Raw genomic sequence first — 114816 nt, forward strand, 5'->3', positions numbered from 1 at the left:
TGCTTAATAGTCTCTCTGTGGTCAAACTCATCCTAAACCATCTCAGTAAGAATAGTCTTGTCTTCATTGTCATTGCAGAACACAAGGTGTACAGTGCAACAAGATTTTGTTATAGCTCTGTAAGATGCCCAGTAAAAAAATAAAACAAATACAGTATAATCTAAATCTGAATTAGAAGGACATGGAATATAAATATGAATACAAATATGAATATAAATATAAATGTCCTTATATTTCTATTTTTCACTATATATTTTTTCAGAGTGCTGTTACTTTTTTTGTATTTACCTTTCAAATTTGTATCGTGTTTTTTGGTAAATTCCCCTGTCGAAGTTGTTATTGTTTTTGTATATATATTTTGCCAGATTCCGTGCTACTGTGACAAGGTAATTTCCCATACGTGAGATTAATAAATATGTCTTATGTCTTATGTCTTAAATTTGACTGTGGAATAGAGAATGTGACTGTTGGGTGTAGGTCAGGTGATTGTGGAGAACAGGTCACCTGACACAGAAGTCTATCACTCTCCTTCGTGGTCAATAGCCTTTACATAGCCTGGAGTTGTGTTTAGGGTCATTGTCCTGTTGAAAAACACATGTTAACCACCAAGTGTGAAAACCAGAATACACTGGTAGCCATGCTGGTTAAGTGTGCCTTGAATTTTACATAGATCTCCTACAGTGTCACCAGCAAAGCATCCGCATACCATCCTCTACTCACCATTTCGGCGTCTCACAAAGACATGGCGGGGGGAAGCAAAAATCTATAATTTGGGTTTATCAGACCAAAATACAGAATTTTCTTATTCTTCTTGTTCTTCTTCACTGGCTTTTTTGAAGCAATTTGACCATGAATGCCAGATTCACACCGCCTCTTCTGAACAGCGGATGTTGAGATGTAGCTGCGTCTTGAACTCTGTGAAACATTGATGTGGGCTCTAATCTGAGGCTGGGTATTCCAATGAACTTATCCTCTGCAGCAAAAGGTAATTCTTGTTTTTCCTTTCCTCATTAGACCAGTTTCATTACACCGTTTCACAGTTCTTGCACTGCTCTTGAGGATATAATCATAGTTCTTGAAAATTTCAGAATGGACAGAACTTCATGTACAGATACAGCTCAAAAAATATGAATATCAAAAAGTTCAATATTTTTTTGTCAATCACTTCAGAAAATGAAACTCATATATTATCTAGATTCATTACACATATTTCAAGCCTTTATTTCTTGTAATATTGATGATTATGGCTTACAGATAATGAAAACCCAAAACTCAGTGTCTCACTATTGTGAAAAAGTTCAATATTGGAAACTCACACCCAGCTGATTAACTTATAACACCTGCAAAGGTTTCCTGAGCCTTTAAATGGTCTCTCAGTTTGGGTCAGTAGGCTACACAATCATGGGAAAGACCCTTGACTTGAAAGATTTCCAGAAGACAATCTTTGACGCAGCCATCTACCAGGAACTTTTTGAGCACTTTTTTGAGCGCTTCCTTCTGCTGACAAGCTTTATGGAGATGCTGATTTCATTTTCCAGCACCTGAACTCATTGCCAAAGGTACCAATCTGGTTCAGTGACCATGGTGTTACTGTGCTTGACTGGCCAGCAAACTCACCTGGCCTGAACCCTATAGCGAATCTATGGGCTATTGTCAAGAGGAAGGTGAGAGACACCAGACCCTACAATGCAGATGACCTGAAGACCGCTATCAAAGCAACCTGGGCTTCCATAACACCTCAGCTGTGTAACAGTCTGATCACCACCATGCCATGCCGCATTGATGCAATAATTCATGCAAAAGGAGGCCCAACGAAGTACTGAGTGCATAGAAATGAACATACTTAAGAGAAAAAAAAAAAAAAAAAAAAAAAAAAAAAAAGAAATGAACATACTTTTCAGAAGCCTGACATTTGTGTCCTTTTTTTTATTGATCTTACGTAATATTCTAAGTTTTTGAGACACTGAGTTTTGGGTTTTCATTATCTGTAAGCCATAATCATCAAAATGACAAGAAATAAAGGCTTGAAATATTTCACTCTATGTGTAATGAATCTAGATAATATGAGTTTCACATTCTGAAGTGATTGACAAAACATACTGAACTTTTTCCACGATATTCTAATTTTTTGAGCTGTATCTGTATTAAAGTAATAAACTGTAATTTCTCTTTACTTAGTTGAGTGGTTCTTGACATAATATGTTTCAGTAGTTTAATAGAGCTATTCATTGTAGAGGACAGTTTACCAACCCTACCTCAGCATAACACCACTGATGGTGTCAAACACATTAAGAGGACAAGGACAAGAAACTCCACAAATTCACTACTGACAAGGTACAACTATTCTATGTGACTACCTTGTGAAGCTGATTGTGAGAATGTCAAGAGTGTGCAAAGCTGTCATCAAAGCAAAAGGTGGCTACTTTGAAGAATGTAAAATATAAATCATATTCTGGTTTGTTTACACATCTTTTGTTTACTACATAATTCCATATGAGTGCCTTCATAATTTGATTTCTTCTGTACTGGGCTCAGTAGGTAGAGCGGGTTGTCCATGAACCAGAGGGTTAGTGGTTTGATCCCCAGAATGTGTCCTTGTGCAAGAACCCCCATACAGAGTGTGTGTGTGCTTGTGTGAGCGAATGGGTAGATGCGTCTGCGACTGTAAAGCACTTTGAGTAGGTAGAAAAGCACTCTATAAAAAAACAAGGTCGAGGCCATATTAATCTACAGTGTACAGAATAAATAATAATAATAATAATAAAAAAACAATGAAAAGGTGTGTCCAAACGTTTGACTGGTACTGTATACATATCTTTTTAGATTCCATTTGGTCATGGCCCTTTTTCCTTCACATGGGACTTATACTATGATGACACATCTCAGAGGAATCAAACCATCAAAGTGTTTTATCTCAGTTCATCGAAGGTTCGTGGAAATCCCCCAAACTTTTCACACACTCAGCTAGGCGTACATTTACAGGAAACACAACCTGATATGATTCTTCCAAAGACAACCCAAGGAGACATCCCCTGCAAGACTTTTATCCAGTAAAAGTTTCAGAAAACATGCATTTTTAAAAACAATGATCAATTTGAAATATTGTTAACAGAAAAGTAATTTTGTGATCACAACTCTTAAAAGGCCAGGGCATGAAACAACTACCTTCTGAACTGGAGTAATCGATAGTCTGCACACAACTGTATATTAACAAAACACATTCATATTTCTTTCTCTGGATGCCTACAGTCTGCCACAACTCCTTCAACAGCTCAGCAGTTATTTTATACAGCCAAGTTATGCAGTAAGATACTGTGAAATACTGCCTTATGTGAACACCACATTAATAGTTTGTATTAAACTATTATTCTCAATGCCTGGAGAACAACTAAACATTGACATTGTCCTTAATTCAGCGAGTCCATTTGCTGTAATGTCCAACATTCCACACAGTGTAATGTCTGTTACTGACTGTAGCTATTCTTCTGTTGTTGGCATTTTATGCAGTCCTTTCAGCTGATCCTCAGTGGTCTTCAGTTCTTGCTGCATAGCTAACACCTAAACACAAAGGAGAGTAAAAAATATATATATATTTAGTATAAATAATAAATATTATCTAATAGATAGATAGATGCATAGATGCATAGATGCATAGATGCAAAGATAGATAGATAGATAGATAGATCTCACCTTTTCATCCATCTGCTGCCTGACATGAGCAGGAACCTTGGTTAGGTAGTCTGGAGATTGGACTCTGCAAAGAATTTCATCCAGCTTTGAAACAAGCTTTTGTCTACGCTGAGAGAGCTGCCGGATCTGTCTGTCAATGTTAATTCCACCCTGAAAGATGAAATCATACAGTACCATATGTTAGACATGACCAGAACTCACCATCACAAAAATGTAAAACACTACACAACACTCAAACTGTGTGTGTTTTGGTGGATAAGGACACTACAGTTTCAAGCTTTAACTCAATGTTGTTATTATGATATTTGTATTTTGATTTTAAAGTTTAGGTAACACATTGCAAAGTCAGTTTCACAATCAGTTCCTAATTGCCATAATTGTGTAGGGCTATATGGGAATAAAATGAGTCATCTTAATTTTGTACTAGACTACCATGATACACTTGGTTTGCCTTATCGTCCTTCCTTCCTTCCTGCTGCTGTGAGACTGTACAACCAAGCCTGCTCCCAGTAGACCACATCTGTATAACTACTATTGTATTGGAGTTTCTATTTTTTTTTTTTTTTGTATTTGTTTTATTGTTTTATCTTCTGTGTGCACTGCCCTTTGGACTGTGTGCTGCTGCAACGCTGCACATTTCCCCTTACAGTGCATCCGGCAAGTATTCACAGCTCTTCACTTTTTCCACATTTTGTTATGTTACAGCCTTATTCCAAAATGGATTCAATTCAATGGATTTTTTCCTCAAAATTCTACACACAACGCCCCATAATGACAACATGATTTTACTTTCTAAATTGGCCGTAGGTGTGCATGTGAGTGTGAATGGTTGTCTGGTCTCTCTGTGTCAGCCCTGTGATAGACTGGAGACCTGTCCAGGGTGTACCTACTGCCTAGTCCGAAGGTTATACTTTGTGTTTTGCTCTTTTTTCGTTTATGGTACAAGAGTATTTGCTTGTCAAGATATAAGCCACAAAAACAACAACAATAAAACGCCTTCCTATTACTGTGCAGATCACCCTGGTTATGCTAAAATAGCTCTGATCAGACAAGGAATGACATCCAAGAGATTAGCAGCAGATCCTTTACTGTAAGTCCTTTACATTGTACGGTGGGGCCTCAATGGATCAGATACACATACTTGACCAGATTAGGATCCTGTGGAATTTGGAATCCTAGTCAGCACCTTGCCCCTTGTAATGTAAATGCTTTTGACAACAGACAGGACATAGGTTATCTGACTTATATGCAGCAACACAGCCCCATTAGCAACATGCTTATGTGTGTTCTGACAATGTTCTGTTAAGACCGGCATTAAGATTTTCAGCAATTTGTGCTACAGTAAGTGTCCTATGGGAATGGACCACATGAGCTAGTCTCAACTCTAAACGTGCACTATGAGCCTTTCGGCACCCATGAACTTATTTGCAGTTTTTCAGTTGCTCTTCATTGGAGATGACCTGATACAGTTATATAGCATCACAATTTGGCCCTTGTCAAATTTGTTCAGATAGATTTCCTACTTCCAACAAGTAAACTTGAAGAGCTCACTGTTCCCTCACCAATATACGAATGTACAGCAATGTTTCTCATCCTTGACCGGCTCCATGGTGCGAGAAGAATCAACTTGACTTCACCTTTTAGTGGTTAGTAGTTCTAATGTTGGGGTTGAGCCCTGTATTTTGTGAATGATGAGAAGCCATGCGATGCAGTGAGTGCTGTTTTACCATCAGAACACAGAAAAGTGGTTCAGGAAGAAAAGGTGTAACAAAAGAGGCAGGTGACTAAGCAAAAACAATGAACACTTCAGGTCAAAAGACAGAATGACTGCAACAGTTTGTAGCCTTTACATTGCAGATTAATGTTTTAGTCAATCAAATGTATGAAAAGAGGAAAAACAGAATGCAACCAGTTTCAGAGTTTGTGTGTACAAATAACTTCAGTCCAAAATTTTGGAGGGTGGGGGGCTTGTATTAAATATCAGGCCTCGGAATTCTACTTGAATTTGCGGGCTGTGAACTTCCTTATAATTGTGCTTCAGAGAATGGCTTAAGAAGTGCAGTAGAAGGGGAGCTGTTACGTACTTGAATGTGAAGATGTAGCTGACATGTATGGTCCACCACACCTATGAGGCTTCCTTTAGGCGGAGGAGTAGAGTGGACAAAGGGCAGGTTGTCTCCACTGTCAGGACAGTAAATGTGGAGCCTGGATATCCGACCTAAAGTCCAAACAGCTGACTCAAATTTGAGGAGGACCTGAGCCTGTCTGGGTGAACACGTTGCCCAAACTGAAACAACATACAAACAACATGGAAATAAATACTTATTGTTTTTATTCCTTTATCACTAACACTTGAGTTTAATATATATAAAAAAACTAACTAGATTGCACAGTGACTTACTGACAGGTTTTTCTTTGGTCATGCCACACTGTGCTCGTAGAGATCGGGCCACTCGGATCACTTCCTGGACCAGCAGGAAATCTCTTTCCTCTTCGGGGTAATGCCAGTGCGCCTGGCAGGATGCAGAAGTTAGAAAAATAACACATCAGCTAAAACACAGGAAAATGGAAAATCCATCCAAAGACAGCAGAATACATTTAGATGAGTAAGACATTTGAAAGAACAAAGGCAGTATAATAATCCCTTGGTCTGCTTTCTGAATCCAGTTTCCTCACTTGTCAGATTTGTGTTTTTTTGTTTGTTTGCTTGTTTTTTGGTATTCTCTGTTATGCTTAGAGCCGTGAGACACACACAATTCTGTCTTTAGTTTCGTTCCTATAAACCAAGAAGAGGATATTTTGTAAAAAACATTTGAAGGAAATCTACAAAAAATGCTTGGTTTGCATAGGTAGCAATCAGTATTGATCACTATTAAGTACCCAGCATTCATGTTCAGATATATGTTTAGATTAGATTGGCAGTGACTTCTCATGGCATTTTCACTAGGGATGTTGTCAGTGGCACCCGGTTCATAATAATGCAGTTGCTCCCAGTGAGTGGCACTGGTGTGTGAATATGTGTGTGCTTGTGTGAGCGAGTACCAATAGGTAGAAAAGCGCTATATAAAAACAAGGCCATTTACCATTACCATACTTCATTGTTATTTTAGCGGTATTTAGACCATTTTTGACATGTGCTACTGTAACTAAGCTTTATATGTGCTATTATTACAGGATGCTTAGATGCTCAAGTATTTTTCTTGATTTTCCTCAAAAGTAATTAACTGCACTTTGTTCATAACACTTTAGGTAAGATTTAAGTAAGTTAAAAAAATAAATAAATAAAAATCACTCTGGTGGGGCACAGTTTCTATTCGTTTAAATTGTGGAACATCCTCCTTGGTAGTGTAGATGGAAATGATCAACTTTGTTAATTTAAGGTGAATTTTCAATTATTATTTTTTAAAACATTTAATCTTGTCTTTAAAGCTCTTTAGGCCTAAAGTTATTATCGTGTTTTTGAGGAGACACAAAATCTGACTTGGAGGAATAATTCCTGGATGTCCTTTCATATGGCGAACTCTCGTGACAGATGTTTGATCTCAATAGCATATGCAAACTATGACTGCATTGTTCACCAAATCATGGACAGCCCTGTCCATTGTGTTTGACTGGTCTCTGTCATGCACATGTGCATTAGTACAAATCAAATTAGAAACCTATGTATAATTACAATGGTGTCAAATAAAATACAAGTATGAAACAACACAATAACAGTATAGATACTTCCATGCAAGTTGCAAGACCCCCTGAATAGTTATTAGGGTTGGCAGGATCTAAAAAAAATCTAAATCTAAAAATCTAAATTTGGTGTTAAAACTAACCCTGGTAATATCCACAGTAACAGGGATAGTGCCTCTGGTAAGTCACAATGCATTTGTAATGGAAAGAAGTAGCGTGTCAATGAAATTCAATCCACCTCCATCTTAATAGGGTGGCAGCAGAAAATCTAAACAAACTAGAATTACTAACTAAACAAATCAGAATCATCTGAAATAGATTCCACAAGAGGTAAGAGGGAAAATATGTTCTATCGTAACCTGTAGGTCTAATTGTGAAATAAGATAATGTTGGGTGGATCCCCAATGTAAACCTAACTGTTATTGTGAGTTTGAAGTAATTCTGATGATTACAGTCCTACCAGCTGAGAGGAGTGTGGGTACGGCTCTAAACACAGGCTGTTATGGGCACCAGCATCAGGTCTGAATGGCTGGAGTCTATGCCACAGCTCCTCAGTGATGAAAGGCATAAAGGGGGAGAGCATGGCCAGAGACATAGACACACAGTGATAGAGGACAGTGCTGGCCACCTGCCTTGCTCTGCCACTGTGGTCTGTATCTGCCTGTGCCGTTGCCCCTGTATCCTGCCGAACCAGCACAGGCTTTGCATACTCCTTTAGGACACACACACACACATAGAAATGACAAATACTGGTTATATTTTCATGCTCGTGTAACTGCTATCTTAACTCAAACAATATGCTTTTATATATTATGTTTTTATTTGGCTTATGACATCCTGTAAATGAGACTCTCTTCTATGATAAATGAGGAGAGCATATGACCCTTCGTTTTCAGACAGACCAACAAACATACTCAAAAATCCAAATTTTTGAGTAATCACATTTCTAACCTCCTTTATGCTTAACCATGCTTACCATGTAGACATCACACAAGTTGTGGACCCAGAAGGAGTAAAGGGCAGATGTGACAGTGTGCAGCTCATAAGCTTCAAAGGCCTTCTCACACTGTACTACCGTGCTGTGGAGTCTGGAACAGATCCATCGGTCCATGCTGCTTTGAGGAGTTGTCTAAAAATTGGAAAAGGAAAAAATTAGAGAAGGAAAAAAACATGTGTACAGTATATTTAAAACATTAATATTTAATTTAAGTTAGACAGGCAGAAAGGGCAGGGAAAACAGAGGTCAGCTTTGTACATAAGTAGAGATGGGTGTCATCCGTGTAGGAGTGAAAATGTACTTTGTGTTTACGGAAAATATTGCCAACTGGAAGAAGGTAAATGATGAACTGTAGTAGACCCAGGACGGAGCCCTGGGGAACTCCTCTGGTGACGGGTGAAGGGTGAGCTCTGAAGTGTTTAAGTTGACCAAATTCAGTGCGGTGTGAGAGATAAGATGTGAACCATTTGTGACAGGTGGCTGATGGTGTCAAAGGCTGCACTTAGGTCGAGGAAAATCCGAATTGTTAGAAATTCATAGTCAGCCGCCATGAGGAAGTCATCAGTAATTGTAATAAGAACTGTTTCTGTGCTGTACGGAGAGTTACTTTGGTATCTTTTATTGCAATGGTCATAAGTTCGCTAAAGTCTATTTACTTCTGTGTGTTCTCTTTGAAGATAAATCTATGGAAAAAGTGGTAATTCAGTTGGCCTTCCTTCACTGTACTCATGTCAATCCACTCAGTTTAATTTGAAAATTGTTACAGCTCAATGGCACAGACCTTGACTGGGACCAGAATGTCTGTTTGATACACTGATTCTTCTTTTATCAGTTCAGTTTGAGCATACCTCCTAAAATCATGTCATTTTATTACTGGTGTGTAACTGCAATAAATTATGAGAGCACATGTTGTGAAATTCAAAAAGGCGTTGCTATAAATCAAAGGTACAGCCTGAGTTGCTTCCACTGAATGGATGCCAGTAGTGCAGTTGACAGGGTGGCATAGCTGTGTTTTCCTAAATGCATGCAATGCGAGAACTCATCTTTAGTTAAAAGTAGCACCCACTTCTTGGCTAATCCCACTAAGTTTACAGATAATCGTAGTTGGTGTTTTGGGGGACAAACTTGATCAAGCACGTGTCAATTGTTCTCAGTGCTTACATACAGTTGGCATGTGCAATGCCCTAGCATTTTTTTCTTTTTATTTCACCAGAAAATACAGCAATAATTCAACCAATGTTCTCATGGTATCTGTTGATGGATACCCATGTTAGCCAAATCACAGAAATCTGAAACAAATTTCACCCAGAATTTCCAGTTCGATTCAGTGTGTGATTGCTTGGATGTAGATTATACCATTGGGCTGATGGCACCCACTACATTCAACCACATTACTTGGTTAGCTGTGAATGCCGCCTCTGTACACTGCCTGTGAACCTCTGAATGTAGTCCAGTTGTGTCAAGCTGTTCTCCATGGTGTGCTGCTGGCCTTTTCACTATTGCTGCAAATAGGTTCATGACCTTCATCAGGGTCATCAGCCTTCAACCTGATGGCCACAAGCCATTGATCTAATAAAGCACTAAAAGTGCTGCTAAAGTCTTGACCTATTCATATTCTTTTTCCTCCTCCATGCACCTCGGTAGTAGCACCATGGATGACGTCTTCTACAGACTGTGCAGGGCTACAGAACGTTCAAGCGTTTGGAGACTTTTTCTTTGCCTTACCTCTTCCAGTGTTCCCACTGGTGTTTTATTATCACCAAGCACTCCCAGTGTGAATCTTAGAGTCTGCCAAATTTTATTACAGAAATGTCTGCAGCTCAGGACCTGAGAGATGGACAGACTAATGTCTTCTCCTGATAAAGAGAAAAAAGAAAGACAAAAAGAGAATACAGTAAGAAGTAAATAGACCTTAGTGACCATCATTGCAATAAAAGATACCGTGATGTTTTCTTATTTTTTCTTAAACTGTGCTTCTTAGATTACACATTTCGAACAACCACAACCTACATAGCCCCCCACTGTTAAAACGCAAGGCTATTTCCACTATGAACTTAGTAAAAAAGGACTTAGGAATATTTAGGATATGAAACTAGTTAAAATTGCATCCATATTCCTTCCTGCAACACATTCACACACTGATGGTTGAGTCCTGTCAGATAAAGCGAGTGGGGATGAGAGTCACTCACCCTGCATTTTGTGAGAACAAAGTGCAAATCGCAAAGCATCAGTCCCACACTGAGGTATTCCCTTGGGGAAGTCTTTCTTCTGTAGGGATGCAAACAGTTAAGGGAGAAAGTGATAGCTGTGCTCTGCCAGTCTGCCAGAAAGAAAGAAACAGGAGAGAAGGGAGCTGACCTGTGCTTCCATGGCAACCAGCTGCTCCTTCGGGTCAATGTTCCCTTCCTTCACTTTCTCTTGAAGTGTCTGGGAAGAAAGAGTAAGAAAAATATAACAATGTCTTCTGAGGGGACAGCAATCTCTTCTCTTACTTCTCGGTGCCCCACTGTCATCATGTAAGAAAAAAAAAACCAAAAGAACATATTTTCTCACATAGAGAATATATAATGCCTTCGCTTACATTTTTGCTTTTATTAAAGTCATTAATGTACTTTTGAAGAAACACTTTGATATTATGCAAAATAAATCTAAATGCAGTTTCACACAAAAGTAGCTTTTGTTGCTGGCTGTTGCTTTGCAACAGTATCACAGAGGCTGGTTAACAATGTGAAAGGAATTAGGTAAGCATGGCAATTATTAACACAATCATAGTGTAGCCATTTATGAGACTTTGACATTTGCTCCTACTTTAGATGTCAATCTTTAGAACATAAAGGCCAGCCAAAGTAACAATAGCTCATCCCTTTTTTTCGTCGTTATCAATACACTTTTACTTGATTGTTTGGTATCTTGTTCAAAATGGAATGTCTAATTGTGAGTCAGATAAGAAATGGACTTTAGTTAGGAAACTAACGTCTGTTGTTCAAGGTTTTGCAGTTGTATGTGCTGTGTAATACTTCTATACAGAAGCAAATAAGAGATTTAATTTAAATCTCAGCAGATGGATACATGAACACATCATTTTTACTTTGGACAAAAAGTGAATTTGTTATACTATACTGATTATTTTTTTGTTGCGGAGGGCAATAAGAAAAATTAAAAACAGAATATCTGCTTTAGAGGACAAAGCAGAACGAAGTTGTATCTCATGTTAGAAAAGTGATATTTTAGTAGTTTCACAGCCTAATGTTCCAGACCACTTAAACTTGTCTACTATATTACTTTAGTTGGCTGGAATATGCTGAGATTGTCGTATTTCTGGCATCACCTTAAAATGCACCCAAGTTCTGCTCCTTTATTCAGTGCGATAGATATCAGCAAGTTATTAACAGTATGCCTCCTGGACCATGTGCTACTTACCTCCAGAGAGACTCCGTGTATAACATCTAATGGGTCGATGACGTTTCCCAGAGATTTACTCATTTTTCTGCCGTATTTATCTCTCACTAGCGAGTGAAATAGAACCTGGGAGGCATGACAGAAACAGAAAAGAGAGAGAAAAACAATAGAGTGGTATGACACCGTGATTCACCAGTACTATTTAGTTTTCTCATTATTATAAAAATACCTGTTTAAAGGGTAGCTGTCCGGTCAATTCCGTTCCTAGCATTACCATCCTTGCCACCCAGAAGAAGATGAGGTCATTACCCGTCTCCAAAATGGAGTTTGGATAGAAGCGCTGAAGGTCAATGGTCTTTTGAGAGAGAAGGTAGGGCAAAAGTTAGGGTTATTGTACATTGAGAGGCTGTTTGTTGACATATTCAGTCAAGGTAAGTGCAACACCTGTTCTGGCCAGCCAAGCATTGCAAAGGGAAACAGCCCAGAGGAGAACCATGTATCGAGGACATCCGGGTCTAACACAGGAAGAAATATGATTAGGCTTCATAGTGTGAAATGAGACATCATTTTTTATTTGATTAAATTATTTATTTCAAATTGGCAACTACGGAGTATTATACTCAGTAAACTACAGTACTACATTTTAACTACTACTACAGTATTTAGACGTCTTCACTTTGTCACAGTTTGTACTGTAAATGTAACTTTACATACATAAAATGGGCATTTTCTCATCAATATACCCTAAAAAACAACTTCAGGATTTTCCGCAGACGTTCTGTGCTATTTAAGTCTGGGATTTGCCTGGGCAACTCAGAGACTTGTTCAGAAGCCACTCTAGTATTGGCTTTATACTTCGGGTCATTGTTATGCTGAAATGGTGACCTGTAGCTCAGTCTCAGGTGTCTGTACTCTGAAGCAGATTTCTTTCAAGGACCTCTCTGTGTTTGAGTGCATTTTGAGTGCACTCTTCCTCTCTTACGCTTCTGACAAGTCTGTCCCTGCTGTTAAGAAGCATCAGATACAGAGCATAATTCTGCCCAAAGACTTCAATTTATGTCACCTGGCTTTTTTTGAATGAATTTTAGGGCTTGCTTTAACTCAGTTCCCATACGCTACATATTTGCAAAGAGGAATCAATGTGCAGCAAACTGCAACCAAAATAGTCCAATGACCTCTAAATGTTTTTGCAAGAGAGTTTGATCTTTGATTTGTAATAAATTAACAAAAAAACATTAAAAACACATTTGTGAACGTGACAGCTATGGCAGGTTAAGTGTTAAGATGGAGGTGATTCACCCCGAGTCAACGTGACAGCTTCTGGCTTTACTCCATATTTGACGGCTGCTTTCTGTCTGGCCTCGTCCTCACTCTCTCCCCAAACCCATTGCTCCTACCACAAGTAACACACAGACACACAAAAACATTTACATCTGTAACAGATTGACACTAGTAAACGATGTGGGAAGCATAATATAATTAATTGATCAACCACTCAGCAGTTTGTAAACCCACTGTTTTGTCAGGTGTTTTGTCTTTTTAGCAAACAGTAAATATGCACAAACCAACCTCTACATTCTGTTTGTCTACAGAATTAGGAAGTTCCACTTGGTAAGCAGGGATCTGATGACCCCACCAAAGCTGCCTGGATATGCACCAATCACTGCAAAGCAAACAGGGCTACATTGTTAACAACCCATATGCTGACACAAGAGCTGATTCATCATTAGAGTGGTGTCATTTCACGCACACGTCACCATGACAGCACACAGCGCCATTGTACTTCCTCACACCACTGTTCAAACATGAATTTTGACTACCTTATGTTTGACAACCAGTTCTTCCATGTCTTGGTGTGATAGTGAGGAATGATTTCCAGTTGCCCATGGTCAACAGCCTGATAAACAAGGAAAAAATCGCAATCGAATGTTTAACAAGTGACGACATGACCTGACTATTTTATCACCATGTTTGCATAATGAAGCCTCACAGGGCTAGTTGAAAGGATGTCATGCAGTTAATACATACAAGCTGACCTAAATGTCGATACCTCATGGCCAACTTACCTCTATAGCTTTTTTAGCCATTTCTTCACAACGGACAAACCATTGCTTCTTTAGAAGAGGTTCAATGATGTCTCCTGAGCGGCTGAGACAGGGAGAAAGGAGGGGGGGAAACACAAAACAAGCAAAAGCACAGACATATGAGAACACTGTCACAATAGTGCACCAAGGAAATACTTAAGGTGACCTTGCTGAATATACCTTCAGGGCTTGTTTTTGTCTTTTTTGGTCGTTGATATAATACTGATGCAGACTCATGTGTCCATTTTTCTGATGTTTTGCTTTAGTTAGTTATTTGACACTATAGTGCCAGATCACAAAGTAATTTAAGGTTACCTTTCTTAAAAAAACGGGTCTATACCTTGCTCTTTTATTAAACAAACTAAATAGACTTATGTTACTTATTTACACAATGGCATGCCATTTCTATCTCAACATGGTCACACATTTACATTCTCCTCTGCTCTCTGTATCGTGCATGGCAGACTTCCGCCAAAAGTGCACACACAAAGACACAAGTGCACATAAACACACACCGATGGACACACAAGTGAACACACTCACACCAGCGGCCAGTGACCATGTGTCTGAAAATATGTCGTGTCAACCCCCTGAAAAGCAGACTAAAAAATGAACTGAGAAGAAATGTTCCAATGTTTAGTTCAGTGTACAGTTCAGCAGTTAAAAGCTGTGAGATTGACTGCTGTCAAAAGAAACACATGAACACCATGATTCCTTTAAGTGTTTGTGTCGGTGTCCATCATCCCGCACACCACATTTTGCAGTGTTTCAATTTCATTTTGTGCACAAAGACAAAGATGCACATAGAAAAGTTCACAAGGGGCATGGTGTAAGATGTGTTCCTTTACCTGCAGATGGGTAAAGTTGTGGCATGATTTGTCTTTCCTCTAAACAATTTCTTCTCAAGCAAAGCATCCACAACAAGCTGTCTGGCATCAAAACGCTTCACGCCCTTGAAAGAGACAAAGTGGAACAACGACAACAGCAGATAGGATAAACAAACAGGACATCATACACAGTGGTATGATACTGTACTTTGTCTTATGTCATATTATGTGGTAACTGAAAGTTTACACATAATGACAGTTGCGTTATTGCACCTCGAGCCACTCTCCACAGGACGACGTCATTGTCCCATTTCCTTCAATCACCGTGAGGCGTGGCAGTGAATGTCTCTGTGACAGCAGGAAGTCTGTGTGGTCATGAGCAGGAGTCACCTTCACTGCACCTACAACAGATAAACACAGAAAACGGATCAACACAGCTCATATAACATGACAGCAATAGTATTCTCCAAACCATGTCAAATGCATGGACATATTATCATGAACAGCATAAGCAGCTGAACAAAAATTCACCGATTACTTATGCATTGACCTAGCTACAAGAGATTTGGTGTACAGTTTTGATGAGTCTTTGTTAGAGAAAGAGTTGCAGTCACCAGTTCCAAGTCCCATGTCTACCATTGTGTCAGTGATGATGGGCAGGAGTCTACAGGTGAAAGGGTGTCTGCACTGCTTTCCATGAATAGCCTGGAACAAAGTGCACAAAGCAGAGAGATATTAGCAAGCTATGTTGCTTATTTGTTTCTTTTTTTCCCAGGGACAGTACACATTAATAAATATTCTTGTAATTTGACCAAGGTTAGCCAAAAAGTCCGTGTTCAACAGCCAGATGTTAAATTAGCTATTTCAACAAATGTGACATTGTGTTCAGGGATCTTTTTTTTTTTTTTGTAATGTTCAGATCTGGTGTGTATTTGTTTGGCAACTTTAAGGGTTGGGTGACATATTTATACCATGATGAAATACTGTTCCTTGTTTGGTACCACTGTATTGTACATAAGCACGGGGTTGCTGAAGCTGTTTCCACTGGGGTTAATCCCCCCACTTTTATTCATCCAGATTAGTGTTTATGTATTTACATCTTTATTCATGTATTTGTTATTATTGTTATTATTGTTCTTCTTCTTTATTTTGTGATACCCTGCTTTGTGTTGTTTAGCTATGATTGTTCACTTATGTAGTTTTTACTGGTCCTTGTCCTTTTATACTATTTTTATTTCTCCTGTCTGTACGTACTGTATGTGGAGAAATAGAAATTATGTGAGATGAAGATGTGACACCATGTTCCTGAATTACATTTGTATAGTAGACTTTTTTTGTGTGTGTGTGTGTGTGTTTTTTTTTTTTTATAAAAAACTGTCCTGACTAGATGTTTTCTCCTAAATAGTTTTTTTTTTCAAGAAAAGTACATATATAGCTACAGCAGAAGTGTTCTTCTATTAATTCTATTATTGTTTTATTTTGTAAAAATGTAAATGCAACTTTAAATCAAGAAAACTGCAATTTTTGTTTCAGAAAAATCTTGCAAATTTGAACTAAACTGCCATGCAGCTATACTACTCTTTCTACATAAATAAACAGTACACTCTAGCAGTAAGATGTACATTTAGTATATACACCAGGAAGCCATAAGTTTATGATCAACAGGTCGTAATTACTGGTCACGTGGATAACATTGATAGTCTCATTATCATGGCACCTGTCAGTCGGTGGGATGTATTAGACAGCAAGTGAACATTTCGTCTTCAGAGTTGATGCATTAGTTAAAAAGTGCAAGTGGAAGGGGATGTGTAAGGACTTGAGCAACTCTGACAAAAACGTAGCACATCCACTGCAGAAATGTTTGTGGTCAGCACCTATAAAAAGCGGTCCAGTGAACAGGCAATATGGTCATGGGTAGTCAAGCAGTTATATGTACAATGATGATGTATATTTTCCAGAAAAAACTGTTGACAAGAAAACATCTGGACAGTACAGTTTGTCTTTGACTAATCCTGTTAACTAAACCAAATCAATGATTTCCACTCCATTCCTGTAGTTAACCCAATTTATGTTTAGTCCTAGACCTTTTTTAATAGTTACTTTGTTAGCTCTATTGTGTAGTTTTTCTGCTTTAAGCTTATGTCTGACTTCCTGTTTTGATAAGATTCATTTTATTTTGATTCTTCCTTTCCTGTACATGGAAGGTAAATGGTAAATGGCCTTGCTTTTATATAGCGCTTTTCTACCTATTGGTACTCAAAGCGCTTTACAGTCACAGACACATCTACCCATTTGCTCACACAAGCACTCACACATTCACACACCAGTGCCACGCACTGGGAGCAACTGGGGGTTCAGTGTCTTGCTCAAGGACACTTCGGCATGTGGCACATTCCGGGGATTGAACCGCTAACCCACAGAAATAAAATGGTAAAATGCATCCGTATAAAAGAGAAATGTATAAGCAACGGTTAATGTGTTAGGAACCCCCGAAGAGACACATTAGTATTTATTGTCATAATGTAATATAATATGATATTAATTTAATATAATATTAATCAGGTTTAGGTCAAGTATAAAACCTTCTCTAACTTATTCTTTAACTGAGTTAAGTTTATCTTAATGAGAGTAGGATTACAATGACATGACGAGAAAGCAACTAACAGGTTGTATGTTGTTTATGTTTATGACCAGCTCCTACGTTGGTTTTGGAGTTTCATTAAATCTAGAATTACAGTTCAAGTGTTTGACCATAATTGTCATGGGATAAACTACACTTACTATCTTGATTTCTTCGTTCTTTTTTTGAAGATTATGTTCTGACCACAGCTTTTAGGTCAGTATATTATTTCACCCTGATTTAAAAATCCCAAATTATAATGGGTTTGTCTGAGAAACAGAGGCCTCACTTGAGAAGTAATGTAGTTAACACATCAAGACACATTTTAAACATGGCAGCAGTTGCATGTGGTGGTTGAAATCATGCTAATAATTCTTCAAGAAAATTGAAAATTGGGTCGAAAAAACTACAGTAAGTACAGTTTGTTGAAGGTTAAGCAGAACGTGGGTCTGTAAAATGTGATAGTCGATAGTATTTTCTCAGTTTGAGTTCATTTTTTCTTGAAAATAAGTAACTAATCTGGAAGTCTATTTCCCAATTATCTATCCATCAACCTACCTACCCCATCTGCCTTTCTTTTTAGGAATGAGCGTCCAGATCTCAATAATTAACACATGCACAAAGTGCACTAGTATTAGTAGTACTAGCTATTATGGCCACAACTAGAAAAATAACACACAAAAAATGTTCCTTTTAAAGCTAAAAGCGGTCTCATACTTCCTGTTCTGATGCTTTCATATTTTATCTAAAAGTCTCCCCCAGTAGTAGTGAGCTAATACAACTTCATTGCATATTACCTGCCCAACATGACAGGAGAGAGTCACTGGTTAAGACAGAGGATACTTTCCAAGCCAGGCTAACCCAGATTAAATAGGTATTAGCTCTTAAACAATAATTCAGTGGGACGTCCATGATGCTCTGGCTGCATGATGTGATGTGTGTATTAGCTGCAAATATAACAGCCATAACCCGTAGTCTGATAATATAGTATAGATAATCTAATTTTGAAATCTCTTCAATTATTCAGCATCGCTCTAGTAACGGTTCCAGGGCAAAATCTAATGACAAATATAGGTTTCAGCATGCTTCTAAGATCTGCTATTCTGTTCCTGAGAAATCCTGATTAAATAAGTACATAAAAGAAGAGCCTTGTTCCAGTGTTTCAAGTCTACTTGTAGTACCTCATTTATCAACACATACATTTACATTCCAACTTATTCCAGAATGCTTCACTGTCTTGTAAACTACTCACCTGATATCGAGGATCGTCTGGGTGAACAGCCACAGCCACGTCTCCCAGCATAGTCTCAGGACGAGTAGTGGACACCGCCACCTCGATATCTGAAATATAAGGAAAGGGAAAATCATAATATTACATAAGAAAAGATAACCTCAAACACAACATGCATCATGTTTCCGGTGCCAGACAGTCACAAATGCTCACCGTGGCCTTCTACAGGGTATGCAAAGGTATACATAGTTCCAAACTCCACCTTATTTTCATACCCAGGAACAGCCAACATAGTCTGCCCAGGAAGCTCCTTTGCATCAACCTGATGAAAAATCCACAACTTCAGCCACAACACACAATAATGTTGTCTAAAAATGCAATAGGTGAAGAAAAATCATAACAGGGGCTGTCAAAGTATGATCATCTTATTAGTTTTATGATGGGGCCTAGGAAAAAAGTTAATATTGTTGGAGCCTGTTTTGATAGATATTAAAATGTAATGTAAGTGTTCTTATAAGTTTTTAAAAAGCTGTAAAAGATGGTGATTTATGAAATCAATGCTACATGTTTTCAATTAGTTATTAATGAAATATGGGTCATCGCAGCAAATTAGCAGCGGTTCAACATACAACAAAATTACTGCTGCACTAATCTGACGCTAACAGAGGAACGGTCCAAATCCTCTCAGTGGTAGTAAATTAAGAACTTAACCTGCAGTAACAGGGAGAATGAGACTGTACATCAACAATTTGCTGGTAAATTTCATTGTCTAAAGCTAATAGACCTTTAGCTGCTATACGCAGAAAAGGCTTCAGAGACATACTGCTTTTTTTAATCCCGACTACAGTATATTATCTTACGCTGTGAAATACTATTAAATGCTATTGTTTATATAGGTTATACGTGTCTCAATCACAGTCCTGATAAGCTCATGAGTTTATGTTCAGTTCTGTTGTGCTCTATTAGTTGACATTGTTGCTGTGGCTGCAGAGCATGTTTTTCTTTTTTTGCTGGGCAAGGGCCGCATATTAAGTGTCAGACTGACGGTGTTTATAGTGTTGTCACAGGTATAGTGTTTATAGTGTTGTGTGAGACGTTACAATATGTATTCAGGTCAAGAACAAAGATTTCATTGTTGCACAACATTACTATATATATATATATATATTGTTTATTGTATATTCATGTGATGATGTCTCACTTCTATGTCAGAGATGGCAGATTCAAGAGCACAGCTCCAGCTGACCAAGCCCTCTGAGCGATATATCAGACCAGAGTCGCAGAGTTTGACAAAGGCTGTAGTTACAGCCCTGCTAAAACCCTGAAATCAAAACAGAATCAAATACTCAGAATCAAAACAGAATCAAGCACCTTTTCACATTACTAGCCTATTTATTCAGGGTTTGGTTGCATCCGTGTTGTTATGGTTATTCACTTTAGATACAAACACATTCATTTAGAATAATTAGCAGTAATTAATTAACACATTCAGAACCAATCAGAATTTTATATTCGCCTAGAAAATGGTATAATATACTGGATATACCTAAACCACTGTTATATTTATACTGATAAAAGCAGAAAGTGGTTTGGCAATTTAAATACTGTATATAAAACATATAATTTGTTAATAAATTACTATAGAAATGTAACTTACTGAAGTCCATGTGTACAATGCTGAGCTAAGTGCAAGGTTATGGCAGATTTGAAGTACTACATACAGTAAATGAAAGCACAGACCAGTTGTAAGAGAAATAGTTTAGGTGGGTTTTCAATGGCCATTGTACAATCTTACATAGTGTAAGCACACATTGTATTTCAAAATATCTGTCCTTGTCTCACATAAATTATTTTCTGCATATTAACACTTTACTTCATTCACATCATTTGCAACAATCACACTAAGGGTCTACATATAATGCTATAAGCACAATGTGACACAAGAGTCTTACTGGATCCATAGTGAAACAGGCTCTGCTCCAGTCTAGGGAAGCTCCAAGCTTCCTCAGCTGGTGGTAGATCTCTTCTCCCTTACTGGGATATGGGCAAAAAGGGACTCAGCTCAGTGAAGCAAACATTGTGCATACCTGATGTTAGACATTAAATAATGATGTGAATGTGAAGACTCACCTGTTCTTCCATTTCCAGACCTCCTGTAGAAACTCTTCCCTGGTAAAGTCCTGTCTGCGCTTTCCTTTTTCCCTCCAAAGTTTCCTCTCCACCACCGTCTAATACGTATACAAATGACTAAATGAGACCAGAGACTACACTCTAGAGCACTGTTCAGCAAATGAGAGCAATGTGTCAAATGTATTTATTTGAAACTGGTCAATAACACAATATTAGTGTAATATTATAAAGAAGGGTCAAATTAATATGATGTGTGGATGCATACATTCACACAAGAGTTGGAGGCGAACAGTTCTCCTTGTAGATATTTTTAATTAGTCATCAGAAAACGGCCTCTCACAATGGCTTTTTACTAGGCATCAAATTCTTTATCACATTAAAAAGACCCACTGATTTCATAGACCGGTTAGTGTCATATATTCCGAGAAGGCATTTGACTGGTTGAGTGGAATTATTTCTTCTCCTCCCTGTGAAGGTTTGGCTTTGGCTCCATTTTGGCATCTCCAGCAGCCTCAGTACTAACAAAAACACTTAGGTATTATTTCTTAAATTTAAAACAATCCATCAAACAGGTCTGTCCACTATCCCCCACTGCTGTTTGCAAAGCGTCTTAAAACTATTCAAAACAACCATTTGCTGACCTAAAATTAGGGAGGCATTCTTACAGAAACCCAAATCAGCAGGAAGGATGGCACTACCAAACTTCCAACCATATTATAGGATTATAGGGAGAGTATTATAAAGATTATGTGCCACCTGCAGCCTTACTACTTAGGAAATTCCTCAACAGTATACCTTTAAGTGAAACCAAGGGAAATTAATTTAAATCGCTGAACTATCAGAAAGAGGAAGAAGAGATGGAGCTGCCCTACCTGTGTTGCTATTCCTGCATGGTCACATCCAGGGACCCACAGCACCTTGTAGCCCTGCATTCTTCTCCTGAATGGATAATGAGTTGATACATTATAACATCATCAACAGAAAGTGTTTCTCAAACATTCTGGCACAACCCAAAATTAGATACTTGACAAGAAAGGCTGCATAGGTGTTAGCATTTACCATCGAACCAGCGCATCTTCTACAGCTACAGTCAGTGCATGGCCCAAGTGCAGTGTACCAGTGACGTTTGGTGGAGGGATACATAGAGAGAAGGTCTTGTCCACAGCATGAGACAGCTGTTCCTGAAAGTCAGTTAGAAGTAGACACAGCTCACATGCCTTTGTGTGTATATGCTTCACAGGACCAGCAGTTACAGAGGATGGATGGATGGATGGATGGATGGATGGATGGATGGATGGATGGATGGATAGATGGATAGATAGATAGATGGATAGATTTACGCTGTCAGTTCTCTATATCGCAGTGCGCCAACAGGACCATCGGAATATTGCTGCTAATACAACAGCAAGTTAATAAACACTCACATGTTGTTCCGGACTGAAGAATCCCTCTTTCTCCCACCACTGATACCAGCTGGACTCCACATACTCTGGACTGTAAGCGGATGGAAATGGCAAGCTGGTGTCTACACAGAAGAAAAAAAGAAAATAAAAGTATGCAGAAAGACACAACGTGTAAACAAGTTGGTTTTATCAGTAACAGTCACCTTTCTTTGTCCCAGGAGGTGTGTGAGCAGTGTAAACTATCTTCTGCTTCTCACTCCAATTAGCTGATGTATCTTCAGTGCTCTGGAAACAAAGACAGGGGAGTTCAAACAGAGTTGGACTCTGTCTAATGACTATATCATTGTTCCATCGTAACTTATTACCATTTTTCCAAGTGAATGAGCATTACAGTTTTGTGTTAGTACTGACTCTGCATAAATGCATTGATCAATTCAATTTACAACACTAAAAAGCAAGATCCGTGTTTACCCTCAGAATTTTCTACATTTCAGCATAAAAATTATTCAACACATGCATGGATTTTCATATATCCCAAAAGTCCTGAAAGTATACAAAGAGAACCCAATCAAACAAATGAAACACAAATATTATACATGTGCATTTATTTTAGTCAAGAAAATTTAACATTGTACATAACTGTGATATGGTGTAATGGTATAATTGAGAATTCTTCGGTTCAGTGATCGCAAGCCATTCTGGCCCATATGCATGAAGGACATTACTACCCCCGTTTCATGGATGGGATGAGGTTCTGAACTGGAATGCAGTGTTGTATCGTATCCAAACATGAGACTCACATTTAAAGCAAACATTCTACTTTGGTCTCATTTGTCCATAGATTATTTTCCCTTTCTTCTGGCTTGCCCACATGAGGTTTAGCAAATTTCAGCTATGCAGAAATGTTCTTTTTGAAGAGCAGTGTCTTTGTTCTTGCCACTCTGCCATCACACCATGGCTGTTCAGTATTCTTCTGACGGTGGATTCATGAACATTAACATTAACCAACGTGAGTGAGACCCTTAATAGAAGTTACCCCGGGTTCTGTTGTGACCTGTGGGACCACTATCGACACTACCTTTGGAGTATTCCTTATTGGTGGACCACTCCTGTGGAGAACAACAGGTGTCTTGAATCCCCTCCATCTGTCTGACTGTGGATTCCAAACTCTTAATAGATGATTTTTAACCTTTTCCAGCCTGATGGTCAATAACAACTCTTTTTTTATTTTGGAGGTCCTCAGAAAGCTCCTTTGCCTTTCCACACACGTGTTGTAAAAATCAGACTGGGACAAATCCCTGAATGTTTTTTTTTTTTTTTTTTTTAAACAAAACTAGGCAAAGAATAGCACCAGAGTCTCATTACATTGACTGGAAACACTTCTGAACAGATGAACTCTAATTAGGCTAGTGACAAATGGTCAAAAAGGGCTTTAGTTTTTGAGATACCCCTACCGGAGGTAGAACCAAACCCAACAATGTTTTTTGTCATCTCTAAGGTCTCCCATATATGAAATGGATTCTTAGCTAAAAATATTTTACTGCTAAGATTGTTAAATTAACATGTATTGTTATGCACCCCAAAACCAAAAAAGGACTAAAATATAGCCTGTCCGTATGGAAGTTATGGCATAAAAAGTAATGCAGATCAATCATACAAGCTCTGAGAGCTTTGAAATTTGCCAGGTTTGTGGTCAGGACGTTACTCTACCTACTAGAAAAGACTGCATGTGAATATATTGATGTATGGAATGAATAGAGACCTATAAACACATACCTAAAATAGGTGGACATGCAAAAAATCGATATTTATACAAAATGTTTTCATTTACATTGTGGTTGCTTTGTCAGGGACTATCATAGAAACACATATGATGGCTTGTTGGAAAGGTGAGGTTGTGCTGAATCCAGCAATACCACATATGGAAACATTACATGACATATCAGGGTGTTCTTTCACTCAATGTATGAGGTGTCCAAAATGAAAGGAAACGGAACACTGACAAAATAGAGTCTTAATTCCAAATCACATTATCAGTGGTTAGAAGAATGTTGACAAATGCATTCTTACTGCAAAATAAGTTACATAAGAAGTGCTGATATATATTCATGTTTATATCTTCATCATATTTATGATGATAATAATGACAATTTTCATAGGGAAACCTGGAGTCAGGATTGCAGCTTGACCTTAATTCATTTTTTAATAAAACTATAACTTAATTTCAGACAATACAAATTAAATTTAAGGTCTTAAATCAAACAAATGCAATCTAACAAAACAAACACTCTGAGGGGGAATGACCCCTCACTGAAACTCCAGCTCTTCTCAGGCTTTTTTTTTCTAGCAGCAATCATTTGAAACATGAACTGCTTTGGTATAGCCATTCTGGTGGTTATCTCCAGTGGCCACTTTGGGGAAGTCAGCCACAACTGCAACATAACACTGTCACTCTTCCACATTGTCATCGGTGACAAAATGAGTCATATTTGGACAGTCTGGGAAAGGGCAAGAGCAAAACTCTGTGCAGGTCAAGCCCACTAAGAGACACTGGCATTTGGTGGCATCGTTGCAGTTTCCATCTTTACAGTAGAGGTGGGTGAGGTCTCTTACTTCTTTAGGTGCTGGTGCCTTCTGGAACATCACAGGTTCAATGCACCCATCTTCTCTGAGCCTCCATCCTTTACCAACTGGGTTCCAGAGAAGAGGTTCTCACACTGCTGTTTGGTACAAGGCTCTCAGTACGTGTTGCTGGAAGGCATCTTCCGTTGGAGGTAGATTTGCTGCTGACAAATCTGTGGTAGATGCTAGTGTGTACCTCAGCTCATCCAGATTGGTGCAAGGATGCCCATCCACCTTTTTCTTTTGCCCATACAGGAGGAGGGCATACTTTCTTGCCACAGGCAAAGCCTCTTCCAGACTACCAGACAGTCCAAATTTGGCCATTTCCTGTAACTCACAAAGATGGGTCTTCAGTTTTGTGAGGGCAGTGGCCTTCCGAATTCTGTACAAACTGCTTGTGGTGTCACATCCCGTGAGGGCGTGGCATGCAGGTAAACACTCACAAAGCACTGCTCCAAGCTTCTGAGCGATCAAACAGACAGGGATGAATCTTTCCTTATGGCCATGTCCAGAGTGCATAAACACATCTGAGGATCCAAACATCCCTTTACTTGAATAGTACAGAAGCAAAACTAGTACATCTGTATCATCACATTTGACTATTAGACGAGAATGTGACTGTGCAAGATGTATTGCATGTAACACCAGCCTCGTGTCAGCCTCCTCCTGGTCACTGTAAAGATCTGTCAAGCAATCAATGCCTGACCTGCTAACACTCTTAACCTCCTGACCATTTTCAAAGCCACCTGCCAAGATGACAGTGTTCCCCGAAGAAAGTCTCATTGGTCCAGTACTTGCGATGTAGGTGCTGACAAAGTCACATAGAGCAGCCTTGTTTCCACTGATCCTGAGGTATTTTCTATAGTTTGGAACACTTGTTTGTCCTGTGATGATATGTGTTCGTCTGCTTGTTTGAATGGTGCCTCTTCTTTGTCTCTCAAGGTCTTTGACTGAGTGCTGGTGGTCATATCTATCAAACAATATAACGACACAGCTGTTACCTTCTTTTCCCATTAAAGTTGTGACCTTTTTCCAAACGCACTCACCCAGGTCATTGAATGTTTGAAAGGCTGAATCATTGAGACTCTGTAGAAGAGCCATGCCATCGATGATGTATGCTGATTGTTCTTCAACATTTGGAAGTTGCTGTGTCTGTTCAACAACAGCCTCGAGTTTCTTGGCCAGGTCAGCTTTTGTTGTCTTCCTCATGCTTCCATCATCATAAAATAAAGAGGGCGGGACAGCTGCGAGTTCGTGAGACATCACAGTCTCCATGGACACCTCTCTTTGCTTGGAGACAGCCAGTAATCTTCGAAAGAGCACATCTGAGTCCATGTGAACCTTTCTAGATATGCTGTCCAACTGATGCTTTCATGTCCTTGAAGGTTGCACACTGCTTTCTTTTCTCTGGCTCCCAGAAGCTCTTTGTTCTCTTTGATTTTGCAAGACGTTGTTCAATGAAAATGGCATTCTGCTTCGCACCATCTTGGAGGAAACTTGAGAGCTCTTTTGCAACTTTCTCAGATGCAACCTGACCACTTGCAATGTTGATCAGTTCCTCTGGAATGCTATCAAGATCAAAAGGATTCTGCCTCTGCTCCTTTCATGGCATCCACATAAGCCGTGGTCACATGTCTGGTCATCAACCATCTTGTGAGAGCTCCTTTTCGTAATGTGAAGCCAACAACTCCACCCTGACTCTTGCCTTCTCGATTAATGGTTTGCTCCAGTGCCTGATCAGTAGCCACACAGTTGAAGCTTCGATGCTCAGACCGGCGAACAACAAACCCACCTTGCTGCATGAAATTATATTCTTCTGGTTGTTCATGTTCAAGTGCTTTCATTTCTGCAACATAGACTGGCATGTACTTGCTATAGTTGGTCCTGCCAGCAGCTCTGAACCAAGGCATGACTTCACACATGCAATTCAGGTGAAGTTGAAAGTCAGCTTCACGCTCCGAACGAAGAATCCTTAGCAATAGATCAGCACCATTAAGGAACATTAACCAGTATTCAAAGGTTGCTGATTGCTTAACTCCCTCATTTGTGAACATCTGGATTCTCTTCTGGATCTCATGAAGTTCAGCCTCCACCTCACTGATGAGCTGTTGTGCAGTGGCCTTGTCGTTACCATGAAATGCATGCTGTACATCTCGTAGGATTTGCTCTTGTGCTTTGGTCATTGCACATTGGCCTTGTTTTTCAAGCCATGATTGCATGGCTTGCCAAAAGAGCCTGAACAGAGCTTCGGAAGCTAGCTTTATGCTTCTTACTCCTCTTGCCAGCTGTTTCCCTTGAAGCAGCCCACTGCTGGTCTGGACAGACAAAAACTAATATTATTATTTTCCATTATTCAGTAATAACTTGACCAAAACAAATCTCAAGTGGATATAAATACTTTAATAACGGTGTTCCATTCCAATGTTAACCTGATGTAATTGGATCTCTTTCATATGAACTGTATTGTATACTGTGCCATTGTCATGGTTCTGTTTCTGTGTTCATGTTTTGAGTTTTGTTCATGTTTCTCGTCTTCCTGTTTCCTGTTTTACTTTGTTGAGTTTTTGATTTCCTGTTTTACTCCTTGTGTTTCTCTGTTGATTAAGTAATTGGTTTCACCCTGTGCCTCTTGATTTCTGTCACCTGTGTCTCGTCACCCCTTGGTTCCTTGTGTGTGCATATATAGCCCTGCCTTCCCCTTGGTTCCTGTCGCGTCATTCCCTATGGTTTGTTACCCTGTGTGTCTCCATGTTTTGTACCCCTCTGCGTATCTTCAGTGTTCCTAGTGTTTTTTTGTTTCTAGTCTCTAGCTGCCTTTTGTCTTTTGAAAGTTTTGATTTTGTTTATTGGAATTCCTGCTTTTGTCAGCAGCGCCTTTTGTTTCCTTTTTATTTTATTAAACCCCAGTCTTGCCTACTCCTGCCTCGCCGACTTTTGTCCTGCACTTGGGTCCTACCTCACCTCCCCCCTTGGACAAAACCGTGACAGCCATATGAAAATTGTCATTATTATCATCATAAATATGATGAAGATATAAACATGAATATATATCAGCACTTCTTATGTAACTTATTTTGCAGTAAGAATGCATTTGTCAACATTCTTCTAACCACTGATAATGTGATTTGGAATTAAGACTCTATTTTGTCAGTGTTCCGTTTCCTTTCATTTTGGACACCTCATACATTGAGTGAAAGAACACCCTGATATGTCATGTAATGTTTCCATATGTGGTATTGCTGGATTCAGCACAACCTCACCTTTCCAACAAGCCATCATATGTGTTTCTATGATAGTCCCTGACAAAGCAACCACAATGTAAATGAAAACATTTTGTATAAATATCGATTTTTTGCATGTCCACCTATTTTAGGTATGTGTTTATAGGTCTCTATTCATTCCATACATCAATATATTCACATGCAGTCTTTTCTAGTAGGTAGAGTAACGTCCTGACCACAAACCTGGCAAATTTCAAAGCTCTCAGAGCTTGTATGATTGATCTGCATTACTTTTTATGCCATAACTTCCATACGGACAGGCTATATTTTAGTCCTTTTTTGGTTTTGGGGTGCATAACAATACATGTTAATTTAACAATCTTAGCAGTAAAATATTTTTAGCTAAGAATCCATTTCATATATGGGAGACCTTAGAGATGACAAAAAACATTGTTGGGTTTGGTTCTACCTCCGGTAGGGGTATCTCACAAATTTGGGGCCATTGTCACTAGCCTAAATTTGGTTATACACAGGTATAACATTTCTGTTTCATTTGTTCGTTTGGGGCTTATTCGTCTACTTTCAGGACTTGTGTGAAACTCGTTTTGAGTATTTTTTTTATGCAGAAATGTAGAAAGTGAGTGCAAAAACGTTTGATACATATCTACATCAATATAGAGATTTAAAAACTCAGGTAGGCTAAGCTGACTTATAGAAGAACATTCACGTTGCCCTATCCAAAGCAATAGACTTTGGTTAGGGCAATTGTAAAAGCAACAGACTGATGAGCTTACACAAAAGTATAAAAAAAAAAAAAAAAATTTTTTTTTGTTTTGTTTTGTTTTTTAATATGTAACTTTCAGAAAACACCTGCACACTTAAATGGAGTGGCACAGTAAGAACATTTACAAATAATAAACTGTAAAATGACTTGACAAGCTTTCAAAACAGCTTGATATACTATAAAAATATGACCGGAGATTATCAGAGGAAACAAATATATTCAGCAATTTCAGTATGTCTTTCAAAACCACAAACTGCATTATGCTTTTCCCGTAAACCCACTGGATACAGATGTGGTGCAGATTTTTTGGCTCTATATCCTGCTTCTTTCCAACTTACATTGCGTTGACCTGACAATATCGCCTCGTCACGCTCTCGTCTACGCCTCAGCTTCTCAGTCTGGGGTCGTGGAGAGGATTTTAAATCAGATGAGATGGAGGACTGCGGCTTTGGTGTCTTACTCGAACAGAGTCTGGCTGCCCCGCCGCCGGCCAACCACAAACTCGGACCACGACCTGCCCTCCACATCCTCATGAACTCACCTTGCTGGAAACAAATGCATAGATCTAATAATGTCATGCAATGGTCATCTCTTGGTTATATGAAGCTAGCAAATAAATGGATATAGCTGCATTGACAATCAACTAAACAAATGTACTTACTCTCAATACACGGATTGGTCATACCGGCAGCCACGACCTTAACTTCATAACTTTGTCAAACCCTAGAAAGGGCATTTGTATAATACAGCTAATTATATATATGTTATATATGACCGACACATTAGCTCTTGTAAATACAAACAAACAAAAAAAACGTGCGATTTCACATTAATATTCTAATATTTTCCCTTTAGTTCGACTCGTGGAGTCCTGTTTGCCGACGGATGGTTAAGTTTAACGGACAACAGGAAACACCACAGTCCGTCTGGAAATATCTTCCCCACAACTCCACAGCTGTAAAGTTAAACTTGAAAAAAGAAAGAAAGCATCCTGCGTACATTCAAAAATAAAATAACTAATGGAATTTTTTTTTTTACAAATATGGCAGCCTGAATGCGGTTTAACTGCGTACAGAATCGAATCTTATAACACAGTGATTTAACGTGATTTGATTTTTTTGTTTTTGTTTGTGCGCGACCAGCTGATAGTTTTGACGTGAAACATTTCACTTCCGGTTTGAGCCTGGCTAATTCGAGCCGATCTTTAGTTGTGGTAGCCACACATCACCACCGATCCCCGCCTCGTGATTTTAAGGCAAACATTCCTCTATTTAAGACAGTTTATGCGTTAAAGAACGGAGGTTAGTCGTTGTAGCTGCCGTAACGTGATATTACACAACTCGACTCCGCTTCATTGCTATTTGTAATATAGCTAACGGTAGCGTTAGCAAAGCAGCTCAAGGGATGGCGGAGGTTCCCGGGACGTCAAGTGAGACCATAACGGAGACAGTTCAGACAAGCACACCGCCACCGCCCCAGCAGGTAAATGTTGAAGTGCAAGCCGTGTAGACATATTGGTTATTTCCAACGTCCGCTAATGTAGAGTACGAACCCGTTTTCGACGTAAATGTGACTAGCGTTTTTGTCAGATTGAAATTACACTACTGCCGTCCCTGTTCGGTTGGGCTTTATGAGACTTAATGCGTTAGCTAAGTAGTATTGCCATTGTAACAACTGTGTATAGGGTGTGTACGTGATGCATTAACTGATCAGGGCGCTCGTTCAGTTCTCTGGGCAGGGTCAGCTTGGATTCTGAACACAGATACACACTCATGTGCTTCTGTTGCGCTGCTATACAAACGGCCCCATCAGGTAAACTATCAACACATCACAGATTGGATGATGTATCTATGTAAGTAGTAAGTAGACGGCATCGCTGTATATCTGGCGTTCTTCCAACATTAATGCATAAACACAGATATAAAAAAGAATTGAGGCTACACAAGTTCAATAACATTTGTGAAACTCTGTCCATTTCAGAATTCATGCAGCCGCTTCTGTCATCAGCAGTAAAAACTAGTGTTTGAGTGCCACTGGAACCAATGCACGTCCATGCCTCACACTGCCTTCACCGTGTTTTACACATGATGTTGTATGCTTTGGATCATGAAACGCTTCAAGTCTTCTCCACAGTTTTTTCTTTGTGTCATTCTAGTACAGGCTGATGTGAGTTTCCACTGTCCGTAGAATGCTGGTCCAGAACTGCTTTAGTTTTTAAAATGTTTTAGGTAAAATCTAATCTGAGTATTCTTAGCTTGAGGTTCATGCATGGTTACAGTTGTCTGTTATACCCCCTGTATTTGTTCTTGTGAAGTCTTTTCTTTATGTTAAACTCGGATAATAATATGTCTTGCTCCTGAAGAGTTTTCGTCACGTCGGTCATCCACCACTGTTGCCGATCTTCCATGAACATCCAGGCCCTATTATGTTGCTGAGCTCCCCAGTGTGTCTCAGAATGTACCAAACTGTTGATATGGTCACTCATATAGTGTTCCTTTTTGAATACATGCTGTGGGTTCACAGCGACAGCCACCACACCTTTTAGTTTTTTAACTGATAAGGAAATAATGTCATCTGTACATGAAACAGCTTTTAAGTCATAGGGGACTACATATTAAACAGCTGTAATCCCTAAACTCTTTCTCTAGTGTGGAGTCTCTACTTTATAATAATTTTAGAATAAATAAATAATAATTAAACAGTGTAAACTTGAAACTAATGTGTTTGTCAAATGGCTGAACTCACAAAAATGGTGGCAGTATCCAAAAAGACCTTATCTGAGACCTAACTGTATACTACCAAACCAGTCCCCCACTTATTTTAGTTCTCAGACCCAGCCGCAATGGAAACTACACTGATTCACCAGTTAAATGGAAAATAGTCAATAGAATCGAAATCAGTGAGAAAAAAATAAAACAGTGTACTTTACAAAATAAATACAGTTCAAAATACCCTTTGCTTAAAGGGAACTGTTGTTTTTTTGCTTATGGTCTATCACATATGTTGGGATAATCAAGCATCAACTGCTACAGTTTTAAATAATAATAATTAAGCAATGCCAAAGTTTATAATTTAAGTTCTACCACTGAGTTGTCCTTTGCATCTGCCCAGGAGACATAATCACGAACTATAAGCTAGATCCTTGATGGAAGCATTTGTAGTACCTGACATTTCTTTTCAGAGAGCAGATGATGGGAACAATGACATACCCACATGGATGTAGACAGAACAAATATGTGTAGAAGCCTGTACAAAGAAAGTCCCAGAGACAGCTTTTACGGAGACTGAAGATCTTCTTTCTCTGTGATGATACAGTTAACCACTTGACTTAGTTTTATAATTCATGCCCAATATCTCACAGCAGAGTTATTACTTATTACAGGAGGGACGAAGCCTGACAATCAAGTTGAGGAAGAGGAAGACCGAGAAGAAGGTGGAGTGGTCTAGTGACACTGTCGACAATGAGCACCTGGGAAGAAGGTCTTCAAAGTGTGAGTTCACCTTCAGCACACACACAGAAATGTATTCAGTTAACAATGTTGGCTTGTACCAGTGGTCACAAAAACACCTATCAGCAGCTTTAGTATTTTGGAGACAGCCTACAACCAAATCCAGAAGTAGGATGTATATGTGTTGGTTTTTTATTATTTTATTTACAGTTTTGACAGCATTCAGAATGTTCCATCAGCAGGGTCCATCTATAACACTTGGTTCAATAATATGCACATATGTATTGTATGTTGGACATGGACATATAACTCATCTGATTTCAAATGGTGTAAAATCATAACAATTGTCCTGAAATATGTAGATAACAAAGTCATGCCACGTGATGTCATTTGTGAATAACTAAATACTACGCTAAAACAAAGGCAATGGGACTAGACTGGGGTCTCTTCAAGACATTTCTGACTTGCTCAGAACTAAAGAAACATACAGTTCGCCAGGACTGAGCTAACTGAATAACTGAATATTTCTTCAGAACTGAATGATTCTGGGCTGAACAGTTCTGAAGCTGAAGAGGCCACTTGATGTTTGGTAAAGGCCAAACAGTCCGGTCACATTTGTTTTAGCTTTGGTTTTTAGATGTACCGTGAATGATTGAGAATCTTCACAGATGATTTCTGAGCAACCCAACCAATCATGAAAATAACAATATATGACATTCATAAATGAGCTTAAACATGTTACAGAAGTGAAAACTGAGCAAAAATGGCTATGGTTTTAATATTGATCATGTTGATTACACTTACAATGAGCCAGTAAAGCCATCATCATAGGTGGATGTTAATCTCACGTGTTGTGTTACAGGCTGCTGTATTTATGAGAAGCCCCGACAGTTTGGAGAGTCCTCCTCTGAAAGCGAGGGAGACGACAACGATGAAGGGTGTGGAAGTGCTCACTGCATCCTTGGCCATGGCAGGAGAGGCAATGAACAGAGGGGGGATGGGGGAGCCACAGTGCCCCCAAACTCTGGAGGGCCACATACCCGCTAACAAGCACTGCAAGCTGATTTTTGGGTCTGAGGCGTTTTCTCATCACGACAATGACACCTTACTTTTAGTTTAGTTTCATCACTGAGGAACAGGCAGGCCTGATGTTGTGTTACTGTCAGAGTTTCCAGCTGCTGGAGCAGGATTATAACCTCAATGCTGCTTCTGTGCTCTGATATGCAGAGCGACATCCTGGATTATATAAATTTGGCTCATTTAAAACCCTGCTGTCCTTTCAGCTGCTAAAAATGCTCAGTATTGTGCCAAACAACATACGTAATGTGGAAGGATGATTCATTTTAAAACGCAAGGGAGAGTCATAGAATTTAAAAGGGACATTTCATTGTTTTTCCACATTTGGCCATTGGTACAACAAATCACAATATGAAGTAAATCACTGCTGAGCATTTTTCAAAGCATGATTTTAAATGATAGAATTTGAAATGCTTTTCAGTTTTCTTGGTAGCCTTTGGTTTCTATTCTCCCACTGTATGCTCATTGAGGTTTGTCAGATTTGTTCTGGTGGTTAGTTAATCTGCTAAATATTTTCAAAATGAATGGAGTAATTTGTTTCTATTTGACTTCAGAAAGCAGAGGGAAATTCGAGTGAATGTTTGGCATTGTGTTAAACTGATTGCAAGTAATCATTTCTCAAACTAGATAAATATTAATTTATAAAATTCCACAATTCAATTTGATAATTTGTATGAAAATCAATTAAGTGACAATGACTAATCACACCAACTCTGTTGCTGGCCTGTTTTCTTCAATTAAATTCTTAATTGTTTGTCAGATATAACATGTTTTCAGACCCTTAAAGTAATATTTGAAAAGGTGTGGATAGAAGAGTGGTAGATATTCACCTATCTGATTACACTACTCTTCTGTTGATCAGTGGGTTTATAACGCAGAATTCATTATTACACAGCACTCAGTGGTAACTGTTTCTTTTTTTGCATGTTTCCCCTTCGACAAATCACATTTCTGTTCATTTTATGACTCTAGACCAGGATGAACTACAGGACAATAAGTATAAACCAATGGCTGCCTATTAAAAACTTAAAACTGTCCCAAAATTGCTTTGGAAAATGGCAATTGTCAATAATGTAAAGTGTTGGTGATTTGGTATAAATTAGCTAAAACATATAAAGCACTACTTATAATGTCCAACAGGAAATGCTGCACTTTGCCCAGTAGCATACTGGACTCTGAAACACAGGCTACAGTATGTTGGGAGTTTTGGAGAGTAGAGTAGATTGAGAAGCATAACATTCTGTCTGGTTGTGGAGTGTGGAGTTGGTTGTATATAATATGAGACATGATTTTTTATTAGTATTATTATTTTATTTAGTTTTTTGCTGGTTTGGATAATTCTGAACTTGCTGATATTTAACATACAGTCAGCCACAGTCTATGGTGACGATTACAAGCCAGTATGTGTATCTCAGAATAGAGTGGAGACATTAAACAGCCCTCAGCCCTGCATTTGGTGTTTGTGATTTTCGGAGCAGTTGTAAAGCTAATGGGAACGTTTGTGATGATTTTTGGAAGAATTTTCAAACAAGACGCTGGTTTCCAATATTATTGCACATGATTTTTGTACCATTAATGTCCATTCATTATCTATAAGCTTATCCTTTCAGGGCCGACTGTCATTAGTCAAGAGATAGGGTACCAACTGGACAGGTCTCCAGTCTATCGCAGGGCTAACACAGAGACACAAACAACCATTCACACTCACAATCACACCTACGGCCAATTTAGAATCACCAGTTAACCTAACTCCATGTGACATGTTAAACCCACAGACTGTATAAAATATACAGTCTATGGGTTTAGTGATCAGCAGTAGAGAATCCAGCCCTTGGCCTTGTTCTTTATATGTTGTTAACTTCATTAACTTAATTTGATTATTGATGATTTAATACAAGCTTTTTCAGAAAACATATCTAATCATATCTTCTTACTCACAGTTAGTTGAATTACAACTAAAGACATTAGAAATAAACCCTCAAAACATTGCAGTTCCTCTCAGACAAAGCTGACTAATTCTCGGGTCTCAAACATTTACTGTAGATGTGAAATATAAAACATAAATATGTGTAATTCACTATTTAAACAATAAAAGACAACTTAGCTAAATGGATGAACAAAAATGAAATTTTTGGTCACAAATAAATTCAGCTCACATAACAAATCGGACCTCTAAAAAAGTTAACTGTGTTAACCTGGGATAACCAGAACACAACCCGTCTCTACAGGTATACATATGAATTTAAAAGTCACAAGTCAGGCATGTTGATATATTTGCCAATATATTCAATGATACATAATTAGCTAATAATATACACCAATCAGGCATAACATTATGACCACCTTCAACCAACAGTTGTGACTCATCAGAGAATGGACATGGGCCTTCTGAGTGTGTCCTGTGGTGTCTGGCAACAGAATGTTGTTAGTGGGGGCCTAGGAGTTGGAAGTCCAGTCCAAGTTTGGAGGGAATTTGGAGGTCCAATTCCCTAGATCCGTTTCAGTTTGGGATCTAGGGAATTTGAAGGTCAGGTCAACACCTTGTGCTGTGTTTCATGTTTTTTTGCATTGTTCCTAAATCGTGAGTGGTTTTAATGTTGTGGTTGATAGGTGTATATTTTTTAAGTTCACAATTATGATCAACAATGACCTTAAAAATCTAGTCAGAGACTGAAATTGCATACTGACAAGCTATTTGATATATGACTTTTTTTTTAGTATGTCCAAAATCTTATAGTATAAAACCAATAGTATAAAACCAATAGTGCGCTAAGAACATACTTTATCTGGGGAAATATTGTAGTATACAAGCATTGTGCGTTTACACTACACAGTCCAACACGGTTGGTATGGAGTTGGCTCTAACTAGAAAAGGAGACTCAGAAGAAGTGCTGTGATGTAGTGCATCTATAAAGTAAATTCTACCAATTATTCACCCCAAAATACTGTGTGGTGAGCGATAGTACGCATATGGAGTGTTTGATGCACAGTGTGCTATTTGAAATGCAACCTCAGTATCTTTCTGACTATTATACATTTAACATGATGCACTGCCATTCTGTAACCATGCATGGGGTAACTAAGCTGCAGTTATTAGTTGCTGTTTGGAGTTAACTTTATCCGAGATTGAAAAATCTCTACAGTATGTTGGACACGCTGAATAAGCCGGACGAGCTTTAGCTAGACAATCTTATCTGGTTAACATCATACAGGCCTGGATTAGTGCAACTACATATGGAAAAGAATGGGGACCTGTGTAGTGATTAGACAATAATGTGACTAGAAATAATGTCACTAATGTGGTTTACTTCTTTGACTAACTTAGTCAAAGAAGTAAACCACTGCCAACATAGATTTCACTCCCTCATCTGGATTCCTATTTGCTGCAATAACTAACCACAGATCACTCTGTTGTTATTGTAAGTTCTCACAGCATTCAATATGATGGAAACTCATAAACAGTATGAGCACTGGTATTTTCAATTAATTGACTAGGCGATTGAAACCACTGGATAATCCTATAATTTAAGACCTTTTTTGCAGAATTATTGTTTTTAGACTTCTTTGCATGGGATATTAATGAGTGAAGTGACAGTAGAGGATTGATGAGTTGTCAACATCAGTGTGGACGAGTAAGAAACGTCCATTCTATCAATGCACTCGCAACACATAACGGTGTCAATGTTAAGTTAATACTCACAGGTCCCCAGTAAATTCAGCTGCATGTTGGTGAGAAAACCAAATCTACTATTTGACTATGAAGCCTATTTAAAGATTATGGGTATTTGTGCTTTTCCTGCTGTCCTCTGCAGAGTGTCTGACATGTTTTATTGCTGTGAAGTGAATCAATAAAGATGCAGAGTTCCATGCTTGGAGGTCTATTCCTAACCAGGGCGAACATATGTAACTGGATTGTAACTAATGTGACATATAGAGGAGTTCCAGGATTTGAACTCATGTTTCAGCTATGACTAAAACCCTCTGATACAGACTCCATCCTCATTGTCATCAGCCTCCTCCTCTACAGTTTTAGACCAAGTATGATATGTGAAGGCACTGTGGATCATCTTCAGTTTATTCACACACACATTGACATTGTTACATATGTACATTATTCTTGTACTGGTTATGCGCCTTTCTGTACATATTAACATAATGACAGCAGATTTAATGTGAATTAAAGTTTTGAACTGTGACTAAAATCGCTTACCAATATGTGTAATATATTACATAGGACACTAGTCAGTGATGCTATACAGGGTCCACACTGTGGCTGTAAGAGTGTAATAGACTTGGGGATACTCCAGCAATTTAACATTTTGAGAGAAATGTTAGCACTATGACTTTCACGTGGTAACACTGCACCCATCCATGACACAAGAAAGCTACCTGGAGGCCTGGAGTTTACAGTTAGTCATATTATAATATGACTACTCCTTGATTCAGCTCGGCATATTGGGCTATGTATTTGTTCCAACATGTTTGCTTTTATCAGAGTAATATCACTAACATCTGAGACGAATTTATCAGTGTGTATATGTACAACACAATAATGTAAGTCTGGCTGTTCAATAATTAATATGATCACATATTAATAGAAACATGAGGCAGGAATGTTGACAACACAATCAACAATGTTAATTATCTGGCTCCTAAAAATAGAAACACCAATATAACACCACAATCTTTGGACAGATACATTTTTGTGCTCTGCTTTTGTTGTTTTGTTTTATTGAAATGACCACCCCAGCTTACTCAATGTGCCATTTGTTCCATTCCAAACTCCATAAAAAATCAATAGCAAGACGAGCAAACAATCTAACCAGAGAGCATCTGCTTTAATAAGCCAGTGAACGTAATAAACCCAAATATTGTATGTAGTAGTCAAAGTGTTGACATGCTGAGTGTTTTCCTCAGTGATCCAATACATAAAGTGTATTTCCTTCCCAGAGACTATCAAGATAATTGTCACTGCGATAAAAATAAAAACTCAAGAAAGCAACAAATAAAACGCAGAAACATGCTAACAAATTACACTTGAAGGTGAAACTTTTTCAGGAATGTGTCATATATATATTATCTGTTATATTCATCTTCTGTAACCGCTTGTCCTGTTAAGGGTCGTGGGGGGTGGGGGCTGTCATCAGGCGAGAGGTGCGGTACACCCTGGGCAGGTCTCCAGTCTATCACGGGGCTAACGCAGACAGACAGGCAACCATTCACACTCACATGCACACCTACGGCCAATTTAGAATTGAAAATAATTGAAAATAACACAGAAAAATGTGCTAACAATTAGAAAGCTATTTAACTGTAACATGAAACTGGCAACAAAATTCACAACTGATGACTTACACAATAGTCCAAATATCAAAACTGTTACAATTAATGTTCTCTCAGCTTATCACATTATAGTCTTTTTCATGTCATTATCTTCATGATATGCTAAGGAGTGTGCTGGTAATCCTCAAGTTTGGATTCATTACACATCTTTATGGAAATGAATCCTTACATTTATTTCCCTCACAATTTCATCATCAATTATGAGTACAAAGAAGGCAATGACATTTCAGTAATTTTAATTCCATTGTCAGGCACAGGTTCCCACATCTTACAAGCTGTGATACAGGTAAGCATATCATCTTAAAAATGGATCAGAGGCACATGCTTAATGCAAGTCAAATCATACAACAAGAGTGTGGAGTGGGAAAACATGCAAAGATGTTTGCTTACATTTCCGTGCCTTTATATCTGTATCATCACACGGAAGTAAAAATCCATCTGTGGAGAAGAGGGAAGCGTGTCCTACATTTCTAGTCAAATTTCAAACAAGCATCATGGCACAGAAAATGACATGGCAGAATACAAAGTAGAATATACAAGAGTATACAAAGAATATATAAATGCATACTGCTGGTTTGTGTCAATGTTTCAAATCTATGAACATATACCTCCAGCAGAAATGATAGTACCACGTTCTGAAGGAGGTTACAGTTTCAATATAGCATGACCCATGTACATGTGGTAAGGAAACTTACAAATCTGACTTGTCAAACATCTTAAACATCTCATTGAGACTTCCTCTATGACTAAACAACAAACAAAACCAACAAGCAAACAAAATCACTGAACAACTGATTCCCATTCGCTTAGACCTTCTGTGTGACAGCATCCAAACTGGAGATCAATGCTGACTTAAAGAGATATTGTGTTTTTGTGTTTAATACAGTATGTATTGTAGTGTGTCGACCCTAAAGGTCAGCAGTAGTGATTATCAGTTTCCTGTTGCTTGATCAAATTCAAATTTCTGCATCAGTCATAATCACTGATCAAGTGACGTACACTGATTTTCTGTGGCTGGGATATATATTCGGCAGCAAAAGTCCCAACTAGATAGAATCTAATAATATACTAATGTGTTTAACTGAATTGCATTTCTTCACACAGGGAACCCAGATAGTCTGGACAGAGAAAAGACCAGGAAACAGTCTGAAACCTGACTGTGTGGGAGCAGTTTCCTTGTTTGCTGTGCACTGAGACCTTTATTCACTCAGAGTGTTTCTTCCCCCTTTGACTTGGCTTTCAAGAGAATTGGAATATTTTTGTAGCACTAAGCTTTGTCTGAATGTTTGCTTTGCTGAATGCTCAGATAAAGCTTGTATGTACTCCCTTTTAACAATTTAAATTTTTTCCGATATCAAATTCTGCACTGGCTGATAGTAGTCTGCACTGTTGATTTAGGTTGTGTATTTGGTGGTTTTATGGATGACATTTGACCAATACGTCTTAACAAACAAATACAGAAGACAATCACCAAGTGACGTGACATGGTGAATCAAGAGAAACATAGGAAAAGAAATTAAATCTAAATAGGGTAAAATGCAGCACTCCCTTAACAACTTTTCTGACTCAATAACCTTTTCCTGAACATTCAGTGAACTTCGTACTCATTCACAGTGAACTTTGTACATATTACAACACAAAGTGGTGATACACAGTCTCCAAAATACAGATCTTTAGTGTTGAACATAAAGTGACGTAGAGTATATGAATTTGAATGAATGTGCAATACAAATCTGAAGTCAAAAATCCTGTCTGTAAATTCCCACTGCTGTGATGTCAAACTGCAGCAGGAGGCCTGATACAGCTGGACTGATGTTGTAGACTCCTTAACTCATTGGAAACGTTTCACCATCTGTGGAAAAGAAACTCAAAATAAACAGCTGATCTTGAGAACACAGTGTATGTGTGCAGATGGTGGCCTGCTGATCAATGAGTGCCACAGAATTTCACCTGCACTATAATCTAAATATTTCTCATTATGTCAGTGGTTCTCTGTTACTTTCTGTCACGCCCAACCTAGGGGACGGAAAGTTTTTGAGAAGCAAATCACATTAGGCACAATCATTTGTCACGTTCAATCAATCACACAATAGAACATTTGTATCACAGTGATGGTGGACCTGATGCAGTTACATCTGAAAGAGGGTAATTGTGTTGCAGCTGAAATGACATATCACAAATTACAAAAACTGAATTCATATCTTATCTCATATCTTAAGGTGTTTTGACAGGAATTCATGTTGAAACATTTTCACACATTGGTGAGATTTTTGAAATGTAAAACTGATCAATAAATAATCCCAGTCAGTGTGAAGGAAGACACCTTCTGAAATGCAAATGACCAATATCATTGTCACTGGGTTGAACAATAACTTTACTATCGAAGTTCTATTAGCGAACTATGTCTGATCTATTTGATACATGTTTTCATCTTCACTTGCTGTCTTTTGCATTTTGTACCTGTCAGATTACAGCTGAACAGATATACTGTATATCAAATGAAATGTACAGTCCCAGTAGGACTGCCATGAAGTATAGGAGCTCCATTAATGATGGCTATTTTTCCACTACCCACCCAAAACTCTATCTCCTGTCTCAAGCTTCATTCATTCATTAATTCAGAGTTCAGGGTTTCTGGGGCAGTTTGTTTAACATGATCGCTGGAACAGGACTCTTTACACAGGGCATTGCTTCTACGAGTAATTATTCCAAAGTTAACGTCTTGCTGCTTGTTTTTAGTTTTAAAATCTGCAGTTATGTGTTTGAATCCGTTCTCTACTGTGTATTTGTTTCCCTGAAATTATTGAAAGCAGGTGCATCTGAAAAAATAAACCTTAAACATGAAAACAGCGAAACTCTAAAAGTTCAAAGGGTGATAAGCAGCAGGACAGAAATGATGGACATAACTGTGACATTTATGATCCCATCATAATTAAATTATTACATTTTAAAAGTAAAGAAAATAACCAGAGCTATTGGCTATCAACCGTTATAAGTTGTGTTTATGAAAACTAAAGCAGTGGGCAATCAGAGGCATTGAGCACATATAGTGAATTATGTCATCCTCCTAGATAAATTCTTTGTTCATTGGTTCCAGTTGTTTTCACGCCACTCAGAGAATGTCACACTTAATTTTCTATGGTAACAAGATAAAAACTGATTCAACATGGCCTTGCTATGTGTGATTTTGAAGATTTTAAATTTTGTTTTACTTAAATTCAGTTCATGCATGTAACATAACAAAAGAATGAAGGGGCTCACCTCAAGTTTGTCCTCCCCTTGTCTTTAACAGACAAGCTTTTCTTGATGTTCTCTACTTTCTCTCATTTCATCAGTCCCCTTCCCCTCTTTGCTGTTTTCTTCTTTTTCTTCCTCCACACCTAGGATTATGCTCTGTCGAACACTGACAGAGATGACTATGGCCTGTATTATGCCATAAATCAAAGCAAACTGAGGAAGGTACTCCTGGACCAACCAAAGCAACCCTGCCATTCCAACTGTGGAGACAAAAAACATTGCCATACCATGAAACCACAGCCTTAATGCTCCCTGGACCCCCAACACTTCCAGGATCAGCTTGGCAGGAGGGGACACAGTCCAGAGGAATCCAACAACGAACAGGTCGAACAGGTGGCGAAGAAAGTTGAAACAGATCTCGTAGTGCTCTGGTAGGATTTCCACCTTCCAGCTTTGTGCAAACAGTCGAAAAGGAGACGTAAGCCGTGAGGAAGAAGGTGTAGGAGATGGAGGAGGTGTTCCATAGTCAGAAAAGTCAGCATCAATGTCACAGTCCCGTACATCTCCACTCTGACTGGCATGTTTCCTTTGTCTTAATCCACTTAGCTCTGTTTTTCTTGGCCAAAGGTAAGAAGTTGGGAGGTATTTATTCCACCAGCTAGACACGTGTAATTTTGCCTCTGTCTCCTTTTCACCAGATCTAATATCTTCAATTGCCACAGGTTGAAGCTTCTCCTGGGCTTCCCAGTATTCCTCTGCTGGACTACTTTGGTCACTGTGAGATCTCCATCCTCCCCAGATCCAAGAGGTCCAGCCCCTGAGAACCGAGCCACTGCTACTGTGGTAGTTCTTAGCCTCAGCTTTCAAAGTTGTATTCTCAGACGTGGCATTGCTGCCCCAGGAGCGCACCCACCCCCAAGCCCTGCTTACCACGGCTGTCATGCTCTCCCTCGGAACTTGACTGAGGTGAATCAAAATTTGGAGACAGTCAGGGCTCAGCTCCTCTTGCTTAAATTTCAAAGCAGCGTTTTGCGCTTAAGAGAAATGCATGCAATTACTGCCAGTTCAGTTGAGAAGCCGAAATACTTGTTCACAAAGACTCAGGCCTGGAAAGAATGACATCCCCAGGCCGCAGACACACCTGTGGGTGTGTTGGAGCAGTTCAACACTCGCCGCGACTTAAATTACTTGCAGTGTCCTTGATGAAATTATAGCATTTACTGGTCAGGCTTCTCATCTACATACTTTTGGTCGAACCTGGCAACTTTCATTGCCGTCTTGGTTGCCTCCAAAGCCTCAACTTTTCACTGTAATAAACTCGAGACGCACATTAGCATCGGCTGTACGGGGAAGTGGTTGAGCTGACCAAGGCTTCAGCACAGTAAAGGCTATTTTAGGGTGGTCACTGTTGGACGTAAGTCCACTCCTCATACCTGTAAATAAAAGAAGAGACACTAATACAAGTTTTAAGCATTACATTCCTCTTCCAATCCCACCTTAACGTCAGTACGCGTTAGCTACTGTAACATAGGTCTGAATAGTTGTCAGCTAACGTGTATGTTTCTCTAGTGTTTTAACAATTAACGCTAGCCGATTTGTGGTATACTGACAAACATCAGTTGATCGTTTTCGATTGGAAAGTTTCACGCCTCTGTGATAATCTAAAATCTAAAATATGGTAGCTAATCTGATAACAAAACAAAGTGCTCACCTTCGGCGACGTTAGCTCGTTTGTCTCCAAGACCACAGCTAGCTGTTGTTAGCATCAAATAACTTGTCACACAAAGTTACTCAACTTCTAAATGCTGTATGTTAAACAGCCTTCTTGCTCTTTTACAGTAAAAAAGCGTCCTCCAGCTAAAGCTAATTGTCGACATGAACTATTGACGGTGCTACTAGTCTGCCAAAAATAGGGTCCGAAACTGAATAGCTCACCAATTACGAGAACAAAGGACTACCGGGTTTCAACCTTCACAATAAAAACACGGTTACCAGCGAATCTCAAAACTTTCTTAATCATAGTTTAGAAACGTGGCTGGGATATTAGCCATTTCAATTCCCCATGGCGGCAACTTGTACCAACTTAAATACAGAATAAATGTATGACGTGGGTGTGGTCTTAAACTGTCCAGATATGGGTTGGCTTTTGTTAACGCCGCTGAGCACGTATCATCAAACCGGTCTGTTCATGCCACTGTACTGGCTCCATCCCTCATAACGGTAGGATGTGCAGGGGTGCGGTTATAAGGTTAATCACATCAAGATAAATGTGACTTCTTTCATCACGCCATGTACAGAAAATACATTTGATACTACAGTTGTAAGATGTGTGCAGCCATCAATACTGCATGTCAGAAATCGCATGTCCCAATAGGGGATTTATCTTTGCATTTATATTTAAAGTATCATTAGAAAAAACAAAACGAAAGGGTTTGGTTCACAAACTTTTATTAGCTTTTTTATAAATACATCCACAGTGCTAAAACATTTGATTGAACACCTTGTACAGAATAGGGAACCATCTTTGAAGCTGCACGTAGCCTGCACCTGTGAAAGACATTCAATTTTAGGGTTAACAGCTCAGTGATATTTCAGAATCTTACAGTAGGTTAGAATTTGGGACTTCGTTCAGGTTGTCAGCAAATACAGGCTTTGATGTTGTCAGGAGTCATCTGGCAGAGCTTTGCAGCCTCGACTGCCATTTAGAGGACACTTAGTTTCTGCTTAGGGAAGTTTTCTTTAGCCATCATCATCATCACTACTCCATCACTTCCCCATTAAGTGGGAAGTGATGGAGTAGTGATGATGAGGGTCAAATGCATTCATTGCTCATTAAAACCAAATATTGATTTGTTAAATTTTGACAGCCCTGGTCTAAATGATGGCACTTACACAGTATGGAACCAGATTCAAGTCTAACATCACAAAATGCATTCATGCCTAGTATCAACAATAATGGGCTGCCACCATCATACCCAACAATAAGTGATTATATTGCCAGTGTTGTGTAAAATCAAAAGTCAAGAGAAGCTGCAACAGTCCAACTGTCTCAGTGCGCTGCGAGTAAACATCAGTTAATATCAGTCGAACCGATAAATGCATCATCATTGACCAGATTTGGAAAATGCTGCAGCTTGCCATGAGAAGGACCCTGCATTTACAGCCACTTTGCATATTGCTGGCACTCTGTTTTTAAACTTTGTGGCACTTTTCATGTGTGCCATCAGGATCTTCCTCGACAGACATTTAAAATTATTGCCAATCTGATTGCTGGCTTTTACTGCCTGGAATAACCAATTCATCACGTGGTTTAGAGAGATCGTAAGGCTGGATAATGCAATTTTGCACTAGAACCAGGTGGAGATTTTCCTTTTTACAGATGGGTACTTACAGATATGGAATAGACACACCAAAGTCTGCCAGTCTGTGAATGAGACAGTTTTTCCATTACTACAACATGCAAAATATCTATATAAAAAGAAAGAAATTCAGGAACCACACCAATGCATTTTGACAATTAGTTGACAGCCTTTACACTTCAAGCTTAAACAGGTGGCAACAACAAATTTCTGAAAAACAACTCAGTTTTTCAATACTTCAATCACCTGTATCTTCACCTCCATTTACTGAGGTGGCAGCAGCAACAACTTTAACATGAAATCTTACCGTCTACACGGCTCAAATTTTATTTGCGTTATCCAAATCTGAGTCAGGCAAACAAATGATTAAGCCTGTCGTCACTGTCAAAATTATGTGACAGAGCAAATTTTAAGTCTGCCTGGAAACAGGAAAAACTATGAAACTAATCATGAAAATTGCCCAGCAGTGATCAGGTCAATAGCATTAAATGGATTGAGCACACACTGGTGTGGTTTTGTGGTCAGTGCACTGTGAAAACAACTTCATGCTTTTATCAGAGACTCTAGTCTATGAAATCATCATTCCACAAACATTTTTTTTTTTTTTTTTTTTTTTTTTTTTTAAAAGTACAGAACAAACTTCATAACATCCAAGCTTACCCATCCAAGCAGGCTCTTCTTAGTCACCCACATTTTAAACACCTGAGGACACAGAACACAGCATTAGGACAAGCTCTGATTGTTGCAGTTTGGATTGATTAGCAATAATATACAAGTTCAGTGCACTGTGAAAGAGCTTCATTGTATAGTCAGAGACTCTAGTCTTGTGTATCATCATTGCATCTTGTTTTTTTTTTGTTTTTTTAAAACAGCATCACTTAGTGGGACTCCATCTCTCCACTCACCATCAGGTTATGGCTGCAGACCACTCCACTTGTTCATTCTGCATCCCTCCATGTTTGATCCTCAAACAGCAGCTGTAGATATCGATTTAGAAAAATACAGCATCAGGTTAAGGCCCCAGAATGTGGTATAACAGCATACTCCGCATGTTTATCTGCATATTATGCTTGTACTCAAGATAAATATTACAGACAATATTTAGTGCTATTCCATACTGACGCTGTGTATTGCTCATTGAGTAATTACATTCAAACCTGCACCTAGTGAAAGACTAACATATGGCTCACACTACAAAGCCATTTACCAATGTAGATCTTCATAAGTTTGTTGCAAGTCTTACCTTGAGCTCAGTATGCTCTGTGGAGACTCAACGGTCTACTGAGAGAAGTCCTGTTCTTGTGCCTCCATTATCGCTCTCATTGCCATGCCACGTGCAGAGCAGGGAGTAGAGCTGACGCCCTAGTTCCCCGCTTTTCGCCATGGCACAACAGCATCGCGCTAATTTATACGCAAGCATGAGACTCTAGCTATACTGCTTTTACCATCCATTTTTTTCAGATTGTTCAATTCAAGAACTATGCCGCGAACATGATGTCGACCAGCCATCGCATCGAGTACCGCCACCGAGAGAAGGAGTAGGAGTCGGTCCACGGTTTATATACGGGGCGCCAGTTGTGGTGCCCAGAATGTTGCCTTTTAGAAAATAAAATAAAAAATATTCCTGTTAAACTTTAGGACAAACATGGCGTCAATGTTGCTGCCCTCCACAGACCGCGGTGCGCCAGAGTCCAATACAATGCAGACAATTACTGTGTTTGTTGCTTTGCAAAAAGAGAGAGACATAGAAATATATAAATCAAACCCTATCCTGCAGAGGGCAGTAATACGCCCAGTAGCTAGCATCAAAGTTGACAAAATTGAAGAAGAAGAAGAAGAAGAAGAAGAAGAAGAAGAAGAAGAAGAAGAAGAAGAAGAAACAGTTACAAAATAAAATGTATAAAAACTACTTAACTATTTCATTACAAATCCATAAATCAATTGTGATTTTTTAGATAGATAGATAGATAGATAGATAGATAGATAGATAGATAGATAGATAGATAGACAACCATTTATTTATTTACCTACTGACAAAATTATAATCAAAAAATTCAGGTCGATGTTTGTAGAATGTAATTGCTATCTCTGATAGCAACTGTTTTGGAGGTACAAGGGAGACCTACACAATAGATAGGTGGTCATTGTGCATTGCATGCGAGCTCAGGACACAGTCCCCAGATGATTTCAAAACATGGCCGTTGTGCTAGTTGGTTCTGTGTTCAAAAAGTACAGAACGTTTTGACAACAACATAATACAGAACCACAATGTAAACTGTCTGTCTCTCTGTGTTAGCCCTGTGATACGCAGGGAGTACCCCTGCAAAAATGTTTTTCCATTGTAAGGCACACACATGCCCCCCTGGAGATTGCATTTGCAGTGACAAAAACAGTTTCTGCTGGAATCCAGTTCCAGCACAGGTACCACTAGTATTCAGCCAACTTCAGCTGTATACTCCGACTTTATCAAATGTTCTAGCCGACTATCAAAGTCAGCTAATACAAGTGTATTTTTTATCCATAACATCCTGCATTTATTATAAAAGATACTGTAAAAACTTTGTTTCTGACTGCCAGACCAAGCTACAGTTTAAGTGTTCCAGTTCATGACAGCTCCTCAAAAGAAATGTTGTGCTTGTATGGCAAGGGACTCAGTAAAAGGTCTTTAACAGATTGAGGGACTCACATCAACCAGTACAGAAATATAGTACTATGACCAGGTAGAGCCTGTAGAGATTTTTTGTGATGCAAGTAGCAGTGGACTTGGTGATAAGCTCCTTCAGGTCAGTCATCCTTTAGCATTTTGAGCAACAGATTGCTGAAATACACTATGTGCAAACAGAAGAAGAAATGCACTCAATTGTACATGCATACACAAAGGTGCATTATTACAGCTCCCAACTGGGCCTTTCTGTGTGGAGTTTGCATTTTCTCCCTGTGTCTGCGTGGGTTCTCTCCAGGTACTCTGGCTTCCTCCCACCATCTAAAGACATGCTCATTAGGTTAAATGGTGATTCTAAATTGGCCGTAGGCGTGAATGTGAGTGTGAATGGTTGTCTGTCTCTCTGTGTTAGCCCTGTGATAGACTGGTGACCTGTCCAGGGTGTACCCCGCCTCTCGCCCGATGACAGCTGGGATAGGCTCCAGCAGACCCCGCGACCCTTCACAGAAACAAGCGGTTACAGTAGATGAATGAATTAATGGTATTGAGATGACCCTTCACAGGTTACAGAAGATGAAGATGGTATTGAGATGAGTTAGATTTAAATATATTACAACATTTCTTTTTGTCTCTATTGATATCATTTTGAGTTTTATGTTGAATTCACTTTTCTGAATATTGACCTTTAAACAAACAAACATTCTGGCAATGAATCCTTACACTGCATCTTTAATTGTTTTGTGGACAAGATGAACATTCTAGATCTGCTGGAATTCCTAATAAAATCATGTTTAATCATTGCAACCATTAAACGCTGTCTTCACTGTTGTATCATAAGAAATCATAATTGATAATCAGAATTATCAGTATTATCAAGCATATTTTGTAGATTACTTTGCAGATTATTTTATTACATTGCAAGTGTGCCCTTTGTGCGTTATACATATTCAGTCCTATGCTGTTTTACTATTTCACTGTTTCCAGACTCCCCCATGCCCCCTCAGACCAGAGGGTGTCTGTCTCTGCAGGAACCTGGGCCAATATCATGGTCCCCTTTGAACGCTGTCGTCACTTTCCCATAAAAAATACACACAGACATGACCTGTACAGTTTCACAGTTTCAAGAGTCCTACAAAACAAAATTTTGCAGCACCTGTCCAAAAGTAAAACACTTTAAAATATTTTAATTTTTCCATATTTATGGTCACTTTAGAAAAAGTGATCAAATTTCAGGCTAAAAGAAGGAGAATTAGGGCATTTTTATACTGTCAAATGTCAAAACGGGTCAAATTTGACCGAAAACAGTATGTAAGGGTATATGCTCTGCTCCACTTCTACCAGTTACAAAGAAGTGTTGGCTTATACACTGAACTTCTGAACTGTATTTACTTATTTATTTATTTAACGGTAGAGGACTGCTTCAAGAGTGGTTGGCATAACACCTGATTATAATGTCACATCCTGTTTTAGGTGACAAATGTATAAGTAAAAATACATTTTATGCGACCGGTTGCGCAACTGAACAGGCTTGAACTACAAATACCACACGTCATCGCGCCTTTTGTGGGAGCCAGGTTGCATTAGGCTGGAGCGGAAAGCTGCATTTTAAGCTATGCCCCATCTACGGCTTTTTGGTTACGTATCTGGCAACTCGCAGAGCTCCTCGTCTCACTGCTGTCGTCACTGAGGTCAGATAGACGGAGCGAAGATGGCGACCGTCTATGAGCGATACAATTTGTAAGTAGCCTTTATGTATTTTAGTCAACATTTTCCGGACTCCCTTTATTTCATACACTATTATAAAGCAAATAAGATGGGCAGCTTATTACTGAGGCTAAATAGAAGGTGAAGGCCAAGAAGTAGTGTTGGGGTTGAGAGAACAGCGGCTGAAGTTTACCGACAAGATCGACTGGTAGAGCAGGAACCCGTCAAGTTTCAGTCCACACTCATTCATTATGAAGAATATAGCTTAGCATGAACATGTAAATTTAGCAGGTTGTGTACGTGGCTGTCAAATACACTACGAGTCGCCCTGACGACGGGCTCCGGCTTTATGTGCGAGCAGCGAGAAAGTTAGTTAACCTAGCTAGCATTACATGCATGTTTATGGGTACGTCGCATATTATTCTGAGAAGATCGAATGTCAGTTCCATTGAGGGGTGTCAGTTTTTCCACGCACATTCCTTTAAACAGTACGTTGCTCATGAACTGTGCTGACTTAACGAAGCTCACTTAGCTGTCAGTGAACCGCACAGAAATGAATTGATGACATTAACATTAGGTGACAGCTGTGTACTTTTCCGGACACACCCTGGTTCATACATTTGACTTTAAATGAGACAATCCGTTTGTCTGAGCGTTTGGACTGACAGTCTTAAATACTCATTCTGCCTTCCTGCCAGGGCTACAGAGATGATATGTTACGAGCTATGAGTATTAAATAAATGCTTTATGAAAAGAAAAGTATCACTTTGAAATAAATATGTATTGTGGGAAATACTATTCTAAAATAACAACCGACTTTTGAGAAATGGCTTTTTAAAATAATAATAGAAAAGAGATGGCAACTGATTACAAGCTTTAATTGCTATTATTAATCACACATTTTAATATGTTCCAAATATGCTTGGCGTTCTTATCGGGCTTGGTGGCAAAAACTTTGTGGGTGGTGGGAGTCATCTACATTGTAAACAATCCAGTGTGATCTGCCTTTGGTGAAGAGGAGGAGGGTTTTCTGCATCACCTGTATGCTTGGCCGGCAAGTGGCATTTGAGACTTGATGTACACCGGTTGTAACTCAATTCGCATGAAGGTAAATGCAAATAGCTGTGGTCTGGAAATGGGAACCATCTGGCAGAGTTTTGAAGCTGAACTTGCTATTCAGAAGACCCCTTTCTTTATCCATTTCTGCTCAAGAAGGTGTATTTATTCTAGCAGTTTAGTTTTTACCTTTAGTTTGTCAAACACTTGCCAGAAAACAGTACACCATAGTCTAGTGACGTGAGGAGTTCATTACTGGGATCAACCATTTGAACTTCCAAATAGTGGATATACCGGACATGAGGAGGTTCTTGTGCGTATAAAAGTAAAAAAAAAAAAACACTAGCACGAGAAAAGGAACGAAAAGATAGAGGGAAGGAAGGGTAAGAGAATGAAAAATACAAACCTGGTGTTTTCTCTGTTACGGCGACTGTATGCTCAAAGATGAACAAGATAAACATACTCCCTGTCCTTTTTTTCTGTTGTAGCAGCTGAAGAGTTTACTTGACTTTGTGTTTTGGAATGTTGTTGTAAAATAATGCTTTAATCCTTTATTTATCCCACAGTGGGGAAATTAAGTTGTGAAGTCCATGTTTAGAAACTTATGTGGAGTCTAATGTGAAGTCTATAGACAAAACTGCAAACAGTTTCCTTTAATAGTTTAATAGCCTCTGAATACCACAGGAATGTTTTGTTTGGTCCAGATTATAGAAGACTAACAATAGAGTGGCTGTGTGAGTACAGCATGAATGTTTAACGGCATGACCCTTGGCTGAAAACGTAATCCTGGCTAAACAGGAGGTCCCATTTTCTGGCTGCAGAGATTTAAACAGTGTGCTACTCAAGCTGTTACAATAATCTGTAATACTTTGATTAGAATGACCTGATAGTAAAGCTACTGCTATAGCAGACTTAATGTTAGTAGTAAATAATCACATTTCTTTGTTTTTGCATATTTCAGTTGTCATTTTGCATGCAGTACTTAGTTTGACAGTTGATAAATGTTGGGAATCATGACAACAACAACAGGGATGCCCCATTTCACTACTGTCTTGTGTTGAACTGTGTATCAAAGGATGATGATTGTGGGTTTAGTGTAGTATGTATTTGTTCCTAACAAGAGATATGGACCTCTTATTTACAGTCAGCCAAAAAGCAGAATATCCAGAACCAGCAGGGAGAAACATGTTGCTGTTAACCACTTGACATTGACAGAAAACATCTACGTCACTTCAGTCAGATAGAATTCTTCCATGTCAAAAAGGCTTTGTGAAACCACCTTCGCTGTTTGGTCCATATCTCAGCTGGGTGAATACACCGATAAGCAGTCTCTATCAGAATCAGAATCAGAAAAGACTTTATTGCCAAGCATGTTTGTACATGTATATACTCACCTGCCAACTGCCGGTGAGTGACCCAATCACATTGTGTTGCCTTTGAGATTGTTTTTCTGCCTTACAGTTTGGGCGTAGTGTGGTAAGAGTTTCCTTGGGCTTTCTAGATTACTAATGCCTCAACCTGAATGCACCAGTGGTTTAGTTGTAAAGGCATATAGCATTTACAGTTTAACTCGGGGCCAGCTCCAGTGACCCCTGTTATCATCTGAGGGGCCCATGTAGACACTGTTGATGAGTATAAGTATCTAGGAGTGTATGTCTACAACAAACTGGACTGGTTGAACAACACTGAGGCACTCTACAGGAAAGGCCAGAGCTAACTCTACTATCTGAGGGGACTTTTCCTTCCACATCTGCCGGACAATGTTGAGCATGGTTTATGAGTTTGTGGTGGCCAGTGCCCTCCTGAATGCCATTGCGTTCTGGGGCAGCAGGCTGGGAGTGGCAGACGCTAACAGACTCAACAAATTGATCTGTAAAGCCAGTGATTTTGTCGGTGTCGAGCTGGACTCTCTGACCACAGAGTCAGAGAGGAGGATGTTAGCAAAGCTGAAAACCATCCTGAATAACTCCTTCCACACTCTCCACAACACACTGGCCGGTCTGAGGAGTACCTTCAGCAATAGACTCATTCAACCAAAATGCACCACACAACTCCACAGGAGATCATTCCTGCCTGTGGCCATCAAACTCTATAACTCCTCCCGCTGAGTGTTGGTCATCTCTTAACACTCTTGACTCTTCAGACTCTGCTGTAATTAATGTGACCATCCTCTGCAAATTGTGAATACTTTGTGCAATATTTTGTTTTTGTTTTATTTATGCAGCTTACATTTTTTGTAGTGTTATTTTATCAGGTTTGTATTTTACTATAGGTCCTTTACGAGAACAACTGCAACAAAACAATCTCCTTGAAGGGTTAATAAAGTATTCTGATTCTGATATTAACTGTACTCTAATAGCTTGCATGATAAATGAAGAATAGTGTCCATTTCACAACAGAAATACCATCAGCACATGTCACACTCACAAATATGCTGCTGCACAATATGAGGAAAATCTGCAATATTGTTTTGACTTGCTTGACCATCTGTGATGATTCTCGGTCATCCAGGTCATAGCATCCTGCTAAAAACAAAGCGACATCTGTTAGAACACAAGAAGCCCTTCTGATCAGAGATTAAGTGTCTTCAAGAAAGTCAAGCGATCTCATATCAATATCTAAGCACTTGAATGTAAAGTATTTTCTACCTTCTTGGTTTGTCCTAGGCATACAACCCCTGAGAAGTTCTTCATTGAGGCCTGTGATGAGGGGGCCGATGCAGTGCTGGCAATCGACAGGGTCTCCAATGAGATGACCCTCACAGGTAGGAGGTCTACTGTGTGACATTAGAAATGATCACAGCTTTGGGTGTAGACTTCAAACACAAGGTTTTCGATTTTGTTTTCACTCTATATGCTAAAGCGTTAACTTAATTTGCACCACAGTAAATAACTATGAATCGACAATGGAGTCTTAAGGCTGTGTATTGATGTTTAATTATACTCTGCCGCTGTTGTTGTGATCTTTATTTAATGGAAGTCATTTGGAAATCTTTATAGATTTGTTCCTCTTTGATCTCTTTCCCAGAGCGTCTTGCCAAGCTGATCTCAAGTGTTCCATTGTTGCTGTATATTTTAGTTGACTCAGTTTATCGTATATTTTGGATATACCAATCCCACTCCTTATCGACTATCATTAGGTGTTGAATATTGAGTACCGATCCTATCACAGCTCAGTCAATAAAATGTAGGCCTATTGCTTAATAGCTCTGCAATGCATTAAAAATTACCTTCAAGCTATATTTTAAAGATTTTAAAGAACCTTTCTATAGAAACTAAAAGTATATCGGCTCTTAACACTTAAAAAAAAAACAACAACAACCGTAACAAACTTAAATATCTTTATGAGCAGTTCTGTGGTGTATAGCTTATCTTGAAGCTATGAATATCTGTATGAGACCCATGGAACTCATAAGGATTTATTGTGGTTTCGCTCTGCTACGACCACCTCACCCCACTAAACATCCCCATTGTGCAACTTTCAAATCTCTGACTGAAGTGTCCTTGAGAAAGACACTGAACCCAGTTCTTTGCCTGTACTGCCATGCAGCAGATATTTTCAGGTTTGATTAAGGTTTGGCTATGTACTTAATCCTGTCATTTTAAAAATGTCTTGATAGGTCCCTATACCGATCAAAATAATCACATAACGACATCCTTAATTGTAAGTGTATGAGAGATCTCTGGATTGTCTAATGATTTGGAAGATACAATAGTATCGCAGTAAGATCTGAGAATACAATACAGTACAATAATAGGCAATAATAATTATTAATGTTAAGTAATAATGGGCAACATTGTCTTTCTGTGTTTAACCAAAGTGGAGTTTGGTCATTTATCCAGTAGGTTGTCTCATTTGTATTACTTGCCCAATAAATGGAAGTTCTGCAGTTGCATTTCTCCTGCTGATTTGGGGTGTCTGGGTGGTGAAGATTTTCTTAGTTTCTATAATATGTGAGATGAAGCGAAAGGAAGGATTTACGTGTGGTTCTTAAACATGGTTCTTTAAATGTCTTTCATGCCAATGGATCGAAAGTATTGATAACAACAACAAAACGTGTGTTTATTTGCTGTATATACAGTATAATCCTACTCTGCATGCCTCCAGTAAGGGTCCTGGTTTAGATTCCTCTCGCTACACATGCTAGCCACCGCCTCGGAAACATGTGTCAGAGACTAACTGAGGCCATGCTGTCCTGTCCTGAATTAACAAGGTCTGCATCAGATTTGGGGGAACCAGGAGATATACTGGCAACAAGTGGGCTGATAGAACAAGACACACATGAGAGAACTGAAAGCACAACACTAGACTCAATGAAAAGAAGACCAACATCCCCACTGACCAAAAAGAAATTTGATACTACAGATTTAATAGAAGATAAATTACTAATATCTTTGAGGACCTAACCTTTTAACCACTTCCTTAGGTAAAAAGGATGTTCCTCCCTCAGCAGTCACAAGGCCCATCTGTGGCATCATGGGAACTATTCGCCTGGTTGCAGGTAGATACTACAGCACTGTGTTGTCATTGCTTTTTCGTATTTGTCTTGGAACCTGTACAATACACTTATGACTGACTACTTGTACCACAGGGATGTACCTGATTGTCATCACCAGGAAGAGGAATGTAGGCAGCCTCTTGGGCCACGCGGTGTGGAAGGCTGTGGACTTTGATGTGATCTCTTATAAGAAGACAGTGCTGCATCTCTCAGAGATCCAGGTCAGCATGACTTAAGCTTATTTAATTAAAAAAAATAATAATTAAGGATTAAGGCTGAGAAAATAGGTTTTCAGTTTAGTTAATTCTGGAAGTAAAAACTGTTCTTGAGTAAAAACCTAACAGGTGTCAATTTTATCATGAAATTCTATAAAAAAAATAAAAATAAAAATGAAAACTGTGTGGCAGAAATACTAGCTGAAACTACAAGGGTTCAGAAGTCATCAAAAACTGCTAAGTACTTCTTGAGCAACTGTGTGTCAGTTCAACATAAGTTCATGCACAGAAAAAGTCATCACTTACTTTATGGCAAACTATAATCAATAATGGCCAGTATCAATCAGTTTTTTTTTTCCCATATATCAATCAGAGTTCCTGGTTCATCGTCAACAGAATAACAAAGAAAAAAACTGTTTGAAGGTGGAAAATTCTTGTCTAGAAAAAACAGCAAAATCACTTAATTTATAAATGTATTGAACTTTTACTAAATGTAATGCACTTTTATGTTGTGCTTCAAAGAATCAGTTTTTCTTCTTGTCCTTGTCCTCTGTTCATTTCCTCACTATCTCTGCAAGGCCATGTGGTTTATGTGATACAAGCTTGTGAATACTATGAGTACTGTTGTTTTATAGTTTAGCAGACTATGACACTATGTAGTTCTAATTTCATTGTAGAGGGCAGTGCATTATTGATCATATGCTGCTGCCCACATAGCGTGTTTTAGCAGTGTATTCTACAAAGTATGTTGTCATGACTTTTATGAAAACTAAAGCTTTGTTTTCTTTCCTCCTCTAGTCTCAGGAGAATAAGACCTTCCTGTCCATGATTAACAATGTGCTGACTACGGACGGCTTCTACTTCTGCACTGATTTTGACCTGACACACACACTGCAACGACTGGCTAACACCAGCCCTGACTTCCAGGAGATGAGTCTGCTGGAGAGGGTGAAATTTCTAAAAAAGAATCTAGAAAAATGCCTTTACAGAAGTTAATGCCATATTCATGTACTAAAATGTTGCAAAGAAGTCACAAACACTTACGTGCAGTCAAGTGTTTTGTTTTGTCCTTGTTTTTTGGATATCTCATTATGAGTTGCACACTTTGTGACATGGTCCTTCATTACCTAAAAACACAATCTTTGTACTTTATTTTTACTTGGTGCCACATTCGCCATCCTGCTTCCTGCAATACTCGCCTAAGTACCATATAGGATTCAGTTTGTGGCTGAGAAATGTCCCCAACACTGTTTCCTTCTAATGTGTTAAAGATTACATTGTCCTTCTGTTTTAGGAAAACATATATGAATACAAGGTGCACCACAAGCAGACAGACAGTTGGGCATAATCATTGGTAGGAAGAGCAGTAAGAATTAAGTAATGCACTGGTAGGTAGGCAAAGAGAAAGAGAGAGAGAGTGTGGCAAACAAAGAAATTCAGAGTGAAAGAGGAGAGGAGAGGTGCTTCATGTATCGTGGGAGGTCCCTCAGCAGCCTAGGCCTATGGTAGCATAACTGTCTTTTTTTATTAAGCTTATAATTAGAGTTGGGTCAGGGTCATCTGAGCCAGCTCTAACCTAAGTCTAACTTAAACCTGATATGAAATGGAGAGGGTGTCTGGCTCCTAAACCCAAACTTGGAGCTGGCTTCACATGAGAGGAGCATGATAGCTGAAGGCTCTACCTCTAATTGTACATGTTTTAAATTGCAACTATATGAATAGACATTAACCTGCTTATTTTACCATTTCAAAGTATTCGCATTCAATAGCAATAAACCTTCACATTTTTTTAATATAACCAATTTATGTTTTAATCTTATTTGCTATTGTTTCTGTGATGAGTTATCTCTTGATGTCTTACCCAATCGCTTATGCTTTTCTAGGCAGACCAGAGGTTTGTATGGAACGGGAACCTCCTAAGAGAACTGGCTGGGCAGCCAGAGGTAATACACAGTCATGCTAATCAGTGCCTTTGTACTTGTATTTTATTTCATTAACTAATTATCACTATTTTTCCATAGCTTCACAAGTTTGCACTTCCTGTTGTCCATGGATGTATCCTTTGTGAATGTCTAAGATTTTTTAATGGAATATCTACATCATAATGGCGATGAGGTCAAGCATTTTCTTTAACCCTGGTCCAGTCATTGTCATGAAGCCATGTCGTATAAATGGGAAGATCTTTGAGTGGATCCTCATATCCAGGAGAAGCTGCTTCCGGGCCGGTGTCAGATACTATGTTAGAGGTAAAAACCCCCCCATGACTTTGAAACAATGTCTTTCTTGAACTGAACCAAGCTTTGTGGCATAACATGTTAGTGGTTAGCAATGCAGCTGATAGCAGACACATTTTAATAAATAGTTTGAGTTTAATTTCTGGCGCCTTGTAGTGTATGAACCAAGATCAGCTTAGCTTGCTCTGTTCAACAGCAGCAGAGGTTGTCTTCGTCACTACTGACTTGTGCCCTGCTTTCTGTTCTGTTGTTTTCACAGGCATTGACTCTGAAGGCCATGCTGCTAACTTTGTGGAGACTGAGCAAATAGTTTTGTATGAGGGAGCAAAGGCTTCATTTGTACAGGCAAGTATTACTGTCTCTGTTCGAAATAGAGAACATTTAAAACTGACACGTTTTACAGCTTTCTGTGCAGCTTTTAGTTTAGATGTATTTAAGTTTGAAAGATGTAAGGTTCTAATGATTTTTTTCTGCCCATAGACACGTGGCTCGATGCCTTTTTACTGGAGTCAGAGGCCAAACCTCAAATACAAACCTAAACCCATAATCAGCAAAACCATGAGCCATGTAAGAGCAGCTATTTTCACATGTCAATATTTTTTGAATAACAACTTGAAAAATTATATTAATGGTATGATATGGTATAATGGAAAAATTAACCTTGGCTTTAAAACATTGTACAGATGGATGGTTTCCAAAGGCATTTTGATTCTCAGCTCCTCATCTATGGGAAGCAAACTGTTCTGAACCTGGTGAGGACCTTTACCCTAACCCCTTCTGCTCACGGGAAAACTCTGAAAAACATAAGCAGTTAAGACTCATTATGTCTGTGCTTTTTCCAGGTGAATCAGAAGGGCTCAGAGAAGCCACTAGAGGAGGCATTTGCCAAGATGGTGTCTGGCATGAGCAATGGTATGCTCAGGTAAGATATCTCTTAATGCCTTCTCCAGTTTTTATGTTCACCGGGTCGTGTATGGTGGGATTCAATGTGTTTACATAGTCTAGTTACCAGGTTACTCAGAGAAACCAGATCACAGAGTAAATAGAGAACAAACTTATTTACAGTACAGTAACCAGCAGCTGTAAATCTGTGCATACATGCAGCAGGTTGTAATCAGGTCTCTCCTGCCTCAAACAGAGCAACACAAAGGGTCAAGTGAGCGGAAACAATTATTTTGAACCATAGATGCTGCTTTGTGTTATTTACAGTTGCAGTTAGACTTTTAATGGAATTATTTTGAATATGAGAATGCATTACTATTTGTAAAAATGAAGACTGCCAATTGATTAAAATATTTAATTTCTATTAATTTCATTGTTGTCCACAGTTAACTCATCAATTAATCGGAATGTACTTGCACATTTTTCAATTTGTTCCAAATTTACCTTTTAAAGGGATATTTTTCAAGGTTGTAATACTCTTCTAACACTGGATGACAAATAAGATTGCTTTATGCAAATGAATTAAATCTAGTTTAACTCTCCTATCCTGATTACAAAGAAAAAATACTGTACTGGCTGTGATTCAGGTACTTAAGCATGTAAACACACTGCTTTTCTTCCTTGCCATTATTATTGACTGGATAGTATAGCTTTTCTGGAAAAAAAAAAAAAAACATTCCAGACATTTCCCTTAATCCTATTGTAGGACACTCTAACATTGTCTCTTATGTCCTCAGTTACATAGCATTTGACTTCCACAAAGAGTGCAGCCACATGAGATGGGATCGTCTTCAGATCTTAGTCGATGCTGTCGCGGAGACACAGGAAGAATATGGGTAATGTCATTAGCAGCTGTTTTAGGCTATTATAGAGTTGTATACACTGAAGGATTGTTCTGATCTTTGTCTGTATACTTTTTAGTTACTTCATGGTGAACTCGGAGGGAAAGACGCTGGCACAACAGAGAGGAGTGTTCCGCAGTAACTGCATGGACTGCCTGGACAGGACCAATGTCATCCAGAGCTTGCTGGCCCGACGCTCACTGCAGTCTCAGCTTCAGGTTTTTTAACTCCACAATTGCAAAAGCAATTCAAACGGCAAAATAATCATGTAGTTCTTTCATGATGTAGGCTTTAATGGTAATTGCAGTCCCAAAGCGTTGCTAATGTTTAACTAGAAAATGCTGCATTTAAAAAAAGGCCTAATTGAATATCTAAACAAAATATGCTGTTTACGTGACACATAACACATGTTTTATAAACTCTGTGAAAGCCCTAAATGTTACTGACGAGTACAGGCATTCTTCCATGTCTCCACAGAGGATGGGGGTCCTGAATGTGGGTCAGCGAATTGAAGAACAGGCAGAGTTTGAGAAGATCTACAAAAACTGTAATATTCTCTCTCTGTTTAACTTTTAGCATGTATCGTGTGATTAGAGTGGTAGAGACTGTAGCCTCTGAGTGTGACCTCATGTTGTTTGTGTGTGCTCTCTAACCAGCATGGGCTGACAATGCCAATGCATGTGCAGTACAGTATGCAGGAACTGGAGCCTTAAAAACAGACTTCACAAGGTACAGTACTGTAACACTGTGTGTCACAGTGACTAACATTACTGTCCACAGTGCAGTACTATCATTATGTCTGTGGTTTAATGAAAGTACATTTCTTCTTCAGGACAGGGAAGAGAACTCGGTTGGGGCTGCTGATGGATGGTTGGAACTCCATGATCCGCTACTACAAAAACAACTTTTCTGATGGATTCAGACAGGTATCACGTGTGTTACATAATTTGCTGTAAATATATCATCACTCTGGATATTGGTATTGGGCCAGGAAAGTCTCACTGTTCTTCGTGGCTAATCACAGACTGCTTAGAGATGTATGCAGTATTCACTATACTAAACACAAGCTTCCATAAATTTGACAGTGAATTAAGAATTTACTGGATTGTATGAACATTTAATATGAACACAGAAACATATTATATAGTAACTACACGCCTATGTTATTGCACTGTGTATTATAAGGACTGTGGTTCTTCTAGTTACATTATAGTAGAGTATAAAATTTTGCATAAGTTTCAGTGAATCTGAATATATTTGATTTGGAACAGTATATTTGATCTGTCCAGTAAAGGTGTCAATGTGGTGTTGCTTTTAGGATTCCATTGACCTGTTCCTGGGTAACTTTGCTGTTGATGAGTCAGATGGACCCACTCCTCTTCGTGTTCAGAAGGACTGGAAGTTCCTAACAGTCAGTATATCACTATTTGCTTTCTGTTGTGGCCAGTAGCAGCTGTGAATGTGATTCTTCTAATCTTTTGAATCATTCTTTTTTATTCAGCTGCCCATCATTATGCTGGTGGCATTTTCCATGTGCATCGTCTGTCTTCTCATGGCTGGTAAGTTGATCTGCTGATTAACCTGCACCTTGTTTAATACCTTGTTTTATTTATGTTGATTTAAGCCAGCATTTTGGAATTCTTATCCAGTAAACAAATAATTTAATTACGGAGAAAATTCATATCTGTGAATATTTAGTAGCATGGTTAAAAGTGGCTATACAGAGTTGTATCTAACATTTTCCATTTAGTAACCACTGTCACTGTGCTTGTACTCACAGTACACGCACCTTTCTTCTCCATTGCTTGTTTTGTTTGGCTATGCTGCTATTAAAAAAAACTAAAATACAAAACATGAAAACTGATATGTCCTGAATGAGAGATACTTAAGCCTCACCACAACGCATCAGTTTGAAGCCTACGCAAAGTAAAGGAAGCAAGTCAATTTGCAAAAGTACTCATGGTGTCGCTTTGTTGTACTCTTAAGAGAAACATGAGAAGTTCACACCCTGCCATTTTATATTTCCATAGTTACAGTTTCATGTTAGAAAGTTTTGAGGAGATTTCAGCTGCTGTTCGACAGTCCAACAAGTTCTTAATCTGAAGTATAATGTCTTTTATAAATGTTCCAGAGAGCCCAATAGTGTTTCCACTTCAGTCTCACAGCAAGGGTATTCACTGTGACTTTGTTGAAGATTTCCTCCTTAGCAGCAGGGCTGACCGCAATTAATTCATCTTCTCCCTCAAGCAAATGCGACTGTCTCAATACATGTGTGGCTGCACCACTGAGAGAAATCTCTGCATAGAAACCTTTTGTATTCAGATCTTGGTGCTTTTGTAGCTTCTCCCTGAATATCTATGGATTGGAGTTTAGTTTCATTCCTGTCTCCCTGGCCACACTCTCACAGATAAGCCTCATTTTGCTGTTTACTTATCGCCTTCATACGTCCTATGTTCCATTTACTGTTAAAAAACTGTGAACTAAACATTTTTCGCTGCTGCTTGCTGCTCTACAAACTTTCTATAGCTTTTGAACAGTATAAATTGTTCTGCGGACTATTCCCTTAACCTGTGTCTATACTCAATCATTGTAGTAGCAGAGTACACTTGTGTTAGCCTGGTGTACCAGACTTAAGTCTCACCAGAATATAAATCTGGTTACGGTCCTTTTGGATTTCATTATGGGACATGTTTCAAGAAGACCTTACCCCGGCATGCAATTGGGTAGTCCAGCAACTAAGCGGACAACTCCACAGGTGACTGTGTTGCTGTTACTCTTCTGTCCATCACGCATAAAACCCGCCCAAATGATTTGATTGCCCTGCCAGAACATAGTCCGTTTGCAATGGAGGGGTTATAGACCAACCTTCTGCCACAACCATTCTCTTGCTTCCAGGCTACGGTTGTGTAGGCCGAAGCCCAAGAAATATCTACTGTACTGTAGTTTCAAGTATAAAACAAAAGTCTAAAAAGATCCATAGAGCAAGTGCAGACAGCTGTATTGATTGAAAGAGAAGTGAATCTGCACCATCAGGCATGTGGGGGGGATGGACAGCTGAACAATTCAGTTTTCAGATGACCGGTTATGCCTGTTGTTTTGAAAACCAGTATAAATGGCCGCTGTTTGTCTTCCAGGTGACACATGGACCGAGACCCTGGCTTACGTGATGTTCTGGGGAGCTGCCAGTGCTATCACAGCTACTATCATCCTGTTTAATGGCCAAGACTTTGTGGACGCCCCCAAGCTGGTTCACAAGGAGAAGATGGATTGAGTGTGTGTATCTGTGTTTATGTGAGAAGCAGCTGTGTCCAGCAAGCTCATATACCTCATCATCTTCACCATATCCTTCTGCAGATCTGGACTCTAGACTGATCTGCTGTCTCCATACTGATCTTTAGTATTCTCACGCAAAACGGTTTCTGTTATCTGTCTTTAAAAGTGTCACTTTCTTCAGTTGTACTGCACTCTCTTTTTCATGGTTTACATTTAATTAACTACTTTCTACGTACTCTATCATTAGGTTGGTTTCATTTGTTGGTTGGTTTTGTTTCCGTTATCTTGTCAGTTCCTACACAAAAAAAAGAGAGTTTTTATTCAATTATATGGCTCCTTTTCCCTTTGGTTTGGCCTTTTTCTAGTGTGCTTCATTACATACCTTTTACATCCTAAACAGTTATATCCAAAGATATGGCACTTACACATGCACATATTGAAATATGTATATGTTGTATGTCAATGAAGCACTCTATACAGTATGTACACAGTGAGTTTTGAATGTAATCCGCCTTACAAATCTGTATAGGAATTCTAAGTACGTAGGAATTCTATGTATTATCTGAATAATATGTCTTCCTATTAAGCCTATTAACTTCAGAGAGTATCCAGGGTGATTCTGTCTTATTTATGGCTTTCCATCTTAATTTGCACATTGGAAAACCTTAAAATGTGCTTCCTGCATTCAGCTGTAAATCATTTATCTGTTTGTACTGAACGTTAGTAAGTGTCCAGCTTTCTACATGTCACTCGCTTCTTTAGTTTGTTCAACATTCCAACTGACCAATCCAATTAGAGCTTTGAAGGATTGAGTATGAGGAATATGTCTTCCATCCTTGCTAATGAGCTTTTTAGCTACAGTGCATCCATGAACAGTGATCTAGATTGACAAGCGACAGTGGATGAAATCAACAAAGCCATTATCATGAATCATCATGAGAAACACTAACTTGGTTTTTGTGTTTCAATAAACACGCTGCCTGGAAGGTTTTGCTGCATGGTATCTTGTATGTGAACACATCTTTTTGGTATTTCAGCTTTATATTTTCTATTTTTATTTTTTTTTTCAGTGGGAAATTATATATTCATCTCATCTACAATATTTTCAGTCATTTACTTGGAGCAGTTAGCATAACATTTTAGAGAAACTGGAAATATGTCAGTTTTAAACATCTAACATTGTATTGTTTTTTTTTTTTTTTTTTTTATTTTTGTGGCAATTATTTCTGCTGGTAATTCTCTGTATAAAGGAAGATAATTTCATCAGTGTTCATTCTGCCTAGGGAGCTCTGTTAGTTGATAACTTCTCTACCAAGATAAAAAAAATCTCCACAAATTGTAGTGTGTCCCTATTTCTGAAGATTATGAGAAGATTAGAGAACTTCGTCACGAAAGTTTGATAACTTTGTGTTAATTAACCCAAAAGCATGCAGCTGAGTTGGTCATTAATAACATCCTTACACCGTTCAGGCATAACATTATGACCACCTGCCTAATATTGTGTAGGTCTCCCTTGTGCCTCCAAAACAGTTGTGACTCATCAGAGAATTCTGAGGGAGTCCTGTGGTGTCTGGCAACAGAATGTTAGTGGGGGTCTTTGGGTCCTGTATGTTGAGGGGAAGAGCCTCAGGCTTGTTCCAGTGCATTGCACAGATACTTAATCAGTTTGGGATCTAGGGGATTTGGAGGCCAGGTCAACACCTTGTGCGGTTTTTCATGTTTTTTTTTGTTGTTTCTTAACCGTTTTTGTGTATATGCCTGTGTCAGGCTGCATCCTGCTGGGGTGCATGGTCTGGTTTAGGTCATGTCTAAGTAACATCCACACGAGTGTCAGGTCCAAAGGTTTCCCAGCATATCATTGCATTGTCACAAGATGGTCAATGTTATTTACTATTTACTTACTCCTGTGAGTGTTTTTAATGTTGTGGCTGATCGGTGTATATCAATCATTATATCAGTTTACGTAGGTTTAATAAACAGTTGGAACAGTCTGCCAGTCAGATATAAGATGATTTTAACAATGGTAAAAGAGTGGAAAAGTGTATATTAACACATATCATTGAAAAATTAATTATGGAGGAACTTTGTTTCTTCTCTGAACAAGAATATGTACTTAATGTATGATAATGATTTTTTGTCACCAGGATAATGTTTGCATAAGAACATTTTGAGCAAACAAGATTAAAAACTGTAAAAACAACATATCTTTCTTAGACAAGGTAAGGCACAAAGATTTATCTTGTGCACGCAAAATGTTGAATTCTCTGTAGTAGTAGTAGTAGTAAACTACTTTCACAAGCTTAATAGAATTTGTGCATAGTAGAGGAAATCTGACCCTTGTACATATCCTTACAATGCTTGTATATTTAACAAAATATTTTATTAACATATTGAGAGTACACTTTAATTTGTACTTTGAAGGGATTGTTTTGTCTGCCAACGCCATAACCATCTTATTTAAAGTATGTTTGGACAATATATCCTAACATCTTTATATTAAGAAAACCATTCCATGTTTTTTCATGATAATTTTAGTTGATTTTGGATGCAGTCACTTTATTTCTTCTTTGGCTTTTCAGTATGCTTTGCACATAAACAAAAATCAATAATTGTATAGTTTCCAATAATGGCGTTATGGACATGTTACTGACATAAGCACCTACTTAACTGAGGTGTATTAGTTTATGTGCAGGGTATAAGATGACATGCAAACATCACTGTATTACGACAACACGTTGTGTTAATTTATAACCTTAGGGCCATTTCCCTGTTAAGAGAACTGTATCACACAAACGCATCTTTTTCTTTCCAAATTAAGAATTTGTGTTTCAGATGATCTCACAACCCTGTGCAGTACAGCTGATGTCGGTGTTTTTATGTCTGTAGGTTGATAATATTTGTGACATATTAGGAACGCTGGGAGTGTATTGCTTTAAACAAACAAACAAACAAACAAAAAACTTTATGGTTTATTTGATGCTAGAACAGGTTATTTAGTTTGTTGTGGAACATGTAATGATCTTGTGTTTCTCCTCTTCAGCCTGTGGAGGTGGTCTCCTTCCAGAACCAGGCTTCATCCTTGTCAATAAACTCAGCACACACAAATGTTATGGTGCCATTACTATTTGTTTTATCCCACACCACCACTATAGATAGATAGACAGATAGATAGATAAAAAAATACATTTACTCAAATTCATTACACATCTAAATAAAATTAGCGTAGGACACTTACAAATCATTTAAACATTTAGTGACTATGAAGCAGTTAATTTATTTAATGCTGTTACAAGAAGGCATTAAATAAATAACAAGACTCTTGAGCTCAGTGCATTTTATATAGTCTCTTTAAAACAACAAAAACACAGTAAAATATAAACAACTCATAGTTTCAAAAATATCAAGGAAAAAAGCGAATACGCAGGGCTTCTGACGTAAAGACGTAGCGGCCTCAGTTGAGTGACGTAAAAGCGTAATGTTTGCGACTCGTAATACTATGCTAGTTGGTGTTGTCGTGTTTGAATCTGAAGCTCCAGTGTAACTTCGAAGTCACAGAAGTTATAGTCAGTACATTCGCGGTGAAACATCAACTCTTGCAGCACCATGAGTACGCTATGGATGGGGAACGTAAGTCGTTTATTTACAATTATTTACTGCGATAAATAATTTATCGGGGCCACGGCGTTAGCTAGCTCACCGTGAGTTCCATACGTTGAATGCACGCAGTATAACTGTAACCCCACATGTTAGCATTCCCGTGTTTGTTACTTTGCTCTGAGTAGAAACCTAGTAAAAATAAAAGCTGTTCGGTGATTGTGTTAGTTCCGGTTGTTGAATGCTAAAAGTCGGATAGTTTAACATGCCCAAAGAACTATGTCCGGAAGCACGGGTCTTACTCAAGTGTGTGCCGCTTAGCATACATTCGGGCCACCGCGGTAGCCATTAGTTTATGTTCAGAAATCTGAAATCAATAACGTCGTTTAAAAAGAAATTACAAGATATAAATGGGAAAACATCTCGTCTGCAGGGGCTCGACACTCCAAGTCAACGTGAACTTATACACCGAGCAGGCATGCCATTATGACCACCTGGCTAATATTGTGTAGGTCTACATTTATCCGGCAATCGATGTAAAATAGCAAGTGATTCTTCAGACCACCTTCTTCTATTGTTCTGTGCTCCCGTTCTAATGCTCACGTGCCCATTGTTCGCGCTTTCGGTGGTGGACTCCTGGGGTCAGCATGGGCACACTGACTGGTCTACGGCTAAACGGCCCCATACGCAACAAACTGAGGCGCACTGTGTGTCCTGAAACCCTTCTGTCAGAACCAGGAATAACTTTTCGCAAATTTTATCCATGACCCGGTTAACAGTTTTTCCTCTCTTTTCCCACTTTTGAACACCCCACAAGAACTGCATGTATTTTGAAAAACATATCTGACATATCTGGGTATCATAGTTTGGCCCTTGTCAATGTCCAGTTTCTATCACATAAATTTTGAAGACAGAATGTTTGCTGCCTAATATATCCCGTCACTGACAGGTAGCATGACAAAGAGAAAATCAATGTGATTCATTTCATCTGTGGGTAGTCATAATGTTGCAGCTGATTGGTGCACATTTGTCTAACCTGGACTAGATAACCTGGGTAACTTAAGTTTGTTTTTGTTGTTGTTGCTCTGCAGCTGGAGTCCTACATGGATGAGAAGTTCATCACCAGAGCCTTTTCCACCATGGGTGAACAGGCGATTAATGTGCGGATCATACGCAATAAGATGACGGGGTGAGAGCTAAATCCACAACTGGTTGTCCTTTCGACACGTATTTTAATATGACGTTAAACAATATGTTGTCACCCAGGGGTGCTCTGGGTTACTGTTTTGTGGAGATGACAGATGAGGCCACAGCTGAGAGGTGTCTTCGCAAAATCAATGGAAAATCCTTACCAGGAGCCAATCCGGTATGGGCATTTATTAGTAATATCTTATTATTATAGCATCCATTTTTCTTTTATGTCTTTCGTTGAAAACTCAACAGCTTGACAGACTTTTCTGTCTCTTTCTCACAGCCCACAAGATTCAAACTAAATCGAGCGACGTTTGGGAAACAGGAGAGTGGGTGAGTTCAAATGAGGAAGCAGGATATCAAAGATGACTTTTGCATTAACATGTTCAAATAATGATAAAATTGTCAGTAATTCCTTCGTTTGCTAAAGCATCATATCACTTATTCTCTGTAACGGGAAATATCAGTCTGTCTTTTCTTCTTGTTATAGTCAGATGTTCTCTCTGTTTGTTGGTGACCTGACTCCAGAGGTGGATGATGGGATGCTTTATGAGTTCTTTTACAACCGTTACCCTTCCTGTCGTGGCGGAAAAGTTGTGCTGGACAGCATGGGCAACTCCAAGTGAGTTTTTACATTACAATTCAGTATATGTAATATATGTGGTATTGTTGCCAACTTACTCAAAACCTCTCCTACTGTAGTCTCTATTTACTCACTTTACACAGTCTATTCTACTAACATAAGGCATTTCAGCTATGGAGTTTGTTATTGGCCGGATTCACTGCATCAGGTGTGGGAAAATAATGTATAATTCTTTTAGACTTTGAGCATCATGTTGTATAGTAACTCAGATGCACAGCATGTGTCACATGAATATTAGCTAGGAGACCTGTCAGCAGTGCAACTTTGGAGTTATAGTAAACTTAAAGAACCAAAAAAGCAAAACAGCAAAAAATTCACAAGTCTTTCGAGGGAACACAGGAGTGTTGGAGACTTCAACACCACTAACTTCATCAACCCCAAATGCATCATAAATGTATTATCAATATCTCGACTGTTTAAAGTGCTAATTAGTGTGAATGGTCCATACTGTCTGATTTGACAGTCATTGCTTATTACAAATAGCCAACTACAAAAAAAAGCATATTGTTTAGATAAAGTGTGTGTGTTGTCAATTGCTGCACCGAGAATTTGTTCTGAATTGCCTCTGTTTTGTGGATAGCTAGAATGAGCTTTTGAGTTTGTCTCCTATAACTATTATGATTTGACTGAACTGCATATAAATTAACTTAGAAACATATTACCACTTACATTGATGTGTGGCAGTTATAGATTTTGTTTTACCAGTCAAGAAGATATGTAATTCTTTATTTTTTTATATCCTATTCTGCTTCTGTCATTTCTTTTTTGCCACCTAACAGGTCATGGTGGTGTTAAATCGTCCCATGCCTTTTTGTCCTTCAACATGAGCAATGCTACTTCTTTTTCCTCCGATGTCAGGGTGATTACAGATTGGACAGTGACTCATTATCGTGGACGTAGCCCCCACTGAGGTCCTCCGGGACATGCCCTTGGGTTTTTTTAAGAGGTGTCTGTAATAAAAGTCAATAATGACTCTACGTCAGTACTGCATAACCCCAACATATTTAACTTCCTCCTGATGGCTGCCGTGAGTGAGTGAGTCCTTGTCACTAAAACATTGGAGGAGCGTGAGTTAACTACAGAATATCACTAGCTATACTTCATTGTCACTCCCCCAGACACCATCTGATGAATAGCTCCTGTGTGGTGTGCTACATTAAACGGTGCTAAAATAATTCCAGTCAGCCATGACTGACCACCTTTCAGACAAGGTCATAGTGCTTGTTTTAAGGATGGAAATACATGTCCAAATGACGCCAGCATATTTATTTTTATTGCCATTGCTTATCATTCTAATATTGCAGTGCAGCAGTTTCTGTCAGCATAACATTTACATATATCAGCTGACACAATGTTCACTTTGTTCATTGACACAGACGAGAATGGATTACATCAGTTAACACACAGCTTTAACCCTAACCCTTTGAACCTCTGGATTTCTAAATCCATGGCTTTCACCATGCTCACTATCGCATCTTGTGGTACAAAGTGGTATTATACAAGGATACGGATGAGTTGGGCGTATGTACAGCGCAATACACAATTTTCTTCTTTGACATAACTGCTACCTGTTATTTCTTTACAGGTTGTCGATCATTTTCAATCTCACAAATTGCTAAACCTCTGCTATAGTGTGGGGTGTGTATATATGATCGTCTGTAACATTGGACTTCTTGGATAACCAGCTGATTAAGCATATCAATGCCATGTTAACCACTTTTGCAGTGTAGTGGCTGCAAATCTAGTGGCTGTGATAACATAACCCCCAGTGGTCACCTGTAATGATACATATTTCATCAGCCAGAAGTGGTTTTGTTTGCCAGAGCTGAAGAGTGGATCAACTGTAGTGGCATAGATGGAGTAAGAAGATATGCAATCAGCTAACATCCCTGCCTGTGTGTTTCACTGTAGGGGCTGTGGCTTTGTTCAGTTCCCAGATGAGCGGCTGCAGAAGCGAGCATTAGAGGAGTGTCAGGGTGCAATGGGGCTGGGAAGTAAACCTCTGAGATTGAGCCTGGCTGCTAACAAGTGAGTTCTTCTCGGTAATGTAGCTCCTTTTGTCATGAAGCTGTTGTACTGGTGCCTGGAGTTCATCTGTGTTCATCTTCCTCCCTCTCAAAGTTTAAGGAACAAGCAGCAGCAGCAGCATTCAGAACAAAAATCCTGGCAGTCCAACTCCGCATACAGACAAAACTATGACCAGTATAACCAATACCAGCAGCAGACGTATCCTGGGTATTACCCCTCCTGGGGCTATGACCAGACTGGAGGAGCTTATGGCTATAACTATCCGCAATATGACTACACACAGTATACGCCTCCACAGGTAAACTCCCCCTGTCTACGGCCAGCATTGTCTTCATCAATTGTTGGTAATTGTTGACAGTCATAAGTCATTCTAACAAGTTTCCATATTTGTTATTTTAGGAAAGTGATGCTGTTGAGGAGGAAGCAGGACTTGAAGGTTAGTATTAGAGCTGCTAATTCTTTTTTATTTTTTATTATCGACTTGTGATATGCCCATAAGAAACTTAAGAAAATAGAACAACTTAAGGAATAGCATAATTGTGCTATACATTTATGCTGTTTGCATATACATGTCCATACATTTACTTCATAACCAACTGTCCCATTTGTTGTAGATCCTAGTCTGGAGTTGGATGTGGTGGAAGCCAACAGAAAGTTCATGGAGCTCAGTGAGGAGCTGTATGACGCTTTGATTGAGTGCCACTGGCAGCCTGCAGAGTTCTCTGCAGAAAACTACTCTATGACATCCAGCCTACCGGAACCCCTTTACAGCTGAAGCTGGACACTGTTTCCTCAGTTTTTCATTTTTTGTGGACTTTCACAGATTTTGTGCTCTGTGGCAGAAATGTGGACCACATGTTAAGCTACGGTATTTTATTCCAGAGTATAAAACTTTTGTAAATTAAAGAGCTACTGCACACATGCTTTTTGAGCTGTAAACTAAATATGAATATTGTGTCTCTTTATGGCTCCAATTTGCCATGTTCTAATGGCTACTTCTAGTATGATAATGCAAAGCGTAAGATGATGTGTTCAATTGATTTAAATTTTATGACAGAACCCAATCAGTTAGAGCGCCTTTGGGATGTGGGAGAACAGATTGGCTGCATCTGCTTGAAGCCAGCCTGGTAGAGACAGAAAAAGAGGAGAGGACAACAAGAGAGCAGCAAGAGGACCAATATGAATTCATTTATACAGACATGGGCACAATTATTGATACCTCCCCCCGTTAAAAAAAGAACCTACAGTGGTCACTGAAATAACTTGAAACAGACAAAAGTAATAATAAAAGTGTACCGAAAATTAACTTAGAAAATCAGACATTGATTTTGAATTGTGGTTCAACAAAATCATTTAGAAAATCAAACTAATGAAACTGGCCTTGACAATAATAATGGTACCAATAACTTAATATTGTGTTGTACAAACTTTTGAGGCAATCATTGCAATAAGCAATTTCTGTAACTCCCAATGAGACATCTGCACTTGTTCAAAGGTATTTCAGCCTGCTCCTCATGAGCAAACTGCTCCAGCTGTCTCAGGTCTGAAGGTTGACTTCCCCAGACTGCATGTTTAAGATCTACCTACAGATGTTCAATAGGATTTCGATCAGGGCTCATGGAAAGCCACTTCAGAATAGTCCAATGTTTTGTCCTCAGTCACTCTTTGGTGTTTTTAACTGTGTGTTTTTGGTCAGTATCCTGTTGGAGGACCCATGACCTACTACTGAGAAGTCGTAAGTCGTGGGTCATGAGTCTGACACTGGGAAGCACATTTCCAGAATGCCTTGATAGTCTTGAGATTCCACTGTACACTGCACAGCCTGAAAACCCCCTCCGCCAGATGCAGCGAGGCATCCCCAGAACATAACCAAGCCTCCTCCATGTTTCGCAGTAGGTACAGCATTGTTTTCTTTGGATGTGACATTTTTGCACCTGTGAACATAGAGCTGATGTGACCAAAACGGTCCAGTTTAGCCTGACCTGTCCAAATTACATTCTCAAGCTTTGTGGCTTGTCAATATGCATCTAGGCAAATTCCAACTCAACAGTCTTCCAATAAGTCCACTTTGGCTCAAACAGCGGCATGTGGTGCAATCTGACCCTGATGTACCATGACATTGGAGTTCACCTCTAATATCTTTGGAAATTGTTATGGGCTCTTTGGTTACCATTCGTATTATCTTCTCATTCATTTTTCTCTTGAGGCCATGTCCCATGGACCTTAAACTTCTCACAGGAACATCAAGCTGATTGGAGATGGTCTTATAGCCTTCATCTTTAACATGCTTGTCTATATTTTTATTTCTAATCTCCTCAGACAACACTTTCCTTGGCTTTTTATGGTCCATATTCAGTGGGCACACACCATGAAAACAAACAATAGGCAAACTGAGTGATTACAAGTTGAATACATCTGTGAATTTAATTACAGGATACATCTTAGTTTAACATGTCCCTATGGTCAAATTATTGTAAAATCTTTTCTAGTGGTACCATCATTTTTGTCCAGGCCAGCTTCATTAGTTTGATTTTTAAAATGATTGTATTGAACCACAATTCACAGTCAATGTCTGATCTTCATTAGTTAATTTTCTGCAAATTTTAATTTATTATTACTTTTGTCAGTTTCAAGTTATTCTAGTGACCACCATGGGGTTTTCTTTCTTTTACGACCAACAATTTTGTCCGTGTGTGTATACATCTGAATAAGCATATATGCAGCATAGAAACAAACAAGAGAACAAGATAAAGGTGATGCATGTTACATGACAGATTGATAATGAATGACAAGAATGGAAAGAGCTAGCATTTAAAATATTCATTGTAGCTATGTTTAGTACATATACCGTGTGCTCATAGAGTTACTGTTATAAAAATAAACAGGACTTCATTTTGTATGCTTTCCCAGGCCTTCACTGCAGATGTCGGTGTACTTCTATTGTTTATGGGTTCTGGGTTCAGTTTTTGTCTTCAGCAAGTAAAATGCAAATGAGATTAGTTGACTGTCACAGCCATTACATAATATTCCATTTCTTTACGTTCAAAAGCCCTTAGGTTACTTACACAGTCTGGGTCATCGTCCATCTTCACTGTGAAGTACTCATCAACTCTGCTTAATGTGGCTGAATCTTTCCACAGCATTAACAAATACTAGTGACCATGACACTGCCTCCATTGTGATTTACAGATTATAAGCAGATAATAAAATGTTTCAGTACATACCTTAACCTTTCCACATTTTTTCCTCACATCATTCTGGTAGGGGTTGATTTGAGTTTAATCTGTCCAAAGAATGCTCTTCCAAAAAAAGTTCTACATTATTATCTTCTTTTTATTGCAAAGTCTGGCAATCTTGCCTTCGTATTCTTGAGGTTTATAAATGGTTTTCATCTTGTGGCGAACCCTCTGTGTTTACTTTTCTAAAGTCTTCTCTTTGTAGCAGACTTGGACATTGATATGTCTACTTCTTGGATAGTGGTTGTCTCCAGAGAGTGGGTGGATGTTGTGAAGGGGTTTTTCTTGACCATCCACCACTGTTGTTTTCAAAAGATGTTCAGCCTATTTTGCTGATAACCCTAATGCATTTCTTTTCTAGAATGTAGCCATTTTAACGGTTGATTACGCCACTCTTGCTACGTCACTGTTGGTTTTGTGTCTTTTTTACAGCATATGGGAAGTCAGTTTCACTTACACTGAGCGCTCCTTTGAGCGCATACCATACTGAAGTGAAGAAATAACAAATGAACTGTCCATGTGACAGCTTTTGAGTCACCCAAACTCACCCATGACTTACGACACCCAATGACCCCGGGAAACATCACTGATAATCTATCTTGATAGTTTTCTATGACTAAACCGAATCTGGGTCATGACCAAGACAAAGTCAGAATGAAGAACATACACTAATTGTAGCAGCTTTTCTGTTTCTCCCTTTTGATCCCTGAGTTACTGCTACTGGTGACTGAAATATCCTGACGCGTGCTGGTGTAGTGTAGAAGATGAGTAATGATGGTTGATCCGGTTGTTCCAATGACCATTTATTGTTGTTGTTGGTGGTACAGAACTTGAATAAAAATAAACTAAAAAATTAAACTAAAGCAGTCTCTTAGTTATCAAACGGATTGACTGGCTTGTCACGTCTCCACGCAGCACGGTCAAAAGACTGTTTGCCCTCTCAGCCACGCCCAGATGCTGTGGCTTCCTGTTCTTAAAGCCTTGTTCCCCTTGGGTTCCACCTTCAGCCTCCACTGACCTTCAAGTCCACTAGGTGGGGGTAAACAGACAACCTGTGGCCATATAATCTCTCACTCACTCATTCATACACACACACATACACTCACTACTATTCACAAGAAAGAAACATAAATCAACACAAAACTTAATTTGGCTCCTACATACCGGCCCCTAATTGTATTTGTTGTGGCAAAAACAATTACTTTTTTAAATGATAAAGGAGCCATTTGTACTTGCAACTTAACTTTTCCAGAATTATTTACATCTTAAAGTAAAATTCAAAATTAAACTCAAATGAATGTCAACTTATCTTCAATGTTCTTGAATGCTCAGGACTTCTTTACAGAACCTTCGTCACCCTCTAACAGCAAACAGATTTTGGACACTGGCCTCTCCAGTACACTTGTCTTTGTTTTCAGCTTCACAATCCGGACATGACCTCTGGCATCAGGTTTGGCTTCAACAATTCTTCCCAGTAGCCACGAACTGCGAGGAGCGGTGTTGTCTGCGATCAGGACGATGTCCCCTGGGATGAAGTTTCTTCTTGCTCTTGACCATCTTTGTCGTTCTTGTAGAAGAGGGAGGTATTCCAGAAGCCACCTCTTCCAGAACAGCTCTGCTATATACTGGACCTGTCTCCAGCGTCTCCTGTGGTATAGGTCCGACCTTGAAAAGACTCCAGGGGGCAGAAGTGGATTAGTCCTGAGCAACAGAATATGATTTGGTGTTATGGCCTCTAGATCTTGTGGGTCACCAGATACCTTGGTAATGGGACGACTGTTAAGAATTGCCTCTACTTCACAAAAGACAGTGTTTAGCCCTTCATCGTCTAAGGTTTGTTATTTTAAGACTGAGCATAAGACATGCCTTACCATTCTGATGAGGCGTTCCCACAACCCACCATGATGAGAAGCTGTAGGGGGGTTAAAGCTCCACTGAACTCCTTCCTTCATAAGAGTCTGGTGGATCTTCCTTTGATCTAAAGTTTTGAGTGCTTCTCTTAACTCTCTTTCTGAACCTACAAGGTTTGTGCCATTATCTGATCGTAGGTGTCGTGCCTGCCCTCTTCGACACAGAAACCTTCGAATGGCATTGATGCATGAGTCTGTACTTAAAGAACATGCTACCTCTAGATGTACTGCTCTGCTGGTCATGCAGGTAAAGATGACGCCGTATCTCTTCACTGCGCTCCTTCCCCTTCTTACTTCAAAAGGACCAAAGTAGTCAAGGCCAACGTTAAAGAATGGTGGTAAGTCTGGGACCAGTCTTTCACTTGGCAGGTCAGCCATCTTTTGTTCGCCGGCTTTACCTCTATGCTTTCTGCAAGTCACACAGTGAGAGAGAATCTTTCTAGCAGCAGAGTTACCATTTGTTATCCAGTATGTTTTTCGTACCTCAGATAACATGTGGTTCCTTCCTCCGTGTCCAGTTTGAATATGGACGTGGCGCAGGATCAGAGTGGACACGTGGTGGTTTTTGGCCAAAATGGCAGGGTGTTTTCTTTCCTCAGGCATTGCTGTTCTTCTGAGGCGACCACCCACTCTGAGGATTCCATTGTCCAGCACTGGATCCAGTCTATATATGCTACTGCCCTTTTTGACATTGGAAGCACCCTCTTGCAGTATGCTGATCTCCTCAGGGAAACTTTGCCTTTGTACATAAGCGAGAATAGCCTTTTCTGCCATAATTAGATCATCAACAGTTATTGCTTCTTTTATGTTGTCTGTGACATACCCTTTAGTCATTCTGGTTACCCTCCGAGTTATCTTACAACCTTTCTTTGTATCATTTCTTTTCTGCACAAGGTGTTTTAACGCTTCTTTAACTTTGAGGATCCATGCAACAGCTACCCTCAACTTCAGCCAGTCTGAAAAGTGATTGAGTAACTTGTCTGTGGGCCTTTCCTCACATGTCTGAATAATTGCATTCACTGTTGCAGATTTCCTCACCTCTGGATCATCTTCACACAGTTCAACATTGTCCACAGATTCGTTCGGCCAGTCCTCTTCTGATGACCAAAGGAACTCTGGTCCAGAGATCCATCTTGGGTTCTTCATGAACCTCTCTGCGCTCACACCTCTAGAGCAGTCATCAGCAGGGTTTCTCTTTGTGTCAATATGTCTCCACTGAAAGATTTGTGTAGCTTCCCTAATCCTAGATGTCCTATTTGCCACATAGGTATGAAAACGTGTGTGGTCGTTTGAGATGTACTTTAAAACAGATGTACTGTCAGTCCAAAATACTGACCTATTTGTAGGTGGCAGCAATTCTTCTCTCAACATTTTATCCACTTTAACTGATAAAGCTGCAGCTGCTAACTCCAGCCTTGGGATGGTCTGCCGCTTTAATGGAGCTACTCTTGACTTGCCCATCAAGAATGCTACATAGATCTTTCCTTCTGCATTTGTCATTCTGAGATAGCTAACTGTACCATAGCCTAGCTCACTGGCATCAGAGAAGTGGTGGATCTGGCTATGCACTGACTCACCAAAACCATTTGGCTTGAAACAGCGTGGAACTTCAAAGTCTGTGAGTTGTGAGAGACTCCCGGTCCATTTGGTCCACTGGTTAGAAATTGTGTTGGGAATGGTCATGTCCCATCCAAGGTTCTGTCGGCACAATTCCTGCAACAACAGTTTAGCTGGCAAGGTAAGTGGAGACAGAAAGCCTAATGGATCATATACAGAGCTTACCATGGATAGGATGCCCCTTCTGGTAAGTGCACGCTCACTAATGGTGATGTTGAACTTGAAAGAGTCACGTTGGACACACCACTGAAGTCCTAAGGCTCGTTCCATGGGCAGTTGATCTTTGCTCAAGTCCAAGTCTTTTATCTCTTTAGCTCTGTCTTCTTGTGGAACAGCACCAAGGACAGCTCTACTATTGCTTATCCACTTTGACAAATGGAAGCCTCCTCTATGACAGACTACAGTGATGTTTGAAATTAGTTCCATTGCTTCTAGTTCAGTGGCTAGTGATTTCAAGCAATCATCTACATAAAAGTGCTCCATGATTGTGTTTATTACCTCAGGAGGGAAGTTGCTTGCATTGTCCTGTGCAGTCTTTCTGAGAGCAAAGTTGGCTATGCTTGGCGAAGAGACTGCGCCAAACAAATGCACTGTCATGCGATATTCCACTGGAGCATCATCCACCTTTCCTTGTGGCCACCATAAGAAGCGCAGAAAGTCTGTGTCACTTTCAGTCACCTTGACTTGGTGGAACATGGCCTGTATGTCCGCCATCAGTGCTACTGGTTGTTCTCGGAAACGTGTCAGTACTCCAATCAGTGTGTTTGTCAAATTTGGGCCTTGGAGTAGTTCAGAGTTAAGGGATGTCCCTTGAAAGGTCGCACCACAATCAAACACTACTCTAATAGTCTTCTTTTTTGGGTGATATACCCCATGATGGGGGATATACCAAACTTTTCCATCAGTTCTATTCAGTTGTGCAGAGGGAACCTTTTCAGCATAGCCCTTGTGAATGACATCACTAAGGAACTCTGTATACTCCCTCTGATAGTTTGGATCCCTTTTGAACTTCCTTTTCAGGTTACACAGGCGCTGTTCTGCAACAACGCGGTTGTTGGGCATTGTGATGTTATCTGCCTTGAAAGGTAAGTTAATGCAGTAATGACCCTCTTTCATCTTTACAGATTCATTGACTATGTTCAGGAATTTTTTGTCATTCACTGACATTTCACTTTTTTCTTCATAGGCTCTCTCATTGAAGTCTGTGTTATATTGACTCACCAGGAGTTCTTGCAGGTCAACCAAGGAGATCCTGTTTGCAGTCACTGTGGCCATTTCCACACCTTTGCTGCTACCTCCCAATGGACCGTTGATTACCCAACCTAACAATGTTCTTACAGCATAAGGTCCATCTTCTTGTGAGTTGATTACCTGCCATGGTTCCATAACATTTGCTGCATTCATTCCTATGAGCAGGTCAATGTCACTGTCTATGTGAGGTAACTGGACTTCACTAAGGTAAGGCCATTGCTTTAAATCATCTTGTGTTGGGATGTTCTCCTTTGTTACAGGCATGGATTCCTGTGTGTAGACATCAGGTAAAGGAATGAACGTCTTGCCATTAAGTTCACTGACTTCTAAACCTGATATTAAGACACTTTTTATGGGTTTCTCATGTGCCATTGTTCTCAGCAGTACGGTTGTTTGTTTCCCCTCTAGACCTAACTTCTGCGCCAGCCTCTCCGTGCAGAATGTTGCCGAACTGCCTTGATCAAGAAGAGCATAAGTTTGACTGATTTTGTTGCCTTTGACAGACTTAACTTGCACAGGAAGGATTGATAGTGCACATTTACGGTATCCGGCCCCTGTATGTCCACAAGCATTTGATGACACCTTGCTGATCTGTTTCTGTGGCTGCTCTGCCAACCTTGAGGCGTGACCTTTAGCCCCAAAGTTGATGTGCAGCACATTGGGATGTGTTTGATTGCAGATGTTACATGTAAGACGGTCTTTGCAGTCTTTGCTCATGTGCCCTTTACACAAACAACCAAAGCACAGTCCTTTTTCCTTTAAGAGGTTTAATTTTTCCCTGTGTGTTTTCTTCTTAAAGTGAGTGCAGTTCTCCAGACAATGAGCACCATCACAGCAGAGGCATGGAGTTTTCACATTACTATTCATGCTTGGAGTAGCTGGAGTGCTCAGTGTTGTTACATTAGTTGCATAGGTAGACTTTGGCCTAAAAAGGGTCTTACTTACATTGGGCCTTTTATTCCTGCTTGCAACTGGTTCTTGTATATCTCCAAATATCGGGTTGGAACATATCTTGGCCTGTTTCTCAATGAACTGTACAAGGTCTGTAAATGTAATCCTGCTGTTGTTGTCTTCCAGTTTCTCTTGAGCTTTAGTCCGCCATCTATCCCGCAGCTTGTAGGGTAATTTCATAACAATGGCTTTCAAGGTAGAGGCTACGTTCAATTCATCCATGTAGTTCATCTTCGCCATGACATTGCAGCATCCTTTGAGGTACAGGGAATACTCATTCAAGGCTTTGGGATCTTCAGGTTTTATATTTGGCCAATTGAGAACCTTTTCAATATAGGCAGTGGAAATTTTATACTCATTGCCAAAATGTTCAAGCAACAAGCGCTTTGCCCTGAGATAGCCCTGTTCTCCACCCATATGCTGACAACTTCTTACTAGGTCTCTAGCTGGTCCTCTAGTAAATTGCTCCAGGTAGAACAACCTATCCTGTCCACTGTCAGTTTTCGTCTCAATGTTGTGTTCAAAAGACGTCATAAATGACCTAAACTGTAAAATGTCCCCATCAAATACAGTGACACTTTTAGGTGGCAATAATGACAATTGCTGCTGTCTGAGAAGCATATACGTAATTTCATTTTGTCTGTTTAAGACAGAAATTAGCCTATTGGAAGCTGCCCCTTCCTCTAATGGTCTACGATGCTCAAGCTCTTGCTCTGATAATGTAGGACCTGCTCTGTCTGCATGAGATTGAAGAAGAACATCATCCAGCTGTCTATATTCTGTGCTGAGTTCTGCTCTGTCAGATTGATCATGGGATTTTTCAGCAATTCTAGCCCCCTCTTGAGCTATACTGTCTGCCTGCAGAGATTGTGCCTGCCCTTGTGCTATCCCTATAACACCCTGGGTCTCCTGGAATAACCAGTGTCCTCTCCGGTCACCATGGGAACGATCTTCTGCATATGGTGGTCGATACAATGGCAGATGCTGTAGATGCTGTACCCCATCTCTTGGACGCACACTCCTATGTTCGTGCACATTGGTGGTTGGAGCCCCATTTAGCAGAGTTTCCATGTTGGCAAGTTCCAAGTTCCTCTCCTGAAAGTATGCGTTCATGCCATCCGCTGGGGTGGAATAGACTTGTTCTTCTGCGCTATCCAACACTGCGAGCTTTGCATTTGCTGCAGACAACTCAGCTGCGAAGTTCAGAGTCTCCTTTTGTCTTCTTATTTCTTCTCTTTCTTTAGCTAAGAGCTCTTCCTTTTCTTCTAATGCATGTCTTTCTTTCAAAGCAGTGGCTTTAGCTAAAAGCGCTGCCTTCTCAGCATGTGCTACCAGACGAGCTGACGCTGAGCTTGCATGTGAACTTCTACTTTTACGTGAACCCTGACTTACTAGAGAGATGCTGTCTTTAGGACCAATTTCATCTCTTTCTGGTAGTGGTTGAACAGGACATGACTGTATCCATAACTCAGCCTTAATCTTGAACTCATTGATGTTAATTAACTTGGGTTCATACCACTGTTTGGTGTCTGCAGCACACTCATCTTGTGATAAAAACTGTTGGTATTGTTTGTGCAGGTCATTAAACTCTTCAAACATGTCATTGTATTTCTGAACACTCTCCTTTACTTTATGCAAATTGACTGTATCAGTCATAAGCTCAGTTGTTTGGTTCATTTTGCGAGTCAATGCAGCACACTTGTTCTTTCTTGCATTTTTTGCTTCTTTCTTCTTCTTTTCTAACTCAGTCAATTCTTCTTGCTTTTCTACCTCAACAGGTGCAACATCAGTGTTAATGTCCTCCATATTGATTGAAGCTCTTTGTTCCATGGGTAAACTCAAAAAGTACTTTTTCTTTCAAAAATATAACTAAATATTCATCAAAATGAATTCTTATAAATTAATAGAGCAAGATTGCTTAAAAAGTTCTTTGCTTAACGTACCGATTCCTTTGGATTGTCTAGGATTGATTTCGGCCTTCAAACAATCCAAGATGTCACTTGAACTTCCTGGTCTGGTGTTCCTTTGTTCAGAGTATCCAAGATTCCTTTGGTCCAAGTACATCCATTCAGAGCAGTCTTTTGACTAAATGTAGCAGCTTTTCTGTTTCTCCCTTTTGATCCCTGAGTTACTGCTACTGGTGACTGAAATATCCTGACGCGTGCTGGTGTAGTGTAGAAGATGAGTAATGATGGTTGATCCGGTTGTTCCAATGACCATTTATTGTTGTTGTTGGTGGTACAGAACTTGAATAAAAATAAACTAAAAAATTAAACTAAAGCAGTCTCTTAGTTATCAAACGGATTGACTGGCTTGTCACGTCTCCACGCAGCACGGTCAAAAGACTGTTTGCCCTCTCAGCCACGCCCAGATGCTGTGGCTTCCTGTTCTTAAAGCCTTGTTCCCCTTGGGTTCCACCTTCAGCCTCCACTGACCTTCAAGTCCACTAGGTGGGGGTAAACAGACAACCTGTGGCCATATAATCTCTCACTCACTCATTCATACACACACACATACACTCACTACTATTCACAAGAAAGAAACATAAATCAACACAAAACTTAATTTGGCTCCTACACTAATTAACATTAAAACCACTGACAAGAGAAGTACATAACATTGACCATCTTGTGACAATGCAATGTCCCTGCTGGGAAACATCTGGACCTGGCATTCACTCGTGTGGATGTTACTTACGGTAGACATGTAGCAGCCACCGAGACCAGACCAGACACCCCTACTCCATAGCAATGAGACCCCAGCAGGATGCAGCCTGACACAGGCACACACACAAAAACGGTTTAGGAACAACTCAAAAAATATGGAAAACAGCACAAGGTGTTGACCTGGCCTCCAGATGCACTGGAATAAATCTGATCTACAGAGGATCCTCTCCTCAATCCATAGGACCCAAGACCCCCACTAACAACATTCTGTTACCAGCCACCATATTTCTACCACTTTCTTGAAGGAGACATAGTCCATATATAACAGGGGGAAGCTACATTGTCAGAGCGCAAAGATGCCAGGGAAGTGCTTGTCCCGTATCAGTGTTTGGCTGGGTGTTAAATGACAAAGTAACAATAACATTGGCTCCCTGTACAATACCACATCCAATACAAGAACCTCCTTCTTACCTACAAAGCCCTCCACAATATGGCCCCCATTTACCTGTCTGACCTCCTCCAGGAGTACACCACCTCCCACACCCTTCGCTCAACCTCTGCTGGATTCCTCACCATCCCCACCTCACGCCTCAGCACCATAGGTGCCCGCGCCTTCAACTACTCAGCACCAAGACTCTAGAACTCATTCAAATCATTCAAATCACAACTCAAAACTCATCTGTTTAAATTGGCTTACTCACTATAATTGGACCTTGCTTCTTGCCCTGCACTACCCTCCCTGTGCGCTGTTTGTTGTTTTTGCTTGTTGTTTTAATATGTTTTTATTCTCTGTTAGGCGACCTTGGGTGACCTGAAAGGCGCCATAAAAATAAAACGTATTATTATTATTAATGAATGAATGAATGGATGAATTAATTCATTCATTCATTCATTCATCTTCTGTAACCACTTGTCCTGTGATGGATCGCGGAGGGTGCTGGAGCCTATCCCAGCTGTCATCGGGTGAGAGGCGGGGTACACCCTGGACAGGTCACCAGTCTATCACAGGGCTAAGACAGAGAGATAGACAACCATTCACACTCACATTCACACCTACGGCCAATTTAGAATCACCAATGAACCTAATGAGCATGTCTTTGGAAGATGGGAGGAAACCAGAGTACCTGGAGAGAACCACCACGCTGCTGTGCCGCCCTATTATTATTATTATTATTATTATTAACATAAATGCCAATGCCCAAGGTTTCCAAATAGAAGACTGCACTGAATAACAACCACATGAATATCGTGGCCCAAGGTTTCCCAGTATAAGACTGAAAGAAGTGTCATTAGTGTTGTGAGGTGTGTACTGAGTTTGTCATGCTGCCTTCAAATGGAACGCTTCTCAACTGACGGTGCATGTGACATGTAAAGTCACGCAGACAATATTCCTGGTCTTCAAGTAGAAACATCAGCCATATGTCATGAGAACTATTGAGAATGTCAGACATTTTATAAAATGATAAAGCAAACTCATTAAATTACAGTATACTACCTTAGCATCCATTCCTGAAAACTTAAGCAAACGTGTCATGTCATCAGTGAAGATTTAAAGTCTGTGAATAAAAGGGGAATAGTCAGTCACAGTGTATTCCATTCTATTCTGTTCTGTTCTATTCTGTTCTATTCAAGTCTGTATGGCTTTATGTACACCTCACCTGCTACCCACTAGTGGGAGACAAATAGCTGCATCTGTTTCTTCTAATGCCTTGGCATTAGCTATACACATTCATTTGCATTTCATTTAAAGCTTTGAAAAGATTAGCTTACCTACTGTGTACTGTAACACAAATAGACAGTTCACTGTGTGCATGGTTTGTTGATGTATCCTGTAATGAAAATGACATCTTGAAATTCACCACTCTGACAAAAAGAAATTTCTTTGGCACTTTTCTAAAGTCAGTTAACCTTTTACAGGCAAAGATCTCCAATCAAGATAGAAAATGCGAAATATGAAACCTATTTTATGTTTCCCCACAACATTAAATCACCAACCCACAGAGTGAAAGCTGATAATCTCATTACCGTGTTAAGTTCTTCTGAGAAACCTAGGTCCTAGGTCCTGGCACAACTCCATGACAGCAGAGAAGGGTTGTTGCTCAAATCCTTACATTTTTTCTGCATCTACTCTGATGACAAAATGTTTACTTACTGCCTAATTTATCCCACCCAGTCATGGTGACAAGAAAATTAATGTTATTCACTTGACCTGTGATTGTGAGCAGTTGGTCATAATGTTAAGGTGTATTTGATGTAAATGTGTATCATTATATACAGCATAAGTTCATTATGGCTAAAAATTATGTTTAGTCACTGACTGTCACATGTATGAGATTGTGTATGCTGACTGATTTGTATTCTATATGTGTAATATGAGTTTGCATTGTTTTATTTTCATTCATTCATTCATCTTCTGTACCCGCTTATTCCTGTGAAGGGTCTGCTGGAGCCTATCCCAGCTGTCATCGGGCGAGAGGTGGGGTACACCCTGGACAGGTCGCCAGTCTATCACAGGGCTAACACAGAGAGACAGACAACCATTCACACCTACAGCCAATTTAGAATCACCAATGAACCTAACCAGCATGTCTTTGGATGGTGGGAGGAAGCCGGAGTACCCGGAGAGAACCCACGCAGACACAGGGAGAACATGCAAACTCCACACAGAAAGGCCCAGTCGGCCCATGGATTCGAACATGGGACCTTCTTGCTGTGCCATCACATGCTAACCACCTCACCAAACATATTCATAAACAGGCATAATAAGTATCTGGTGGATGTTCTGACAAATTTGGTGGGCTGTTTTACCCTTTATGGAGTACTCATTGAAAAAGGACTTAAAAAAAACCTAGAACACTGTTACCCGTCCCCACTATCTAACATTACACTTTACCATGAAATATAATGGTTAAAATTAACAAATGTGGGTTTTTTTTTTTACAATGTTGTGTGACTCCATATCCCTTCTACTCTTTAAATACAGTCAGTTCCATAAATTATGGGACATCGACACAGTTGTAATCTTTTTGGCTCTATACACCACCACAATGGATTTGAAATGAAATGAACAAGATGTGCTTTAACTGCAGACTTTCAGCTTTAATTTGAGGGTATTTACATCCAAATCAGGTGAACGGTGTAGGAATTACAACAGTTTGTATATGTGCCTCCCACTTTTTAAGGGACCAAAACTAATAGGACAATTGGCTGCTTAGCTGTTCCATGGTGAGGTGTGTGTTATTCCCTTCATTATCCCATTTAGAAGGAGCAGATAAAAGGCCTATAGTTCATTTCAAGTGTGCTATTTGCATTTGGAATCTGTTGCTGTCAACTGTCAATATGTGATCCAAAGAGCTGTCACTATCAGTGAAGCAAGCCATCATTAGGCTGAAAAATCAAAACAAACCCATCAGAGAGATAGCAAAAACATTAGGTGTGGCCAAATCAACTGTTTGGAACATTCTTAAAAAGAAAGAATGCACCGGTGAGCTCAGCAACACCAAAAGACCCGGAAGACCATGGAAAATGGTGGATGACCGAAGAATTCTTTCCCTGGTGCAGAAAACACACTTCACAACAGTTGGCCAGATCAAGAACACTCTCCAGGAGGTAGGTGTATGTGTGTCAAAGTCAACAATCAAGAGAAGAATTCACCAGAGTGAATACAGAGGGTTCACCACAAGATGTAAACCATTGGTGAGCCTCAAAAACAGGAAGGCCAGATTAGAGTTTGCCAAACAACATCTAAAAAAGCCTTCACAGTTCTGGAACAACATCCTATGGACAGATGAGACAAAGATCAACTTGTACCAGAGTGATGGGAAGAGAAGAGTATGGAGAAGGAAACCAACTGCTCATGATCATCAGTGAAACATGGTGGTGATAGTGTCATGGCGTGGGCATGTATGGCTGCCAGTGGAATTGGTTCCCTTGTATTTATTGATGATGTGACTGCTGACAAAAGCAGCAGGATGAATTCTGAAGTGTTTCGTGCAATATTATCTGCTCATATTCAGCCAAATGCTTCAGAACTCATTGGACAGCACTTCACAGTGCAGATGGACAATGACCCAAAGCATACTGCGAAAGCAACCAAAGAGTTTTTTAAGGCAAAGAAGTGGAATGTTATGCAATGGCCAAGTCAATCACCTGACCTGAATCTGACTGAGCATACATTTCACTTGCTGAAGACAAAACTGAAGGGAAAATGCCCCAAGGAGGCAAGCAGGAACTGAAGACAGTTGCAGTAGAGGCCTGGCAGAACATCACCAAGGATGAAACCCAGCATCTGCTGATGTCTATGCGTTCCAGACTTTAGGCTGTAATTGACTGCAAAGGATTTGCACCCAAGAAAAAGTGAAAGTTTGATTTATGGTTGTTAATTTGTCCCATTACTTTTGGTCCCTTAAAAAATGGGAGGCACATATACAAACTGTTGTAATTCCTACACCGTTCACCTGATTTGGATGTAAATACCCTCAAATTAAAGCTGAAAGTCTGCAGTCAAAGTACATCTTGTCCGTTTCATTTCGATCCATTGTGGTGGTGACGTATAGAGCCAAAAAGATCAGAATTGTGTCGATGACCCAATATTTATATCTATTTTTCATAAGAAATCCATATTTTTCAAAATTAAAATACACATTTTAGTCATATCCCTGGGATTTCACTTAGTCCTAACACCAGGGGTCGCGTTAACCGTCACTGATCGTTTTTTAAAAACTGTGACGGAAAAATCTGAAGGCCATCTGTCATTTTGACTGATTGCAATTCACACCCCTGACCAGGTGGTGGCGAGTGATGTTATTAATTGGCTCGTCTATAATCGCAGTTTGCATCCCAAACATCTAAAACGGCTAACGGCTACCAAAATGGAGGAATCGGATGAAAGCACGTTGCTAGGACTGATGGAAGCTTTTGGAATTTTTAAAAACTACCTTTTTGTGACTAAATTATGACGGGATTTTTATGACCCTGTCAGTCAAGATGACAAGGCTAGCGCAACCTCTGCCTAACACGTTACCCCATCTGAAAAATTTGGAACATTACACAAGTCACATGCTCAACAGGAAGTTATGTCAGTTGGATTTTTTTTTCATTTGCCTGTTACCTAACTTATTTCTAAGATGCTATTTGTTTATTTTAAAAATAAAGAAGTAAAATAAAGGGTCATCAAGAGTAACAGGACTTTACCAGGAGGAGGCAAAGTCCTGAAGTTGTTTGCAGATGGTGTGGCACCACCCTGAATACAAATGAAACACATGTTGAGGTTCATTGCACACACAAAACTGGGGTCAACAGGTTTTTCTGGCAAGCACGTTAAGACAAACTTTGGTATCATCCCACCCCTGAGGCCAGTCACAGGTTGCTATATGGAAATTGACAAGGAGGTCTATGCTAAACAATAGAGGGCCTCTTAGAAAAGGGCAGACAAATATGCCTTACAAAACTCAACTCACACTGACACTTTATTAACTCTGTCAAAAACTCAAAAGCAAAAGACACATTTGGATTTGATTCATTTTTTTAAAGAAACAAGCTGCTTCCCTCATTAGTCCAATTACTATGTTACTTAATGCCTCTTTTAAAGATGGAAAATTTCCAAAGGAGTGGAAGTCTGCCATTGTTGTGACAATCCATATATCAGGAGCCGCAACTGATATGAATAAATATAGGACAATCAATATTTTATTGGTCATGTCTAAGATTTCTGAAAAATGTGTGGCCGAACAACTGACTAATCGGGGCGGCTGTGGCTCAGTAGGTAGAGCGGGTTGTCCACGAACCAGAGGGTTAGCGGTTCGATCCCCGGAATGTGCCACATGCCGAAGTGTCCTTGAGCAAGACACTGAACCCCCAGTTGCTCCCAGTGCGTGGCACTGGTGTGTGAATGTGTGTATGCTTGTGTGAGCGAATGGGTAGATGTGTCTATGACTGTAAAGCGCTTTGAGTGCCAATAGGTAGAAAAGCGCTATATAAAAGCAAGGCCATTTACCATTTACCAATCATGTCCAGAGCACCCCCTTTTCATTACATGCCGGGCAATTTGGATTTCGAGCAAACCACTCCACAGAGATGGCAAACTGCTTCTTTGTGGACACTATCAAACTAAAACTGGATAATGGTGGTGTTGTTGGTGGTGTTGTTGGAGCTGTCTTTCCACATCTTAAAAAGGCCTCTGATACTGTGGATCATGATATTCTCAAACACAAACTTTCTTTATCCATTTTTCATCCAGTACAATTATCTTTCAGTCAGGGTTCACTGTGTAAGGGTAAATGGTGAAATATCACCACCCTCAAGCAATGAAATGGTTGTATGGTATGTGAAGAACAGATGTATGCCGATGATACAGTCATCTATGTCCATGCAAAAACTAAGGGACAAGCAGCTTCAAACTCAGTGAATCAATGATACATGTGCCAAAATGGCTTAAGGACTCTCAATTGTATCTTAATATAAAAAAAAACAACAAAAAAAAAAAACGCATCAGACTGTGATCCTAAAGTCCAGATATCTGGGGAGACTATCCAAACAGTCTCTCAAATATCTAGGCATTATCCTAGATTGAAATTGATCTTTTAAAAATCAAGTAAAAAGGTAATGCAGATAGCTAGATATAACCTGTCAAATTTTAGATATATTAGAAACTGCTTGACAACACCTGTTGCAAAACTTTTCATGAACGCAATGATCATTCCTCCTTTAACCTATTATATGACAAGTTGGACCCAGTCAACAAGCACGACACTGGAGCCTATACCATCACTGCACAAGCAAGCTCTCAAGGTGCTCAAAAGAAAGCCCAAACTCACTGTAAGATTCTTGATAAACTTAGCATCCTTAGTTGGGAGAACTTAATAAAACACACTGATGCCTGCTTACTTTTTAAAATCATACATGGAAAGGCACCACCACTCTGTGCCTATATAAAGCAGAAAGATTCTAGCAGAAAAGTAACAAGGTCTGGTCTCAGAGGGGACTGTGTGATCCTTCATAGATCTAGCCCCCTTTAGTCAATTGTGCTTTTCTGTAAGGGAATTCGGTAAGTGACATAAGAAACTGCACCTCTTACAATACATTTAGTCTCCACCTGAAGGACTGGCTTCTGAATAACCAAATATGTGAACATCACTAGCTGTATCTGCCTTATAGCCTGTATGTTGTTGTCTGTTGCACTGTTTATGTTGTTGTCTATTGTTTTGGTTGCGGTATTTATTTTAGCTTTGAGCCAGCCTAATGGCTAATGCCTAGTTTTTAGTGATGAATGACACGTTTTGCTTTGTAATTTTAACAACTTTGATTTCTTTCACAGATATGATAATGGTTCTTAAAACATCCTACCAAAAGGACTACTGTTGAAACTTGTGTAGCTGGCTAACACTGGCACATTTACTATTAAGTTGATTAATGTGCAATGTCCTTTTCAAATAAATACATTAAAAAAAATAAATAAATAAAAATAAACACAGTTTACATTCCTATTACCCAGTGTTCATTCCTGCTACTTGATGTTTTTGGTCTCCTTGAAAACAAAGAAATTAATTGAAATGCTTTTAAATTTGCTTGCTAGATGTCACATGAGATTTGGTAACAGGACTGAGAAAAATGCAATCATCTTCAGATGATGTTGTACAAAAAATAAATAAAGTCACTTGGGATTGACCAATACATATTTTGAATAGTTAAATATGTGTATTAGTAGATTCAGTGTTGAAAAAAAACAAAAAACAAACATATTAAGTTTGAATTGAAACAAGGAAATGGCACCCATTGGAAAGACCCTTGTAGATGCAAGAAATGAATCTACCACTTGTCACATAAGTTAAACATACAGCCTGGAGTGAAAAAGAAAATATAGTAGACTGCAACAACTTCTGGTGCACCACAATCCTACCTGTCAATTTGGAGGGGGCTGGTATCCTGTAGGGAGTTCATTCTTTATAGTGTCAGGTGTAAATATGTGTTTTTTGGCTCTTTGAAGGGAGCTAGATGTTGTGGACCGCTCCTTTGAAAGAGCTGTTCAAAAGACTGGTTCATTTTGATATTTATTTGTTTTTAAGATGCCAGCCTGGGAATGATTTAGTTTATCCTTGAAATAAGCTCTGTGATAGGGTAAGATTCGGATCAGAATCATTTAAACTCAGACATTGCACCAATACCAACACACACGGCAACATAATTACAACAATAAGCCCATTTCAATAAAAATGTTATTTAAAAATAGACAGCACTGGCTTTCAATCCACCAAAGCTGTCTTGCACCGTTAGCGCAGTATGATTTACAAGTGACAGCTGAGGAAATGGGTGGGACTTACCCACATGGACGAAATGTGATTGGCTAACAGGTAGTGAACACAGGTATAGCCTATCACAACAATAGTCGCCCGACCCAGCCCCCCAGCGGACCACGACGCTGTTGGCCGTTGCGATAGACTTTTTTCCCCCTTTATTTTTCTTTTTCCCATGGCCCGGCCCACCGGCCCACAGGCCCACCGGGGAAATCCCCGGTGTCCCCGTACGCCAGTCCGCCCATGCACACACACACACACGTATATATATTCTCATTATACAATACATATTCTCTTTGTGGGATATCTATCCATATCTAAAATATAGATTCTAGATAGACGTTTTATTTATTACTTTATAAATTTGTGTCAAAACACCTTTGCGCTGACCAGGAAACAAACCCGGGTCCACTATACCTCTATCACCAACACCATCTTAAAGCAAAGCATGAGCTTCGGTGTGCATTTGAGTGAAACTTGGAGAAAAAAAAAGAAAAAAAAGAAATAGAATAAGAAAGAACGGCTCGAAACTGGTCCCCATCGTTCGCTTTAAAGAGCCTGTCAGTAGATTCGGTTCGTTCCCGAACGTAACATCTCTAGTCAGACCGGAATTTTCCAAGGTGGACTGCAAAAATGCTGTCTAGTCCTGTGCAGCTACTACACTAGTTAATTGTTTGGATGACATAATTTCATACTTATATTTCCATGTTTCTTACTTATCCATCTCCTAAAATAAACACTATTGTTGTCACGTTCCTAGGTTTACTTTTATTGTGAAATAAAAGGAGTGGGGGTGCTGCTCACTTGACTGGCCATGGAAGTCACATGCGCCGCGGTCACAGCGCAGATTTGCGGGGCTGGGCTCTGTTGGTTTGTGAAGGAATGAGATGAGCTTTGTGCAGGGCGCCCCGCAGGAGTTGGCTGATCCAGAGCTGTGTTCTTTCCAGCCTTCTTGATGTTGATACGTTGGAGCAGGATCAGCAGCCTGGAGGCGGCTCGTCCCAAATGGTCTGGATATTACGCGTCCGCAATCTGCGAAAAAGCTGCAACCAAATTCGAAAAATAAAAGCAAGTTTGCAAAAGTGACCGGCTAGCTACTGGAATCCGGGACTACGGGATTGTGTGTGACTCCTCTGGTGTTATCCATCAGTAGAGTCAGTGGTGCAGTCTGAGAGCAACCAAGAGGAATGTTTGGCTATCTGGCGACTTGAAGTCTGCCTCTGAAATGATTGTGTGCATTGTGAGCTGCCCTCTGTTGTGGTGGAGAAATGGCAGACACATTCTTGTCTGACTCTAAGACACGGTGCCAGGCGAGATAGTCCGGCACGGTACGGAACGACAGTCCCTGACTGTCCTTCGTTAAGGTAAAGATAAAACGCTTTATTTCTGTCGGATGAACACGCTCTATGCTAGAATGATACGTCATATCTGAATCCATGTATTAAAATATTTCCAGCAGTTTCATTCTGCCTTAGTATGGGCTTCAGAGGCTTGTTGATTTTGAGCTTTTGCATCACAGAGAACGATACATCTTTTAGACATGGTTCCACCCTCCTGTACCCTTCTCGGCGTAAACACTTTGTTAATTCACATCATGTAGCACAACTTGTGGAGTGATTTGGTTTCAGACAGACTTCACTTGAATGCATTCTTTCTGTGTTAGGCAGGACCACTGAGATGAAAGTGCTCTCCAGTGCACACTGGCTCTTGGATATGTGATGATTCCTGTCAAATGACATGGCATCACAGTAACTTGGAGTTTATCTGTATTTACAATTAGCTGGATTTGTGTTGAATATTACCCTCACCACCACAAACTTGTATCATTTCCAGTGGACAGTCCACTGCGAATCTGCTGCTCTTATCATTTCTCCTCCAGTCGACATGTTTATTACTGCAGTCACGGTCCAAAAGGAAAGGAGCATACACACAGCATAGTGTTGTGAGAATGATGATGTGTTTCTCAACATTTTATGCAGAATTGTAACTAGTTACAGGGAGATAACTGAAAGATGTGAGCTTTGGCGTAGATTCACATTTAAAAAAGAGCATTGTTATGTATTATTGTTTTATGTTCACACACAAACAGCAGAAACACATGAAAGCTAAATTAGTCGAGTTTCATTTTTTTTTTTTTCAGTTATTTTCTCATCTTTTGTCATTTGTTTGCAATATGATAGTACAAGGTGGCAGTTCATTCTTGATGTTAACTTAATCCCAATTGAGGCTGGGTTGGTTTACCCAAACAAAAAGTTATGTTATTGCAGTACTGTAGACTGTACAGCACAATAGAAGAAAGGTTAGTCACCTTTTGTGTAGTCAGACCCCCCCCCCCCCCCCCCCACACACACACACGTACACATATGCAATGTGTATTATGTATATAGCTTTTATCTTAAAAATTTATCACAAACATTTGTAGACTGCATGTGTATTGATGTTTTGCTGAATGTCCCGTACAGACACATTCCTATAAATAAATTCATTCCTGAAACTTCTCCACTCTTTAAGCTGTCTGACAGAGTGTGTCCAGAGCCAATAACCTATGCCATGAAGACCCAGAAGTCCAGAGGAGTTGCACCAACTTCACCCTCTAGCAGATGGAAGTCTCGTTTCACCTTAAGAGGCAGAAAAAAGGACAGGGTGATCCAAGGCAAGCTTCGCATCCGCTCGACACCTGGAGCATTCCTGGTGCTGGGGGTCATTGTGGTGTTCGTGGGCACGACTTTGGCTGTGGCAGGGTACTGGCCATATAGAATATCAAGCTCATCCATCCTGGAAGCTGCAGAGGAGGAAAGTATTTCTGAAACGCAGACCGCTGGCTGGAGTCTGGAAACAAAGGGGCTCCTGTCAACAGCTAGCCTCATCCACAGTGAGCGGATGAAGCTGCTGGGGCCTGTCATCATGGGAGTGGGACTTTTCATCCTAATATGTGCCAACACTGTCCTGTATGAGAACAGGGACAGAGAGACTCAGATGCTGCTGGCGCAGATGCGTAGTGTTATCTGCTCTGTGTCTGCAGCTGTGCCATCCACCGACTTTAAAGAAATAGCAACAGCCAACTTGATGGACAAACATCACCAGTGGGTGAGCAGTCTACCTGCTGCCCATCTCAACATTCTCTGTCTGCAGCCGCTGGCTAGCTCCGAGCCCTTGCTCCAGACCAGCAGAGACCAGGATGACAGTGTGGAGGGCATCTACCAGCAAGCAGTTCTCCAAACAGATGGCCTGCAACATCAAGAGTCAGAGCATCCATACTCCCTCCACTCCTCCCCCTCCAACTCATGCAATTCAAGTCACACAGACTTGAATACACAGCTGGGTGCTGAACCTGGGGCCAGCTTCAGTCCACAGACTGCCCCACATTTCAAGCACAACCTCTGCCAGGTGTCTGCCAGCTCCATGTCCACACTCGGGGTGGATGACGCAGATCTTCCAGCTGCCCAGCCAAAGCGTTGCCATAGTATGAGCTACAGGACTAACCCTTACAAATTCCGAACTAGTGCACGTCTGGAGGAAGGACTTCTCACACCAGTAGATGGGGGTGTGAAAAATCCACTCGTAATCACTAGGGAAGATGCCAGTTCACAATATTCTGTGAATATCCCCAGGCAGACTGCAGATGCTGTGGAGGAGCACACAAACGGAAGTTGGCCTCGGCTTGATCTGGCCTGCGGGAGACGATACTTGAAACTGGAAAACAAAGAGGACTCAGTGGACAAACTGCTGGATCTGTGTTCTCATTGTGATAAGAGTTTTGGCTCTGGACCTTTCCAGTGACAGCTGTTGCTGAGGCTGCAATGATTTTTTTTTCCTGGATCCCAAAACTGCACTATGTATTTGGATTTTATTTCTGTGGGTCAGAAAGAAACTGAGCCCTGGACAGTATGTAGTACTGTATTTCTCCGGACAATCTTTCAAGACTTGAACCCTCACAGGGTAATCTTTATACAGAGAAATGATGGCTTTACTCAATTTGGCAGACGTATGATGCATAATTCAAGCAAGAGACTAATATACCGTATACCCCCTACACTGTCACAGCTGAGAGAAACAAACTGACTCTTTACTTCTGCAGTTTGGGTTGGCAGGATCATCTTGTCATCTTGTGGGTTTGTCTGTTTCCAGGACAGTGAAGGAGAGGAGAGGATGGGGGATATTCACTGTGCAATCAGTTTTGAACCAAACTACCTGGACTTCCAAGCACATAAGTGCTGACAGCTCTTAAAAATGCAACTAGCATATAAATGTTTTTCAGCAGAATTCCCATACACCAGATGCAATGCATGACAGGTGATGTACTGTGTGTTACATCTTAATATGTATGCAGAATAATGACATTGTTGGTTGCTTGTTTTTAATGTGTACAATATTTAATAATTGTTAAAATGTAATTCTGGTTCATTACATCTTTTTATGTTAATTCATTTTCTCAGTTTTGGCCATTATTGTTATGGTAATAGCTACCCTTGCATTGTTCTCAGTTGTTTGTCAGTAACGGCACACAGGACACACAACAGCACATGGTCAAAAGCTTCACACAGGATGTGCCAGCCTGTATCGCAGTTGTGTTTATTATAGTCTGGTATATATACATTAACAAGAGTTTAGTTCCAATCTTACTCTATGTGCACCATCTAAAAAAAAAAACAGATAGTAAGAAATGATTGAATGAAAAACACACTACAAAAAGACAGAGACAAATATTCTATCTGGATCACTCATCGACAAATCATAAATTATAGCATGATCAGTTGTTTAGTGTGCAAAGATTTTTACTGGTGTTATTCCGGGAAAGAATATAATCAATTACAGTTACAGACATTATAAGACATCTGTCTTTTAGAATGCACCTGATATTTATGAGGAGTATGTCCCTGTTGCTCGCCATTAAATTTTGATCCATGAACACAGAATGGATTATGCAGACGAGGTCTCCCAGGGGCTCCACTGAGATTTAGTGAGGTGATCCGTGTTAATGCACAAAGCTGGGTGTATGTTATGGAGGAAGACGAATATCAGTTACAGCCTCCCATTCCTTGCCCCTCCTTATTCCATGTGCAGATACTCTATGTTTGAATCAACACTCTAACTCTGTTTTCTGTCTGTGCTGCTTGTTCTGTATGCCTTGTGTGACACTTTGTGTGATAATGTATACTAAGCAATATGAGAGGTCTGAGAACAATCAATGGCTGGGTCTTGCCCTGTGCCAGCCAATGAATTAAACAACCACCATGCCTGTTTTGCAAATATAAGGCAAAGCAAAAAAAACGTTCCATTTGCTGTTGTCTCATTTTTTCAGGTTGTCAGGGTACTCGCTGCTGGTTGTATATGTATGCAGCACTTAATTCTCTCCCCACACATACTACTGACAACCACATCTGTCACCCTGAAGAGACTTTGCATTTCATCAAGGCTAAAAACATCCGGCTCAGATCTTGACTAGTGAGGCCACATTCAGTTTATCCCCTGATGAAAAAATTTGGGAAGTGAATTTTTTCGTCTTAAGCTCTGCAGTTCAAGCTTGATATTTTTTTGCCCTTTGAGACTAAAATTACGTAGCTGTAGGAGGGCAAGAAGGTCCAGGTCCCTGAGAAATCAGGGATCATAATTTACAACCACTGTGCCAGACATCAACTCTTTCTTCTTCTCATATACTAGCTGGTCTGTTGAGCTTTCACACTTCCATCCAAAACACTAAATAGTCCCATTCTTTTTACTGGTACATTTATTTGTAAGGTGCAATGACACCTCTATGAACTTGTTCGCACAAATGTAGACATTAATCTAAACTAAAGGTACATCATTTGCTTTATTAATTTTTATTGAATCCACAGTTAGCTCTCTAGCTCTCTATTGTCTGAGATAAGACCATATGGCAGTATTCATGAACTGCATGTAGAACACTTTTCACAGAGAGGCATACAAATATTTTTTTAGTACAGGAGTACATGTAAAGCTGAAGACCACTCTTAAGCATGTTCAAACTATGCAATGAAACATAAGGATCTTGCTTAAAGCAGATTAAACACATTTACTGTATCCCAGGCCTATTTAAATAATTTACCTAATATATGAAGCTGACTGTATCTGATAAAAATTCATTAAATGTCTCACTGACACATTTCAGTGTTTAACGTCAAATCCCAACTACCAGTAAATGTCTTAACCTACCAGTAAATGTCTTTTCTGGCTCCCTTGTTTCAATAAATTCTGTATTTTGAGTTGAACCCACCCTAAACCCTGGGTTTGGGATCTTTGTCTCTGTGGATCAATCTTCTCAGAAGGTGTTAAGCTATTTTTTTCAAATCTGAATTATGAATTGAATTGAATTTAGTATAGTGTCAATAATAATACAAATTGTCTCAAGACGCTTTACAACATCCGGCCTGAAACCCCAAATACTGATGGATCCTGAGGATTTCTCTGTAATATACTGTGTAGTGCCATATGTGTTCCAAAGCAAGGAAAAAAAGCATTCACCTGCCAATGAGTAGTTTTGTCTTGTACAATGGCCAGATGTTTATAAACAGGATGTTAGTCGTTGAACTCTACGAAAAGATGTCTATACAACAATGCAACCTGTAATTTCAGCTGTTTTCCAAAAGGTATTCAATAGTTATATAGTGTATCCATTGTAACCATTATATATGCAATCCTTTATTTGCAGGGGCTCAATTTTGATGTGTAATATCACCTTGCCACACGGACCTAAAATGTTCCAACTGGTTTATTGATTGCTTACAGAAGATTGAAGCAAATGAATAGGGATGTAGTGCCTGCTCAGATATAGGCAAACTAAGCAAAGTTGATTAGACACATTTTTACAATACAGAGAAAACAATGAGGATTCAGCGTTCTCATTGGAATAAGTTTTTTTGGCTCTGGGCCTTTACAGTGATAGTAGTTTTAGCTTCACTCTGAAGAGGCTACTTCTATACACAAACAAAACTAAAAATATGTAACTGGATTTCATTTTCATTTCATTTCTGTGAGCTGGAAAAAACACTGAGCCCAGGACAATTTCTACTACAGTATTATTCAGTGGAATCTTGATACACAGAGGTTGTGTTTTTTTTATTTTTTATTTTTTTCCTGATTATTTTGTATAATTCAAGGAAAACATTATATACAGAACACATAATTCCTACACTTTTCCTCCTATTTGGATGTAAAGAAATTAAATCTTAGTCTTTGACGACTTGGGCAAATTAATCTAAGATAAGAAAAGAAGGTGATCTGTTATGCTGTTGAACATTACAGAAATATATGGTTTCCATTTACTCTTTCTCAACTTGAGAAGTCAGTTCTTCAGTGGACATAAAGAATTTACAGCTGTTAAGTTTCCTTGTATGCAGTGAACAGACAAAATTGCAAATCCTTTTGTGTACATATTACATGCTCGTCTATATCCTGTACCTTTGATGTCAGTACTAATGAGAGACAACTGCAGCTCAATATTATGCAATATGGACCATAAAAATAGCTGTTTCAGTTGAAATGAACAAGGGCCTTGTCTCTGTCAGTGTGCTAAATGCATAATAAGTACTTCAAGGGAATTTAAGGTCATTGTTTAATGGTAAATGGGTGAAATATCTTCTAATGCAAATTAATGTCATGCAATTAGTGCAATGGAAGAAATGTTGCTTGAAGCCTACAGCCTGAAAGGCACAGTTGGCATCAGCCCGTATGATGGCAACTCGTGAAATAGTACACGCATGTGTGCACCTAAAGTGACTCTGATTGACTCTGAATGAATCTTAGCTCTAGTTAGCGTTCTCCTCTTCTTGGTTGAATGGTACTACAAAGCCCACAGATTACAAAAACAGCATCCACAGGATCTCAGTATTGAAAGCTAGACAGACAGACATCAAAAGGTAAAAACAAGGCACAACATGTCACATTATAAAGAATAGGATGGTCCCCTAAAATTGATGAGAAAACAAAGAGAAAACTGGTCAGGCATGTTGTCAAGAGGCAAACAGTAACATATAGCAACAAAAACACACCAAACCTAGCAAAAATATATACCCATCTATCTCCAGTCTGCCAAAAACCATGGGGGAAAATATGATGAGACTGAAGATTGAACATTTTGCCCAAAATTGTAAAAGGTAGGTTTAGTGTAAAAATAACAGCATTAGCAAAAGAGCATGGTGGTCACAATGACTTCTTCTGGGGATCTAGAGCTTTATTTGTCATGATTTTGTGATTAGTTTTCCTGGGTTTCTGTTTCCTGTTTTATTTTGTTACGCTCTTGGTTTCCTGTTTTATGTTACTCTCTGTGTTTTCCCCTTTGATTTGTTCATTGATTTCTTCTTGTGGTGTTCCCTGATTTGTTTCACCTGTGTCTCATCACCGCTCTGTTCCGTGTGTGTATATATAGCCCTGCCTTCCCCTTTGTTCTCTGTGATCTCGTACTTGTCACTTGTCTGGTTATTCTTCCCATAGTTTAGTCTTGTCCATGTATTCAAGTCCTGAAGTCAAGTTTAGAATTTAGCGCTTTTGGTTTTTGTCACAGAACCTTCTGATGTCAACAAAGAAAGAAAATGTTGAAAACTTTACCATTCAACACGACAGACCTGGGCGGACCTGAAGGGTACAGTGCAAAGGAGATGCCCTCGCAATTTGACAGATGTAAAATGTTTTTGCAAAAAAGTGTTGGGAAATTCTTGGAAACCCAAGTAGGCCTGCACTTAGTTATCAGGCTCCTCTCCTTTGGAACCAGCTCCCAATTTGGGTTCAGGAGGCAGACACCCTCTCTACTTTTAACGTCAGGCTTAAGACTTTCCTTTTTGATCAAGCTTATAATTAGGGCTGGACTCAACCATCCCTTAGTTATGCTCCTATAGGCCTAGGCTGCCTGGGGGAAGATGCACTGAGCACATGTCCTCTTCTGTCTTATGTCTGTAAAGGTTCTCAGTCATCCAGGTCATGGTATATCCAAAAAAGGTTCAAAAAAGGCAAGTGGACTTGTAGAGTTTTTTGAGAAGACGTTTCACCACTCATCCGAGTAGCTTCTTCAGCCTCTTCTCTCTCTCGCATCCTCCACTTTTTTTTTTCTCTGGCACCAAGCGCTTGTCCTCTAACTTCTTATCTACTACTAGTCATGCAATTCTGTGCTATTACTGTATAGCCTATTAACTGCTGTGTGCCCCCAGATTCTACATGTACACTTTAGTCAGATGTATGTATCTATGACAGATGTATGTTTATCTCGTTCCTCCTGCTGTTCTTTTCTCTCTCTTTTCTGTCTCTACATGGCTGGCCTTAGGAAGATGGGTCCCTCCATATGAGCTGGGTTCTGCTCAAGGTATCTTCCTGTTAAAAGAGAGTTTTTCCTTGCCACAGTCGCCTTCAGGCTTGCTCTGGGGTTTTCAGGCTGGGTTTCAGACTGGATGTTGTAAAGCGTCTTGAGACAATTTGTATTGTTATTGACGCTATATAAATAAAATTGAGAATTGAATTGAATTGAATTGAAAATATTCAATAAGTGATCCAAGCAGGTAGAATCTTATCCAAAAAGAGTGAGTCAATATGTTCTGTTTAAGTAGCTGCCACTATCAAGTTTGGTATGCACATATTTTGCAGTATACATGTATAGTACAGTGCCTATAACAAGTATTCATTCTTCACTCCCTTGGATTTTTCCCCATTTATTGCTTTATATATAGTAGCAATAGGTGGCCTCTCTTACTAGTTTCCCTGTTGCACAAGTCACTGCTAGTTTGTGAGAATTTACATGTGCCGCGTTTCTTTGTAGTTATTAATGAGGGACACCATACAAAGTAAGACGGGGTTTAAAATACATAACAGAGGTCGCAAGCAAAAAAGATTTGGTTAAAAAAGGATAAAAAATCTGGAGAGAGTGACAGTCAGGTTGGATAGGCCTGAAGGAACAGGTGGGTTTTGAGATGGGATTTAAAAATAGTCCGTGTGTCGGATGTTGGGTGAAAGGGTGGAGGAAAGGTAGACCTGGATGTCGTCTGCATAGCAATCAAAGTGAATATTGTATTTATGGAATATGTGACCAAGGGGGAGGAGGTAGATGATAAAAAGGAATGGACTGAGGACAGAACCTTGTGGTTCACCAGAGATGGGAGATGGCTGGGATGCAAACGTTTTTAATTGAATGAATTGAGTTCGGCCAGTAAGATACAGTTGAAACCAGATGTTTACATACACTGTTAAAAGACACAAACATTTTTTCCTCACTGTCTGAAGTTAAATCAGACTAAACCTCTCCTGTTTTAGGTCAGTTAGGATTACCAAAATTATTTCTATTTGCTAAATGCCACTATAATGAGAGAGAGAATTTCTTAGAGAATTTTTTTAGTACTTTCTTCAAAGTCAGAAGTTTACATTTCCTTAGTATTTGGTAGCATTCCCTTTAAAACTGTATGACTTGGGTCAAACGTTTTGGGTATCCTTCCAGAAGCTTCTCGCAATAGTCTGCTGGAATTCTGGTCCATTCCTCCTGACAGAACTTGTGTAACTGAGTCAGGGTTGTAGGCCACCTCGCTCGCACACACCTTTTCAGATCTGCCCACAAATTTTCTATGGGATTGAGATCGGGGCTTTGTGATGGCCACTCCAAAACATTGATTTTGTTGTCCTTAAGCCACTTTGTAACTACTTTGGCAGTATGCTTAGGGTCATTGTCCATTTGGAAGACCCATTTGCGCCCAAGCTTTAACTTCCTGGCTGATGTCTTGAGATGCTGCTTCAATATTTCCATATAATGTTCTTTCCTCATGATGCCGTCTATTTTATGAAGTGCACCAGTTCCTTCTGCGGCAAAACAGCCCCACGACATGATGCTACTACCCCCATACTTCACAGTTGGGCTGGTGTTCTCAGGCTTACAAGCTTCTCCCTTTTTCCTCCAAATGTAACGATGGTCATTATGGCCAAACAGTTCCACTTTAGTTTCATCAGATCACAGGACATGTCTCCAAAATTAAGGTCTTTGTCCCTGTGTGCATTTGCAAACTGTAATCTGGCTTTTTTATGTTGCTTTTGGAGTAATGGCTTCTTCCTCGCTGAGTGGCCTTTCAGTCCATGTCGGTACAGGACTCGTTTCACTGTGGATAATGACACTCTCTTACCAGCTTCAGCCAGCATCTTGACAAGGTCTTTAGCTTTTGTTCTGGGGTTGATTCGCATGTTTCGGACCAAAACACATCTCTTGGACATAGAACCCGTCTCCTTCCTGAGCTGTATGATGGCTGGACATTCCCATGGTGTCTATACTTGCGTATAATTGTTTGAACAGATGAACGTATCACCTTCAAGCATCTGGAAATTGGATGAACCAGTCTTGTGGAGCACCACAATTCTCTTCCTGATATCTTGGCTGATTTCTTTTGATTTTCCCATGTTGTCAAACAAGGAAGCAGTGTGTTTGAGGTGTAGCCTTAAAATACATCCACAGGTGTGCCTCCAATTAACTCAAATGTTGTCTGTTAACCTATCAGAAGCTTCCAAAGCCATGACATCATCATCAGGGCTTTCCTTCATTGTTTAAAGACATAGTAATCTTTGTGTATGTAAACTTTGAAGAAAGTAATAAAAAATTATCTAAGAAATTCTCTCTCTGATTATTGTGGCATTTAGCAAATAGAAATAATTTTGGTAATCCGAACTGACCTAAAACAGGAGAGGTTTAGTCTGATTTAACTTCAGACAGTGAGGAAAAAATGTTTATGTGTCTTTTAACACAGTGTATGTAAACATCTGGTTTCAACTGTATGAGCGGAACCAGTCCGCAGGTGTGCCAGATAATCCAATGGATATTAGTGTATGGAGAAGGATGGAGTGGGAGATAGTACCAAAAGCTGCGGCCTGGTCAAGGAGGATGAGAATAGATAAGAGTACAGAGTCTGCTGCCAGGAGGAGGTCGTTGGTTATTTTAAGTAAAGCTGTTTCAGTGCTGTGATGGGGACAGAAATCAGACTAGAACTGTTCATATAGGTTATTGTTGGAAAGATAAGAGTAAAGTCAGGATGCAACATTTTTTTCCAGGATTTTAGAGAGGAATGGCAAGTTGGAAATAGGCCGGAGGTTATTGAAATTGCTGGGGTCTGAACCAGGTTTCTTATGAATCAGAGTTACTGCAGCACGTTTGAGAGCAGTGGGATAAAATAAGATAATCCTTGATTCATAAAGGATTATCTTATCTTATCTTATCTCATCTTATCTTATGTTATTCATTATTTGCTGCTGCAGCTCAGCCTGCTTTGAGCATGATGGAACTAGAAAAACTAAGTTTGGCCCAATAACTGGGAATAATGTGAAAATGCTTCAAAAGAAACATATGTGCTATTGGCCAAATGGTGGCACTGCAATTCTGGAGCACAAAGGCAATTTTGGGACAGCCACAGCTCTTTAAATCAGACAGATCAGAATTTTGACATGAGCTGACACAAGATCTGGTCTAATGAACTGAATGACTTCAAACAAACTGAATTACTCTGTAATGCTGTGAGTGGGGCATCTTCCCCACATGGCATGGATAAGAGAAAGCTTGGCCGTGATTCTGTTCAAAAATCCCATTGCAGCACAAAGCCAGACCTTCTCACTTGCCTTTTTTCAGTCAAGCCACAGCAAGATTACTTCGTCCCTCTATTATTGCCATGTTTATCCAATAAAATACTGCAGAGTAATGGTGCTAGTAAGCAGCACAACCTCTGCAAATTACAAAACTGTACTTCTGGTCTTAATCTAAAACAAACTGCAGCTTGGATTTAGGGGCAAATCTATTCTATATCTGAACAGGCTGTGAAAAAATCATCAATACATAATGCAGTACAAGAGCAGTTCTGGGCAGCAGAAAATCCTGCTGCAGTACACGCTGACTGCAGTACTACAGATTTAGTTTTGTGACATACAGTATGTTGATATTGCAGCTGTCAAAAAGACAGAGGAATCCCATTGTCAGAGCAATGCTGAGCTAACAGTCTTTATGAGGCAGTGAGTATGAAGTGTGCCAGCCCTAACTGCCAGCCAAACTTGTCTCCCTCCTAACACCCATCATCAGCACCAAACTGTTCTCAAAGGCATATCATGGGACATTAGCACAGCTATCATGTGTTCTATGATACTAACAGTTCATTAAGCTTTCATTTTACTGGTGTTTTAGATGTAGATTTAGTCCTAAATTAAACAAGTCAGTTTTCATCATTATACACGCATAAGGCATAACCTTATGACCACTGACAGGAAGTGAATAACACTGAGTGTTATCATGGCACCTGTCATTGGGTGGGGGATATTAGGCAGCAAGTGAACATTTTGTCCAGAAAGTTGACGTGTTAGAATCAGGAAAAATGGGCAACTGGAAGGATTTGACGAGACTAAAATGATGGCTGGACGACTGGGTCAGAGCATCTCTAAAACTGCGCTCTTCTGGGTGCCCCCGTCTCACAACTTGCAGGACTTAAAGGATCTGCTGCTAATACATTTGTGTCTGATACCAGAGCTTCCCTTCAGAGGTCTGGTGGAGTCCTTGCCTCAACGGACCAGGTCTGTTTTCGTGGGTGGTCATACTGTCATGGCTGATAGGTACAGCGTAGATACTTCCACATAATCCTTTTTATTATCATTACAAAATACTTGACTGGAACTCTGGACTACACACATCTTGTCTAATTTTGGCTATCAAATACAATTCATTTCAATTCAATTTTATTTATATAGCTTCAGTAACAATACAAATTGTCTCAAGACGCTTTACAAAACCTGGACACAGCAGTTAACATGCTATACTGTAATAGCACAGAATTGCATGACTAGTAATGTAGGATTTTTTGTAATTAAATAAACTGGGTGACATGAAGTGAAACTCCTAAATTAGTCCTAGCAGGAATTCAGATTGCATAAAATGCCATAAAACAAAATTAGTATACAGAGACAGAAAAAGTCACCAATCAGTACAGTTTAAATACAAAGTATAAAGAGGTTAAACATAAAAATATGAAATGTAGTAATGTGTATGTATATATACATGCATTCACTGTAAAACATTACAGCCCCATTAAGTTATGTGAATATTTCTCTGCTCTTTGAGAGCAAGTTTTTAGAAGCCTGGATTTGAGAAGCCGGTTGACCAAATTTTAATGTCCTCCACTATAAACGGCAATAAGTTCAGTTCGGTTGAAGTCACTTGTATTTTTATAGCGTCAATAACAATACAAATTGTCACAAGACGCTTTACAATGAGGTCTTTCAGATACAATGGAGCTAGGCCTTTAAGGGCCTTGTATGTAAGGAGGAGGAATTCTATTCTAGACTTTAAAGGGAGCCCATGAAGAGAAGCTAAAACTGGAGTAATATGATCTCTCTTGCTAATTCCTGTCAATGCTCTTGCTGCGGCATTTTGAATCGATTCGAGGTTTTTTGAAGAGCTATTTGGACAGCCAGTGAGTAATGAAGACACAAATGAATGAACTAGTTTTTCAGCATCACTCTGAGACAGGATGTTCCTAATTTTGACGATAGTGCGCAGGTGAAATAAGGCAGTACCGGTTACTTGCTTTATGTGCGAATTAAAGGACATATCCTCATCAAATATAACACCAAGGTTTTTCACAGGTTTTCTCACTGGAGGCCAAGGTAATGCCATCCAAAGAAACCAGGTGATTAGAATGAATCGCTGAGATGTTTAGGGCCAAATACAGTAATCCCTTGCCACTTCGCTGTTCACTTTTCGCAGACTAGCTACTTTGCGGGTTTATCTAATTGCATATCTAATTTTATATCACAGAAATTTCGCTATATCGCAGGAAAATAGGGCAGTAAAATTGCATTATCCCGCACATACACCAAGCGTTCAGCATCTCGCCATGTCCATTTCACGTTGGGAGGCAGAGAGAGTCCTGCGTGTTTGTTTAGCTACGTATATACAGTCGCTGGTGTTTAGCTGGTGTTTAGGGGATATGAGTGAGGAGCAGAGGAAGAACGGAGAACTGTCAGATAAGTTAACTGTCATTCCAGTTGTTTTGGCATAGTTACGGCCGACAGTAACTATTACGGTTCATGTAATAAAAGTAAGGTTTGCGGTACTCCCCGTCATCCTTTTAACGTCTGGTCAGACACCACAGTATGTTTACGAGTGTAGAAAGTGTTTTAAGAGCATAGTAAGTGTTTATAAGAGTATGGAAACGGTTAATAAGAGTGTGGGAAGGGTTCATAAAGGTTTAAAATACATATACAACAGTATAATTAATAAAATAATTACATATAAAACTGTATAAATAATAAAATAAATATGTGGTCGCTACTTTGCGGATTCTCTTTTTGCGGGGGGAGTCTGGAACGTAACCCCTGCGATAGATGAGGGAATAATGTACAATGACTTCTGTTTTGTGACAGCTGATTTGTTTCATCTGGTTCCATGGGTAAATATAGCTGGGTATCGTCTGCATAGCAATGGAAGTTTATGCCATGTTTTCTAATAATATTGCGAGAGAAACATGTATAATGTGAACAGTATTGGTCCTAGCACAGAATCCTGAGGAACACCAACTTACTTTTGCATAAGTAGAAGAATCACTGTTGACGTGGACAAACTGGAATCTGTCTGACAGATAGGATTCAAACCAGTCTAATGTAGTTCCTTTAATCTTGATCCTACTTTCAAGTCTCTGTAGTAACATAGTGTGATCGATAGTTTCAAATGCAGCACTAAGATCTAGCAGAACAAGTATTTATGCCATGAGATTGTTGGTAACTTTAACCAGAGCTGTTTCTGGACTATGAACTCCTGACTGAAACTCTTCAAACAAATTTTTCTTTTATAAATGGTCACACAACAGATTAACCTTTTCTAGAATTTTAGAAATAAAGGTTGGAAATTGGTCTATAGTTGGCTAAAACATCTGGATCTAGAGTGGGTTTCTTAAGTAAGGGTTTAATTACAGCAACCTTAAAAGACTGAAGCACATATCCTGTTAATAAAGATAAATGTATCTGGTTTAAAATAAAGCTGTTAATTAATGGAAAAACCTCCTTGAGCAATTTAGTTGGGATTGGATCTAGAAGACAGGTTGATGGTTTAGATGCTGTATTTGTCAGTATGTTAAGTAATGTGATGTGAGTTGAATCCGTCAGAAGTTTAGGTAAACTTTAAAACTTGCCATTGGTAGTCAGGATGATAAATCTAAGTAGAAACTATTTTAAAAAAAGTAGTGCCCTCAACTCAAAATGGCAAAACATATGAATACAGTTAAAATGATCCTAACTTGGAAATGTGAGATGAAATAATGAGGAATCTGTCAATATGACTGCAAACACAAGTAACTATTACATTGTTTCTATACTGTTATAGTAACAAGTGTTACTATAAGTTATGTTGCTCAAATACTACCTGCAGGGCTTTTTATAAGTTCATCTCAATTTCAGATAATTTTTGTTTTGCTTCCAGTTAAGCCTTGCCTACTAAAAAACATCTGGATGGTTTTTAAATGCAACTGGTTCTCTGATGAATGGATGAAAAACAGGGGTCACTCAGTACTCTAAAATGAAATGAGATATAGAGAGTAGAGCTGTATTAATGTGACAAACACAACATGTTGGGTAATTTAGTGTTTACCTCAACAACCCTTCCTTCCTGTCCAAATCTTTATTGGAATGAATCTGTAAACAGGATGTTATGATTACGAAGACTGCTTTAACAAAGGTTTGTATGGCTTCTTTCTTTGTAAGGAGATTCATTGACATAATGCATTCCCTAGTCCTTTACCCAAACTCTAACCATCTCAACTAAATGCCTAACCCTATCCGACTACACTAATCCTAATAGTAACCTTTACCCTAAAACCAAGTCTTAATCCTCAGTCAGAAATGAGGATGGGCCAAAAAGTCCTAACTTTGCACAGATGTCCTCACTCCGAGGGTGTAAAACTGAAATGGGTCCTCAGAAAGATAGCCGTACAAGAACACACACACGCACACATACACAAACTGAATCAGCATACTGCAGGAGAATGGCTTATGTTAATTCAAGCTGAAGAAAGATATGAATTGTTGTAACTATTAAGTGTATAGTGGTCCACAGAAATGAGCCCTTTTTGCATGTTACAGATTACATTTTGACAGACTTATTTGAGTACACTGAAATATGCCTTTGATTCATGACAGCAAGTAGTGCACAGTACCACAAACACTACTCACTATAGGGGGCATTTTCTTGTATTATCTATATTCATTTACAAGGCTAGAACAAAATTATTGCATACCTTTTTAGTTACATCAACTTAACATCAGTTGTAGAGGCCTAACTACCACAATGAAATTGCAAAATACTCTAAACTCTTCTGCTTTTACAGTATAGGTTGAATCTTGGCCACTTACATAAAGGATGAGAATACTTCCTCTATGCATTGGATATCTATCTGATCACACTGTAATGATAGTACTCTATGATAGTTATGAAAGATTTGCCTATATACAGAATTATTAGACCACCCTCAAAGAATGTTGGGCTTTTGAAAGAACATTATATAGGGCGTCTTTAATGCAGAATTGCAAGAAGGCTTGTGTAGGCTAGCTAACATGCACGTCTGACCATGTTTATCAGTAATTCTGAGCATGATGTGCGTACCCTGAACTTCCTCCACTGGTACCGTGCCAAGCTATGCTTCCATCATAAGATTTACAGAGCCAGAGTCTGTACTGATACTGATAAAGATATATGATGCAAATGCAGCATTATTCATGCAAAGAACGGAAAGCCAACAATCTGTTCCACTACACTGCCAATGGGCAGAGAGGAAATAAAACACCAGGTGGCTGACAAAAACCATGACACACACAGGACACCTTAGTGATTTCACCCACGCAGAGATTCAAAAAGGCGTGTGATAATTAAATAAAATCAGTGAGTTGAGGTTTACATGCATGCCATTTCACCACTTTACATTCTGGATGTCACTGTAGTGAGACACAGCCCTGCAGGGGGGCAGAGGTGTGCCACAACTCTCATTATCTCATCTGTCAGCTGCAACTTTACATTGCAGAAAACGTGACCACTTCATGTCTGGTTATTATGTGGGTTAATGTCATAGGGGTTTTTATTTTTATTATGGTGGAGGAGCTTGTGAAAGAACACATAAAACAATACTGCCATAAGCTTTGGAGGAAAATTGGCATCATCCACTGAGGAGACAGGTGCAAAATGGAACTGGGTTGCCAGAAAAAGAAAAAGTATGTTCTGTGTGTTTCTAGACAGACAGGCAAAGGATAGGAAAGATGGACACAGATCTAAGCTGCCACCCTGTGCATTTGAATCAGAGAGCTCCACAATGATTTCAGTCAGCAAATGCACTGGCAATACTGAGGTTTAGTTAGAGGCATGCTGTGGAAGAGGGAAGAGAGGTAATAATGTGGAGACTGGTGTTGTTCTGGATGCAGAATTAATCATTTGAGCTCAGCTATATTTAAGAAGGCAGCAGCAAAAATGTGTAGCAATTTTCATAGGACTTTTGTCTTATTGTTAAAATTACTGTAAATTCAATTTATCTGGGTTAGTTATTTAACCAAGGTATCTGGACAGATATGAATCCATGATTTACTTATTGTCTGGATATATATATATATATATATGTATACACACTAATATATATATTAGTGTATTTACATTCAGAATATCTCATTTTCATTTATTCGGCTGAGAGAAGAACAACAATGATGCCTTTACTGTCAAGGTCACTGCAGGCCTAAAATCTTCCCCGTGGATACGTACTGACATCCAAGCTAGATGTGTATGCAAGATGAGTGAAGATTTATTGAAACAACCTACACGTATATTTGACATAACGAACATTACATTAAACATATCAGCTCATAAAGATTCAAGATAGATTATCATGACTTCACTATGAAAAAATGCATTGTGCTATTTTTGCGGACATAGGCATCCTTAGAACATTAGCAAGAAGGGAGGTGCTGAAATGAGGAGCTGTCACTTCATGAGAGCTTGTCACACTGCTAACTATATATTTTCAGTCAGTTTGCCAAAATTGATTTCACCCACATTGCCCACTTGCTTCTTTACAGCATATGCTGATCTTTGCTTCTACGCTGCAAGGATCTCTCAGTCAGCAGCACCACCACTGTGTGGATGATAGGATCAGTGATGTTTCAAGTCACAACCAAAATACAGGTCCTTCTCAAAAAATTAGCATATTGTGATAAAGTTCATTCTTTTCCATAATGTAATGATAAAAATTAAACTTTCATATATTTTAGATTCATTGCACACCAACTGAAATATTTCAGGTCTTTTATTGTTTTAATACTGATGATTTTGGCATACAGCTCATGAAAACCCAAAATTCCTATCTCAAAAAATTAGCATATCATGAAAAGGTTCTCTAAACGAGCTATTAACCTAATCATCTGAATCAACGAATTAACTCGAAACACCTCCAAAAGATTCCTGAGGCTTTTAAAAACTCCCAGCCTGGTTCATTACTCAAAACCGCAATCATGGGTAAGACTGCCGACCTGACTGCTGTCCAGAAGGCCATCATTGACACCCTCAAGCAAGAGGGTAAGACACAGAAAGAAATTTCTGAACGAATAGGCTGTTCCCAGAGTGCCGTATCAAGGCACCTCAGTGGGAAGTCTGTGGGAAGGAAAAAGTGTGGCAGAAAACGCTGCACGACGAGAAGAGGTGACCGGACCCTGAGGAAGATTGTGGAGAAGGGCCGATTCCAGACCTTGGGGGACCTGCGGAAGCAGTGGACTGTGTCTGGAGTAGAAACATCCAGAGCCACCGTGCACAGGCGTGTGCAGGAAATGGGCTACAGGTGCCGCATTCCCCAGGTCAAGCCACTTTTAAACCAGAAACAGCGGCAGAAGCGCCTGACCTGGGCTACAGAGAAGCAGCACTGGACTGTTGCTCAGTGGTCCACATGGTGTATCCATTTTGCATGTCATTCGGAAATCAAGGTGCCAGAGTCTGGAGGAAGACTGGGGAGAAGGAAATGCCAAAATGCCTGAAGTCCAGTGTCAAGTACCCACAGTCAGTGATGGTCTGGGGTGCCATGTCAGCTGCTGGTGTTGGTCCACTGTGTTTTATCAAGGGCAGGGTCAATGCAGCTAGCTATCAGGAGATTTTGGAGCACTTCATGCTTCCATCTGCTGAAAAGCTTTATGGAGATGAAGATTTCATTTTTCAGCACGACCTGGCACCTGCTCACAGTGCCAAAACCACTGATAAATGGTTTACTGACCATGGTATTACTGTGCTCAATTGGCCTGCCAACTCTCCTGACCTGAACCCCATAGAGAATCTGTGGGATATTGTGAAGAGAAAGTTGAGAGACGCAAGACCCAACACTCTGGATGAGCTTAAGGCCGCTATCGAAGCATCCTGGGCCTCCATAAGACCTCAGCAGTGCCACAGGCTGATTGCCTCCATGCCACGCCGCATTGAAGCAGTCATTTCTGCAAAAGGATTCCCGACCAAGTATTGAGTGCATAACTGAACATAATTATTTGAAGGTTGACTTTTTTTGTATTAAAAACACTTTTCTTTTATTGGTAGGATGAAATATGCTAATTTTTTGAGATAGGGATTTTTGGTTTTCATGAGCTGTATGCCAAAATCATCAGTATTAAAACAATAAAAGACCTGAAATATTTCAGTTGGTGTGCAATGAATCTAAAATATATGAAAGTTTAATTTTTATCATTACATTATGGAAAAGAATGAACTTTATCACAATATGCTAATTTTTTGAGAAGGACCTAACTTTTTTTTTTTAACAAATCCATAACATTTCCAGCCCTGGAGGAAGACTAAGCTCCTCTTTCTTAATTTTATTTATTTATTTATTTGTGGCGAGTGTGTATGTTATTTGTTTTACGTCCCTGTTTGGCTCTGACCTGAAAGGGTTTTGTTCACAGGGTTATTGACATGCAGCTGGGGGGTCATATTTCAGTTTTAGTATTGGTAGCCACACCAAATACCCCGAAACACTAAAAAAGTTGTATTTTTTTAATAATATGAGCCCTATCTGCATTTAACACAATGATTCCCAAGTCAGTAAATCCAAACCCTGATGCTTCTGTTATGAGATCTTATTTTTTGTGACAGACCAGCAGGAGACTCAGCAAAAGGAAACCACTGAGTCCCCTGCAGTCAGTTACAAGGCTCAACACACCAATTTCTTTTGGAAGTTACCCAAAAAAGCTCTCACTAAAAAAGTTTCTCCATTGTTTCCAAGCTGGTCTGGGTTCACTGGAGTCTGGCTTGTAATGCCTCTTTAGTGTTGCATGGAGGTCAGTGACTATAACTGTGGTCTGCAAGGGATTCTGACAGTGCCCCCCTGGGAAGCTGATATAGTCAGTGAGCAGGCTGATTGACTGTATCAGTCTTACTGGAAAAGTTTCTTCCAGGGGTCAAGAAAGTAGACTTTGATTGTCGAACCTCAATCTGGAGCAATGCAGATTCTGTTTCGATATGCACTAGCTCTTTACTTTGCTGGGTTGCTGAGTAGATCATAGGAGTTTGACAATGCAGTCCAAGTGTGTTTTGTGGACTTGGATAATTCATATGACTTTGTTCCCCAGGGAACTTTGAGGGGTACTAAGCTAAATAGGGGTACTAAGCCATCTGGTACTTGTGTATCCAAAGTGAGAGCTATGTATGTATCAACAATAAGTCAAACATGTTTCTGGTGGGTTTTGGAGTCCATCAAGGCTCCCTCTTGTCCGTTGTCCTGTTTATGATATTCATGTTTAGCTTGTTTGCTCACTTCTGCTGTTCTCTTCTCCTCCTCTTCCCCTATCTTATCTTCTGTCACACCTGCCTCTTTTTTTTGTGTCTCTCTACCCAGCAGGCCGCAAGCAGATGGATCCCACCATAAGAGCTTCCTGTTAAAAGGGAGCTTTTCATTGCCACCGTCACTTAAGTGCCTGCCCTGGGGGTTTCAAGCTGTAGGTTTTGTAATTTATCTAGAGACAAATCAGACTGCTATAGACACAACTGAACTGAACTGAAATGAACTGAACAGCACATAATTGAATTGATCTAGACTGAGATAAACTTAACTGAACTGAACAGAATTGAATTAGGAGTTTTTATTGTCACTTCCACCTTAGTGCTTGCTCTGGAAATTAACTCCAAACACTAGCTGGACAGAAATCAAAATAAAATCCAGTGTCGAAATTTGTGTTTATTTTGTGAATATTTGTGCAATGGTGAAGAGAGAGTTCACAATCAACAAGGAACTTAGAATCATAAGATTACTTATTAACAAAGAGGTACAATATGTTGAGACAACTGTACAGAATATTAAAAATAAAATCATCACATTTGCAAATTGACAAGATAAAAGCTATAAGAGCTGTATTGACACTACTTTGTGTCTGATTTGAATGGGCAGTGTGTATTTAACTTAGGACTTAACTTTGCCCTCTTGGATGTGTATATTGACTAATACGGTTGATCATAACTAAGCACAGATTTCTGAAATTATTATGGTAAAACTATTATGGTATAGCTACATTATCCACCATTAAATTATAGCATTAAAATAAAAAAATAAAAGGTTAACTAACTAACTATACCATTTTACAAGTATTATATTAGGGGTCATTTTCAAGTGAAATTTTTTAAGACAAAATGGAATCCTATCAAAAAAAGAAACACATATTATGGTGGTCTTTTTATGTGTTGGCAATTAAAATCCATTTTGTGTTTCTTAGTTTATCAAAATTTGTGCTAAAATAAAATTTGTGTTATGTCTACAAATGACTGTTTGGTCTCTGGTGATAATAATTGTGATATTGATGTTGTTGTCTATGTGTAATCTGGGTATGTTGGTTACTTAAAGTTGCTGAAGTGTAGTCACATATCCATGTTGAATTTATGTGGGTGGCATGTTAATGCTATTGAGCTCTTTTTTTTTTTTCTGCTCACTCCTTCATCTACTTTACTCAGTGTGAAGCAGCTCTTTTAAAAATGTGACAGTGCATCCAGCAATACTCATCTTTCATAGTGCTAATTACCATAGTTGTGGATTATCACCTTAAGGTTCTACCACCAGCTTGACTACCTATGCCACAGCAGGCAGTTCTGGCTCTGGTGACCAAGGGTCACCTACCACATGCTGAAGGTGTCATTGGGCAAGTCACTGAACCTGATGAGGCTCCCGCTGTCAGACGAGCACCTTGCAGGTAAATGGGAAACACTGTGAAGTACTTTGATAACCACTAAAAGAGAGAAGAGTTATGCAAGGACAGGGCATTTACCATTTTATGGGAAAACAGGTTATCTATGTAGTGACAATAAAATTGCTAAATTGAACTGTCAAAAGCTGATACAAAAAAATAATCTGTATCGATAAATTGATAATCCACAATGTCTGTAACAATAATTACAGAAAACAGTTTGAGTGCTACTTGATGATCTGACAGAAGACATTCTATTTGTTCTGACAAATAGAACCTTTTTATTGTGGGTGAACCAAACAAACTAACCATACATTTATTTTTTAGTTTGTGTGTAACTCGCTAATTAGTTTCATGCGATTAACCAAAACAGCTTGTACCTAGATCTTCAGGAATGGCTTTGAATTGTCAGTGTGTTTGCACTTGTTTTTTTGCGATCAAATTGTCAGTGTGTTTGCACTTGTGTGAACAAATAGGTAGATGTAACATGGTGGCTGTAAAGCGCTTTGAGACCCAAAAGGCCATGATAAAGGTCAGGTAAATTTGTAACAAACTATGTATTAAGCCCATCTGATAATCCTTTGTAGATATTATATGTTTATGTATCATGTATACGTTTCAGAACCATAGACTGTATAAAGATGGATGACACAACAGTTCCTCAACAGTGAAGCCAAAGCAAGTAGAGCTCCCCCTGGTGACTGGCTGCAGTATAGGTCATAAGCTCCACCTCCTCCATGTTAATAGATGGGACTTGGGCCTAAAATACTAAAATACATGTCAAATATTTTTTTTTTCCAAGGATAGTTTCCTCTCATTTTATGTAGTTAATATAATGCTACGTGCATGTCCAAGTGTCGATTTTTTTTAGCTATGGCAGAAACAGTTGAAACAGGGTGTGACCTAAAGATGACAACCAGTTGCAACACCGACTGCTCCGTAAAGACAGAATAATAAATAAATAAATAAATAAATACAGTGTATAATCCAACGTTTCTTTGTAACTGGAGGAGGTAGCGCAAACTGCAATATTAATCAAACGAAAAAATGTGAGGTGATTGATAACATTGCTCCGTGTGGCTCCACTCTTGGACTGTACTGCGCAAGCTTACTTGCTGATGTCACTGTATCCGTCAGTCAGTTCTGCCAATGCAAGGAAGTGGGGATGTATTTGTGTGTGTGTGTGTGTGTGTTGTTTCATTCCCAGATCTCATCAATTAATTGCTGACTAAAATATGATAACTGATAACTGAACAAAATGTAGGTCGAAACTTTTAAAATAAGACTTATAAGCTAAACTGCTCCTAGCTCTGGAGATATTTCTCAAATTCACACGTGCTTTATGTTAGGAACAGTGTTATTAACAACATAACCATGATAACGTGTTGAAACCATTTTAGTGTAGTGTTGCCTAGGAGTAATGACTCTTTCAGAGACAGTGCCATTGCTTTTACTGTTTAATAAGGCAACTGTCATCCTTTGCTCATCTCTTTACTTTTGGTTCCGTTAGGTAGGATAAACTATAAACCGCAATGTTTAAATTTACTGCCTCCTGAATTTCACTTCTCTGGATGACTACATACTTCCCACCCCATAGAAAAGTAGAAATGTTTCACATATGCAGGAACACTGCAGCTTCTAATGTCATGCTCGGTAGAAATTACTAAAAGTGTTCGC

The 114816-nt window shown here is 39.4% G+C and overlaps 5 protein-coding genes and 1 long non-coding RNA gene across 8 annotated transcripts; 4 read left to right on the forward strand and 2 right to left on the reverse strand.

Annotated features, from left to right (window-relative positions):
* Nucleotides 1-2539: 2539 nt before the first annotated feature.
* Nucleotides 2540-29654, reverse strand: vars2 (valyl-tRNA synthetase 2, mitochondrial). Of its 2 annotated transcripts, XM_084563539.1 has the most exons (30): nt 29351-29654; nt 29028-29234; nt 22266-22347; nt 22084-22184; nt 21719-21840; nt 21532-21598; nt 20660-20757; nt 20482-20563; nt 19731-19850; nt 18743-18851; nt 18551-18639; nt 15293-15383; nt 14952-15079; nt 14700-14803; nt 13834-13915; nt 13588-13664; nt 13337-13430; nt 13067-13160; nt 12212-12282; nt 11997-12122; nt 11789-11893; nt 10727-10795; nt 10558-10636; nt 10094-10224; nt 8348-8500; nt 7832-8083; nt 6092-6203; nt 5775-5977; nt 3691-3840; nt 2540-3558 (listed from the first exon to the last, which is right to left on the reverse strand). In XM_084563539.1, exons 2-30 carry the CDS (start codon nt 29220-29222, stop codon nt 3478-3480), a joined length of 3267 nt encoding a protein of 1088 aa, XP_084419665.1. In that variant the 5' UTR covers nt 29223-29234; nt 29351-29654; the 3' UTR covers nt 2540-3477. The 2 variants fall into 2 exon arrangements, with proteins under 2 accessions (XP_084419665.1, XP_084419664.1); XM_084563538.1 differs by having other exon boundaries at nt 29028-29654.
* A 226-nt stretch (nt 29655-29880) lies between these two features.
* On the forward strand, nt 29881-37084 carry ppp1r11 (protein phosphatase 1, regulatory (inhibitor) subunit 11). The gene is made up of 3 exons (XM_084563637.1): nt 29881-30171; nt 32072-32180; nt 33001-37084. The coding sequence occupies exons 1-3, from the start codon at nt 30094-30096 to the stop codon at nt 33183-33185; spliced, it is 372 nt and encodes a 123-aa protein (XP_084419763.1). The 5' UTR covers nt 29881-30093; the 3' UTR covers nt 33186-37084.
* Nucleotides 37085-42742: 5658 nt separating this feature from the next.
* On the reverse strand, nt 42743-46727 carry LOC311501676. 2 transcript variants are annotated; one of them, XR_014699521.1, is made up of 6 exons: nt 46398-46727; nt 46060-46131; nt 45815-45856; nt 45187-45219; nt 43507-44342; nt 42743-43228 (listed from the first exon to the last, which is right to left on the reverse strand). It is a non-coding gene; the product is annotated as an uncharacterized lncRNA (long non-coding RNA). The 2 variants fall into 2 exon arrangements; XR_014699522.1 differs by having other exon boundaries at nt 43731-44342; nt 46398-46720.
* Nucleotides 46728-49059: 2332 nt separating this feature from the next.
* On the forward strand, nt 49060-65685 carry sacm1la (SAC1 like phosphatidylinositide phosphatase a). The gene is made up of 20 exons (XM_084563198.1): nt 49060-49553; nt 53243-53340; nt 55003-55077; nt 55168-55295; nt 56088-56237; nt 57173-57232; nt 57311-57344; nt 57434-57535; nt 57783-57868; nt 58004-58090; nt 58207-58275; nt 58366-58445; nt 59203-59301; nt 59387-59525; nt 59785-59854; nt 59964-60036; nt 60140-60233; nt 60626-60718; nt 60809-60866; nt 62442-65685. Exons 1-20 carry the CDS (start codon nt 49525-49527, stop codon nt 62576-62578), a joined length of 1761 nt encoding a protein of 586 aa, XP_084419324.1. The 5' UTR covers nt 49060-49524; the 3' UTR covers nt 62579-65685.
* Nucleotides 65686-66052: 367 nt separating this feature from the next.
* LOC311501521 (tRNA selenocysteine 1-associated protein 1-like) lies at nt 66053-70958 on the forward strand. Its single transcript, XM_084563400.1, has 9 exons — nt 66053-66207; nt 67266-67363; nt 67441-67540; nt 67649-67698; nt 67856-67987; nt 69920-70036; nt 70130-70334; nt 70436-70472; nt 70651-70958. Exons 1-9 carry the CDS (start codon nt 66184-66186, stop codon nt 70809-70811), a joined length of 924 nt encoding a protein of 307 aa, XP_084419526.1. The 5' UTR covers nt 66053-66183; the 3' UTR covers nt 70812-70958.
* A 20268-nt stretch (nt 70959-91226) lies between these two features.
* LOC311501545 (transmembrane protein 200A-like) lies at nt 91227-95264 on the forward strand (the record flags this gene model as incomplete). The annotated part of the gene is given in 4 exon segments (XM_084563427.1): nt 91227-91250; nt 91256-91279; nt 91282-91322; nt 92481-95264. Coding segments are annotated over 4 exon segments (1347 nt in total). The 3' UTR covers nt 93739-95264.
* Between the last annotated feature and the right edge of the window lie 19552 nt (nt 95265-114816).

Source organism: Chelon labrosus (assembly GCF_963514085.1).
Source record: "Chelon labrosus genome assembly, chromosome: 16".
NCBI classification, from domain to species: Eukaryota; Metazoa; Chordata; class Actinopteri; order Mugiliformes; family Mugilidae; genus Chelon; species Chelon labrosus.

Excerpts from the sequence above, each read along its gene's own strand:
- ppp1r11 (XM_084563637.1), top strand. The coding sequence starts at position 30,094 with ATGGCGGAGGTTCCCGGGACGTCAAGTGAGACCATAACGGAGACAGTT. Across the intron at positions 30,172-32,071 it reads CACCGCCACCGCCCCAGCAG|GAGGGACGAAGCCTGACAAT; the intron begins GTAAATGTTGAA and ends TACTTATTACAG. Across the intron at positions 32,181-33,000 it reads GGGAAGAAGGTCTTCAAAGT|GCTGCTGTATTTATGAGAAG; the intron begins GTGAGTTCACCT and ends GTTGTGTTACAG.
- vars2 (XM_084563538.1), bottom strand. The coding sequence starts at position 29,267 with ATGACATTATTAGATCTATGCATTTGTTTCCAGCAAGGTGAGTTCATG. Across the intron at positions 15,080-15,292 it reads AGACATGGGACTTGGAACTG|GTGCAGTGAAGGTGACTCCT; the intron begins GTGACTGCAACT and ends TATCTGTTGTAG. Across the intron at positions 10,225-10,557 it reads TTGTTCTCACAAAATGCAGG|GAGAAGACATTAGTCTGTCC; the intron begins GTGAGTGACTCT and ends TCTCTTTATCAG.
- LOC311501521 (XM_084563400.1), top strand. The coding sequence starts at position 66,184 with ATGAGTACGCTATGGATGGGGAAC. Across the intron at positions 70,037-70,129 it reads TTGAGCCTGGCTGCTAACAA|TTTAAGGAACAAGCAGCAGC; the intron begins GTGAGTTCTTCT and ends TCCCTCTCAAAG. Across the intron at positions 70,335-70,435 it reads CACAGTATACGCCTCCACAG|GAAAGTGATGCTGTTGAGGA; the intron begins GTAAACTCCCCC and ends TTGTTATTTTAG.
- sacm1la (XM_084563198.1), top strand. The coding sequence starts at position 49,525 with ATGGCGACCGTCTATGAGCGATACAATTT. Across the intron at positions 59,855-59,963 it reads TGAGAAGATCTACAAAAACT|CATGGGCTGACAATGCCAAT; the intron begins GTAATATTCTCT and ends CTCTCTAACCAG. Across the intron at positions 60,719-60,808 it reads AGGACTGGAAGTTCCTAACA|CTGCCCATCATTATGCTGGT; the intron begins GTCAGTATATCA and ends TTTTTTATTCAG.